Source organism: Perissodus microlepis, chromosome 23 (genome assembly GCF_051167445.1).
Source record: "Perissodus microlepis isolate ML-2025 ecotype Zambia chromosome 23, ASM5116744v1, whole genome shotgun sequence".
NCBI classification, from domain to species: Eukaryota; Metazoa; Chordata; class Actinopteri; order Cichliformes; family Cichlidae; genus Perissodus; species Perissodus microlepis.
The window spans coordinates 17,190,528-17,302,836 of NC_140482.1; the positions used below are offsets into that span (position 1 = coordinate 17,190,528).

Below are 112,309 nucleotides of genomic sequence, written 5' to 3' on the forward strand. Positions count from 1 at the left end.
TAACTGTCACATCTTGAGGAGTTTGCCCCCTCACATGAACTAATGTGCCACAAACAGGACTTTAATATCACCAACCATTCCCATTTTATTATGGTGTATATATGTTTACTATCCAGAATGCTATGTTAACGTCCTGTAAGCTGTACTGTGCATACCTTTGTTTTGAGTCTGCCCGGCTGCCCGAGGCTTCGCTTGTGCTGCTTTAAGTTTTAAGAATACACAATAACAGTAACACTGCCATACAAACAAATGTTCATGAATTGAATTAATTATTTTAATGTGCTGTTAAGCTACAAACCTGATTAAAAATAATAATAATAATAATAACATAAAATATTTGTGATGTAACCTACCACTTATAATTGTATTAATATATTTAAAATTAGTGACAACATCGTGAAACACTGAAAGGTTTGAAGCAACTTAACAAGTTTTCTAACAGTCTGACAGCCAACTCCACAGTGACCCCTAATGGACACTTTTGCTACCATCACATCTTGGTAACGTAATTCTGTGAAACAACGAGACAAACCAGTGCTGCACAACTGTAAATAAGGCTCCTTATTACCGTAAAGCAACCTATCAGTAATTAAGACTGACACATGTTTTGGAGAAATCCATGTGTACAAACAAGGAAAGAAAAAACTCTGAGACTGTTAAAGACAGAAACCTGTGACTGAGGTGAATGGTTCACTTCACTAAGGAAATCCTTGCTGTACTTCGATGGTAATCAGTGTTATGCTGTAAAAGAGGATCTTTCAGTGGTGCAAATTCTTAACAAACCTGTGATTACTCAAATAATGTTGACTTTAATCACATGGCATAACCTTTGCATACTAACCCAAAACATTTAAATACCAGTTTTCACAAGTATGTTCACTTAGATTTCAGTGCAAAGTATTGTACATTTCACTTCATTCACTAGTGATGTCATAAATAGATTCATCACATAAAAGTACAACGTTGTAAAAGGCTGATGTATCATTTTTTAGCATCAAGATGAATGTTTGTACATGGAATTTATGTCTATAAAGTCATAAATAGTTACAGTGGATCTGCTGCTTAAGCTATTTAGCGTGATCAATAAATACTGTAAGTAGTATAAATTTGCCTTTTCTTATACAGTAAATTAAATTTGCTGAAATTCCTCCCACAGCACAGTCAAGAACACGTAATAGAAATGCTAAAAAAAAAAAAAAAGGAAATTAAAATAGAGCAGTCAGAGTTTTCAAAGCGTTCTGGGGGAAGCTGGGGACACTGAGTCAGAATGGTTCATGCAGTGGTCGGTGTCTACCATGGCAGAAACCCCCAAACGAGAAGTAAAGAGTTCTGTCAAGCTGAACAAGGAGTCCTATCCAGCTTTTCTGGCCCATAAAACTCTGGAGGTGGGTAACAGACAGCCTCCTGGTAGGAGTCGAGTTTGGCCATGGAACCAGACTTAAGGGTGGTGTTGAAGCAAAGATTCAGGTAGGGGAAGCTGCTCAGTGCTGACTTCCAACATCAGGAGTATCGTGCTTCTTAACCTCTCCTTGGAAAGGTTTATGTCAGGGTGCTGGAGATGAGAATCTGACCATTAATCATATCAGATTGAAGAGGAATTGATCAACCTGTTGACATGTGTTTTGTGCACTTCAACATTCTACTACAATTGTCAGGGGATTGTGTGGGGGACGCTCCAGGAGTGGCTTTTTGTTACAGGCTTTTTGATCCCTGATCAACAGTTAGAGCTTGGCTCACAATGGTGGGTGTTGGACTCCACCCAGGCTACCCTTTGTCATTGATTCTGGAAGTAATTTCTAGGCACAGCCGAGGGATGGAGCAGATCATGTTTGGTGGTCTCAGGATCTTATCTCTGCTGTTTGCAGATGATGTGATTCTATTCTCTTCATTATCTCCTGCTTTCACTGGGGCGAAGGTTTGTTGCTGATGGCCGGTCGAGCCATGCATTCACCTATGACCATGAGCTGTTGGTAGTGACCAAAAGAATATAACCACAGATACAAACAGGAGAAGATCTCAGAGTAGACATCCTTCCAAGCCCTCTCAGTTTTCTTGGAAATGCCTCGGTGTATTTTCAAAAGACTTGGAGGAGGTGGATGAGAAGAGGGAGGTCTGAGCATCTACACTTATACTGCTGCCCCCACAGCCTGAATGTCTACATTGCATAAGACCAAACTGTAAATTAAAGCAATTGTGCATTTAAAGAATTGAATGTGAAACTCTTAATATGTTGATTTTGCAGAGAAAGAAGGCGTCTACAAGAAAGTGGGTGACAAAGTTGTCCTCACACCAGGCTCTGTGCCTGCTTCCATCACCAGGATCAAGTGGACACATGATCAGGATGTTGCTCTGGAGTGGACCAGACAACAACGTTTCACCTCCTGGCACTTCCGAGGTACATTCACTCAAGATTGAAATCCATATACATACACAGATTACATATTTTTAATGTTTGCATGCAGCGTATTTAGAAAAAAGTCTTGACTCTCATTGTAAAACTACAAAGCCTAAAAGTATCCTTAAATCTTTCCTTTAATTTAACCCCTGAACATACACCAAACATGAAGGTTTTCGTACTGACGACCTTTAAATAAACGTAAACCTTTGCTCAAATAATATTTTAAGGGACACATTTACGCAGACCAAGAGACTAGTTATTGACTGCCTGACAACCATTGGTTGCCAGAGAAAAATGTGTTTTCTCTGACTGATTGGGTGGCAAGTAGTTGTGGGAATTTGCTGACTGTAGAAAGGTGAAATTGGTCGCAAAAGAGGTGTTTGGTGCTCCACTGAAAACCTGCTTGCAACTGGTTTGGTCATTAGCAGCCCCAAGCGGATGTAAAACTCAAAAGTGTGACACAAACTGGAAACAGAGCTCGTTTGCCTTCAAAGTAAATGTTGCAGCTTTTGAAACATGTTGATTTTGCAGGTAAGGCAGAAAAGTATCTGCATTTTTTCAACTTTGACTTCCACTGTGTGGTTAGTTGGCAAGTTAGTTACATCTTAAGTCACACAGACAATTCACCGCCTTTATGCAAACTACTGGTTTCCACATCAATCTGATGTTGACTAAAGCAATCACAAGCAGTCTTGATGCCTGCTTAATCATCCAGGTAAGAAAATCCCAGCAAGTTGATTCTTTTCATGTGAACATAACATATTCAGTGAGTAGAAGTCTCTCGTCCAAGTGACTTCTTTGCTCTTTTTCAGTGACTTCACTGAAAAAGAAGTCATTTGGATGACTGAGTGAATGTTTCTGCCACTGTACTTGCTACACCCAGATGGAGAGAATCAATTTTCTGTCACCAGGAGGTTTGTGGTGAAGAACCCTCTTTGTGAGTATTCACCCAGGGAAATCCAGGGACCTTCAGCAAACACTCAACTGGCCAAAGACAAAATATCTTTCAATAGCAACCAGAGGTTGCAAGGAGTGTGTAACTTAAGCCTTCATTAACAAGCTAAGTAGATTCTTTGGGGTAGGTTTTTTGTTTAAACTGTTATGAGGTATAAATAACTCTCGGATTCCAGTGATGTAAATTTCTACTGGTTAGCACCTTAAACTATGAAGTTTAAGGTAATTTCTGTGCTAATATATTGAAATGATCCACGATGATACCTTCACTTCATACTTTTAGATGGCTGTGAGGTGGATACCTCCACTGGGGTCCTGACGATCTCAAACCTGGCTCTAAACGACAGCGGCAGCTACACGGCAGAGATTAATGATGAAGTCATGAGCACAACGGAAATCATTGTTATCAGTAAGTGGGAGGAGGAATTCATACTATAGCCAGCACGAACTAGTTCACCTGATTTTAAGTCAAATTCTTGTTGGTTTTCTCCCTTTTCTACCAGCCACTGTCCCTAATCCTACTGTGTCCACATGGTGCCACCCTGAGATGACCTACTGTACTCTCACTTGTGAACCCAACGTGACAGACGACGCCAAACTGATCACCTATTACTGGATGATAGGTGACATGGTGAAACAGTCTCCAACCAGTCAGTTCAACATCACACAGGTATAAACAGCATCTGATTATTGAATCACATGACAGCTCTGTTGGTTATTTTTTTATCATTTTATCCAAACCTAATGAATCCAAAACTTTTTTTAATCTAAATACTTTCAAGACATTTTATCGCAGCTTTACGTGCATTTGGCCTTTACACAATGTATAAAGAACCCGTTTGCTTTTCCTTCATTATTTAACTCCTCATGAATTTTGTATTTCCTGAAGAATAAACCACATTAAATGTGCGCTTTCAGGTAATATTTGCCTCTTTTTTTTGAGTCTGCATTTGGGTCTTACACCGATCTTGGCACGTCCAAATCCACAGACACCCACACCCACAACAAAAAACAAACAAAAAAAAACAATTAGGGTGCATGTTTCAAACAAAGGATCAGAAAACAAATACATTCAGACTATCAAATGATTATCTTTAGCTTCATGGAAATTAAGTCAGTAAGTTGGAGGGAAAGTTCTGACAGATTTGAGCGCCACAAACAAATTCAGTGACTGGCAAATGGTAAAATTCAATATGTGGTAAACAAAACAAGGACATTTGTTTTCTAATTAAAATGCAGTGTGTGTTTATGAGCTCCTTTTTTCTCTTCATTTGAAGGCAAACAGAGAACGTTTGATAAGCTGTCAGCTGGAAAACCCAGTCAGCTATGAATACAGTGAAAAAATCCTGAATCCACTCTTAATCAGTGAGTTATCAGCTCAACAAATTATATATGATTAAATATTACATTTTATATATGAAAAACAACAGCGACTGTGGCAGTGCATCTTTTTATTTTTTATTTTTTATTTGTTTTTTTTATTTTACACGTATTTAAAAACTGGAAAACATAATTCTTGTAAAATTAATTTATTCCTTTTCTAAAACTTTTCTTAGGGAATCGGGCTTTACTGAGCTTACCATTTGTATAGATTCTGGTGTTCCTGTTTGGCCTTATTTGTTGTAAATGCTGGTAAGAATCCACAAAAGATTACTCTGTACAAGTTTATCAGCATTATTTTATTGTACTGTATTGTTCTCACTTAATAATTTTATTTAGATATAATTTGATGGACTTTTTCCATTTTATTTTATTTTAGTTCTTCTTTGTGATTCAGTTTTGCGTTGTGAGGTACCCCTGCTCTAACTGGTTGTCTTTTTCTTCTTGTCCACCTAAAAAGTTGTTGTACCCGCAGGACCCGAAGACACCGCTCCTCCACTGCTACCAACACTGTGAGATAGAGCAGTGCTGGATCAAACTGTGATGATGAGGATGAAGAAGAGTTGGTGTTGCATAAACCACTGGAGAAAAGTCTGCTTTAACTAATCCTGGAAATACAGGAAGAGAATAATACTTACTAAAATCTTACTTGTAAAATCATGAAAAAAAAACTATAATAAAACTTTTCATTATAATTAACATGACTTTGTACATTCATTTAGCTTTGTTAACATAGTAACGTCTTGATTATTGTTTTTTAATGTTTTGTTGTTACTAATCAGTCTGGGTGCAGTCAGGACTCAGCAACTTACTGAATGCCAAACTTGAGAGGTTCATTCTTCATGTGTGAGGACAAACAGACAGGATTTAAATACTTTGTCAACTTTATAATCAGCTTAAATAGCCCTCTAAGTCTATGTGATATACTGTGTGGTATACCATTGATGTATTAAAGTAGAGTTGGTATAAACTGTGGCTATTTGCAAACATATTTCATGTTATCACATCACATTTTGCAAAGTATTTGCCCTCAAATATAGTTTGGTAGATATAGGCCTATAAACATTTGCATTATTGGAAAAGTGCTTCAGAAAATGACCTTGGTCAGTGGACCAGTTTGATTTCCTGTTGTGTGTTTTTTGTTTGTTTGTTTTTTTTTGGGGGGGGGGACACATCTGGACACACCCTTCAGGTTTTGTTTTACATTTTTTAAGTGTCACTTTCGGTTTGTCAGTGACGCAGTTTAGCTTTCCACTCTTCCGCTTCTCTGATATATTCGCAGTTTAAATATTCTCTAGTTGTCTCTGATATTATTAGCCGACTCTCTCTTGTTCTTCGTCTCGTTTATGCCGTGATTTAAGAGGATGTTACGATCCGTGGGGTTAAGAATTCTTCTCTTAAGCGTGGGGTTGGTCCTTTCAGGTAAGATGGACACTCTGAGCTTTCAGTGGGGTGAACAATGGCGCATAGCTTCATACTAACCGTGTATGTTTTATTCTTAGTGTTATTTACGTTTCGCCACCGTGTTAATGGTAATGTAAAGGAGTGGTGGGAGTGTTCATGGTGAAACGAATGTATCGCTATTCTGGAGCCAAACACAAACCCGGAAATAAACGAACTTTTTATCAGTAGTTTATTAATAGTGTAAGCTGAGGTATACTTTAACTGGTGGAAGAATAACATACGAGTTCGAGTCAAAATATGATATCATATGATTTATTATATAAATAAACATTAACTCCCAGGTGCTGCTAACACATAATAGGTGTGAAATGGAAGTTTTTAATGTTATGTCGCAACAACCCGCTTCAGGACGACGCCCGGTAAATAGTTGGTGAAACAAAAAAGCACAGAAATAGTTGAAATATTCTTCATATTTATTTCTGAGGTGTCTGTAAAGCAGACACATCTGTTTCACCAGCCAGTCCAGCACCGATTAATCTGCAGCACCGGATCAAATTAGAATAAAACCGGTCCTTTGGGTAGGATGGATTGTGAGGTAGGATGGAACACCCGGCAGCGGCCATTTTGAGGTCATTCATTCCAAAAGTCACGATCCCGTCATTTGTAGGTTTCATTCGCTCGCCCAGAAAGTCAAATAAAATATTTGAATGTGTTCATGAGAGTTTTAGGGAACAGTAACATTGATTTTATGATGTTATATATGTTTTATAATGTCTGACGAACCGATAATGGGATTGTTCCTTTGCGTGAACTTACCAGTACACCCCCGAAAAAGAATAAAAAAAAAAAGTAAACTACATTAAGGAGTATTTTACTCTAAGATCAACAAAACAGGAGCACAAGATGGAAGATATGTTGTCAATCTCCTTCAGAGGTGAACATTTTGTAACAAATCTGCAGTAATTCAATTCTGTATGCTGTACTCCAGTATTCCCTGTTATGCTCCAGTTATTGTTTTGATGTTATCAAAATGCTGTTTTTGTGTATATTTGGGGAAGTTTATCCTGTTTATTTGTAGATTTTACAGCCAATTAATTCCAATCCCCTGGATAGCACCAGAAAACCATCAATAATATTCAAAAGTACCTTATATTTGTTATATTGAAATCAGTTGAATTCATTTAAATGTTTTTAAATGTGATAAAATGTAAGTATGTTTTGCTGATGATGCTTAAAAGCAAGTAAAAAAGACAAAATCTGATAAATATAATTATTTACAGTGCTCTACCATATAAACTGGGATCATCATTAACATCTTTTACAGCATTTTGCAGATGCCACACATGCAGCTAAACTGTGTTTGTTTAGTTCTGCAAATTAGTTTTGTAAACAAAATGTTTGGTTACAGAACTAAATATGAAAAATCATGTTGATTTTGGTTTTATTTTGCCATAGACAAAGATAGTTTCAAGAAAGTGGGAGACAAAGTAGTCCTATCTTCAGGCTCCGTGTCTGATCCCATCACCAGCATCACGTGGAAACATGGCCCGGACATCGCTGTGGAGTGGTACGGAGGTGAAATAGTTCCGTACCGGGACTTCAGAGGTACGTATGCTCAGGATTTAACATCAAATGCATGCAAGATAGTGGCTGCAGATTTGAAAGATCCTGGATAAATGGGAGGGCTGTCCAGAAGGGCATCATGTGTGGAATCTGTGCGAAATCAAGAATATGGATCAATCAAGCTTGTGCATCCAAGGTTTCTTTTGAAGATATATTTCTTTCTTTTTTTTTAATTTATGTTTTATTAGTTTTCTTATTTATACAACATGTACAACAAATTCAACTTAATCACCGTGGGGGGAAAAGCAAGGCAAAACAAAACAACAACAAAAGAGACAAACGGACCAAAACAAAACCAAACAAAACACAAAAACAAACGAAACAAACCAAGAAATACAATGAAGGCTCTCCTATCAGTGCCCTGACAGAGAAATTGCCTCCCAAGGACAATTCCACTTCCTTCCATCTTGAACAGTATCCAGGTTTACACCAGCCCACCAGATTTCTTATTTGTGTTGCCCTGTAGTAGTCCTGTAGGCAAGGGAGGCCTAATCCTCCTTTATCCTTGGGAAGCTGAAGTGTTTTGAACTTAATTCTTGGGTTTTTACCCGCCCATATAAATCTTGAGAGGATCCTATCCCATTCTACAAAGTATCTATCAGGATTTTCTATAGAAACAGACTGGAATAAGTACAGTATCTTTGGGAGCATATTCATTTTTATGATATCCACTCTAGAAGAGATGCTTAGATAAGGGGTTAATGACCATCTGCTAATATCTAGCATGATATCTTTTTTTAAGTAGGGAGTAGTTGATTTCTTCCAAACTGGTTATATCCATTGATAAGTTTATGCCCAGATATTTGATAGTTCTTTTGTCCCAGCTTAGTTTGTATTTGCTGAGCAGAATTTTATTTATTTTTTTGGGGGGGCTATAAAAGCTACTAAGAACTTGGGTTTTTTGTATATTCAATTTATATCCCGAGTATAGCCCATACTCCTTTAACACTGACATGAGCTCCATATTTTTCCAATAAAAAAAAGATCTTGATCCCCAAAATGAAGTGGGATCAAAAATAGCTAAATGGACTTATCTCAAAGAATTGAAAATTCCTTTTAAAACATTTTTTCTGTCATTGTGCTGTAATGAATTAACCTCTTTCATGGATTTGATGCATTTTAAAATTATAAATTTATGCTGCACAGATAATTGAATTACCTTGGTTCATTACATATATTTACTAAAAGTCAGTTTAAATAATTATCTAATTGGTTAATTATGTAACTGTGACGTTTTTAGGTCGGTGTGAGGTGAGTACTTCCACTGGAGCGCTGACCATCTCAAACGTGACTGTAAAGGACAGCGGCATCTACACAGCAGAGATCAACAACAGAGTCATGAGTCCGACTAAAATCACTGTTCTCTGTAAGTGGACGAATTCAGACTGAAGTTTGCTTTGACTCATTTTTTCACCATATTTAAAATAAAAAGCTTGTTTGTTTGCTGTCTTTAATTATCAGCTGCTGTCCCCAAACCCACTGTCTCCAAATCATGCAACCCTGAGATGACCATCTGTACTCTCACCTGTGAAGCCAGCATCACAGATGACACCAAACCAGTCACCTATTCCTGGATGACAGGTGACAGGCAGACAGCTCAGCCTTCAAGCAATCAGCTCACAATAGCAAAGGTACAAACAGGATCTGATTGTTCACATAACAAGTCAGCTGCTTATTTTTTTTCCAGACAATTTCTCACATAAACCACAGTATTGAAGCAATGACTAACAAATTATAGAAAACTTAAGACATCAGAAAAAGAAATGAATCTAAATATTTTCAACAATTTTTAAAAAAATTTTTAGGTTTATGTACATTTGTCATTTTAGGCATTAAAAGGGAATTTATTTGTTTGTTTTTGTTTCACTCATTTTTGATAATTGAGATTTTTGATCATTATTTAAAGTTTTAGGAAAATGACAATAACAAAACATAACCAATGAAAGTAAATAAATGACCACAAAAAATAAACACAAAACACTAGAAAAGTAAATAAAACACATTTTTCTACTTTTCACACACTAGCTGAAACAGCCACTCTTAAAAACTAAAAGAAATCAAAAATTAAAACAAAGCCAATACAAACAACGATAATTACATTTACACATTTCTATGTACCAGCATATTTTAAAACACAGTGAACAACATAATCTCTGTTTTATACTACTCAAATAGTTTACCTAGATTATACATATACATGCAGTGTTGGGAAGGTTACTTTTAAAATGTATTCCACTACAGATTACAGAATACATGCCCCAAAATGTATTTTGTAACGTATTCCGTTACGTTACTCAATGAGAGTAACGTAATCTGAATACTTTGGATTACTTAATATATTATCATGCTTTTTACAACTACATGAATGTACTATTGCTGTGTGATTTATTACTATTACTGAAGGTCCGCGGCTCCGAACCGTAGTAAAGGTTCTCAGGGCGACCGTGGCTCAGGGGGTTGGGAAGCGCATCTGTAACCGGAAAGTCGCCGGTTTGTTCCCCGGGCTCTCTGTGTCCTGGTCACTACCGCCTACTGGTGTTGGGCAGAGGAGCCGATGGCACGCTTCTGTCAGTCTGCCCCAGGGCAGCTGTGGCTACAACTGTAGCTTGCCTCCACCAGTGTGTGAATGTGAGAGCGCTATATAAATGCAATCCATTATTATTATTATTATTAAAGGGACCTCTGGCTAATACGTCAGGTTCCTTGACGGGCTCTTAGCCGAAAAATAGCTTTACTTCGTTGTCTGGGTCAACTTTGCTAGCGAGAGACAGAGAGAGGCGTTGAAAGGCTGCTCCAACGGAACTTATTGTTTTCGGAGGAAAACACGAACACAGTGTACAGTAGGGCTGCCACGATTAGTCGACTAGTCACGATTACGTCGACTATCAAAATCGCCGACGACTGATTTAATAGTCGACGCGTCGTTTGAAGCTTTGTAAGATCACAAAAGACGCAGGAATAAGTAGTAGGATTTAAGAGTGTAATAACGGACTGAAACAGAAGATAGCAGCACTGCATGTACAAGGATGCCAGCTGCCGTTAAACCCCGAAGAAGAAGAAGCTGTGTCCCAGAATTCATAGCGCAGCCCAGCTCAGTTTCCAACAATGGCGGCAGCTAGTTAGTTTTAATATTGCTCTTATTATTCTTTCTGGGTCACAAAATAAACGTTTAACATATTTTCTGGCGAGAATGTAGCTGTGTAAACCTCAAATATCTGCTCAGTTTATCAAGACACCACATATTTTCAAAAGCGCTCCGACGTTTTCGGAGACGTCTGTTACCCACTAGCTCGATGGCGAGCCGGGGGCAAGGGTCAGTAGAGCTGCTGAGAACACCGGACTCCCGGCAAATCGTTTTCAAACCCACCGCCGTCTTTCGCTACTCAGGTTAAACATGATATATGAGTCACTTAGATAACTTACAAATGTTATTGTTTGGCTTTTTTTTTCAGTACTTTATTTGTTCCTGAGTAAATCGGTTTGGCTGAGATTAAAGTTATAGTTTTTACACAGCTGAATAAACGTCAAGCAGACAGCTGATTATCAGAAGTGTGAGATGCTCGAGAATATACTCCGGTGTCCTGTTATATTTTAGATAGCAAGGAGTTTATTAAACTTCACAGAAACAATCTGCAAATTTCATTAAAATTTAATAAACTATCATCTTGTCTTTATTTTTAGTTAGCACATACCTTAAACACTTAAAGCTGTAAGCTAATGATAGTTATATAAGAGCAGATGCTGCTGGTGCAATAAGCTGTACGTTTTACGTCCAATGGATGATGATCTGATTAGTCGACTAATCACAAAAATAATCGGTGACTAGTCGACTATCAGAATAATCGTTTGTGGCAGCCCTAGTGTACAGTCGAGTCTTAATAGCTTACTTACAACTGGGCTCGTCAGGCATTCTTCTTGGCTGCAGTGGTTATTATTATAGTTACATGCTTCCAGCTCCCGTTTTTGCTCGATGACTGCTCGTACTTTTCCACTCTCCTTTTTCTCCCTCCCTCGCGCTCACAGACACATAACGAGTATGGCAGTCCATTCTCCCTGCAGCACGGACTACACTGCCCATGAGGCTACATTCTTTAGGGCTATGCCTATAGCATTCTGCCTATTAGCTTAGCACAACAACAAAAAGGCACTCTCTCACCCAGGAAACACACAGTGAGAGAGAGCGTGCCACCCTGTTACCATGGCAACCGTAACGCTACAGAACGTAGCTGTCAAAAAACCCTAACAGTCCTGACCCGCCACAATATGAAACAGGAAAATACCGCTGTGTAATCCATTTATTTCAGCAAAGTAACTGTATTCTGAATACCACCTTTTTAAAAGGTAACTGTAACGGAATACAGTTACTCATATTTTGTATTTTAAATACGTAACGGCGGTACATGTATTTCGTTACTCCCCAACTCTGTAAACATGCTTTTTTAATATTTGTCCAGACCCTCAGGCGTTTTTGGTGCATGTAGTTTAATAAACAATCAGTTCATACCTAGGATATGAAGTCAGGGTCACTTTATTGGGTACACTTTGCCAGTATTGTTTTGGATCCCTTTTTGTCTTCAGAGCATTCCTGGCATAGCTTCCACAAGGTGCTGGAATCGATCTTCAGACATTTTAGTCCATATTGACATGATTTGTCCCCACAAAGGTGCTCTATTGGACTGAGTTTTGTTGACTATGGAGGCCATTTGAGTACAGTGAACTCATTGTTATGCTCAAGAAATGGCCTGCATTTGTATAGCGCTTTTTACTCAGTCCCTAAGGACCCCAAAGCGCTTTACACTACATTCAGTCATTCACCCATTCACACACACATTCACACACTGGTAATGGCAAGCTACATTGTAACCACAGCTGCCCTGGGGCGCACTGACAGAGGCGAGGCTGCCGGACACTGGCGCCACTGGGCCCTCTGACCACCACCAGTAGGCAAACATGGGGTTAATATCTTGCCCAAGGATATTTGGCATGCAGCCAGGAGGCAGCCTGGGATCGAACCACCAACCTTCTGGTTAGTGGCATACCAGTTTGAGATGATTTATGGGAACATACAGGAGTGGTGAATACCAGATATAGAAAAGCAGCAATCGAGACGAGGATATCTGATATCCTGAGGCAAAACTGGTATTATGAAATGCTTAATATTAATCTTTTTATAAAGTGCAGAATATTTAAGCGAGAGTTCCAACTGCAAAATTATGTGTGTAGTTTAAATCATTCCACTTTTTAAGGTTTAGATGCTGATTTTTTGATATCCTAGTAGCTACATGCAGATTTTATGACTATTTTAAAAGTTTATGTTAACTTCGGAGCTTGGGTAACATGGACATGAATGTAGTCATTTTAAGTTAAGACAAAAATATCTGTCTGTGTTTCGGGCTGAGACTAAATGTGAATAAAATATAGACAGTGTGTAACTCTAAGGATATCATTGACAATTGCAAATATTTCTAAAGAAATTGTGTCTTTATTTGGACATGGGTGATTTGTTGACAGATGTATTTAAGATACCTTTATTAGTCCCACGAATGGGAAATTTCATAAGGCTGCCAGCGCAATGGCGGCGCCATCTTACCCTTCCGACCATACATACATTACACAAAAACATCACATGGGGAAGACAGGTCAGAGGGGTATAACAATGGAAAACATGAGGAAATAACTCTCCCCAGACTGAGCTCCAACAGGGAGATCAGTTTGAGAACAGAAAAAAAAAACACCTCTGCACATAGCACATAAAAAAACTCTTAATATATCATAGAAACACATGACAAGCAACAGGGATGGGTAGAAGGTGTGAGACAGCCAGTGTAGACAGTGCATCCGGGCCTGCAGCATATGCGCTGGTCTCCTTGATCCACCGTCTGCATCGGAAAGGAATAAGCGTCGAAGGCGTTTGGAGTGGGATTAGTCCCATTCGTGGAACTAATAAAGGTATCTTATCTTATCTTATCTTATTTATTTATTTCTCCTTTTTTGATATTGGCGATAAACTAAAATAAAAGTGGATGGAAATGGTTAGTCTCGCACTTTTATTTTGTATTTTCTGGAAATATAGTTACATTTATCAGGGTGTATGCAGCCATCTTTGAGCCTGTCCCTGTGCTATTGATCTGTTGATTGTCCACACATAGACAAGTGTCCCATAATCTGTTTAAAATCTAATGAATGTGTTTGGTTTATGTGCTTCTCTCTTTTCTCTTTAATTCTAGAACGATACAGGATCTGTTGAAAAATCAATCAGCTGTCAGCTGGAAAACCCAGTTAGCAGTGAAAAGAGTGACAATGTAATCATTTCATTTGCAAGTGGTGAGTTATCACACCAATATGTATCTGTGGCAGAAAGTGTTTCTTTTGACTAATGATGGATTTTACAGACATTTAAAGATTGGGATAAATTGTTTTGGTAATCGTTTGCAGTTTTATTAATTTATTCTTTGTTCTTTTATTTTTGTAGGTAATTCACTGTATTGGATCATACCATTAGCGATTGTGTTGCTTGCGTTGATAGTGGCTGTAATTGTCTTTTTTCTTTGCAAAAAATACAGAAAGCGAGGTAAGAACCCACAAAACAATTATGAATCTTACTTTCTTTTTAACATCTTGATTTATTAATCATTATGCAAATGTGCATGATGAATGTTAGGTGAGGTTAAGACACTCCATTATAAAAGCACAGCGTACTTACAATAAGATAGGAAATATTGTTTTGCCACAAAATTACCAAAAAATTACACAGTACTTTAAATTACTTAGAGAACAATGTGTCTCCTTCCTGAAAACACATGAAGTCATGCACTTTGTAAAATGACTTGAAATTACTTGCACACTATGCTAACAGTATAATTTTTTTTCTAATTAGTTCTTTGTTTATTGTAAATGTTACTTATTCTAGTGTGCCTAGTTTTAAGTATGTTTAGGTAAAAATAATTACTTTGTAATTTAAAATAAGTCCACATAATTACAGAGGAATTATAGGGCCATATTAGAAAGTGTTAATAAAATATCTCGACATGTTAAAGAAACAACCCAGACAAGCCTGTACTACAGATAGTGTGATAAACCTAGGACTCGTGTATTTTACTTACAGATTTAGTCTCAGGATATAACAGAATTGGTGAAAATCGCCGTATTTGTGTGTTTTCTTCTGTATCAAAGTCATCCAGCCACACTTGTATGTAGGTTCATTATAAGCACAATTTCTAGGCTAATTTTAATAGTGCTGAATGCAAACACCTCTATCTACAACTTCCCAGGCTCAAAAATCCTCCAAATTATTAGACTTCGTCTTTATGTATTCAACAGAAACACATTTCAAAGCCAATTTCAAAGATGTGACTGATGGATGAAAACAAACCAGGGTAAATTTCCTCTTAACTTCATGTAGATGAAAAGCTGAACATTAAAACAGTAACAGCATCCTTTGCTCATAATATATGTTTGAGCTCAACAACCCCAAAGAAATAAGCTAAAATCGCAAAACAAGCAATGATTGATATTTCTGTCAATCAATAAATGTCTTTGTCTTCAATTCCCCAGAAATCAAAACACAAGACGAAGCAAATACACCAGAAGGTAAGATAATACAGTATAAAGCCTCTCTATAACTTATATTAGGTGGTGGTGTTAAAACTGGGATTTATTAAGACATATGGGACAGGGTCCACTGGTCTGGGAACAGTAAAAGCAGAAGTTTGGTAGGCCAGTTGATTGACTAACTGCTGACATGTTGGGCCCAGCAGCCTAAAACAGGCAAAGCATATTTGCTGAAACAGACCCTCAATAATGATTAGTTTGCTCTTACAGACAGCATGTCTTTCATATGAGTAAAGCATTGTTTTTGCTGCTTGCTTCCACCACTGGCCTGTTTTAGACTATGTCAGAAGAAACTAAACTCACTATAAATGATTCTATATTCTCATAGATTAAGCTGGCAGTATATTAGTTAACAGTAAAGCTGTAAAAGTGTTGCGGGCTGAACATTGTTTTAGGGTCATTTGTCTGTTGTGTTACGTCTGTGTCCTTACAGAACTACAGTGACACTGAAGTTAAAACAAAATACAACATCACCAGCAGCAGTATAGTAAACTTTACACCAGTTTATCAGTTAATGTGCTGTTCATGACATACATTTCATTTATTATCTGACAGAGATGGTACAATTGGTTGGGATACAGAGTAATGGAAGAGGTGAGTAAAATCTTATTTAATGGGGGTAAAAACAATAATAAAGTAAATGTGACAGCAGGTGATGGATGCTTAAGGTCCTGATATTTCTTCCAACACCAGATTTGTCAGTCCAAGGAACATCATCTTCCTCTGTGGTCCCAGCATTAAATTCACCCAACAATGGTGAGCAAAATGTTTTCATAATATATAACACATTTGCAACATGCAATCACTTCATCTTGTATAACTTGTTTGTTTTTTTAAAAGTAGCATCAAAGCTGTGACCGTAGCATCGACCTGTATGAGCCTTAGAATTTGCAGGTTTAGGTGGACGGATCTGTGACCTGCAGACCGAGCAAAAATGCCTCCTGTGTTCATTAGAAGTGAACAGAACGTTTGCTGTGTCGCATATGTACTGTGATTCTGTTTTCAGTAGTGACAGCTCCTCAGATACATAATGAAAACGAGTTGATGTCCGCAGATGATGAAAATGAAGCAGGTGGGTAAAATCAGGGGAAAAAACTAACTAATTATGTGATCAAACACACATAATTGTTTGATCACATTATTACAACATTATTACAATACACATAATTATCGCGTTCGTACAATATAATATTTATATTGTACGAACGTGAAAGTTTTTTGTTACAACGTGATAATTATGCATATTGTAATAACATGATAGAATATTGTACAAACATGAAAAGTATATTGTTAGAACAATAAACTTTTCACGTTATAACCGTGATATAGCTCTATTTTTCTTTTGCCTGGGCAACAGCTCTACACTTCCGTATCGCCCTGTTAGGGTTGTGATATTTTATTTATCATTTTAATCACTTCACAGAGACGTCAAAAACTACGTCAGAGGTCAAGAATGAACTTAGTCAGGACCAAACACCTGCAGCATCCACAGATTCCAGCAGTAAACCTGGTGAGTAAACTGAAAGTGAGATGAGTACGAAATTAAAACACATGTGCACAATCAGACATACACACACTTTTAATCCTGAGGGATAAACCTACAGTATGAGATGCACTTTAATAGGCTGAAAATCTGTTTTGTGAAACTCAAACTGGAACTCTGTGACAGATCTGCTGTTGTTCTGATGCTTTTTTGTTTTTTAATCACTTCACAGAGACGTCAAAAACTACCTCAGAGGTCAAGGATGAACCTAGTCAGGACCAAACACCTGCAGCATCCACAGATTCCAGCAGTAAACCTGGTGAGTAAACTGAAAGTGAGATGAGTACGAGTTTAAAACACATATAATCAGACAAACACACACTTACTCAAAACTCTGCCTGGAATACTGACAGATCTGCTGACACTTTTCTGTCCAGTGTTTAAGTTGATCATTTCTAAATGACAAATCTAACTTAGATCCTGATGTTTGAGATCACATTAGTTTCTGAGACTCAGCAAGCTGCTCTGAAACAAGCCAGGAATGTAATATTGTCTAAGATGAAGATCTGCAGGCATTTTTTTTTTTTTTTTTGCCTGTCCCCTTTGGTTCTTTTGCCATCAGAATTATTGTCTAAAGGCGAAGAAAGATGCCCAACGGATTTACTTTACCAAATTGACCATCCCAGCCTTGCCATAATGGTCTATTTGATTCACCTTTTATTGTTTATTTTATTTATTTTTTTATTTTCACTTGCTAGATACGGGACAGACTTGAATGAGGAAAAGAAAAGGGAGAAAGAAAGAGGGGGAAAAAACAGCGGAGAAACAAAAACCAACTAAATAAGCAGACAAAAAAATACATATATCAATCACCTGGATCACCTGTTGAGAAAGAAAAAAGAAAACAAGCAGAAGAAAACGAGAGCAATACAATAAACAACATCACGATGATATATGGGAATATAACAGTAAATACTAAATATTAAACATTATTGTGCAGCATGTAAGATCGACAGCGCACAGTGTGCTTTGAGGTAGCAGCCAAAAAGGGTGTCGTTTGTGTGTGTGAGCACCCGTGTGTACACCTGTGAGCATGAACGCGCTTGTTTTTAAAAGGTTCCTTCATGTAATGATCTGCTAGAGGGTGTGGGGAGTCACAGCCCTGTCCTCCAGGGCATGAAGCAGGTATGGAGGAGATCAAAACTCCAGACATCCAGAGGCCCCCAGAACACAAGAGACCAAGGAAGACCAACAGAGGGGCAGCTGCACCACTATCCCAGAAAGAGCTGAGGAGAGTCCCAGATGAGGGGTCACTCAGCAGCCGCGGAGCAGAAGCCAGGGCGGGTTGTAGTGACGTGCCCGTGAGCTCCGCCGGCAGCCAACTGTGCCAGACTGACCGAGCCCCAGGCCGAGAGGCCGAGGGCACCCCACCCCCGAAGTGGCCCGAGCGAGCCCCAGGCTCCAGGCCCCGATAAGCGGCCACCAAGGAGTGAGCCGGTGTGTACCTGGACGCCCACCCCCGGACACAAAGAACCACCAACGCACCGATGTCTGAGGGCGTCTGACACTGGCAGGGGAAGTGGTGGGGGAGATAGGCCTCCATACCTTGGAGGGCCTGAGATGTCCCCAGAGAGGTGGCGTCTGATACCCAACCTGACATATAGACATAGAGATACAGGCACACACAGATACAAACACCCATTCCCACCCTCATGCTCTCATATGCACTTACTCCACACTCAACCAACGTGGAGACAGACATAAAGAGACACTGTACACACAATCACACTCCCCAAGCGTACTCTACGAACCGGGTCTAGATACCTTTGCCCCTGGAGGGGGAAACTGCACCCAAACCCAGGTGGTGTTACCCAGACCGCCCCGACTCCGCAGCAGCAGGGAGGCCCCACACTCCAGACCCCAGTCGGACGGCCAACTCCTCCTCCTGGCCCCCCACTCCAGCAGGCCGCAGAGAACGGGGGTGTGAGAAGACTCCAAACCTCCCTCCGCCCGCTCATATGTAGTGTTGATGCATGTGTGTTCTAAGGTGCATTTAAAACCCAGGAGGGCATGGAGCTACCTGCCAGAGAGCAGCAGGTAAGCGCATAGCCCCTCCTGATAGCCCTCAATGTCTACATGTATTTAAAATTGAGAGGTGGGCAACGACGCCAGGGGTGAGGTTGTACACCCTGATGGTCTTTTGGAGTCCGTGTAGCGTGCCCACCCCAAGATCCTATATGTATGTGTTATGAGAGTGTGAGTAATGTGAATGTCTAAGTTGTGAGATAAAATTGAGGCACAAGAAGCCAGAAGGGGACAGAGGGGGGGATGCCTCCCCTGCACCCTGGTGACACACCTTTACCCCAAGGGCCTGCATGTGTGGGTGATTGTGGTGGAGCGGGAAGAGGCAGGCATATTTTCTGAACTTAACATCTGGTTGTTTTTGTTTAGTTTGTTTTGTTTGTCGTTGATTCTTTAAATGTGCGATGGTTTGACAGACATGCCAGCGCTGGACTCAAAGAGCAACGAGACGTCAGATTCTGAGCCGAAACCTGAAACTGGTGAGAAAAAAAGTCGTCACAGCAGAGAAAAAAAAAGTATTCCTTAACCTTTCTGTTTTATTTTTAAAGCCTCAAATTTGTGCTCAATAACTCACCTGTAGATGACCTGTAATGTGTATGACAGACAAACAACAACTTATCTAAGCTAATTTCACTGCCCACCTTGCAAAAAAGGGTGAATGTGTCTGTCTGATGAACCATTGTGCTGAAAGATTTTTCCATATTAAACAGACAATCTACAGGAACCACAGCAGGGCCCACAGCCATTTATTTTCATGAGAATTTAAAATGCAATTTTAGAAGTCAAATTTTTTTAAATATGATTTCATCCTGAGGGATCGATCTGTTAGTGTTGTGATATTTTATTTATCATTTAATCACTTCACAGAGACGTCAAAAACTACCTCAGAGGTCAAGGATGAACCTAATCAGAACCAAACACCTGCAGCATCCACAGATTCCAGCAGTAAACCTGGTGAGTAAAGTGAAAGTGAGATGAATATGAGTTTAAAACACACGTGCACAATCAGGACAACTTCATGTTCTTTTTTGTGTGAGTTAAAAAAATGTGGCTAATGCTGTTTGATCTGTTTTAGCCCGTTTTATTTTCTGAGACTCTGCAAGCCACTTTGCAACCCACCTGCACCTGCATATTAGTGCTTATGACAGAAACAAGAATCAAATTAACAAGAAAGAGTTTGATCAATAAAATTTGACAGAGTGAATCCTTACATTAAAGTGGGATGGGTCTTTGTATCACCTAACCAGAGATAGAGTCCGTAATAATTCTTTGACACAGGGACCTGAAACATTTTATCCAGCTAAAGGCATTTTGTTAGCATTTAAGCTCTCAGCTGAATGTTTTGTCCTCCAGTGGTTTTTCAAATGGGGCACATTGCACTCTGTCTCCACTGGATATTATAACCAGGATTTTAAACAATCTTCTGACGTTTTACAGTCAAATAAAAAGGTCAAGAAACAGGTGAAACATCATACAGCAACTCATAAACTACACAATGGATTTGATGTGACGGTGCAAAATGTTCAAACTAATGAGATCAATGGAGGATTGGCTACTTGGTGCATTTCCTACTGACATGAGGGCTTTGTTTTTTGTCCTGGTGTGAATTTGATCAGAAATATTTTAAATCTGAAACGAGCAGAAGCACCTCTCAGACTCACCACAGCGTCTCCAAAGAGTGCTGTTTGTGGGAACTTGACTTTTTCAGTGAACGTGTGAATGTAAGAGGCTTTCATACTTACAGTCCCTCTGGCTAATTGTTATTTGCGTGTCTTCTCTGTATGCTAGCATGTGTTTTAGTGTACTGTGGGGTGTACACATTCACCTAATAAGTAAAAAATCTCTGGTTCAAGCCCAGGAGGAGACACATTGAGGGTCGTGTCAGGAAAGGTCACACGGCATCTCTTATGACTAAGGGACGCGACACTTTCAGTGTGTATATACGTTACACAAGAAGTTCGGGCCTGAAAAATTTGAATTTGGGCTCATTTTGTGGCAACGTACTCGGCGTGTAAAAGCCTTTAAAGTGAGGAGAGTGTTTCACAAAACAAATTTTCAGCCTATTAAAGTGCATCTTATACCGTAGGTTTATCCCACAGGATTAGGTCACATTTAAAAAGATTTGACTTTTACAATTATAATTACTGAGAGTTCTCAACATGTCACGTGAGTAACATGTTAAGACCAGTGAGATGAGTGGCACACTGTCCATGTGGGACATTTCCTGGGGGCCAAAGGATCATTTCTGCCAGATGTGAATTTAGCCAGTTGTGTTTTAGCTGAGGGTGAAAATATATTTAAAACCACAAAGTCAGCATTGAACAAATAATGTATGAAGTATATTCCAGGTTAATTAATCACTGGAAACAAATTAAGCTCAGTGGTTAATATGTATTTACATGTAAATGTGTTCATTACAAAAAACCTGTCGCACCAAAAAGACAAAAAAATCAAATAATATGAAAGTGTTCTTAAACCTTTTATTTCTGTTTTATTTAAAAAACGTTGAGTTAATACAACCTTTAAAGTGCTCTGGGTCAATCTGACTGTAAGTAAACTGAAGGGGTTTCAGTGACATGTTTATATTAATGCATAGGTTCCAAATGTACGCTCATTTCCAATAAATTTGTCAATGAATTTGAATTTGTATCATTTTAACGAGAATTAAAAATATCATTTTAAGAGTCAGCCGTGTGACAAACTGGCAGCCTGTTTATGTAAATGTGATTTAATCCTGAGGGATAAACCTACAGTATGAGATGCACTTTAATAGGCTGAAAATCTGTTTTGTGAAACTCAAACTGGAACTCTGTGACAGATCTGCTGTTGTTCTGATGCTTTTTTGTTTTTTAATCACTTCACAGAGACGTCAAAAACTACCTCAGAGGTCAAGGATGAACCTAGTCAGGACCAAACACCTGCAGCATCCACAGATTCCAGCAGTAAACCTGGTGAGTAAACTGAAAGTGAGATGAGTACGAGTTTAAAACACATATAATCAGACAAACACGCACTTACTCAAAACTCTGCCTGGAATACTGACAGATCTGCTGACACTTTTCTGTCCAGTGTTTAAGTTGATCATTTCTAAATGACAAATCTAACTTAGATCCTGATGTTTGAGATCACATTAGTTTCTGAGACTCAGCAAGCTGCTCTGAAACAAGCCAGGAATGTAATATTGTCTAAGATGAAAATCTGCAGGCATATTTTCTGAACTTAACATCTGGTTGTTTTTGTTTAGTTTGTTTTGTTTGTCGTTGATTCTTTAAATGTGCGATGGTTTGACAGACATGCCAGCGCTGGACTCAAAGAGCAACGAGACGTCAGATTCTGAGCCGAAACCTGAAACTGGTGAGAAAAAAAGTCGTCACAGCAGAGAAAAAAAAAGTATTCCTTAACCTTTCTGTTTTATTTTTAAAACCTCAAATTTGTGCTCAATAACTCACCTGTAGATGACCTGTAATGTGTATGACAGACAAACAACAACTTATCTAAGCTAATTTCACTGCCCACCTTGCAAAAAAGGGTGAATGTGTCTGTCTGATGAACCATTGTGCTGAAAGATTTTTCCATATTAAACAGACAATCTACAGGAACCACAGCAGGGCCCACAGCCATTTATTTTCATGAGAATTTAAAATGCAATTTTAGAAGTCAAATTTTTTTAAATATGATTTCATCCTGAGGGATCGATCTGTTAGTGTTGTGATATTTTATTTATCATTTAATCACTTCACAGAGACGTCAAAAACTACCTCAGAGGTCAAGGATGAACCTAATCAGAACCAAACACCTGCAGCATCCACAGATTCCAGCAGTAAACCTGGTGAGTAAAGTGAAAGTGAGATGAATATGAGTTTAAAACACACGTGCACAATCAGGACAACTTCATGTTCTTTTTTGTGTGAGTTAAAAAAATGTGGCTAATGCTGTTTGATCTGTTTTAGCCCGTTTTATTTTCTGAGACTCTGCAAGCCACTTTGCAACCCACCTGCACCTGCATATTAGTGCTTATGACAGAAACAAGAATCAAATTAACAAGAAAGAGTTTGATCAATAAAATTTGACAGAGTGAATCCTTACATTAAAGTGGGATGGGTCTTTGTATCACCTAACCAGAGATAGAGTCCGTAATAATTCTTTGACACAGGGACCTGAAACATTTTATCCAGCTAAAGGCATTTTGTTAGCATTTAAGCTCTCAGCTGAATGTTTTGTCCTCCAGTGGTTTTTCAAATGGGGCACATTGCACTCTGTCTCCACTGGATATTATAACCAGGATTTTAAACAATCTTCTGACGTTTTACAGTCAAATAAAAAGGTCAAGAAACAGGTGAAACATCATACAGCAACTCATAAACTACACAATGGATTTGATGTGACGGTGCAAAATGTTCAAACTAATGAGATCAATGGAGGATTGGCTACTTGGTGCATTTCCTACTGACATGAGGGCTTTGTTTTTTGTCCTGGTGTGAATTTGATCAGAAATATTTTAAATCTGAAACGAGCAGAAGCACCTCTCAGACTCACCACAGCGTCTCCAAAGAGTGCTGTTTGTGGGAACTTGACTTTTTCAGTGAACGTGTGAATGTAAGAGGCTTTCATACTTACAGTCCCTCTGGCTAATTGTTATTTGCGTGTCTTCTCTGTATGCTAGCATGTGTTTTAGTGTACTGTGGGGTGTACACATTCACCTAATAAGTAAAAAATCTCTGGTTCAAGCCCAGGAGGAGACACATTGAGGGTCGTGTCAGGAAAGGTCACACGGCATCTCTTATGACTAAGGGACGCGACACTTTCAGTGTGTATATACGTTACACAAGAAGTTCGGGCCTGAAAAATTTGAATTTGGGCTCATTTTGTGGCAACGTACTCGGCGTGTAAAAGCCTTTAAAGTGAGGAGAGTGTTTCACAAAACAAATTTTCAGCCTATTAAAGTGCATCTTATACCGTAGGTTTATCCCACAGGATTAGGTCACATTTAAAAAGATTTGACTTTTACAATTATAATTACTGAGAGTTCTCAACATGTCACGTGAGTAACATGTTAAGACCAGTGAGATGAGTGGCACACTGTCCATGTGGGACATTTCCTGGGGGCCAAAGGATCATTTCTGCCAGATGTGAATTTAGCCAGTTGTGTTTTAGCTGAGGGTGAAAATATATTTAAAACCACAAAGTCAGCATTGAGCAAATAATGTATGAAGTATATTCCAGGTTAATTAATCACTGGAAACAAATTAAGCTCAGTGGTTAATATGTATTTACATGTAAATGTGTTCATTACAAAAAACCTGTCGCACCAAAAAGACAAAAAAATCAAATAATATGAAAGTGTTCTTAAACCTTTTATTTCTGTTTTATTTAAAAAACGTTGAGTTAATACAACCTTTAAAGTGCTCTGGGTCAATCTGACTGTAAGTAAACTGAAGGGGTTTCAGTGACATGTTTATATTAATGCATAGGTTCCAAATGTACGCTCATTTCCAATAAATTTGTCAATGAATTTGAATTTGTATCATTTTAACGAGAATTAAAAATATCATTTTAAGAGTCAGCCGTGTGACAAACTGGCAGCCTGTTTATGTAAATGTGATTTAATCCTGAGGGATAAACCTACAGTATGAGATGCACTTTAATAGGCTGAAAATCTGTTTTGTGAAACTCAAACTGGAACTCTGTGACAGATCTGCTGTTGTTCTGATGCTTTTTTGTTTTTTAATCACTTCACAGAGACGTCAAAAACTACCTCAGAGGTCAAGGATGAACCTAGTCAGGACCAAACACCTGCAACATCCACAGATTCCAGCAGTAAACCTGGTGAGTAAACTGAAAGTGAGATGAGTACGAGTTTAAAACACATATAATCAGACAAACACGCACTTACTCAAAACTCTGCCTGGAATACTGACAGATCTGCTGACACTTTTCTGTCCAGTGTTTAAGTTGATCATTTCTAAATGACAAATCTAACTTAGATCCTGATGTTTGAGATCACATTAGTTTCTGAGACTCAGCAAGCTGCTCTGAAACAAGCCAGGAATGTAATATTGTCTAAGATGAAAATCTGCAGGCATATTTTCTGAACTTAACATCTGGTTGTTTTTGTTTAGTTTGTTTTGTTTGTCGTTGATTCTTTAAATGTGCGATGGTTTGACAGACATGCCAGCGCTGGACTCAAAGAGCAACGAGACGTCAGATTCTGAGCCGAAACCTGAAACTGGTGAGAAAAAAAGTCGTCACAGCAGAGAAAAAAAAAGTATTCCTTAACCTTTCTGTTTTATTTTTAAAACCTCAAATTTGTGCTCAATAACTCACCTGTAGATGACCTGTAATGTGTATGACAGACAAACAACAACTTATCTAAGCTAATTTCACTGCCCACCTTGCAAAAAAGGGTGAATGTGTCTGTCTGATGAACCATTGTGCTGAAAGATTTTTCCATATTAAACAGACAATCTACAGGAACCACAGCAGGGCCCACAGCCATTTATTTTCATGAGAATTTAAAATGCAATTTTAGAAGTCAAATTATTTTAAATGTGATTTCATCCTGAGGGATCGATCTGTTAGTGTTGTGATATTTTATTTATCATTTAATCACTTCACAGAGACGTCAAAAACTACCTCAGAGGTCAAGGATGAACCTAATCAGGACCAAACACCTGCAGCAACCACAGATTCCAGCAGTAAACCTGGTGAGTAAAGTGAAAGTGAGATGAATATGAGTTTAAAACACACATGCACAATCAGGACAACTTCATGTTCTTTTTTGTGTGAGTTAAAAAAATGTGGCTAATGCTGTTTGATCTGTTTTAGCCCGTTTTATTTTCTGAGACTCTGCAAGCCACTTTGCAACCCACCTGCACCTGCATATTAGTGCTTATGACAGAAACAAGCATCAAATTAACAAGAAAGAGTTTGATCAATAAAATTTGACAGAGTGAATCCTTACATTAAAGTGGGATGGGTCTTTGTATCACCTAACCAGAGATAGAGTCCGTAATAATCCTTTGACACAGGGACCTGAAACATTTTTAGCTAGCTAAAGGCATTTTGTTAGCATTTAAGCTCTCAGCTGAATGTTTTGTCCTCCAGTGGTTTTTCAAATGTGGCACAAGGCACTCTGTCTCCACTGGATACTGTAAATTTTCTGTTTTACTTTTAAAACCTCCGATTTTTGCTAAATATCTCACCTGTAGATGACCTTTAATGTCTATGACATACAAACAACTTATCTAAATTAATTTCACCGCCCACCTTGCAGAAAAGGGTGAATGTGTCTGTCAGATGAAACATTGTGCTGAAATATTTTTCCATTTTTAACAGACAATCTACAAGAACCACAGCAGGGGCCAGAGAGGACAACATAGGACCAGAGACTTCTTCACCGAGTGTAGAAAGAGCCAAATCTTTATCCTCAGTCACTTAAGGACTGTTTGTATTACATAAGCGCACAAGGTGGAGGAAGGGAGAGGGTACATGTTTGATATTTAATGCTGTATGTGTCAGAAAGGCTGTAGTATCATTATTGCTTTTTCTTCCTGCCCTTTCATCAGCATGATTTTTTGACACATTTAATTATACATTTAAGCGTTAGCAAACATCACTGATGTTCAGCTAACAAAACAAACTGGGCTAAAAGCATGTGTGCATTTCTGAACATGTTTTTCTGTCGTGTTCATTTGCTGTGAAAATCACTTCACTACCACCCAAGATGGCAGCTTGTAATAAGCTTAGTTAAGTCTCTAATTGGCTTCATTTATGGACCTTGAAAGGGAGATGTCCATATATGTGGGTAATGGAGATGTGAAACAATGATAGGAGAAAAAAAATATTAGCGATGCAGCTGGGTGAGGTGAGGTGACTTTCACAGTAGCAGCTGGGATGACTAGCAGTGTTACTGAGTGACAGATGAAGGGCTTTGAAATCAGAGCAGGGGTGTCAAAGTGGTGTTAGCTCACAGGCCAAATACAATTCTACCTGATCTCTGGTAGGCTGGACCAGTAAAAGCATTGCATAATAATGATTTTAGCTCTGAAAGTGCAAAGATTCACCAGGGACAGTGCCGAGATCATCAGATGAGAAGTTTTAAAAAATTCCTTTTAAATTATTATGGTCATTTAATGAGTGCTCTGTCAAAAAAAAAAAAAAAACAGACAATAAGCTGCCTGAGACATCTTAAGATAAAATAGGTGCAATTTCAACAACATATCATTTTTTTTTTCCACTTTGAATTGAGAGCACTGTCATTAAATGCACTGTATTTTATAGTCAAAAGACAGAGCACCTTCACATGTAAAGCTTTTGTAAGTAAACAACTACAATATTTTACCTTTTATGATTCAAAAAGCTCTCTTAGACTTAAAATACTTTACTTTTTTCAGACACGTCTTCTGTACATTAGATCAATACTGGCATGACCACACCAGGAATAACATTAATTTAGGGAAAAACAGGAGGAATTCATGACAATTTGCAAAGCCTTCCAGTGAACTGATTCCTTTTCGGGCCTGTTGTGGCATGTTTGAAATTCCCTGCGCTTTAAGTGTCCTTTCATTTCTATGATAAGCAGCATTTTTGCAGTTTGCAAAAATTGCATGATGATATTGAAACAGAAACAGAAGAAGGGAAACTAAGGGAGGATTTATATATATATATATATATATATATATATATATATATATATATATATATATATATATATATATATATATATATATAAGGCTCAGAGACTCAGTCTGACATTTATTTAAAAAAAAGATTTTCCTTTTATTCTGCTGCTCTGACTGACTTTATGTGTGTAAAAATCAGGTTTATAATTGAATACGTTATCCCACCTTGAACCTTTATAACACTCCTTAGTGTCACCTAAAAGCAGCACTGATTGAAGTAGTTTCTTTAAACTGGTGGAGTAAATTTTAACACCTGGTGTGACATTGAAGGTTACTGTTAGTGGTGCTTAGTGCTCCATCAAAAATGCACTCATGGAGACCTGGAATGCATTTGAGATCACTTTTATAGATTTTTCACTTCACCGGTCTCCATGCTCAGTCACATATTACATATTCCAGAGGTACAGAAGAAGGGAGGTGTTTGTACCATGTGTGTGACATCAGCTTGCTCTTGAACTTTGAGTTCTTCCAGCCTGAGTGAGGTATTTTGTAGCACTATCACAATTTACTTAAATTTCACTGGTCACAGGACACACGTGGTTACTGACTGTGGTGCACTGATGGTGAAGTGGAATGTGTTAAGAGTGTTTTTTATAGATATTTATTTACTTTACACTAACAACACAGCAACAGTGTCAATGTTTAGACTTTAACTGTAGAAGAAAATAATATAAAGACTTATAGATGAAAATGCCAAAGATGAGACACATGTGATGTATTCTACAGGTGCAAAAAAGTGATACTTTTACATCACTTTTTTGTATGACTTTTTTGCACTGTAGGTGAAAACTGTCATTTTGTACCCTGTGTTTAATGTATTTAAGGATGTGAATGTACATGAATCCATTATTTGTCAGAGGTCAATTGTTAGCATTTTTACTGATAGCGAGTATCATATTTGTAAAATCATGAAAACAAAGACAATAAAATTAATGAGATTTATTGGTGTAGTCATGTCATGCTTCTTCCTATGATAAATATTTTCATTCTATCAATTACAGAATGGCGGGTAAAGGCTGCACTAGATATTCCATGTGATAACTCTGATAGGGTTGTTATCAAAGATTGGTAGTCACACTTTTTACTCTTACATGAATTGCTGATCCATGAAGCATCTTTCAATAACCATCAACATCAAAGCTTAAGATTTGCTGTCTCCTTTTCCTGGTATACTTTTCATTTTTGAATGAATTGTAACAAAAAGTAATCAGCCAACAACAACACACTGACGAAAACGCTCATCTTGTATAAAAAGCCTCAGGGTTTTGCAAACCAGTAGATGACGTCTTTTAAAAGAAAAACAGGTAACCGGAGATTTTAAAGCTTGATGCATGCTTGATGATCCAGGTAAGAAAAGTTTCTGGTTTTTCAATTTCAAGTTTGCTTGATCTAGCAACCCTGTGAGGCCGGACTCAAGCTGTACTTGTGGCTCACCACAAACTATTTTGCCAACAGAGAAACTTTCCTGGATATGTGCGACAACCAACCGCAAATGATCTCTCGGTGAACATTTTAAGCTGGCTACGACATAGCTTTAGCTTGCCAGTAAGAACAACTGGTTGAAATCTAAGCAAAAGAATTTTAAATGTCTATTCTTTAAATGATTAGTGATGTATAATAAAAATACAAAAAAATTACTCTGACGCATGAACATTAAAAATATCTCCTGCCTTCAAAGACTTGTGCCTTTTCCATAAATTGACTACAGATTGCTAAGTCTAGCTCACTGTTGCATTAGATAACCAGTCTGAGGCCCAATCAGGACTCAGCAACTTAAAGGAGCAAATGGCACATTTGAAAGGGTTATTCTTCATGTTTGAGTTGTGTTTCGTTGTTCACTCAACTTGTATAGAAAACCTCAGTGTTTCACAAACTACTAGATGACGTCACTGTGGCTGCGGTCTGTGCTTATTAATCTGATGCAGAGTTCAGCTGCTAGGCAACTGGGCTATTTTTTATTTTCAGCTTCCTGTTTTATTTTTAAATTTAAATTTGTAACAGCTCAATGGCGTATGCATCAAATATATTTAGAATACCTAACGTAAAATGACACACTGTGCAAATCATATCAATACTATTGTTAATGATGAATGATTATTAATGTGTAAACTATCACTTTAATATTGCAGTGCAGATTATATTTGGTTACTTAACTTTAAACTTCTGGTTATTTTATAATATTACAGAATAATTCAGGTTCATATTTTAAATATATATAGATATATAAATATAATGCAAAGGAATTACACACAACATATAAACACTTGAATATGTAAAAGTAATATGTAAAAGTACAACCAAACTATATTTCAGTAGATAGCTCATCGAGCCGCCCTCTGCAGAGGAGCCACCTTTTAATTCCTCTTCTCGTTTTCAGTTTGTCAGTCTATGCTTGTTGCAGTTTTCTCTCTGTTTCCCCCTATATATATATATATATATATATATATATATATATATATATATATATATATATATATAATATATATATATATATATATATATATATATATATATATATATAATATATATATATATATTATATATATATATATATATATATATATATATATATATATATATATATAATATATATATATATATATGGAAAACAGCAAATAATCAGCTGATTATATATATATATATATATATATATATATATATATATATATATATATATATATATATATAATCAGCTGATTATTTGCTGTTTTCCATCTTATTTTTGACTCTTTTGACAGGATGTTTCTGTCTGTGGGACTCATGATTCTGACCATCGCAATAGGAGTCATCTCAGGTGAGTTTTGTATTTTTGTATGAACACGTAATCAATATAGCCTCAACCTAAAGATGTCTATTTTGCACACATATAACCTATAGTGTTATATGTGAAGGTTTACAGAACTTACTTCACATAATTAATAATGATGTTTAAACACACTATGTATCACGTATGACTGCAGCTATTTTAAATGTTCATAAAATTTGAATTCTTTGCATTTTAAAAGGTATCAGGTTGTCCCATAGATTACTGAAAACAAGAAGTGAGCCAAAAATAAAACCAACTAAAGGTATATTTTCACTCTAACAACTTGAAAGATAGAGCGGTGGAATTTTTCAGTCACCCTCCAATAATGTATGTTAGGTGTTAATAGTGAAGCGCATGCAAACTGCTTGCAAACACATTCAATCCTTTTCATTTTTACAAGCCACGGTTCAACAGAGTTCATATTTTAATGTTACCTTTGAAAGCAGCCCAGTTATTTAAATAGCAGTAGTAGTATTTAAGAATGATTCAGAGTGAGTAATAAAAGTAAATTTTCAGTATAATATACCAGTTTTAGGATGAACACTTTAGTTATCAAACCTGAGGCAAAGTCTCAAAAGTAACTAAGTAAGCTAAATAACTGTTTTTGGTAAAGCAGATAAGAGGGGAAGCATGCACAGCGTCGTTTCTTTTACCTTTTTTTCAGTCTCTTAACCACATGATGGTAGTCCATTTTACTTTCAGCAGTTGAAGTAACAGACATAAGAAACTGCACTGCCACACTTGGACAAGAGCTGCATTTACATTAAGATTTTCTAATTCATACAAATTCTCCCTTTAATGCGCAGAATCAGGTTCACAGGTTCTCTCTTCACAGAGGGGAGAAAAGACTGGTAGTCTGTCATCTCAGTGTAGTGTCAGTCATTCTGTTCAAGCCATGTTTAAAGTGAATTAATTAATTAATGTCAATTAAAAGTTCTATTTATAATGTGAAGTCATCATCGGTGAAGGTGGGCAAAACAGAAGATATCCTGGCTCTTGTGGACACTGACAGCTAATGTCCTTCTGAGTTCAGCTTGAGGAGCCCCCAAATGGGCCTGAACTGTTTTTATATATATTTGGAAAAGCTGGAATCATTAATTTGTACTTTCAAAGGCACATTTTTAACTATAGCTAGTTAACCAATGAACACTGCAAAGTATAAAGTCATATTTATAAGGTCATAAATTAATGAACCATCAGCAATAATCAAAATAGTATCTTTCACTGGTACTTGGTTACATATTGTAGCTTCATTGCTAGTTATGCTAACCTGTGATATTTCTGATATTGTACATTTTGCTGCAAATGCTTAAAAACAAGAGAAAGTCATGTTTTTATTTTGCAGTCAATGGGGCCACCTACAAGAAACTGGGAGACGAAGCTGTCCTATCACCAGCCTCCATGTCTAATCTCATCACCAGCATCACGTGGAAACACGGCCCGGACATCGCTGTGGAGTGGTACGGACAGGAAACATTTGCATACCGGGAGTTTAAAGGTACATTTAACAGGAAACAACTCTGTGTATACACAGACTATATGATGATGTTTTCATGCTGCCATCTTCAGACAAAAAACTTGTGAAACTACCTAATAATCTATTGAAACACGTCGTGCTACTATGGTCATGTTTTTAGGTCGGTGTAAGCTTGATTTCAACACTGGAGCTCTGACCATCTCAAACCTGACTGTAAAGGACAGCGGCATCTACACAGCAGAGATCAACAACAAAGTCATGAACCCGACTGAAATCACTGTTCTCTGTAAGCGGACGAATTCAGACTGAAGTTTTCTTTGAATCATTTTTTCACCATATTTAAAATAAAAAGCTTGTTTGTTTGCTGCCTTTAATTATCAGCTGCTGTCCCCAAACCCACTGTCTCCAAATCATGCAACCCTGAGATGACCATCTGTACTCTCACCTGTGAAGCCAGCATCACAGGCGTCAAACCAGTCATTTATTCCTGGGTGATAAGTGCCAAGCAAAGAGTTCAGTCTTCAAGCAATCAGCTCAGCATAGCAACGGTACAAACAGGATCTGATTGTTCACATAACAAGTCAGCTGCTCATTTTTTGTCTACTTAAATGTATCAATTTGCTGTCATTTACCTGATTAGCCATGTAAGCCATGTCAGATAAATGCATTAACAAGAAGTTGAACAGGTGAGGGGCAGCCAATCTAAAGCTAGTTTTAGCTTGGATAAACAGGGAATAAGACCTGCCCCAGTAGAGTGATGCTGTTTTAAACATACAGTACATTATTACACCTCACAACAAGCACGTAACAGTAATAGATGGAAATGGTCTCATGCACTTTTATTTTATATTTCCCGAAAATTCTGTTAAATTTCAGTTGATCTTTTGATTCTCTACATTTCTAGGATGATACAAAGTGGTTTGGAAAACCGATCAGCTGTCAGCTGGAAAACCCAGTCAGCAGTGAACGCAGTGATGACGTCATCATCCCATTCACAAGCAGTTAGTTATCACACCAACACATGTGCATCATTCTTGTAAACATTTACAGTGTTATTAATTTATTCTTTCTTTGTTGTAGGAAATTTTGCTGTTATGTTCACACGACTAGTATTTATTGTATTGCTGATTGTGGTGGCCCTGTCTGGCTTCTTTATTTGGCACAAGCACATAAAAGCTAATCTAGGTAAGAATCCAGAAAAAGATTACAGTTACTCTGCCTGCGTTTTTTAAAATGGCATTTTATTTATTTATTTATTTGTATACTTTTTCTTTTTATTATTAAGATTTCAACTTACAGAGATTATTTATATTATTCTTTATTTTACTGTATGTTTGAGCTGCGAGGCCCGACCACAGAGACACTGATTACATCAGAGACAGCAGGAAAGAGGACAAAGAGGAGATTGGGTGGAGGTTTTGTGCTGAAGTTGGTTTAAAACGGCTCAGATTTAAAGATCAAATCTATTAATAACACATATAATATCCTAAAAATGTACATCTTTTGTACAGTTATTATATTAAAAAAAATTCTATGGCAGATGTCAAATAATAACAATAAAGTAAATTTTTTTAATCACATAGAGGAAACATGCTCAGCCTGAGCGACCTGTGATGAAGTCAAATGAATTCTGAGTCAGTTTCAATCGATCTCTCAGTGAGATGGACACAGGTGGGACTCACAGGGTGTGACAGATGCAGAGTGATGGTTGATGGTCTTTTTTAAACATTTAACAGTGACTCTTGCAGAGGACCAGGGAATGCATCCAGGCTCCATCAATGATCCTAGTGAATACAACTTGATTATATTGAAAGGGAATGCTAAAACTACAAGAGCAAATACAAAGCTTAGCGCCCACATGGCTCCAAAATCAAACAGATTATTCTATTAAAACGTTTAACTGAACTCCTTAAAGACTTTCATCCTCAGGTTTTATAATGGATTTAAATTACCCTGCTTAGTAATGCTCAGTTATCCTGAGATCTGCAGTACATACCCATATGGAAAAGAAATAGTAAAAACTATTAAAAATAAAAGACTTGTGGCCTACTTCATATAGTGAATCATATAAGGCTTATATGATTTACTCATGAAAGTGGCCACTTTCTCATTACTTTCATATATTGTTTTAGGAAGTATCCAAAACATACAAGTTTCATTTATATAATTTTTCAAGGGATCTTATATCTGTTTTCACTCTTGTATGCTTTTCATACAAGTTTCACACAAGACATACAAACTTTATAAGATTTATATATATCTTTTCCATATGGGTATGTATGATGCAGACTTTAATTTTAGACGTGTCAGAGGAATCTTTACAGTGAAACACTTTTCGTCATTTAACAGAGAAGTCTGCACAGACTTCAAATGATGAAGAGGCACCCATACAGGAGTGAAAACAGGAGGACGAGACAACAGAAGCCAGAAACTGAAGACTAGAGGTTCCTCCTCAGTGACTGTGACCTTTGCAGCAAAATGGGGGTTAAGTGTACAGAAATGAGATATTTACAAAGTACACCGCCAAATAAAACTGTCCTCAGTCACTGAATGGGTGAAGGGAACTTTCCTATTGGTCAGTATGTTCTGTGTGTTCATGCAGAAGTGGTCAATGTGAGAGAAGAGAACAGAAAATTTTACTTTGTGTGTGTCTGTGTGTTCAGTGGTCATCAAGACACATACACGCACACACAGGCGGAGACTCGTGCGTATTTGGTAAATATGTTGTTTTTTTAATATACTACAGATACCATGTCAGTGTCGCCACATTCAGTATTCAACATTTACAGATAATTGATGGTAAAATTTCAAAGACCCGCAAAAATGTGATGAATTTTCAGTCCTTTATTGAATATATTTATGAATGTAATCCTTGTTTACATTGTTGTGCTGCTGCAGGCGAGTATCCTTATCTGTCCACCAGAGGTCGCCATACACTCAGATGGTTCAGCTTTTACTAGTGGACGGTCTGTAAAGCTAGACGACAATAACTGGATGTGGAGGTTTATTTCCTTATTAATGGATAGTTTGGTTTCAGAACTTAAACGTACAATAAAACAATACAAATCTCCAGCTGAAATTATTTAAAAACGAACTTGTATCATGCTTTATCAACACTGATGGAAATTGCTTTGTGTTTATAATAAGATCCAGATTATGTGAGCATGTTTAGTGGCAAATTGGTCTTGCACATAATTTTTTATTTTGGGTGCAGGAATGAGAAAGCATGGAACAGCTGGATCTTTTCTTACTGAGTCATTTAATTTGTCACTGTCCAAAATAATAAATCACTGAGTCACAGTAAGCGAGTGAACCTGCATTTGATTCTGTTTGGAGTGATTTACTCTGCATTCATGTGTTTCCAGGAATTTCCCACTGCCATTCAAACCCATTCGGAAAACTTAAGACTGTGGTGTTTTCCTGTGTTTTACAGGGACTTTTTGTATTTATACTCTTTTCTATACTATCTTTTCTATACTATCTTTTCTTTTTAGCCTAAAGATTGATTGAAAGATTGCACAGACCCACTGCATCGTCTAGTGGTACAAATTGGAATGGCATGAAAGTACAGCCCAAGCCTTGTTTTACTTTAATTAGGATCTTTACAGTATAATGCACACATGTGTTGGAGAAGTTTCACCAGAATTTAAGCTTTCAAAACTATGTTTAACCCATTAACTAGTAAAAATCCTTTATACAATCACTGATTTTACAATACAACAGCAGCAGCTGTCAGACGGTGTTGGTAGGCTTGTTCTTCATGTGTGAATGTCGAGAGTGAAAGAAGTTTTTAGGAGAAATATCTATTTTTAAATTTGCATTAATTCAATCTTTGCATATTGAGGTCTTGCATTCATGTGACTGCTAAACACGTGACAATAACCTATTTGCCATTTTGGATGTGTGACAGTCATAGTGACAATGTAAGGCCTAAGTCACATAGACCCAACGACCAGTCAGCACTATGCCCCGAGGGAAAAATCTCTATTCCCCGAACGGTTGGTAAAACTTGCCTTGCAGTTTGCTGCGATTCCTCGTTGTTTGAATGGAAGATGCTGACTTGTCTACAAACACTCTGTAGTGAAATTGTTCCTTTAAAACTGGAAACAGAGGACGTTTGCCTTCAGAGTAAAAGCTGCACCTTGTGAAACATATTGGGAGTAGCACATAGGTACAACTTTTACGTTGAAGGCGAGCATTCTCCATTTCCTGTTTGAATCACACTTTTCAGAGTTTCACTACCACTCCAGCAGTAGTTGATGAGTGCTTGCACACAAGTTGACGACCTCCATGCAAACTGCTGGAGACCGCTGTAACCTGCTAGTGACCAAAGTAATCAGGAGGTTTTCGGTTCATCACCCTCTTTGCAACTGAATTCACATAACAACACTGCCTGAGGAACATCTGCAGTTCATACACTGTAATGCAAATTCTGTGCAGACGAGTCTGCAGAATTACAAGAAAACAGCCATTTGCATAGACTCTTACACAAAATTTACATCACTCATACCCAGGAGAAATCCTAATAGAGTTACAGCTACAGAAAGTGTAATTCCTGCTTTACTAAGCTAGTCAGTGGATTGACAATTCCCTGGTGGTCACTAGCATCCCTTTGTTAGTCACTGGGATTCCAAGGATAATGACTAGCATTCACTCTGTTCCTTAACTAGTCATTTGCACTTAAATGCCAAAGAAATGCAGAATAATTATTATGCACATAGTTGTTTTAAAATGAAAACACAGTTACAAAAACATATAGTTAGAAAGATTGGGACTGAATAGCCGAGGGATGCTGGTGACTAACCTGTCCACTGGGTTGCAGAGGTAGAAGAATCAGGCCCCGGCTTTGACACAGACAGCATCTCCTCTGTCTTCAGATTTATGGCCTCTGATAGCGACTCCAAACTCGTGAGCTCAGTGGCTTACAGTATTTAAACTAATGTGTCTGAACACATAAGTGTGTCCTCCCAGCAGCTAGGGCAGCTAGAATCTGCAGGGATGAAAAGGTGCAATGATGATAACATGGCACAGAATATGCAAGGAAAGTTTCCAGATTTGAATCTGGCCGTCTCCTAGCAGTTTATCAGCCAGCAGAATATTTGTGTCACCTGGTGGCTGAAGGTCAACAAGCCTTCTTTAAAAAGGTGACACAGAGCTTATTTTTCTTCTTCTTTGGAGGTCGGTGGGAGGACACACTTATGTGTTCAAACACATTAGTTTACATACTGTAAGTGCTAACTTCAAGACAAGTCTTCCTGAGCTTGACAGCCCAGAGCTGGAAAGAAGATGGATGAAATTTAAATTTTGAAGCATGAAGGACAGGGAGGGTCTCACCAAACAACACCTTTCAAGGAGAGCGAGTGATGATTGAACGACAGTAGAAAGTGGACCTACTTTTACATGTGCAGACAGGACTCACAGGGAAATGAGGAGCATGGGAACCAAACACGGACAGATTTTTCTGTTCAGTCGTATAGTTCAGTTCTGAATACAACTTGCTATAAGTCTCACCTGCTTTCTAATCTAAATATGAGCTGCTCCAGTGACAAATTTGTAGGTTGATGGATCCTAGATTGTATATGTTTTTTAATGATTTGGTGTTGAGGAGTGAAAAATACAGACATTCAGAGAAAGTGCCCACCAAGGTGCATACATATCATCATGACTGACTTTTAGAGGAAGAAATGTGTCTCCACAAACAGGAAAATGCAAAGACTTCTTTGCAGATAGCAAAGTGGTTTGAGAGTTTGGACTTGTATAGAATAGAATAGTCCTTTATTGTCATTTTTCCTCATAATGGGATGTTTTCTTCTAAATTTATCTGGAGTTGCACTTAAGTAAAGGCTCCAAAGGTCCCCCTTCCCCCTTGCAGATAGGTTGTGGGTGTAGTTCAGGGGCATCTGTCATCATGTAAAGCTTTACTCTAATCATGGAATGCAGATTTTAGCACAAACAGGTGCCAAACTGCAGGCAAACATGTCTTAACAGAGACTGAAACACACGGAGAGCATAGTATTAATCTGGATTTGTCTTTTATTTCTCCATCATCCAAAATCTCTGCATAAAGTTTATATTAAGAAAAGTCTACTGTGTTAAATTTAGGGCCTCAATGTTTGGAGACGTTCTCTAAAATTTGCTGAAAAACTAGTTGTTTTAAGAGCTTTCTTGGACCCTGAGGGGATATTTGTGAGAGTTCAAACCTCAGAAACCTCAGAAACTTATTTGAAAACATGCTTCTCAGGCTTCAAGTCTCCAGATTGACTGAAGTCAGCAAGAACTCTTTGGCAAACTTGGTCAAATGTGGATTCAACTCTGTTTGCACCACTTTGTTATGAGCTGCTGCATCTGTGGATGCCAAAGACAAAACATTCATAATAATGACTGGATACTGACCTGACTCTACCTTTCTCCCACGTGTAGCGCAAGTGTTTACCAGTATAAAGCTATAGAATTTAAAGCCAATCACCAAAACTGTTAATAGTTCCATGAACCATTGAGCAAGGCATATTGCTTGATAGATGCTATTAGGAATGCTTTCAAAAGGCATCAACAGCACAGCTACAGTGGAAATCATTCACAGAACAAGTTTTCAGCCAGGCTGTACACATTTTAACACAAGATGTTATAATACCCTGGTTCACTCAGTGACTCACTCCGTCTCCTAAAAATCTTCTTTAATTCAGTTCAGTTCGATTCAACAGTATTTACATACAAAATGAATTTAAACATGAATTTAACTGAACTGAATTAAAGAAAAAACCCAACAATCCCATGTGAGCAAGAACTTGGCGACAGTGGAGAGGAAAAACTACCTTTAAAAAGGGAGAAACAACCGGTTGGAAGGGGGGGATGACAAATTTATATACAACTAAATGTTTAAAGAAATATGCCTTAAAATGGACGTTTAGGCACTGGAAGTAGCTCTTAACATTTAGTTGTATATTACTGTGATTTTATAGGAGACTGAGTTGAAGTCAGTCTAAGTGACTAGTCTAAAGAAACAGTTACGCTTCTTTTTCTTTTTGGGATTTCCTTCTGGCACATTTTCATCTTGGGCCTCTGGATTTTCTTGTTTGGAAGCGCTGACCTCTTTTTTGTGCTGATTCTCCTTGAGTCTCTCATTTTGGGCTGGAGAATTCTGTTGTTTGCCAACATTGTACTCATTTTCTTGTTTCTTTCTTGTCTCTTGCAGTGACTGCAAAGACTCCTGAAGTCATATCTTTTCTTCTTCTGTTTGCCTGAGTTGGTTTTTCATGGCTGTGTTCTCCTGGTTTTGCTTCTCTATGATTTCCAGGTAGGAAGCTTTGGTTTTTTTGCTCTTCTTCTAAGTTTTGTGCCTTTAAATTATTTTTCTCACAAAGAGCCTCACTGGTGCAGAGTTTGAGCTCACTGAACTCACAGCAGCTCTTTGTTCTTGTTCTTTGCACTTTGCAACTTTCTCTTCTAGATGTTTTTGAGTTTTAAGAAGCTGCTCGCAGAGTTGTTCAGTCTCTTCGTGCTGTTTTGTACATTGGACCTCCAACTCAGCTTCTCTAGTGGTTTTCTTGTCTGCAGAGTCTGTGTGTGGAGCTTCTGTAGTTTGTGTTGAAGCGTCCACACTCAGCTGTGACAGCTGTGTTGCTGTCTTCAACAGGAGCCTCATTTACCTCAGGGGTGAAGTTCTCCTCTGGACTCGGGTCTGTTTCTCTGAGCCTGTTTCCGCTGTTCTTGGAGCTCGAGAATGTTTATTTTTCAGCATTTTCTCTGCAGCACTTTAGCTGCAGGTGAAGCCAATCCTTCTGTGTTTTAGTCTTGGCAGCTTTGGGGTTTGCAGCTACCATTTTGTAAAGATTGGTTTTCTGCATGTGCTGAGACTCCTGCAGGTGGAATTTCAGCGCAGCCATTTCGTCAGTCATATTATATGGAGGTCTGCCACCATTTGGTATGAAGTGAGGGTTAGGCTCTGGTTGAGATGACCCATTATTGGGTCTAAAGTGGGCATTGGGCAGATGTGGCCAAGGCCCTTGTCCAGGGTGTCTTAGGGTTTGCATTTTTCTGCATATTCTTTTTATTTTTACCCTTTGGTTTGGCAGCCTCATCTGGTGCTCAGTTTTTCCCTCTTGGGTTTGGGTTTTGCTGCATTGCTTTTGTTTTAGCCTGGACAGCGGCTGATGAAGTCCCTTCCTCAGGATCAGGGTTTTGCTGCATACGTTGCATTTTTCTTGTTTTCAGTCTTACAATGTCCAGTGAAGTTTCTTCTGTTGGATCAGGCTTGCTGTTTGCGTTTTGTTGCATAAACTGAACGTTTCAAATCTTTCCCTAAAAGTTGGCTTGTGGTGTGTTCCTTAGCAGTTGCACAGTTCTGAGACATACTGAGAGCATGCTGGTTTTCTCATCCAGTCAAGGGCGTAGATTTGGGAGCTCTGTTTAGTTTTAGCAGCGGCAATCCTGCGCTGCGAGGAGGAGAGCAGGATGGCAGCAAAAAGAACCTGGATATAAGAAAGTATTTTTCAAAGAAACCTGTAAGTCACTTAAAGTCAAGTTCACTCATAAAATCTGTCCAGCATAATAACGTTACAGGCTATGCAAGGCAATACATGCCAACCCTTCCGTTTTTTCTCGGACAATCCCGAATTTCAGTACCCCTCTTATTACTAAACTTTTAAAAAAATTTCAGGCGAGAATGTAGCTGTGCAAACTTCAAATATCTGAACCGGGGAGAACAGCAAACTCCCGGCACATTGTTTTAGGCTTTGGCCCACATCAGTCTAAAATTGTATGTAACCATGAATAACGTGTTGCCATGTCCACCAGGAGAGACTGGACAGTATAGATGTAAAACAAATATGCCAGCAGTTTATCTCAGTTAATGAGAGGAGAAGGCATGTGTTTGGCTCCTTCACATAGTGGACATTGAGTTGTTGTGGGGGACACCAGTAGTCCATGTCTGTTGCTGTAACAGTAGTTCATGTTTAGAGTAAAACATCCCAGCTCACTGACTTGATAGGGGCAATAGTGTGGCTAAAATGTTGCATAATTTTGCTAACAGATCTGTTACTTTGTGGTAATCTTAGATGAGTAGTTTTATGGACAAAAACCACCAGGTCACTAAGTGTTCCCTTAGTGCTAATGTATAAGAGATGTTGGTGTAGTATAACTGAAGTAATGTTGTTAAGTCCTTAAAGTCATATTCTTTTATTGTCATGACTGTATTTTTATGGGGCGCCGTTTGTAAAGTGAAACATACTGAAATTAACGGCAACATTTTTCCACATTTAGCTCAAAACCTTACAAAAACATGTTTTTTCGAGTACGTTTTTACAACATTTAGTAAAATATTTGTAACTTTTCATCAAATGTTAAATATTAAATCTAAATGTTAAATCTAAATGTTAAATGTTAAATCTAAATGTTAAATATTAAATCTAAATGTTAAATGTTAAATCTAAATGTTAAATCTAAATGTTAAATATTAAATCTAAATATTATATTTAAATCTAAATGTTAAATGTTAAATCTAAATGTTAAAAGTTAAATCTAAATGTTAAATGTTAAATCTAAATATTATATTTAAATCTAAATGTTAAATGTTAAATCTAAATCTAAATGTTAAATCTAAATGCTAAATGTTAAATCTAAATGTTTAGGCTAATATGCAAATTTATTGTACGGATCAACGGAAATACCAAAATAAAAGCTTCCCGAAAACCTCCGGTGCAAAATTGTGTCTGCTCTCCCCCTCACTTCTCCCCGCCATGTGCTGCTTCACTTCTTGCCTACGAGCATGTCCAGCGATTTTGCTGGACATGTGCTGCAGCGATTGTGAAGTGGAGACTGCAGCTGCTAAGAGTGCACTACTGCTGAACCTTTGGATGGCCGACAAAACGGATCTTCCGATGTTTTCAGCTAAATCGCCGGACGTGCTTTCTCATGGTCTGTGCTGGGTTATGGCTGAATTCCAGTGGAATGACGGTCCCGCCATAATAGACGTTCCAGCCATGTTTTCCTGCCCTAAACCTAACCTTATCCCTAACTATAACCTTATTCCTAACCTTTACTAGCAGTTAAATGACATAAAATAGTGTTTTCCAAAGCGATTTTTAGAAAATGAACGAACATGTGTAGATTGAGTCCAAACGGTTCTCACGTGCTCTCCTTTTTCCGATGCAGTCATTTAGGAACGTGTTGGGTACCCGAAAGCATAAAATGTTGACAATTTGTCACCTAGCGAAAATTATTACGCTTAGGGAGTGAGAACGTGTCTGACCACTACCGGCACACTTTTGCACCGGAAGTTTTCGGAAAGCTTTTATTTTGGTATTTCCGCTGATCCGTGCAATAAATTTGCATGTTAGCCTAAACATTTAGATTTAACATTTAACATTTAGCATTTAGATTTAACATTTAGATTTAAATATAATATTTAGATTTAACATTTAACATTTAGATTTAACATTTAGATTTAGATTTAAATATAATATTTAGATTTAACATTTAGATTTAGATTTAAATACAATATTTAGATTTAACATTTAACATTTAGATTTAACATTTAAAATTCTGTTTTAAATATGAAAAGTTACAAATATTTTACTAAATGTTGTAAAAAATTACTTGTTTTGAGCTAAATGTGGAAAAATGTTGCCGTTAATTTTAGCATGTTTCACTTTACAAACGGCGCCCCATATATTTTAAGCTATTTTCATTTTTGTATGATACCTGATTTATATGGAATATGGTTGAAGTAAACTAAAGTATAAAATACTTAGTCATTTGTTTAATAGTAACTTAACATTATATAATTCACATATAAAACTATGACTTGTAATTTTAAATGGTTTAAAAGCACGTAGAATAGCATATGTAGACAAGTATATTTCTCCTTTTTTTTAATCAAGAAGCAAAGACAAAAAGGAAAGAAAAAAAAGAAACAGGGCAGGGTTTGGTGGTTGAATCATCCGTCCCCACCAATGCCAAAACCAAATCTACGCCCTTGCATCCAGTGGTTCTCATCCAGGCTTTTACTTTGAAAGGCCCACGGTGGAAGTTGTGCTGTGACTCTCCTCCCGGCTTGAAAGTTTTTTACATAGTGTTGTGCTGTAAAGGTGCGCTTGTCCTCCTCAGGTATACAGGCGGTGCGTGAAGCTTGTCTCGCGGTGGTGTTTATTTTCCTCCACTAGCTGCTGGAGATGACAGCAACCACACGACCTCCTCGAAGCGTCTGAAGGGATTTTATTTGCTTTCTGTGTCAGACTCACTAAGTGATAATCACCGCAGGGATGCGTGCACGCGACAGGTGCTGGACCTGCATCCTCGCGCTGCTGGTGGCCGCACAGGCGCAGTCTCAGCAAACTGGTAAATGGATGCATTTATTTTATTTTCTCATACGTGTGTTCAAATACTCCTTTGAGCTTTGCAGAATCAAAACGTGCTGCAAAAATACTGTAAAACGTAAAAACCTGAAAATGGTGCGAAATCGCGGAGTTTCTAATAATTGTTAATCCAAAAACGTCCAGTTTTGTAACTTCAACTGTTAATTCTGACTTCATGAACTATTTCTGAGCAGTGAATTCAGTCACGTGACCTGAAAGCTTGGAATTGTTTTTTTTTCCAGGCTGGAATGAGATCGTGGTCGGTGTGAATGTCTGGGCTTGTTTATTGGGAATAATGAATAGCTCATCATCTCCTCCGCTGTCAGAGACATGCACTGCTGTCCTGTCTGTAAGAGTGCACCTACTACAGAGGGATGCGATTTCTACAGATTGTGCACTGACCTGTTCTGAAATAAGAATTTCTGGTGCTTTCCTCCATTTGAGGACTTTGCATTTATTATATTGGCTTCCTTTGGCACCACATGGGCGTCTATGAGACGCTGGGCCCCGGGGCACAGACAAATAAAAAGGCCCCTCACAGCTCTGAGATAAGGGACGCTTTATTCTGCTGTGGTTGATAGTGTAGCTGTTGTGCATTCAGAAAGGTCGACCTGAAGCTAAAGCGGTCAGTTACGGACCTCTAGACTCTGTTTCCAGGCTTTAGAAAATATGTGACGTCGGCCAGCCATAACTTTTATACTGTCTGACGATAAATGTCAGCGCTGACTCATTTTTAGAATAGTCCCATGATTATTTTCTGTCACATACATGCCGCTCCAATGGTGATACTCTAAACGTGGACATAGCTTCAGATATTCTGGGCGGGGTATGTTTCTTCAAAAGCTTTTACCTCTTTTGGCTCTCACTGACATTGTTCAGCTCAACCATACAACGATGGCTGTGAGCACAGAAACCCCACCCACCTGTTGTTCAGACCTTCTGTTTGTACGGGACAGCCAATCAGAACAAAGATGGCTTAAAGGAAGTGGAGCTAAACACCTTGTTTTAGATTATAGACTCTATTAAAATAATGGATCTGAAAAGTGAAACCAGTACTGAACTACTTTAAACCGGCATTATCTCTAATGGCCAACAGTCTCGTTTCAAAAAGAGGTCTGATTGTTTAGAAGTCTGTGGGGAAAATTGCTTTACGGTTCACTTAATGAAGACCTCAACAGTCAATTTTCTGATGAGTTCATGGCCTCAGGCTCTAGTTTTGAGTCTTATTCAATACAAGCCTAATGTTTATGACATTATAAATTATTTAAAGTAAAAAATAGATAATAATGAGGGTTGTGCTTTAAGCTTGATTTAGACTTTGGCAGTAAATCGATGCCCTGGCTTTTCAACGCTTAAATCTAAACCCCACGCTGTGAGCTTCCATGCCAATTGTTGTGTTCTCCGTTGACCCGACGTGTACTTACATTTCTCAAGAGGTACACCTGAGGAAATGTGGAAGGTTACAGCATACGATTAAGAGACGCTTCCAGTTGCATCCTTAGTTGTGTTGTAGATTTAGAATGGGACAATGGCTGACAAGCCCTTGATTTTCTGATCCAGCCCTTCCTTCAAACCGTAAACCTGGTGATGTCCAATGTTCAGCTTGACTTCACAACAGGATCTCACACATTAGTGTGGACCTGTCACCCATCATCCGAGTTCAGGAGTTGCACCAACGCCCAATAAAAGATGAATAAAGATTAATAATCTAGTAGATTACTGTAATAGCTTTTCATCAGAAAAAGATAGCGTTTAGGTGTTTACTTTTTTTAAAGAAACGCAGCCAAGTAACAACCAGGTGCAGCAGATCAGTGTCTACCAACCATAATCATAACGTCTTCCTCTCGTAAGTTACCCAGGTCCACAGCTTCATGTTGAATCACTTAATCATTATCTTCATCTTCTCCTTGTGCTTGTTTTGCATCTCCAAGAACATGTTGGACCTTTGCCTTCTTATTTTGCACCTCCTTGTAGTCGTTTTAATCCTCGCTGTGGTTTTTTTTGACTTGTTTGAACGATGTGTGAAAACACACATTAACAGTGGCTTCAGTTTGAGGCTCTGACTCACTCATACCCATAGCCATGTCTGTGTGTGTGTGCTGGTGTTTTATACAAATATTACACTTTACAGCTAAGCTCCTCTTTAAGACAAATATTTAAGGAAAGATTACAAGTAGGTTCAAGGGCTAAGGCTATTGCAGGTGTGTGTGTGTGTGTGTGTGTGTGTGTGTGTTGAGGCTGGTGATATGCAGTTTGTTCAGATTTTCCCCTCTTCAGGGCTCATCGTTCCCTCCCAGACACACTTCAACTCGTCTAATTTTACCTGGCTGTGGTTTCCCTCCTCTGCAGGCTACACACACACACACACACACACACACACAACATTATGCTGACATTCAGGCATGCCCGCACAATCATGTAGAGACAAAGCACTATATATGCAGAAATGCTTCAGCTACCTTCATGGAAGAATCCAGGCCTTTGAACTGAGCGTGTAGTTCAGGGGTACAACTATAATTTCTTAGATTTATAATAAATAAAAAAGAAAATGATAAAAAAAAAATGTGTCCAAAATTCAAAATTCAATAAAATAAACCCACAATTTTTAATATCGATGAGGATTTTACTATGATAAGTTTTCCCTACTTTGGCAAAAAAAGACAGGGCTCTTCAAGTTTTAATATTTGAACATGCTTTTTTCTTCTTCTTCTGTTTGTTAGTGGCCGGTTAGCTCAGTTGGTTAGAGCGTGGTGCTAATAACACCAATGTCACGGGTTCGATCCCCGTACGGGCCATTTCAAGCTTTTGGGGCAGGGATAGCTCAGTAGGTAGAGTTGGCACCCCATGATCAGAAGGTTGGGGGTTCGAATCCACTGAACGGCTACCCTGAGATACTCCTGAGCAAGGTACTGTCCCTACACACTGCTCCCCGGTGCGCCTGCTTAGTGGCTGCCCACTGCTTCACTGAGTGAATGGGTCAAATGCAGAGAGAGTAATTTCTGCACGGGGATTAATAAATTATACATTTTTATTATTAGTGAGAAATGACTCAAAGGTGGGATGTGTTATAACAGGGTAACAAACCCAGAACAATGTTTTATAAGATACGTTGTTTTTAAAAATCAGAGAAATTTTTACCATCAACAGAACTAATACACAGTTGCATTTTTTGATCATACCAATGTAACTAATACTAAAATCCAGAAACTAGTTGGCATTTTTACAGCAACAGTTCAATAGGCTATGTTGATTTGATTTTTGGCAGTGTGCATGAGGTACGCTTTAGATATATTCACGTTACACTTTGGAATTTTTAATTCTTTTGCTTGTGCCCAAGACGGTGTTTGCCAACAAGTGGTTAAGCAGGACTGAGAGATTGTTGGGGACAATTGAACCAGCATTGCTGTCGTGCTGATCACAGAAACTTAATACAGCCTTACAGTTACACAACTCCAACTCCAACAAAGACTATATAAAATCCCACTGGCTCTTTGTCAAGGGTATGTCGGCAATACTAACTTTTAGGTTAGTGGCTGAAATGCAAAAGCAAAGGTAATGTGATAGAAATGCAGCAGGTTTCACAGGATTTCTGGGAAAGCAGGTTGCAGAAAAGCGAGTTTACCAAATAAGGGAACTCAAAGAATGAGGATCATAGAGTTATACTTTACTTTACTATCTGTATCAATATGAAGGTAAATTCTCCAGAATTTACACCCTCTCGGTTGTCTTTCTCTGAATTTAGCGCCTCCTAAATTTACTGTAGCTGTGTTTATGTAGTGTATATAAGCAGTCGGGTCCCCTGGGTGGCCAAATTGCGTCTTTTCCATTATATACGATCCTACATACAGGGAGTGCAGAATTATTAGGCAAATGAGTATTTTGTCCACATCATCCTCTTCATGCATGTTGTCTTACTCCAAGCTGTATAGGCTCGAAAGCCTACTACCAATTAAGCATATTAGGTGATGTGCATCTCTGTAATGAGAAGGGGTGTGGTCTAATGACATCAACACCCTATATCAGGTGTACATAATTATTAGGCAACGTCCTTTCCTTTGGCAAAATGGGTCAAAAGAAGCACTTGACAGGCTCAGAAAAGTCAAAAATAGTGAGATATCTTGCAGAGGGATGCAGCAGTCTCAAAATTGCAAAGCTTCTGAAGCGTGATCATCGAACAATCACGCGTTTCATTCAAAATAGTCAACAGGGTCGCAAGAAGCGTGTGGAAAAACCAAGGCGCAAAATAACTGCCCATGAACTGAGAAAAGTCAAGCGTGCAGCTGCCAAGATGCCACTTGCCACCAGTTTGGCCATATTTCAGAGCTGCAACATCACTGGAGTGCCCAAAAGCACAAGGTGTGCAATACTCAGAGACATGGCCAAGGTAAGAAAGGCTGAAAGACGACCACCACTGAGCAAGACACACAAGCTGAAACGTCAAGACTGGGCCAAGAAATATCTCAAGACTGATTTTTCTAAGGTTTTATGGACTGATGAAATGAGAGTGAGTCTTGATGGGCCAGATGGATGGGCCCGTGGCTGGATTGGTAAAGGGCAGAGAGCTCCAGTCCGACTCAGACGCCAGCAAGGTGGAGGTGGAGTACTGGTTTGGGCTGGTATCATCAAAGATGAGCTTGTGGGGCCTTTTCGGGTTGAGGATGGAGTCAAGCTCAACTCCCAGTCCTACTGCCAGTTTCTGGAAGACACCTTTCTTCAAGCAGTGGTACAGGAAGAAGTCTGCATCCTTCAAGAAAAACATGATTTTCATGCAGGACAATGCTCCATCACACGCGTCCAAGTACTCCACAGCGTGGCTGGCAAGAAAGGGTATAAAAGAAGAAAAACTAATGACATGGCCTCCTTGTTCACCTGATCTGAACCCCATTGAGAACCTGTGGTCCATCATCAAATGTGAGATTTACAAGGAGGGAAAACAGTACACCTCTCTGAACAGTGTCTGGGAGGCTGTGGTTGCTGCTGCACGCAATGTTGATGGTGAACAGATCAAAACACTGACAGAATCCATGGATGGCAGGCTTTTGAGTGTCCTTGCAAAGAAAGGTGGCTATATTGGTCGCTGATTTGTTTTTGTTTTGTTTTTGAATGTCAGAAATGTATATTTGTGAATGTGGAGATGTTATATTGGTTTCACTGGTAAAAATAAATAATTGAAATGGGTATATATTTGTTTTTTGTTAAGTTGCCTAATAATTATGCACAGTAATAGTCACCTGCACACACAGATATCCCCCTAAAATAGCTAAAACTAAAAACAAACTAAAAACTACTTCCAAAAACATTCAGCTTTGATATTAATGAGTTTTTTGGGTTCATTGAGAACATGGTTGTTGTTCAATAATGAAATTATTCCTCAAAAATACAACTTGCCTAATAATTCTGCACTCCCTGTACAAGAAAAGGGGATAATAAAACCCATGTACCGTGCTGCACTAAATGAATGGCTGTAAACATAACTGTCAGGTGCCTTAGGGTCTAAAGCAGGGGTAATACAGGGGAGCTTATGGGATAATTAGATGGGGGTTTTTTTTTTTCTCTATTTTCCAAATGTACCACTAGACCAGCCTGTCTGAACCCAAGGCCCATTTCTACCATCAAGACTGTCTGTGTTGCACTTCATGGAAAATTTCTTGTTGATGCCTCGAGCCCATGAAATACAAGCACAGGTTGAACATTATTGTCTGACTTTGGGAATTCCACACATCTAAATGTTATAGCTGCAGGCTAGGTTGAAGCTCGTGTAAGAGTTTACAAGCAAACACTCATTATAACAACGTTTTTCACAATTTTCTGGCACTGAATCTTGTTTACTGATATAGAAAATAATTAGCAATGAAGATTTTCTTCCTGTACAGCAGTAAAAACATAACATGAATCAAGATTAAATCATTGTTTGACTCTTATCAGTCAGATTTAAATGTGAATCAGACATTTGTTTATGTGAAAACAACAGTTGTGGTTACTGTAAGTCAGTGTGGTGTCTCTAAATGTGATTTATAAACACACATCTCACCACTAATGACTGAATGCTGCAGTCAAGTCCTGATAAAGACTCACTGTTTGACTCATCTGTTTCAGATATAATCTGTCATGACATTTTAATTATTCGTATCTAACGGACCTTCATCTGAGATGCTTTTGAAAAATTTGGGAATTTATTTTTTACACAATGATCATACCTTATGAGCTGCATGTTTCTGTCATGGGTGTCATTAAGATTTAATCTTATCTTTGATTCACATGTCGTGACTTATCTCATCCAAACCTACGTTGAATTATCTTGACTTGTCTTTATCTACAATATCTTGACCAGTTGCTTAGCTTGTCTTTTCTTAGTCATGTGGCAAATTTCAACACCAACCAAAAGTTGGATGTAGCTTGTTGAGAGCTACGCCCGTCTTTTTTATTCAGCCCATGATCTTGACTGATCTTGCCCAGTAGAAAATGATATTTCTGCACCAACAAGGTGATTAAGAGCTCTCAGCTAAAACCCTGGCATATCACAGTTGGTGTGTAGTGTGTCCTTAAACAAATTGAGGAAACAAGAGAAGTGTCAGTCATTTCCTTAAGAAACAGAGAAAAGTCCAAAAAAAGACCTGACACAGAACCTGAGAGATGCATCTGGACCTTCAGTTGATCCATCTACTGTTCACTGAAGCCTCATCAGAAATGAAAAAGAAACTGTCATCAAAAACCGTGGACCACCTGGAGAGCATGACAATGACCCCAAACATTTTGATTTGATGGATTGGCCTCAACAAGGCAGAAACATCCCAAGAAGGGCTTTGAATGTCCTTCAAGAAGGCCGGAGAACTAATTCTGAAGACTACTTAGTGAAATGACAAGAAAGCTTCGAAATATTGACCATCAAGCTTGTTTGAATTGTACAAACTCTATTTTTGTCTTATATGTTTTATATGTATTTCACGTTTTCCTAGCAAGATATAAAGAAGAGTTGTTGCACATTTGTTTCTTAGAAGCTGCTACAGCTTTGGGGTGATGGAAAGCTTAGGTCAGGGTTTGGTTTGTGTGCAAACTGTAGATGTTCACACAGCAGGTGGTGCAGCACAAAGAAGCAAATCTTGTGTCATGTTCAAGTCCCAAACACTGGGACACAATCCAAAGCCAGGACCTCCATACATTCACACACTATTTGTGGATGTCTGCTGATTAGATCTTAAAGAGCAGAGCAGGTGAGAGAACCGAGCCACGGCTGAGTGTGCCGGGACCATCATCACCACCTCAAAACACCAGCACTGCAGCTGGGAAAACAAAGCATTCCCCAGTAACACGGAGCGCTTCTGAAGAGCCGCTTCAGATGGCACAGCTGATAGGCTTCACAGAAAGATGGAGGACGGAAAGCAAAACATCCTCTCGTCCCTCAGCCTGAGCTCTCACCTCAGCTGTGTGACATTTACATAACTGACAGCAGGTAGAAAACACCTATTAGTGCCTTTTTTAAAAAGAGCTTTGAAGTTTCAGTGGTTACAGTGTGCAGGTCTAATCATCTCGATGATGTAGCAGAGCTGAAACTGAAACACACAAAAGGACAAAAGGTGTAATCACAGATAAACGTGGGTGGAAAAATTTCCTTGAGGCGATGTGGAGAACAAGGAGTGTCAGGAGTTTGTTTTATGAAGCTGATCTGCTGGAGTTTATTCAGCCTGCAGCTACAACACCTTATTCTCTGCTGGGTCTGACCAAATTCAGGCCAAGAAAACACCAGGATAAGACAAGTTGTTATAGTCTTTTTAAGCTTATTACCACCAGAAGAAACAATGGCTCCTTTACTGGGCTGTATTTATTATGTAGGCATAGTTACTGGTTATATTTCAGAATACAAAATCAGGTTATAGACTAATCCAACTTAGGGTCATGTGAGGGACAGAGTTTATCACAGCCTACATTGTATTATTTAATTCATTATCTGCTTCCCAGCCTTTCTGGGTCTTACTGATATTTGCTCAAGGAAAGCATAAACTAATAAAGTCTGTGTGCTGAACTGCATTTCCCCCTCTTTTCAGGTCCAGATTCCTGCATGAATGCTGCTATCGGCCTTCTATATCCTCTTGTTTACATGTTACTGCAGACTTATCAATAAGCCCAAGGTCTTTAGTTGCACAGCTGTGAACAGGAATTGTTCCCGTCAACCTTGAAGTTGGCTGATTATAAAACATTCATCTTTGAACTTTGGTGGAAAAAAGTGTGTAAGTTCCCTGTGTTTCCAGGTGCTTTCTGTTATAACATCACCGCTTTTGCAAGTTGAAGAACTCTGCCTGAAGCTAATGTCTCCAGTGCACAATCGCAGGTTACGCCACCTCTCACACAGAAGCTGCTTGTTTATGACTGAGAGGTCATTAATCATAGTTCTGTGCGCTGGCTCACTCATTGCTGTCAATTTGCTGTCTACAAAGGCATTTTACGGTGAAACATCACTGGGTTTTATGAGTGGTGACTCTCATCATTTTTCTTTTTGTGCATTATAATCTGTCCTGAAAGCGTCATGAGGAGGAACCACTGTTTCATTTCCAGTGCTTGAAACAATCAGAGGGGGCGGGCCAGCTGCTAACAAAGGCTGCAAGTCTTTTAATTCACAAGGGTTTTAGTGGAAACCACAGCATGACCAGTTGAGGAAAAGCACTTTAGAAACACAATATTGCTGATGCCAGAGTATTTGTCAATGTCTTAAAACTTTTGTGGAGGGGGTGTGTACAATATGAAATGTTAATCTAGACCTAAAAGCACATCCACACCTGACTCCATGCCATAGTCTGTGAGTTTTGTGGTTATTTGGTGGCATTTTAATCATTATTTGGTCTTTTATCTGGCTGTTGTTCTTGGATTTTAGTTGGGAAGAATGGTGCGTGGTGGTTAACACTATTGCCTCACAGCTAGAGGGTCCTGGGTTTGACTCCACGATCTGGCTCGGGTGTCTTAGCGTGGAGTTTGCATGTTCTCCCTGTGTCTCTGGTGCTCTGGCTTTCTCTCACAGTCTAAAGACATGCAGTTAGTGGAGTTTGGTTAATTGTTGATTCTAAATTACCCGTAGATGTGAACATGAGTATGAGTGGTTGTCTTGCCTCTCTGGGACCAACTGGCATCCTGTCCAGGGTGAACCTTGCCTTACAGCCGTTGGTAGCTGGCATGGATTCTGTTCCCAATGCGACCCTGATGAAGAAAATTGGAATAGAGTGGATGGATTGCTTGGGTAGTTTAGTTTAGTTTGATAGACTATTACAGATATGCGTTACATGTGCTCTTTAGTGTAATTGTGCATCTTGTCATTTCGGTCATGTGACTCCTCATTTTGTTACTTCCAGTTTTATTTTTATTAGCCCTCTGTTGCTGGTGCCTTGTTATTAGTTTTATTTCTTTTGTTGTTGTCTTGATTAGTTTCACTTGTACACTGTTACCCTGGTGTTTCCACTCGCCCCGATCACCTCCTGTGCCTAAACCTCAGCTTGGATCTGTTCTTTGTGGAGTCATACTGTGTCCATGTTGCACACCTTTTTGTGTGTTCTCTCAATTAAGGCTGGTCTTTGGATTACCTGCAACACCTGAATAAAAGTTTTTTTTTCTCAGAATTCTCACAAGTCTGCATATGTGAGAAACCTGCACCTAATGGCACTGGTTATGATCAGGAAATAAAATGCAGGGACTTTATATAGGAATTAGGATCCTTCCTTTCTTTACCTCCATTTTTGACAAAAGGAACCTTAGTTGCAAGAAAAAGTATAATATCCTGAATATTTTGTCTACTCTGTATACACTGATAGTAGGCAGTGTGGAGATCAGGGAAATTATTTTACTGCTATTGTTAATAATCATCATTACCATTGCATTAATAATATAATCTACAGTATTGATATTGCATTCAGATTTTTAAACAGTGTGTCTTTCAGAAAGACTAAGTGGCAGGCTGACAGGAAATTGCAGGTTTGCAGAGTGTGCCTTTTGCAGAAGTGAAACCGAAAGCAGAGTCTAAGTGCAGGTTATTCTGAGGATTACATGTAAGGATGAGCCTCTGTTCTGGTGAAAGGTCAGAAGTGCAACGGGTGAGATGAGAGAGCATTTAAGGACGACACATACACACACACATACACAGTAGATAGACGCATTTATAGGTGAGAGGTTAGTTATGTTTGCTCACAACTGTGAAAGAGGAACAGTTTCTTGTTGTCTCTGCAAAAAGAGGAACAGTTTCTTGCAGGATGAGTGTCTTGTCTTCCAGACGAGAAGTGAAAGTCAGAAGGGACAGGAAGTACCTGCCGTGAAGACGGAGACAATGTTCTTTTCAAACTGTGTTAAAAGTCATTGTGGTTTTGATCTGACCTATGTATGAAATGGATCTGACGTTGAGGGGGCGTCATTAAATTCAAACCCTGATGGTATAAAATATCTGTTTATGCTTTGATTAAGTCGAAGATCAGCCCTGTCTGCGAATGGAGCTGGTCTTCCCACGCGTGTATTTCATTAAAATCAATTGTTTGACCAAGTTCTGGACCAATGGTTGTTTGTACTCTCCTTCCTCAATATTTGAACCTTAACAGCAGACAATCTGCTTTCTTAACCTTCATGGTTTCCTTCTGCAAATATTTATCAGCTTCCTCTCCAGGAAGGCTCTCATCCTGTGGATGATCTGCAGCCATCCTCCACCTGCTTTAGGTTATGGTAAGAATAAAGTATAACAAATTGCACCATTCGATGAAGATGACTGAAGCAGCAGCTTTAAAAAATAGACTAGGAGGTCGTGAATCGATATTCTAAAATGTGTCACCAAATGCAGGGTTTCCACGGTGTTTGTGGTTTTAGGGCCGCCTGATTGTAGCAACATTAATAACTGTTATTTAACACGACTCAGCAGCTGAAGTCGTTTTCTGATTCTTGTTCATCACTTGTCTGTCCTTCTCTCATGTTGGCTTTGATTAACTTAACTTGCCGTGGCCTGTAAGAAGAATGAAAGTGGGGTTTTAGAGAAGGGTGGAAGTTCTCTTCTGGAAAGGAAAAACACTGTCACAAAACAGAGTAGAGAAAAATAACTGGTTTATCCTGATTACCTTGTAATTGTCTACCAGTAAATCGATCATGTTGGCATCTCAGATGGACAAAACAAGTGGTTTTTAAACTTATTCTTATTCAACTTATTCTTCAGGGACCACCAGTGTACCTGGTTGATGTCTACAAAACACTGTTGGGCATCTGAGCCGATTACTTTAGTTGATGTGAGTGAAACTGGCCTGACATCTTAAAGGCGACACAGAGGAATTATGAAGGATACAGAACGGATGGTTTTCTTGACTAGATTTCTTGAGTTTGTGATGTTTGGGTTTGATATCCCATGTTGTACTCATGTTGTGCTTTAGGAACACTAGTTCTTATTTCCTCAGCTTTGCTGCCTACACAGTACCAAAACTAGGCCTAAACGCAGTATTTTTGTTGGAGCGGGACGGTGTCTGATGTTCGTATCGTGTATTTGAGAAGCTCTCTTTTGTGCGCCTCAGTGCTTTTGTGCTCTTTGTCATTTTATGACTCAGTGAGAGCGCCACAACGCTTATGAGGACTGAATTCCAGTATCTGGGTTGCAGGAATTTGAACCTGCAGCACTTGAGGCCTTGAGTTCACGTCCCCTCGAGCTCCTGCTGCAGAGTGTCTGACAGGTGAGACCACAGCGAGGATTTTGGCATGAAGATAATATCACAGATGTGGGCTGCTAAATCATTTTCTTTTTCTTTTTTTTTTAACTTTTAATCATTTAGAACGCCAGGTTATTGCTTTTTAATTTTCTCCTGTCAGTCAGCTCATTAGAGGCGTCACTTCTCATTTATTCTTGCTGTCACATTCAGGAGGAGCCACCAAGCTTGACGCCACACTGCTTAATGTCTCTTTACCACCTGCTTTCTTTAACAGATCTCCTCAGTTGGGGATTGCCCAAAAAAGGAGTCGACTGTGTTGCCTTCAAGCTCCCGTGCCGCTTCGTGAATCCCAACCGTCTCACCCCCTCTTGTTTGTAAATGCCCTGCTCGTGTTCGTGCCAGAAACTCACTTTGACATACCGCAGGGGGGGAGGAGGAGAGAGGAAGAGGAGGGGGGGTTGGGGGGGTCATGGGTGTTGATTTCTGCTGAGCTTCTGCTAAAGATGCCCTGCAGGGAACTTTCTTTTATTCTGCTCGTTGACTTTGGAGAATTTGAGTTATTTGATAACTGGGAAAAAGCAGCCAGGAGCACAGTGAAATGTTGTTATCGAGATACACGTGTAAGTACAAGTTGATTTCTTAGTTTGTGCATTAGTTTTTCTTGGTACGACTCCAAAAAGCAGGTGGGAGCATTTCTTTTATTTTATTTGGCATCAAGAGCCTCTTTAAAATAATAGCTGCCCGCATTAACGGTGAGTGATGTGCGGGTAAACGCATTCAACTGTAAATTTAAGACAAAATAATAAATTCATTTAAAACTGTGGCACTCCCATCTGTTGCTAGAAATCGAGATATAAATCACATCAGGCTAACTGCAGGTTAAATGAATGACCTGTGTCCTGATGGTATTCAAACCTCATTCAGCCCTGGGCGTCCAGGCTGGTGGATTTAGGTCCATAAGTTTATGAACACTTTTTTAAGATTTTGACTCTGTGTACCACCACGGTGGGTTTTTAATCAAACAATCAGTGTGTGACTAAAGTGCAGAGTTGAATCTTCAGTTCAAGAGGTTTAACAGAAGTATTTAGGCATCACAGCTGTTTTTATATACACTCCTCATTTAAAAGTAATTGGACAATTGACTAACAAGCAGTTTCTTGTCTAGTTGAGGTCTGTTCCTTCATTATTTCACAAGATATGAGGCAGGTAAAATACCTGGAGTTGATTCCAGGTGTTGCATTTGGTAGGTGTTCAATGAAATTGTCAATATGGCATCCCAGAGAGATGTTGGTGCAAGTGAAGAAGGGCGTCATCAGACTGAAAATCCCCCCAAAAAATCTGATAAAGAGATGGCAGAAACCTTAGGAGAGGCCAAATCAATAATCTGGTACATTGTTAAAAAGACTGAATGCACAGACCAGCTCAGCAACACCAAAATATCTGAAAGAGAACAGAAGATAACCAAAGTAGATGATCACAGAATTATTTCCATGGTTCAGGAAATCAACTTCACAGCATCTAAACAAGTAGAAAAACTCTCCAGACTTCGACAGTTTGCAAAGTTCTAGAAAAAAGTCCTTGGACAGTCAAAACCAGAATTAACTACTTTAACTGCTACTACTAAGATGATGTCCTTCATAGTGCAGTGGAGGAACCTAACAGGCAAAAGATTCCCAGTTTGATCCTGGGAGGAAACACAAATCCCTTTGGGATTGCATCTGGGAGGGCATTTGGTGCCAAATCAAGGATGTGGAGCTACCCATTGTGGTGACCCCTTGTGAATAATTGAGCAGCTGAAAGTAGCCTCTCATTTCTACTACTAAGATAAAATAATTTTGAACGTCTGGAAAATACGGTCCGTGTCTTAAAATTGTTGCAATTTCTAAACAGCTAATGGAAAAGTGTAATATAGTGTTAGCCGAAAAGTACAGTTATAACCTTAAGTATATCGGCATCGTAAGAAAGTGAGGAAAAAAATATTTGCACTTTTTGACTCCATACGAGTCAAAAGTACAAATATTGGTTTTGTTTTATTTTTGTTTTTTTACTTTTCAATGTTTTTAAATAATTAAAGCTGGCGTTCTCAAAATGTGACCCGCAGTCCAATGGTAGCCCACCGAAACCATTTTTCTGGTGACGAGATCTTCAAGGAAAAATTAAGATTCAACACTTTTTGCCTGTTACTGTTTCTAAATCAGCAGAGAATGAGAGCGAGTAGGTCATTAACAAATACAGCCAGGGTCACGATACAAAACCTATTTTTAGTGACTTCTAAGTATTAAATTAAATGTTGGTCTTGTTTCTTTACAGTTTGATAATTTTTAATGGTTAGTTGACAGTTTGTAAATTAACTTCTCACTCTGGCATTACTTCTTGAGTTTATTTGACCAATTTAAAGCCCAGAATGATGGTGATTTGACTCTTTGTGCGATTGTTTTTGCATTTTTAGAAACTACACTGTGTGCGCTTTTTGCAGTCATGCTGAAGCTGCCTCTGGTAATGTATTGTAATATAAAGTATGCAGTTATTAGTACTTATCTGATCTTATTAAAGAAGAACAGAAAGCTTTTAAACTGCTGTAAATGTGACCCCTGCAGCCTCTGTGTTGCTGCCATCTGCTGGGCCAGTCAAGTACTGTCAATGAAAGGACATGACAGAAAGTATGTGGACGTGCTGCAGATGTTGACCTGAAATGAATAAGCAAGAAAAGTTGATTTTCAGAGTAAATCTGATTGTGTTTTACGTGTTTCTGGAGTTTAACAGAGAGGAAACAAGACAAAAGGACGAAAGTTAAAAAATAAAACAGAGTCAGCAAATTCAGTATTTATTAAATTAAGTGAAATTTAAAGATTTAGAATATTATAACATAGTTCTAATTATTTGCAGTAGACAATTACCTCTTAACGTCCAGAATCTGTTTAACATGAGATGCAACAAATACACATCACATTACACCTGATGGTAGAACTAACATAATGTAATTGTAGCATAGCAAAACTTTAAAAAATCATACAGAAATAACACAATTATCCAGTATTGTGGTAGATTTAGAGTGAAGATGCTTTGAATACAAAGATTTGACATGAATGGTTTGGGATGATTTTGTATTTCAGTCAGAGCTTTAGCTTTAGCTTCAGTCTACAGACTTTCAGTTTGTGACAGCAATTAAAAAAATAAAGATGAAGATGAAAATAAAATGACAGGCAGAGAAGGAACTTCAGAGATGAAATAGTTTTTCTAGCATCTTAAATCCATAATTAAACATTCCTTTGAGATAGAAGATAAGAAAAACTACATATGCTATCTTAGTGTACACATTTGGTCACATTAGTGCACTTTACCTCTGCATCAGGACTTACGATTTTGCTATGTTTGTCATAAATTTTGAAAGTGCTGCTTTCCCAATGCTAATATGAAGTTTGAATTAGATGTTAGAAGTTATATCTCACTGCTCTGATGTGAAATAGACACATTTATCTGTATCTCGGCCTCAGTTTTCTTTCATGGTGTTGCATTTTAATGGATTAAATCTCCATATTTGGAGGCTGACTCACCCTGCAAAGTTCACTCCTGTCACCAGCAGATTTATTCCAGCGTTTATATCTTTGCATCTGCTGCACAGACCACCAACATAAATGGCAACATCATTTGAGCCTCTTCCTCACACATCTCATCTTCCATCTTCGATATTTTGTGTAATAAATAAATGAAATGATCTTGTTGGACCGGGAACTTCGTGCTCTCTCTTTGTAATTGCTGTGTCGTATTTCTATCTGACTGAACTCGCTTCCCACAGTTAACACGGATGACTGTCTCGCTCTTCCCCATCTGCTCTGGTGTCGACCCGCAGTTGTTGACAAAGATGCACCGAAACACTTGATAATGAAGCCTCTGTAGATCTTTTTTTGTTTAAAGTTTGAGCCAAGGTGAGGCTGACATCTTTTCGGGACCTGCTGTTTGGCAAAGCCAGATATGTTTTCAGAAGCGTGAAATTTATTAGGAAGAGTCATGAAACAAAGCAGCGTCTAGTTGGGGCTTGTTGCAGAAGTTTCCTCTCCAAACCTCTCACGTGGTCATGTTTAACCCTCTCAGGCTCAAATTAAGTTTTAGTTGCTAATGCACAACCAAGTCCTTCAGTGGTACTTCTGAGTAAAAAAAAATCATAAAATATGTATGTGGGGTAATCAGGTTGTTAGTTTTTAACTGTTGCAACTGAGTTACCTGAAATAAAAAGAAGAAATGCAGTTTTAGGTATTAAGTTTTCTTCTTTCCTCCTCCAGTAATCACCATGGTTGTCATGTGAGCTTTAGGAGGAACATGCTGCTTGTATGATGTGGCAACAGCAGAACAAATGTCACTGGTGCTTCAACATTCAGCTGCAGCTCACCACATATGACTGCACCTCGCTGTAGCTGCATGCGAATGTATGTGTGGAAGTGTAAATGTAAGCAACAGCTGCCTTCATAATAAAACACAATGCACAAAGGAAGCATGCCCGAACGCAGCCGTGTGTTTACTTACCCTGCTTGTGGCCCTGTGCAGGTCAGACACAGCTGACAGCTGACGGTGATGAAAAGTGCTGGGAACGCACAGGGAGCGTTAGCACGTATGTTTGAGAGCCTGCAGGGGATTTATGGTGATGTATGATGGACACGGAGAAAGCGTTGGGGGTTGTGTTATTTGAAAGAAAAAAACTAACCTGATGTTTTTATATTTTTAATTAAAAGAAAAGTATTTTCTTGGTTTTTAGTCAGAACAATGCATCGATGCGTAAATGTGAAAACAATAAATAAAAACTTAATAAAACTCTAGTTTATGAAGTTTGTGTAGTTTTTGATTCAAGTGTCTGTTGTTAAGATGCAAGCTTTAATTCCCTGCTGATGAAAATCAACAGAAACCTCATCAAAGAAGGAGCTTTGTCACAAAAGAGAGACAAAAAAACGCAGACAGGAAGTCTGTAACTGCCTGTAATTACTGTAAAGCTGAAACATGAGTGTTCTTTGGTGCACTTGGTTTTTCATTTTTTTAATGTTTTAGTCATATTTGTTACTACTGTACTCCTCAGTATGTCTGGCTTCAACCACGATTTTACTAATTTCAGCTGGAAAGAAATTAGTAAACAATGCAAGCAGAACCTTTCTCATATATCCAAAGGGGACTGTGTTTGCAGTTAGAATGTTTTCTGTAGATAATAAATCTCTTTGGCATAAGATCTGCAACAAAAAGTGCTTCTGGTAATAGAAAATTGAGTTGTAAAAGGTTTTTATAAGCTAGTTTAAACCTGATTTTTTTGCTTTTGTTTATCTTATGCTCTTTTTATGAATTCCTCTCCCAAGGTGACACCTGTTGGCAACAACTTTTTATGAAACTCAGTGCTCAAACCGGTGCTTAAAGAATCAAGAACACAAAATTGGTCCAAAAACCTCTCATGTTCAGCTGTTTTTTGTAAAAAGATAACAATGTTAGCCTTTTCTGCAGCTATAGGGGATTTATGGCATCACTCTTGGCAGGAAGCAGTGCTTAATCAATGGAAAAAAACACAAACTTTGTCCAAAAACCTCTCATGTTTAGCTGTTTCCCACTTTTTCTTTGGTCATTTTAGCCTTTTTGGCCAGGGTGAAGGGAGTATCTGCCATCAAACAAGAAGACAGCCGCATGTAACTACGACGGTGTTTGCTAGTTTACCTTACATGCATTAATTTAATAACGTGGTTAGCCTAAATCGTGTGTAATTTACGCTGAGGTGTAAATTACACACGAACAACATTAAGCTACTCACGCAGAGAAGAACGGCTGCTGCTGCCATCATCATCCGTCATCATTTCTGCTACACTGGCAGGGCTAGGGGCCAGGACTTTCCTCTTTGGGTTTTTGGGGGATGTTGCTAACTCCGGTTTGGATAACAGGCAACCCACCCGCAGTAGATGTGCCCGGTGTGAGGTCTCGCAGCAAACTATCAAATACGGCGCATTTCTCGGCTTTTAACAAAATGCTATACGTCGCCAGGTGTATCATCAGATTCGAGGAGTTACCTCCTTTGCACAGTATCACCTTAAAGCACTTGTTGCAGGCTGCTGAGTTTGCATATTTTGCTGTGAAGTACAGCCAGACGTTTGACCGCTTCGCCTTGGGCATTTTTAATCTGTAGCTCTGGTCTAAAAGAACGTACGTACCTGGGCCCGCCTACTATCCTTGCAAAGGTAAAATGATTGGCTAGAATCCAAAGTGTATGACAGGAAAATAAGCACCGAAATGTGCGCTGCTTTTCGGTCTGGTTACTACCGTTTATGTCAGAACTGGTGCCGGTACCCATCCCTAGTAAGGATTTAAAATATATTTATGTATATAACCTGTAGATCTTTAATAAGGGGGATGTAAAGTAAGTTGGCTCAGCTGTTAATATTTTTAAATGGTTTATGTACAAGTAAGTAAAAAAACATCCACAATACGGAAACACATAACTGTAAAGACGCAAGTTCATAAATGAAGAAAAGCATGTTGAAGAATTAGTGTAGATATTTAAATATGAACCCTAAACTGTTCTAGAGAAACACGACAACGTACTGTGCAAAATTCTTGAACCACTCCCCGTTGCCTCCGTTTAGGAGGTTATGTATTTGGAAGCATTTGCATGTCATTCTGTCTGTAAACATAATAGCACAAAAAGTTTTAAATGAATTCTGATAAAACTTTCTAGAGGTGTAATTCATGATTTAACAAGTGGGGGCGCTGACTAGTGATGTGCGATACCACTGATTTCCTTTCCGATCCGATACCAAGTAAAATTCGAGGTGGTATCGATGATTCTGATCCGATACTGATACTTTGTACAAAAACTTATTTTATTTATTCTATTTTTCATTGTATCTCAAATTATAGCTTCATAATGATTACAGGACATCAGATTACTTGTTCTTATCGCTTAATAATGCAGAATTATCATATAGAAATAAAAAAAACTGAAGTTGTGCGCTATTTGAACACGTTGCCTGTCTGCAGCACTAAAGGACTCCGTGAGAGACGTCTGTCTCGCCCTAGCAGCACCTGTCCCTGTCCTCCTTTTCAGTTCGCCTCAACATACACTTGTCATATTCTGTGATATGATTTATTCTGAGGTGTTTGACGAGGTTATCGGTGTTGCCACAACACCTCACTGTCTTGCCACATTTATCGCAAACCACGTCTCGGCTGTTTGTGGAGGTAAAACACGTCCACACATGACTCCGTTTATGCTCAGCCGTTGTTGTGAGTGCGCATGTCAAGGGGCTGCAACACATTTATACAGCCGTATTTCGCACATGACTATGAAAGGCGGAAGAGGAAGTAGTTCTTCCACTGTAGACAATCCGAATGATATAGTGTCTTTCCACTGTGTTCCTGTTAATGATAAACTACAAATTTACCCTAAATTACTAAAATATTGATATTTGAATATGAGAATCGATTCTAGAACATAAATGATTGGTATCGGAGGAATCTATATTTCAGTATCGATCCGCACATCACTAGTGCTGACCTTTTTGCACAGGGCCAGGTAAGTTAGGAAAGCCTTTTGCCTTATTAATGAAATCAGTATTTAGAAACTGCATTTTGAGTTACTCTGGTTATCTTTGTTGAATATTTTGTATTGAAACAAGTGTGAAAGCAAAGAAATCCTACTTTTCACAGCACTGTAAACTGTATTTCACATTGTATATGTGTGTTTGTGAATGCTTCAATAAATTGCTGCAGCTAGTTACATTTATATTTTACTAGCAAAGATATAAAGACACAAGAGGTGGCTCTTATTTCATGCACAGCTTGTTAGTTGTGTTATTTCTAGGCAGCAGAGTATTTCAACTTAGCGTTTCCAGTTTCAGTGTGATTGGGCAGCACAGCCTATGTTAAGTATTGTATTTAAATTTAACAAATAAACAGGTAATAGCAGTTTTTCAAAGCTAGCCTTATAAACAAACATGCAGTTCTGCTTCTAAGAAAGTTTTTTCTTGATTGGAGAGCCCACTGTGACACCCACTGGTGCAAAACAGGAGGAGGAAGGTGCTGCAACTACTAGTGAGGAGTGACAAAAGAAGCAGAAGCGTGCAGTATCACCGTAATGAAGGTCAAATAAAAGCACAGATTCTAAAATGTTGTATGAGTAGCAGAAGAGAAACAATATTTCTGTACAAACTCCAGTGTTTTCCTTCAGTTTTCTTGATCTTTTTCTTGATCTTTCACAAATGTGTTAAAACATAGTCCAGTATCCAGCCTATTCAATTCAATTTTAGCTTATTTTATTTATATAGCTCCAAATCACAACAACAGTTGCCTCAAGGCACTTTATATTGTAAGATAAAGAGAAAACCCCAACAATCATATGGCCCCCTATGAAGAAGGGCTTTGGCGACAGTGTCAAGGAAAAAAAGTCCTTTAAACAGGAAGAAACCTCCAGCAAAGACACACTGTGGAAGAGAGCTAGAGATCTGATAGCAGTCTGATTGCAAAGTGCTCCAATCGGGTGATACGGTAGTATGAGGTCGTTAAGATAAATGGGGACTGATTATTCAAGACCTTGTATGTGATTTGAAGGATTCCAAATTTGACTCGAAATTTAACAGGGAGCCAATGAAGAGAAGCCAATATGGGAGAATTGAGATTTTGAGCAGAATGAGCGGCACATTAGCTGGTCATTTAACAGCATTTTACAAAGCAGCCTGGTCATGGCTCTTAAATGTCAGTTTTATGGCTTTCCCTGCTGTAAATTTGACATCTAGGATTTTTGGATGGTCAGACTGATAAAATCAGACACTTGGAGACACCAGGTTTTCTTAGATTTTGTTGGCCTAATGATCAATTAATAGCCTTAATTACAGCACCATTAGTTTGGCAGTACAAACAGGAGCCCCTTAATGAGGCGGATTAGCAGATTATAATCTCTTCTGTTGCTGGTCTGCTCAGGAAAATAGGAAGATAAAGAAATTAATGATGCATTAAAGAAAGCAAAGTTTCACCAGAGTAAACTCCAGTGACTCTAATGTTCTTCAGCAGTGTTCTTTAGCAGCAGTTATGTTGCATGAATGCACAAATGATGGGGATAAGGCAGCGTGTCGTGCAGCGTGGGTGTGGGAGGTCCACCAGCTGGAATGTGTAACAGCTGGTTGTCCGAGTTTGGCAGATGCTGGATGATGAGGGGACTCTGGGCCATGTGGAGGAGGAGGAGGAAGAAGAGGAGGAAAGGGAGGAGGAGGAGTGTTGGTGGAGAGGAATCCTTTTGCCCCAATCGCCCGTCTGTGAGAACCTGGAAGGAGTGCTTTTTCCGAGGATTTTCTCCGATGAGGCAATGGAGTCGGTCTCTCGGGAGGGCAGCTGCTGTCTCTCATTCATCCCTCACATTGCTGCTCAGCCTCTCTCCAGCTGCGTTCACGCTGTTTATCCGATTATGTTCCTCCCAAAGCTTCAGAAAGTAGACTTGGTGGTTTAATTTTTGGTTACTGTAGTTACCAAAAATTAAAACAGAGGCATAAATCAGACATCTAAACACACCGAAGCCATCGGCGCTGTGTGACTGAACCTCCCTTGTTTTCCCTTTTCTTCCTGAGAGATGAGATAATTTCTCTTGCTCTGTCACTCACCGTGCCCTTGCTATTCTCACCATTTTAGCCTGTCAGCTGCTGTGCTCAGTTATCCCACCTTTTTCCTCCTTTTGTCCCTTTTTCCCACTCTAACATGAAATCATGCAAAGTAGAAGTACAAAGATCTTTTACTTAAAAGTAGAAAAGTTTTTAAAATACTGCATGAACAGTATGAATCCTGGAGTGAAATGCTTCCATTGTTATAACTCTGCTGTTACAGTGTGCTGTCCTTGCTTGTACTGTTGCATAGTTTAGTGTACTGATCTGAACCTGGGGACCACGAGCCCTGAGTACCGAGTACTTCTTAACTTTCTCTAGTAGTTGGTTTGGAAATGTAGCTAAATTTTTGTTTGAATAAAAACATGAGAGAAGGAAAAAGTAACACATTCAGAAGTGTATTTTGTATTTTTATGTTGTTTAAAAATCAAAAATATGAGCTAAGCAAAGTAATGAATTACAGAAAACAAAAAAAAAAAAATCCTGGGGCAAATTTTACTTTTTTTTTTTGTTGCCTTTGTGTGTTTGTTTACATTAGTAAATCTTACATTTAAATTTAAAGTAGGAAATAGTGGACATTTGGAAGCTAGAGGGCACCATTCACACCATATTAAAAAAATATATAACTTTTACTCTTAAGCTGAGTTTTTATTGACTGTTTACTTCCCTTTGCACTCACTTCCTTTGACAAAATCTGTTTGGTAGGATCAACAAGGGTTTAAGGGTTTTGAAGATTTCATTTTCATGGGTGACTCAGAGACTCGGAGAAGACTTGAAGATAAACTGTGTTGCAGACATAAAATATACTTCAACTGAAAGGGGTCATTTCTCAGAGCTGTGCTGACTGTAACAATAAAATGAAATGATTTGTGTCCACAAACTTGACCAGATTACTTTTGCTTTGCCATGAGAGGGACTGAAATGTGCAGAAGCTGAAAAAAAAGTGTATTTTTGCGTGATTGTGAAGTTTAATGCTCAAACTTATGAGCTAACGCTGCCATTTCGTCTTCAATTATTGATTCATTTGTTTATTTTAAAAATTTCAAAACCCAAGGAAACAAAACACTGTCAACTGTCATTATCACTTTAACATGAGGATATCTGCACATCTGTAGTGTCACCAGATATGCTGTCATAAACAATTAAAAAAGGACAAATATGAACAGATTAAAGATATTCACAAAACATAATTTTGGCCTGTTATTTTTATATCTTAACTTAAGCTTCTCTGTAACAAAAACATATTTTTTAAGATTGAAGCAAAAGTTTCTGTAATGATAACTGTCGAGTTATGTACAAGTGCAGTTCCAAAAAAGTTGGGACTCAAAAAGCGAAAATGTAAATAAAATCAGAATACAGTGACTTGCAAATCTCATAAATCGAAATTTTATTAACATTAGAGTATAGAAAACATATTAAGACATTTTACTATTTAACCCTTTCATGTATGAATTATGACATCTTTAGGCATGAAAAGATGAATAAAAATACTTAAGAAAGAAATCCTGATTGAGGTTGTCATAATTCATGCATGACAGGGTTAAATAACAATAATTACAATAAAACACATCATACATCTATAGTAGCATTAAACAACCAGTGGGTGGCAGGGTATGGAGTGACACATCACTGTCCAATGTAGTGGTTTATGTGCAAGTATACCATCAGCACTGACACAAATACAAGAAAACAGACTTTGAATAGCTGTCCACTGTAGTGACCACTATGCGTGAAAGGGTTAAATGAAAATATTCGTTCATATTGTATTTGATGAAAACAACACATCTGAAAAAGGTTGGGCCTTGTTTACCCCTCAGTAGCATACTGCCATCTTTTAACAACAGTCTGTAAACGTCAAGGAGCTGAAGGAGAAGAGCCGACGGACTTTTGGAAGAGGAATGGTGTCATATTTTTCCTCTCATGATGCTCCGAATGGGTACAGTTGCCTGACTGGTCTGCAACTGGACTCTTAATCTGTGCTGCTGTAACAGATGTAGTATGCAGTTTAGCACTGTATAGCTGGAATATGTGAGACTTTCCCTTAAAAAGACGTTGTCTGGATGGGACCATATGCTGCTCTAAAACCTGTATATATCTTTAAGCATTGATGGCGCCCAGGTGTTCAAACTGCCAATCCCACAGGCACTGATCCTCCTCCACACCTTCAGAGATTCAGGCTTTTGAACTGAGCGTTGATAACCGATTTTAAACACAGGTTTTGGAGAGTGGTGAAACTCTGCCTGTCTTAAGTTGCTCTTTTTGTACCCAATCATCTGAGCTGTTGCTAAGTAACCCAATTAGCTGCACAATGTTCCTGCAACGGTTTCTTTTTAGTACCACTCACTTTTTGTCCACTGTAAATATTTCATGTTTTCTGTGTACTATTGTGAATGAAATATTGCTTAAAGAGATTTGGAAATAATTGCACAGTGACCCAGCTTTTTTTCAAGAGTCGTACATATTTTGAAAGGATTTTTGGCATCTCGGCTGCTGGAAATGGCTTTAGGAGTCATTTGTTTGCTCTGAAGACACAGTTTAGTTTTCTGCAGCTGCTTAGAGTTACCATTCTTGTGCCTATGTGGTAAAAAACCAATATAAAGCCTGCAACCAGTTAGTGTAGTTTTGCGTAAAGACTCGAAGCAGCAGGAAACAGCGAGCCTCGTCCTTTTAAAAATTTAAAAATAGAATTAGTAGGATCTCTGCTTAAGTTTATTAACGTAACCTGTCATTATGCTTTATTAAATTGTGGTTAAATAATTGTTGCCTATAAAGTAATATTTAATATTTTCTTTGGTTAATTTACTTATTTACTTTTATTTAATTGCAGTTATTCAGTCCTGCTCACCAATAAAATGAGCTTTTCCTTTAGAGTGTGAACTAAACCTTTTTTTTATGATCTGCAGTGCATTTATGAAAACTCCATATTTCTGCAGAGGACTCATCTGTCTAGGCCGGGTGTGCCTATGTGGTAAAAAGCATGCCTGTATGCTTTCTAAGGAGACCCACAGGAGTCACGCAGGGGAGGAGTTTTAGTGTATTTGAGCCCTTTTTTTTTTTTTTTTTGGAGGGAGTTTGCACTGGGAGCTCAGTGGGGAGGGTCCCAGAGTAGTTTTTATGCCTCTGCTTTCATTCACTGGTTGCTCAGTGGCCCTTGATCAGCCTCGATTTAACTGCTGCCCGGCTGGCTAACAGGTGGTGCTTTGAGGAATCTGCGCTGTTGCAACAGCCAGCACCATGTGGAGGAGGCTCCAGACTGCAACGCTGCTCCTCATCCTCTGCTCCGGGAGCTTGGAGGCCTGGTTCTGGAGAACCACGGATGAAGAAACAAAGACAGAAGCGGTTACGTTTGATGCTACCACTTTAACCACTCACACTGTAGCAATGATCACCAGTACAAAGCAGGTGGTGGAAGGTGCTGCTACTACTACTACTACCAGCAGTGTAATGATGGAGGAGGAAGGTTCTACTAAGACTGCCGCTGGTGCAAAGGTGGAGGAAGAAGAGGAGGATGACAACTTGTCCGGGGTCGGGGAAGAAATCATCAACGTGGCCACAGGCATCCGTAAGTTTGTCGAGGCGTGGGATGCGACCACGGCCACCTGGACTGTTAGTGCCGGCCTGACGGAGAAGACGGAGAAGTCTGACGTGACGATGAAGCCAGGCAGGTTCTCGGGGGAGAGGGTGGAGGAAGGGTCTGGGGGTGGGGAAGGGGAAGGGGGTGGATTTGAGTCAGACGTGACGATTAGAGGTGGCGTTTCTAAATTGAATGGCCCACCCTGTCTCCCCGCGCCCTCTGATTGGCCCGTTTGCAGACAGCCACGCCTTTTCTCGTTGCCCAACTTTTTCAACCACACTTCAGTGGAGGAGGCGGGGGCGGTCCTACAGGAGTGGGCTTGGCTCACAAAAGCAGAATGTCACCACAGCGCAGAGCTATTCCTCTGCCTCCTCCTGACTCCCAGGTGTCCATCCCCCGTCTGTCACCTGCCCTGCCGCAGCTTCTGCCACACACTGCAAGACAGCTGCTGGGCGTTCCTGGAAAACGGGCGTCTCCCAGTGGAGTGTGACCTCCTGCCTGAAAGAGCTCATGAGCCCGGGCGTCCGGTGTGCATGTCAGTTAGTAACTGGAAAGGTAACCGCGGCGGGTTAGAATGTATCCTGTGTGACGATACATTTTGAATCCGGAGCGTCTATGTGTGTTTGTTTTGGTGTCCAGCTGCATCATTGTCTTTGCCCATCACATGATTCACTTTAAACGTGATGCATGTTTTTACCATTTTAATGTGATCATATAGAGCCCATAAAGTACTCTGGCTCATGTGACTACAGGTGCTATACATTACAGTTTCACATATATTTGACCCCCTACCATGAAACCACTGGTGGGTTTGTTTTATTAGAGGAAGATAATGACCCTCACATTTACTGGGGCTCCGGCTAATGATAATTTTTTTATTATTTTGTTGCTTGTAAGAAATTTCAATTTTCCAAATCACAGGATAAAATTATTAAATGTCTTTTTTTTTAATCCAGAACCCCAAATATATGAATTATTATAATGTAAGGCTGTAAATTCACAAGTTTTAGAAACAATCATCATCACTTTTGAAAAAATCTGGGATCAAATTATTGAAGTATAGTTAATAAAGTATTCTGTTTTGGATATTGTCACAATTAATGCACAAGAGCATTCATCATCTTTTAAAAAAAATAAAAATCTGTTATATTCTTGTGCCTACATTACCCATAATGCAACATCAGTTTGTTTTAGAAGATCAGGTGTAGTAAGTAGCAACTATGTAGCTCACAGGCTCAAGCAGGGTTCAGTTCAGGCTTCACAGTCTTCACACGCCTCTTTCTGAGGTCACAAAGGGCTTTAGTCAACTTTCTTACATCCAGATTCTTATCAAAGTAAACTTTAAGTGCAGTTCCATTTGATCAGCAGTATATCAAAAATTAATGAAGGCATCATATTCACTGTAATAAATATCGAAATTCTGTCATACAGAGGACCCAGAGTACCAAAAAAAAGGTTTATCATATGATCAACTATTTGGCGGTTAGGTAATCAAGTTTGGTATGTGAGATGCTAATGTTTTTGGTATATTTTATATTTATCCAAAAACACCCCAAAACATATCTAAAAGTAAATTGTAATAATTAATTATTAACCCTTTAAGACCTACCATAGAACCAAGTCCACCAGAGTTATCTTTACATTTTTACATTTCAAGTTGCTATTCCATCAATACAACCATTGTAGCCCAAACTTTAATAATATGTATGCATTAAGTGCATAATAACTACACAAATTGCAAAAAAGTGCAGTAAACTACAAAAAAATTGAAAATCTTTTTTTTTTTTTTTTTTTTTTTTTACATATATTTCTAGTTAGCGAAATTTAAGATGGCTTGTCTCTCAAAACTGTAAATACAAAAAAGTTGCACAAAATAGTTTCCAACAACAGGAAATTTATTTTGAGTGTCTTCATAGCTTTATTTTTGAGATACACCAATTTTTATATACTGCAAGAAAAACGAAGAAAAAATATTATAATGCAAATTTGCCAAAAAACAGCATGTGCATCAAAATAAACTGTTTCCAGCAGTGCAATTTGAGTCCTAAGCATCCCAGAAACTATAAATAAAAGCATAAACTCAAACATGACTTTTAAAAACACCAGTGTAGGCTTATAAGGCCCCGAAAGTAAAAAACTAAATTTCTGCGAAAAAGACGTCACTTCCGGTTTCAGGCAGGTAATGGCGGACATGCAATAGTTCACGCTGACGTCTGTTCCAACGTAGGAAGTGTTATGAACAGCTGATCAGATCAGCAAAGCGTGTTTCTGGAATATTATGTTTTTGTTGCTGCAAGTGCTTTTTATGCAATTTTTGCAAAGCTATATGTGGAAGGAAACCGTGACCTAGGACAAGCTGATGGCATAAGATGTAAGTACAACTCCTCCAGTTTCAAAGTTTTTTTTGCAGTTTGCAAAGAAAATTATTGCGCTAGCTTACGTGGTTCCAGTTCTACAGGGATTTAAAAATAGTTACGCAAAACGGAGCGTGCCCGCTCCGACCAGTTTTAAAGGGTTAATATACTGGTAAAAATCAACTGAGAAACTACCAACACATAAGTGTGATGCGTTATGTATACACTGTCATATAGCTGACACATGTTGCCTACATAATTTAAAAATATAGATGATTATCTTTATTTTTCATTTTCTAATTTTTAATGTATTATTTTATTTAGGCGGTTTTGGTCCTCCGTATGTTAAAGTCAGAAAAAAGCTTGCAATTTGGAAGATGGGTTTGATTAATGTTAAATACACACTTTTTGTAAATCAATGGTCAAAACATGCAAAAACATTGATGTTGGAACTGCTGAAGTTGCTGTGGTGTCACTTTCTACCCTGACGCATGATAAAACACCTGAGTTCACGCCGTTGTCGCCAGGCTGCATGCAGCAGTTCATGTTGTTGTCTTGTCTCCTGCAAACGAGGCATTTTTAATGTGTAGAGTCAGTAGCAGTCAGCAGCAGCATGCCTGCTAGTTGTTTGATGGTAGTTGTATCTTTTTTATGACACTTAAATCTATTCTGGTCATGTTAGATGTTTATACTGTAAACTAGAAATCATATATACATTAGGTTAGAAACTTTTGCAGTGAGTATAAACCCTGACAAATATATCAGAGGCTCTTGTTCAGCCTTTTAATGCCTTAATAAATTTAGCAGCACATGTCATTGGCTGGACATTCCGGGCGTTTTTTAAGTTAAAACTTTGACCTCTGCCACATGAAAACCTTCTTCATCGTGTGTTTCCCACGAGAATGCTTACTGCAAATGTTTGAATGACCTTTACAACAACTTGTGGCTTTAAAACACCAACACAGCTATGTTTCACCCCACAGCAGACTCCTGAATCTGCACTGCAGTACGTTTTGGAGACTTTGGTGTATGCATGCAGCCGAGCTTTTGCACTGTTTTTGCTCGGGGTGTACGGGTTATAACACGTCCCTGTGGTTGTCAGTCAAACTGTTTATTGCCTGTGATTTTCCATACACCTGCACAAGGGATGACAAAAGGGTTAAGGGAGCCTACATTTGATCAAAAACACTCAGTATAAGCTCTCAGTCGTGATGTTGTCTTTACATTTAGATGTAGGTTGGTTTCTCACAGCAGGCAGTAATCATTCTATTCCTCCCATCACATCCTACTCCTGCATGCCAGCCACGCTTTTCTGTCTCGAGTTATCGTGTCATCATTTCTAATCAGCTGGTGTGTTATGTAGATTTACAGATGGATGGCGTTTTATAGTTTCCCAGATGGAGAGGAAACAATCAGGCTGTCTGTGGTGGCAGTGGCGGTGGAAGTGGGGAGAAGCTTGTGGAAGGTATTTTTGATAACCGCTGTGGGTGGGGAAATGGTCTGCTCCGAGAGATTGAGTGTGACGATTGTGCGGTCGGTTTGGGAGAAAGGGCGGCGGTCTTGCGGTCGGTAACAAGAGAGCGTTGTGATGGGATGAGACGGGGAGGCTTGCAGTCTCTGCCAGGAGGGCAGAGGGCACGACAGTCACCCACCCTTTCACCCAGTCACACTTGATGGAATGCAGTCGAGTGTTTGGGACACCATTAGAAGATGAGCAGAGATTCAAAACGAGGCACAAGTATGAGAAAGACTTTTATGTGAGTGGGGAAATACTGGGTCTTCAACTTGGAAGCAATTTAAATGCATTTTGGACCATTTATGTGTCATTTATAGTGTCTCAGACAGACACTGAGTCACTTCCATTTGTTTAAAGTTCATCTTTTTCCAGCTGATGCTGAGGTTCAAGAGGCCACGCCCACCCTGGAGGGCCTCTGGGTTCCCCTGCTGCATGGTTAGTGCTCAGTTAGTACTCAGGTATAAAAAAAAAAAAGAGACGGCAGTTTAATGAGCTGGTTGTGAGCTGCTTGTTTATCATTATTTCTCATTTGCTGCTGATTGGTTCCCTTATTAGTTCCTAAAAAAACACAAACTGTGAAAGCAAGGTTTTCAGCCTGTCTTCAGCCCATAAAAATAAAAAGTAGTGCCACCAGCAGCCCAAGCTTTAAGCTTTCAACATCACTGAAAAGCAAAGCAAAAAACTTTTAAGTGGCCTGAAAGATCAGTCTTTGCTATTTTCTTTCACGCTGTTGGTGACCAGCTGAAGAATACGACAAATTGACAGATGACTTGGCAGTAAATACATTAGAGAAAGGGTGTCAAACATAAGGCCCGGGGGTCAAAATCGTCCCGGCAAAGACTCCCCTCATGTAATTAACCATTAAATGACAGATAATGCATAAAAATGTTTTGAACGTTTTTTTTTTTTTATATTAACAAAAAAAAACCTTGGAGTGTTGGAGCCTGTTAGAGAAGGAAACTGGAAACAGTCTGCAGGTAACTGTTAGAAGCAACAAGCTGTCAAAAATGTATTAGAGCAGTTTGCTTTATCAAATTATATTTTCTCAGTTTTCAGATCTGTTTTGTAATAATTCCCTAGCTTTGCCTTCCAGCACATTGTTTTTCTGCACTTTTTCCTCTTTTTAAAAGTCAGATTTGGTGCTTTTACTGAATCCAGTTTTCAGTACATTCATTCTGTGAGTAATTAATTTTTGCCCTACTTCATGCATGTAACACATGTATCACGACAGCAACGGTTAACGTTTGACCCTGTAGCAGATTGGAGAATAAGAGAGCTAGCACAGACTTAAAATATAAAAACTGGGCTTTAGACACATTGAAATATGGTCCTGTTAGCAAAACGGATGATGAAATAAATCATGCATTTCGACATGTGCTGCAGGCTAAATTTATGAACCAGTGGTACCTGTCACCGTTCATACTTCTCAAATTCTTCACATAGACAAATTTGTTTTGGAGGGCAGCCAAAAACCCGAGCTTTTCAGCTCTTCTGCCTCTTCGAGGAGCAAGATGTGAACAAAAAGAAGAATCCAGCTGATGTCATCTGAGCTGCACCGATCCCCCCTCAATCAACTTTAATTGGCGCTGGGCTCTGGGCTCATTCAGACGTGGATTAGAGTCTGAGCGGGGATCAGAGGCTGGGTGAAGGTGACACAGGCTCCATTTGAAGTGTTAACTGATGCCACAGCCGAGACTCAGTGCAATTAACAGCCCGAGTCTCAGGCCAGCTGTGTGAATGAAGTGTTTGTTGTGTTTTACGATAAAGAGTCCTGGATTTTATTCTTACCCACGTCCTCAATTCTCCAAATCAAGACCTGCAGATTTCTGCTGCAGATATATTAAGATCTGCTTTGGGAATACCAGGACAATGGCATAATATTCCTCATGCAAAACACTGAAATTACTGAAATTGTTCAGACACAGTAGATGCTTTGGTGTAGTTATTGAAGGCAGATTGAGTTGCTTTTGCAAGTAAAGGACATTTCAGGTCAAGCAGAAGAATGAGGGTGTAGTTTCCTACATTTTTCTCTATTTTAGGCCACTTTAACCATCACATGCTTGCATTACTTTGCCCGTTGTACTTTGTAATTTAAGCACACAGTGTGGTTACATTGACTGCAGTGACACTCAGGCTTAGGCGCAGATTTTACAGGATAGTATAAACTCTTCTTATGCTCCCCCTCCAGGATGAGGGAAGGTCTCTGCACTGCTAACCCTCTGGAGGAGTTCATTAGTTACACTGTGACATTTCTGCATGTTTTAACTGGCGCGTTGAGTCAGTTCGGGCTGCTGGCCCGTCCACTTTGTCCCATTAACAGTCCCTCATGGTCCACTTTCCCATGGACAGTTGCCGTGCATTTCCTCCCTCCCGCCCTCTGTCTGTCCATCTGTCAGTCCATGCCTCTTCTCATTGCCTGTGTCTTTTTCTTCACACGCTAAAACAGGCAGGCGTCGGATTTCTCTGGAGTTACATGTTGGAAAATACAGACATGGCACCCCAGTAATCCCCTGTAACCGAGAACATGAGGTCATTAAGGCCGCAAAACACTGATGTGGGCTGTTCTTGCATACAATGGGGACTGTTAGCGTGGAGAAAGGAAGTCAGAAATGAGCTTTCTGTTTCAACAAAAAAAATCAGTATTTCATTATTCGACGGTGTCCCATGCAGAGATCTGAGCTGATGTCTTAAGAGCATAAAAAAAACAATTTGAACAGCTTAACGTGAGGAGTTCCTTCATGAACATAATTTACTGTCCAATTTGCAACAGTTCTGCTCATTGCACACGCCAAATTTCTGTGGTTTTAGCTTTGTTTGTTTGTCATTATGACTTATATAAAATAGGCGGGGCTTCACTTCCTTAAATACACAAATCAAAATGTAGCAACATTTGAATCAAACTTTGTTTTTTTCTTTGCCAAGCCAATGAAACTGCATTTTTTTCATGTTTTTGATAAACTCAAAGTTACGTTTTATATATATTATGACAAACACCATCCACTTAGCACACCTTAAACACACTAAGGTGTGCTAAGTGGCATAGATTCAAGAAGGTTCTGGAAACATTCCTCACAGATTTTGGTCCATATGGACATGTGCTGCATGTCAAAGAGCCACAGACACACGATCACATCCACAATGAAAATCTTCTGTTCCACCACATCCCAAAAGTTGCTCTATTGGACTGAAATCTGGTGACTGTGGAGGCCGTTTGAGTACAGTGAACTTATTGCCATGTTCAAGAAACCAGTTTGAGATGATCTGAGCTTTGTGACATGGCGTGCTATCCTCAGAAGATGGTACACTGTGGTCGTAAAGTGATGGACATGGTCAGTAACAACACTCCGGTAGGCTGTGGTGTTTAAACAATGCTCAGCTGGTACTGAGGAGCCCACAGTGTGCCAAGACAATATCCCTCATATTATCACACCAACAGCAGCCTGAACTGTTGATATAAGGCAGTATGGATCCATGCTTTCATATCGTTTGAGCCAACTTCTCACCCTCCTATTAGACGTTGCTGCAAAACTCAGACAGGCTATGACTTTCCAATCTTCTGTTGTCTGGTTTTGGTGAGTCAGTGTGAATTGTAGCCTGAGTTTCCTGCTCTTAGTGGTCAAGAGTGGTCTTCTGCTGCTGTAGTCCATCTGCTTCAAGACTGGACATGTTGTGCATTCAGAGATGCTCTTCTGCATTGCTTGGTTGTAACGGTTAATGTTGCCTTCACATTTTTTACCCAGACAACTGCCACTCAGTGTGGATCAGCAGTTTCTGAAATAGTCTCAAATGAATAACCGTGCCACATACAGAGTCACTTAAAATCACCTTGCATCATCATTCTGATGCTCAGTTTCAACTTCAGCAGGTAGTCTTGACCATGTCTACATGCCTAAATGCATCGAGATGTTGTCGTGTGAGCAGTTGATCAGGTGTACCTAATAAAGTGTATAATAAAGATAATTCTGGGCATTTATGATAACTATTCCATTATTAAATGGAAAAACAAATACTAAATTTGGGGAAGATAGACACTGGAGATAAATTATGAATTAAATACTCCATAAATACAGCAAAGATTGATTCTAAAAGAAAGGAGGAACATTTTCATTATTTTTCCTCTTCCTGCTTCATTTGACACAATGCTGTGCAGGTTATTTTATCCTCTTGATGCTATGACATATAAAACAAAGTTTAACATTCTTCCAGTGCAAATTTATTCCTGTAGAATTTAATGAACATGTCTTACACATGGAGACTCCTTTCCCTCAGCTCAGCTCTTAGTATTGAAACTATGTCAAACTGCACTGTCCCTTTTTAATAAGTAATTAAATATATCTATTGCTTTATACATAATATTTTGTGCTTTATGAAATCAAAACATGTTTAAAAGTTTTTTACAATGTCTGAAGAGGTAAAATGATATAAAATCCTGCCAGGAAAAACTCTAAAAATAAGCATGTTTCTTATTCCCTGTTGCTTCCTCTGCATTCTCACAGGAAAGAAACAGAAATAAATTAAAAGCCTGAGACTAGATTGCAGCCCAGATAAAGAAATTAGAAAACTTTGCGTAATTGTTATGTAATGGTCTTGTAACCACAGTGCTAATGGCTTGCTGGCAGACATTAGCCTCCCTCATGGGAGACTTCGCTGTTACTGGGCTGTAGAGTTGGGTTAGTGGGAGAGCTGTGGTAAAACCAAACAGCTTCCAGATGTGAACATGTATGGAATTAGAGTAGGGGCCTCCCTTGAGAAATTCATTTTCAGTCTACCATTTTTGATTAACTGTAAGTTCACATTTATGCTGTCGTTTGTCATTTTCTGAAACTGCATAAATATATACCACTATATGGTTTAGCTCACACAACAGCTGCAGCAGCTGTGCTGCCTTGAGAAGAACCAATAGCAGGTGCCTTCACTGAGAAGCCCTCCACCCTGCCGATCTCAAGCTCCAGTTGGATCAAATCCTATAATCCCACAGGAGCCAGGCTTCTTGTAGCTGCTGCGCAGGTCGAGAGAGTTTACAGGCTGACAGCAGTTAGTTATGATCTGGTTGTCCTGTTACTATCCATGACAGCAGCATAAGCAGGTGGAAGGCAAACAAACCCCCCAAAGGGAAAAATAAGGTGGCTTAAATGGCATTAAATATTGACCACACGTGAACATATAAAATTCCCATCACTAAGAAATGTGGGAGACCCCCACTACTGATGACCTCTGTACGCCTTTAATGCACAGATTGCACTTGTGCAATGGCAAGCCTCAAACCCTATCCTGGTCAAAAAAAATGCTGCTTCTCCCCTGTGAGGCTGATTTATGAGAATGTAAATCTGCTGCTTCTCATTTCCCTTGTGGGCTATTTTAGTCTGTGGGAATTGAAACTCAAGCAGTTTTTCCACTAATGTGCCCCACTATCGAAGTCTCAGAGTGTGTCCTATAAATGCCTTGTAGCCATGTTTTTTTTGGGAAAGTTTTGTTCTTAAATCACCCTCATTGCTGAATTTGGGATCTGTGGTTTTAGCATGTGACCTGCAGTGTCAGTGCACTTTTCGGTTTGTTGTTCCAGACATGGGATCTTCAAGGGTCACTTCAGTTAGCAGCTACGTTTGCAGCAGACTCGTAACTCTATGAACCTTGCAGTGAAAAGCACTTGTGAAATTTATGCCTCCTCACCCAGTAAAATCCAGTGTTAGAAAACATTCAAACGCCTTTAATGTGCCACAAGTATTTGAATTTGCCCACTTTTAGCATTTAAAAATGGGCAACTGTGTAAAAAATGACTAGAATAACTTTACAATAACTTTTTTTAAGTCCTTGAATTTAATCTGAATCACATCTTGATTATTTGATTTACTTTACTGTGGTGGTGTACAGAAGCAAAATTGCAAAACAAGTTGCCATTGTCCAAAAACCTGATTGTATACATTGGTTTAAGACCAGAAAGCTGACACACTCAGGAAATAACCAACAAGAACTAGTGAAAAACGGTGTCAAGTAAGTGTAAGGAAAAGCTTTCATTTTGAAAGTAAAGGGTTTCCTTTTCTGTCTTCACAGTTTAACTACTGCTTAGTAGTAGTAGTAGTAGCTGAGTGTTTGCAAACAAGCTGGTCTTATCTATGCAAGCTAGCAAACTGTGGCTGTTTGCTAGCAACCAAAGCAATCACAAAGACTTTTTCAGTGCAGCACCATGTACCTCTGTGCAACCAGTTTCACCTAGCACCTGCTATCAGCCTGTCAGGGAATACACATTTTCTCTAGTTCCATCAGATTCAGCAGATGTTTACATGTTTATGTAATAGCCTTTTATAATGGACACAGTAAACATGCTATGCTAGTGGCAGCTTTGAGGAGCACAGCTCGTTGGGTTGAGGTTTTTTTGCCCTCGCCATCTTGCTGTCTTGAAACACGACGCTGCTTGGGATGACTATAGGTCATTTTATTGGCCTTTACAAAGGATGCAGGTTAAAATGACTTTCCAGTGGCTTCACTTTGTAGACCAAGAGGCTACATCTATCTGTGACATGCAGTATACTCACAACATCCCAACAAAAAGACCAGGGTCTTATAAACCCTTCAACGTTTAATTCTACTGCACAAAGATAATACTGCATCAGTACTATCGGTTCAGTCCCACATATGATTGTGTAATACTAATTACACTGGCTGGTTTGTGAGTTTTTATGTACATTTTTCCTCTTATGAAGGATATTTACTTGATACTCAACAACATAAATGTCACCCAACTGATATAAATCATTGAAAACATTTTTTTTCAATGGTTGGCAACTGAAAGTCAATTTTCTCTTTCCTATGTGTGCACTAAGTTTTAACTTCCTGTCTCCTCCCTCTCACAGAAGTGAGCGGCATCTCTTTACTCCAGCTGATTGGAGAACCTCCACTAGAAGAGTTCACCACCACCTATGGGCCAAATGGGGAGCCTGCCTACCGGTTCACTCCTTCAGTGGTCCCGGGCCAGCGAGCTCTGGTCCATGTCCCCAACCCTTTCTACCGCCACTTCTCCCTCCTCTTCCATGTCAAGCCCTCCACTCCTGCCGCCTCCATCCTTTTCTCCATCACAGATGCCACCCAGAAGCTCATGTATGTTGCTGTCAAGCTCAGCGCGGTGAAGGCTGGCCGTCAGAAGGTTCAGTTTTTCTACACCGAGCCCGACTCTGAGGCTTCGTACGAGGCTGCCAGCTTTGAGGTGCCGAGCATGGTGGACACCTGGAGTCGCTTCTCGCTGTCAGTCATGGAGGAGCAGGTGGCCTTCTACCATGGCTGCGACTCTGAGCCACAGGTGGTGAAGTTTGAGCGCTCGCCGGATCCCATGGATCTCGACCCTGCATCAGTACTCTTTGTGGGTCACGCGGGAAGAGCTGACAATGGCAAGTTCCTGGTAAGTGGATCCACAGATTTGATGTTCCTTGGTGATTGCCAGATGATAACCAACCTGTAGGCCTTTGTGACTGGGACTTCAGCAATCATTTACTTTGGGACTGCCAGCAACCAGTCCAGAAATATTCATCTTTCCGTCTTGGCTTTTGGTTGTTAGATGGTCACTGACCGGTCCCTGGGCCTGTGTGACTGGGCCTTATTCCCCTGATCCCACACCGTCACCATGATTCTGTCATGTCAAAAATGGCAACCAAGTTAACATCACATGGTTAATGGTCACATGTCTCAAAAATCTTAGTGGGTTGAGGAGTAATAATGACAACATCATATTTTTTAAAGGTTACATGAAGTCCAAAAATGCATGAAGAAGATTTCAAGTATTTGAAAGTTTTAACTGATGCTGCTCTTACTCAGGTCTGCTTTGAAACACAGCTGATAGATTCTTAACATGGTTTTTACTGAACGCTGCTTAGTGATTAAAAGAAATAAGTAATAACAATAAAACAGTCTCTGTATGTGTTACTTTGTAGCTCATGCAGTTTTAGCATGATTATTAATTTTGTTCATTGGGTATAAATGACTAGAGGGTGACTCATCCAAGCCGTGGCTTAGCCTGCCTACAGCGGCTCATCTTGTTTGTAGATTGGACTGGATCACTCTACCTGATCCTGTGAGTGGAAGTATTGACCTACAGTCATCCATTTACCCTGCAAAATCCACTCCTGGAAAATGACTTTTGCATTTCCTCAAAGCGTTTGAGAAGAGCAAGTTGTAAATTAAAAAGTGAGCCAGGTCAAAGGTCACCAGTAACCATTATTCTTTTGGAAGGATCCTTTCAGCAGAACTTGGTTGACAAAAATCGCATTTTTAAGATTTCTTGAGTATCAAAATAATTCATATACAGTTACACGTACATTTACATATATGCTGCAGACAGGAAATGCTCATGGCTAATTCAGCATATTTTCAGTTGCTCCAACACACAAATAAATGTGCTAAAATAAAGATGCCAGAAAAGATTTCTTCTTTATGTGTTGAGGATTTGATCACTATCAATATTTAGGAAATATGAAAGTTTAACGCATTAAGAATTGGACAAACCAACATGATGGCACTCATCTCAGAAATAAGCATAAAGCTACAGCAATGCTATAAAACGGGAAAGACAAATTATCACTTTTAAACACTATAGTTTTTGTTTTATACAACAGTGTAGTGCAAAAGAATGAGACGCCTGTTTTGTACGCATAATCTCCAGGGTACCAGCAGAGGAAATGCTAAAGAGATCTTTCACAGTTCTGACAGGAAAAAATGAAAAACAGCAACAAATCCTCCTCCAGAGGTATCTGGGAGTCTGTTCTTTCTTGTCTGTGACGTCTCCCTGCGGCACTCCGTCCAGGGTTTGTGTCATTAACAATAAGGAGGTAGTGCCACCTTTAACCTCTGAGACAGGGACTCTGGTGATCATATGACTCTCTTTGAAGTGGAGAACTGTGGAAGAAATTAAGATGGCTGCAGTTAAAGCTCATAAAATCTGCATGCTTCTGATAATACCTATGGTGGGATTCACTGTCTGTGTGTTTTAGGGTGACATGGCAGACCTGAGACTGGTGGGAAACCCTCGGTCAGCTGAGCGTTTATGCGACTATGAGGACGACTCTGACACTGTGAGTTCTTGTGTTTCCAATATTCCAGTCAAACCACCAGAAGGCTTTTGTGAAACACAGTTTTTTCTCTGTATCGCAGGGCTCTGGTGACTATGGCAGCGGCGACGGCGAGAGGAGGCAGATGGGAGGCAGCGTGAAGGTCTGTATGAGCTTTGTGGATGTCTTATATGAACATACAAGAGTGATTTACAGTCTCTGAAATCATCTCAGCTCGAGATGTATTTCAAGAGGAACAACAGGGCCTAATTGCATTATGGGAATTGTAGGCATTGAATTGCTTATTAATGGCTTTCTGGAGGTCTCTCAAAGTTTTCTTTAGACATTAGCTACTTTTTAACAGACCATTATCAGAGGAAACTTTTTTGTTTGTTAAGCCATGTAACACTATGAATCATTCAAGCTTATAAAAAGGCACCTAACTGAAGGGATGAACCAGTGTTTTGTCTATACATAACAGACAACAACAACAAAAAATTTAATTTGTATCTTTAGTCGTTGCTACCAGCCTGTCGCAAAAACATATCATTTGTTCCCATTTCTTTAGTTGAATCTATAAAAAACTCCAAAGATAACATTTTCACAGACATAAACTAGTATTTATTTTTCTTGTAACAACTAAATGATTCCCAAAGAGCTATTAGCTCAGCACATCCTTAAAAAATCTGAGGAAAATGGACAATTGGAGGACAAAAAGAGAAGTGGCAGCCCTAAAAAGATACCTGCAGCAGATGAACAGTATCTGAAAGTCAAGTCCTTAAGAAACTGTTCACTGAAGCATCATCAGAGATGGTCTCAGTGAAAAGGTGGCTGTCAAGACGCTTTTCTTGATAAGGAGAAAAGGCTGAGGTATGAAAATTACACTGGACTGGACTGAAAATCAGTGGAGACAGGTTTGATGGAGTGATGAACCCAAATTTCAGTTTTTGATTTTGATTCGTCAGTATGTACGGGGCAGGTTGGAGGGAGGTGCAACACTGAGTGTCTACAGTCATCATCGAGCTGCATCTCAGCCAGTGGTGTTGGAGATCTTTGTCAGAACTGATGAATTACAAACACAGAAAAGTGCCATCAGAGTTTGAGCCACCATGCAATACCATCTGGAAAGAGTCTGATTGACAAAAGCTTAATTTTTCAGCATGACAGTGATCCCAAACACACTGCCAATGCAGTAAAAGCACACTCACTGCCCCCAAGAGTTTCCAAATGTGGAGCGATCATTTGGCTTAACATTATTTAGTAGTAGTTTTTGTTTTTAATTTATGGATCTCTTTCAGTTAAATCTCTTTTGCAGTGAAATATTTTTACACTAGGATCCTTTATATATATGGGAGACCATAGAGAATATGAAAAACAGTTGGGTGAACTTAAAAAACACACATATCCCAAAACATCATTAACACATCAGCTGGTAACACACTGCTCCCTAGTGGTGAACATTTAATTTAAACTTTCAATTTCAACTGAATGCAAATTATCTGCTTTCCACCACCTGGTGGAAGTATTTGTCTGCTGTTGTGCACAAATATTGTCTGAAAATTACATATAAATGTAGATGTACATGTGATGTGGTTGCATTCCATTATGTGAATTTCCAGATGTTTTAAACTGTTGTATTTGTGTCCCGTTCCCCCCACAGACCACCCCTCCACCTTTCCGTCCACTGCCTGAACCTCCGCTGATTTCCTCACACATAAACACACTCGCACAAACAGGTAAAGAGAAAGTGTGTTAATTTAGAACTAAAGAGCTTAAGCGTGCTCTTCCAGGACTCTCAGCATGTCACTGCGCTGTATAAATGTGTAATGGAAGTTTTTAAATCATGCAGCAGGCGCTGCCAAAGAAACATCATGTAGACATTTTTAAGCCAGAAAAGTTTACGTCAGGTTGCCTGTCTGGACCCGTGTGAGGAGATTGCTGCAAGGAGTGTGTATGACTAGAAGTTCTTTCGCTCCCTCTAGTGGATGATAAAAGAAGTAATTTCTCTTTGAGTGAGTTGCTCGTGAAATAGGAACGTTCCTTTCTCCATCACGCCACAAACATGTTTCATGAGTTCTCCGAGCAGCAGGTAAAGGTATGTTTGTGTTCAGATGTCTGGTATCAGCCCTCCGTGGAGTACAGCAGGCAGGACTTCAGCAAGCCTGGATTATTAGGCTCAAGAGGTGGGTCGCAGGGGGCAAAAGGGTCCTGATAATGGCTGGCAGCACATCAGATTAGGCTCATGTCCTAATCAATCTGTGGCCTTCCTATCACAGTAAAGAAGGAGCGCTCTGGCTGTTGCTGCTTTCTCATTCTGCTCAGTGTATGGGTGGAGGTTGATTGAACGTCAGCATCCGCTCAGCAGGCTTCAATGCGATGGTGTCTTAGTTTTGTCCCCAAGAGAGCAAATCTTGATTATTACTGAAGTAGCAGACTACTTACTACTGAAGTTTGTAGCACAACATCCAACATTGTTTCTACTTGTAGTGCCACTCTGAATAGTCCTCAGGAACTCTGTTTAATCAGATTGGCTTAAATTAAAATCACAGGATGGTAGAAATGACATTTTAAAGGTATAATCTTTATTAAAATCTCTGTTCCAGTCAACTTTGGTGCAAAACATAATATAATAACTTACGTTTAATGCTCTATCGGACATTTCTTGAGTAAAACGTTCTGTTGTATAAGTGACGATGGGCAACGCTCATGGAGGTCCAACACTGACAAAATAATGAATGAATGAATAAATGGCTCAAAAAGTGCCATATACCTTAAATATAAAAATACATAAAATAAGATGAAAATTGGTGTTTCAGATTTTATGTTTTCCATTAATTGTGTTATTTCCTCCTTTTTTTTTGCTCAGTTTTTATTTATTTATTTATTTTTATTTATTCATTCCATTCTCCTATTTGAACTTTTTTTTTACTTTCTATTTCCTGTTTTTTCTTCTTATTTATTCTTGTGTGTTTTTTATTTGACTGTTGACTTATTTATTTATGTTCCTGTTTTTACTTCATTTTCACTCATTTTATTTAATATTTACTAATTTTGTTAGTCCACAAACAAAACTACTGTAACTTTTTATTGTGAAGCAGAAGCAACTAAACCTACTAGTTTAAATACAAAAAACAGTAAAACATGCATGTTCTGCCTCTCGTGACCTGTTTGGGCTCATAAAGACATTTTGACTCCAGCCGTCACCAACAATAGAAAACCAGCATTAATTGTAAGCGGCGCTAATGTGTCTGCTTTAATATTTGTCTCTTTTGTTTCTTTACCAAAAGCAAACTTACAGATCAACATGGTTTTATTTTATTTATTTATCTATTTATTTATGGTGGACCTGTTAAGTTAAATATAAAACCCTGAAGAAACGATACAGCTAACCTTGAAATGAGAAGCAAGAATTCCTGCTTCCCTCTATAGGACTGATTTCTAAAATAAAATTGGCCTTTTTTGCAGAGAAAAATAAATAGAAGGCAATTTCATTAAAGACATTTTTTGGCTTTTGCTTTGGCATCTTCTGTGCTTTCATTTTGTGATTATTGCAGTTCCAATTTCACATTTTGCTTCGGGTGATGGTGAAGGACTGTTTGCTGGATCAGCGTGCTTGACATCCATGTGCTATATAAGAGCAGATGATGCATTGATAGTTGCTGGTCTTACATTTACACATATCACATTTGTATTTAAGCATTCTTGTCCTGCGGCACAGTCTAGATGTTCCTAACTTGCTAAATTACTTCAGGTACAATCGGTGCTAAAGGTGAAAAAGGAGACAGAGGAGAGAAAGGCTCAAAGGGGGACCAGGGCCCTGTAGGAGCGAAGGGAGATTCGGGTGTCAGCTCTGGCTCTGGTTTCTCTGCACAGGGTGGAGTCCAAGGACAGAAGGTAAGACACCACTTTGTGTCTGTGAGTGTGTTTTTAGTGACCGTATGGCTGATGCACTCAACTGTTTCTTCCTGCTTTTCAGGGTGAAAAAGGTGAAAAGGTATGTAAAGTGTCTGTCCATGTACTCATACACATGCAGTTTGGCTTTTATACATAATGAGCTAAACAAAAATAAGGAGGTCAGCATGTGTACAAATAATCCCTGCAATGCAGAAGCTCAGGATTCAGAAAACTCTAAAATCTCAGTCTCAGAGCCAAGAGTTTTGTTTTTCACACTCGGCTCTGTCCGGTGTCACATATAGTTGAAAAGATGGCCTTATAGGGGGAGGAGCTAAAACTATTTTGAGTTCTGAATCATTGAAAGCTACTCTGGTCGAATCGAGGAATAAAAACATGTTGGAGATGAGCAGAAAGGCTCATGTCAGAATGAATGAATTGAAGCACAAGAGCAGAAATGTCTAAATGCCGATCAGCCAGGAGCAAAACTTATGATACAGATTGAATTTGAAATTTTATTCTTGCCATTAGAAATGATAGAAATTATTTCAGGTTCATCCATAACAACATGTTTTGTTTCTGCTGTCAACAGATCTACTGTGTCTCTGCTAGAGAAACTATTCTGATGCCTTTATTATACACATAAAGCTTAAAACTATAATTCACATTTAAATTATTTAAACCTGTAACCTAAGTATTAACTAAGTATTACATTCCTTCCAAATCCAACATTCTCACTCACAGGGTGATCTTGGCAAAGGCTACACTGGTAAAAAAGGAGATCGTGGGGCTCAGGGGCCTCCCGGACCACCTGGTCCTACAGGACCTGCAGCTGAGGTGGTCCGACTTGGGGATGGCTCTATTGTGCAGCAGCTGGCCGGACCCCCTGGACCACCAGGACCACCAGGGTTGGATGGGCCTGCAGGACCTCCAGGAGCTGATGGGGAGCCTGTGAGTACAACGAGGTTTAGAGCTGTTCAGTGTTTGGAGGTTCATGTTGCTCAGAGGTTGTTCATTAATCTTTCAGGGTGATCCAGGAGAGGATGGAAGAGCTGTGAGTTTCTCTGTTTTCACATTGAAATATTGCTACAAAAGAAGAATTATTTATAGGCTTTTCCAGATAAATCGATTGAAATATTATCAGTGTAATTTGGGGTTTTTTGCTTCTGTTTCCAGGGTCCTCCTGGGCTGCAGGGTGTTCCAGGAATTCCAGGAGGTCCTGGTGCCAAAGGCGAAAAGGTGCCCTATTTAAGTCATCTGTTTAAAGAAGACACATGGCATTATGTAACGTGATAATCCGTGGTCTTAAAATCCTCCAGGGTGAACGTGGAGAGGGTCAGCCTGGACCCAGAGGCCCCCCAGGTCCACCTGGACCTCCTGGACCTGGTACTGGTGATCGTCCAGTAAGTCCAGGCTCCACACACTCTTTTCATTCATTTCATAACTTTCAAAACTTTTCACTAAATTTATGCTTCTTACAGACATTTGTTGACATGGAGGGCTCGGGATTCCCAGACTTGGATAAAATCCGGGTATGTTTTGTTTTGGGGTTCTTATGTTGTTGTTTTTTAACATAAGTAAAAAGTAGTCACTTGAGGTGGTAATATGATTGTTTTGGGATTTGTTATCTAGGGTCCACATGGTCCACCGGGTCTCCCAGGTCCTCCTGGCCCTCCTGGGATCCCTGGTACTTCAGTGGCAGTGGGCCTTGATGGTCCAATAGCTGTTGGACCTCCTGGACCACCTGGGCAAGATGGTGCTCCGGGATTGCCAGTGAGTATTTTACTTTGATTACTTACCATTTTACTTCCTTACCACCCAATGCCTTCATTGTTCTGCTTTTAAATGTTGTTGATGTTTATTTGAGGTATAGTAAATACTGACTCTGTTTTGTGTTTGCTGCTGTAGGGACCCCCTGGTCCTCCTGGGCTACCCGGTCCACCTGGACCTGCAGGAGGAAAGGTAAAGATAGACTCAGTCTGTGGGGCTGTACTATGGTACATGCTAGCAAGAGACAATGTACTCACTAAAAGACTTAATCATTTATTAATAAAATCTGAATGAGAAATTCATTAGTTTTATTTAGTGATTAACCAAAATATTTTAAAGATTTTTATTTTGACCACAAAACAGCTAAAAAAATTCAAGAAGGATTTAAATGAATACAGCCTACAAACCTGGACTAAATGTAATGATTCAATAGACATTTCTTTTAAATGTATTGACTATCATATATTTTGTTTTAAATCTTCTTTCCCCAGGGTGACAATGGTGACCTCGGTCTTCCAGGACCAGCTGGAGAAAAGGTGAGCTTCATTTTTAATTTCAGCCCTTAAAACTCTCATCATTGAAAGCAGAAAGATGTTCCCCACTGAACTGATATGAAAATGTTGTACTTGGTGGCCCATCCATGTACTCTTCACATTCTTTGTTGCTTTCCTTTAGCAAGACGCACAAGGCTCCAGCTTTTTCACCGGCTTGTTCTCTTACTTTACTCCATCCTCTACGGTGTGTAATGGGTTGGTGGTCCTGGGGCATGTCTCTGCTGTGATGATTTATTTTATTTTCTCGAGTTTTCTGCATTATTTACTCTTTATTATTATTATTATTATTATTATTATTATTATTATTATTATATTACTATTATTTTCTGTTTTCACAGAATCTTTCAAGACATTGCAGCTGTGAAAGATTCTGTTTCCATAAAAGACTTTCTTCACTCATTTAAGGACCTACTCTGCGTTTCCTTAGTTTCTGTCATGCATATACAAAGCAAGGTGTTCATATTAAAAATGACCAAAGTTTTAATAAATCAGGCTTCACACTGTGCAGAATTTTAGATACTTTCACCAAAAATGGTTTCTTTAAATAGTAACTTGGTACAGGGACCTATGAAGAACAGGCCGTACAGCTCACAAGCACTGGGCCCTGCCCCTCAGCAAGCTTCCAGAAGCTGGCTAATCATATGACAGTGTCCTGTTAGAAAGAGACATGCACTAACACGACTTGCTTCAGACATACATTAGGGCGATGATAAAGAGGCATGTTTGTCCATTGTTGAATTATACAATCAGCTCTAGTACAATCCAAAAATAAATACAGGCACATTAATGAGCATAGTAGGTCCCCAAACCTTAACTGTAACCTTCATCCGCATCTCCACTTAACCTCCAGCTCTGCACGTGCCTGTGTCATGCCACCGTTTGCTCTTCCTGTCCTACTTTTCTTCTCCTCTTTATACAGTGTTGAACATAATCTGACATTACAACTAACCTCTGCCACCTAAGGGCTCTCAGGGTGAACCAGGACAGGTGGGGACATCAGGACAGACTGGCCTGGCAGGGCTTCCAGGTCCAATGGGACCAGTGGGACCACCAGGGCCCCCCGGACCACCTGGGCCACCATATCGCATTGGCTATGTGAGTAGATTTCTTTTCTCCTTTTTTTTTGTTTTCTTTTGTTTTTTTTTTGTGGACAGATGAGAGCAAGTACCAAGCTAAAAAAAAGTTGTTAGTTTGAGGATGGCGGTAGCAACCATTGATATCTACTCTGAAATGTCAACCAGTCCAAACAGTCTGAGTGGATGAGAAGCTAGCAGTGATCAGTTGTTTTGACTTCAAATTATCTCCATACAGGGTGATCAAGATGGATATGAGGTACTCAGTGGTTTGCCTGGACTCAGAGGCGAACCTGGACCCCAGGTAACGAGTTACAAATATGGGAGATTGTTGTTCCTTTGCTCACAGTGCTGTAAATATTTGTATATCTCATGCTGTCCTGTGCCATATTTTTCCAGGGCCCACCTGGTATTGCAGGTCATCCTGTAAGTATGCCAGAGAAACTGTATGGCTTGAATAAGTTATTTCTTTATGTCCATGATACCGTAAATTAAAACGTCACCCATTTTAAGATTTCAAGAAGTACATACAGTGGCTTGCTAAAGTATTCGGCCCCCTTGAACTTTCCCACATTTTGTCACATTACAGCCACAAACATGAATCAATTTTATTGGAATTCCACATGAAAGACCAATACAAAGTGGTGTACACGTGAGAAGTGGAACGAAAATCATACATGATTCCAAACATTTTTACAAATAAATAACTGCAAAGTGGGGTGTGCGTAAGTATTCAGCCCCCTGAGTCAATACTTTGTAGAACCACCTTTTGCTGCAATTACAGCTGCCAGTCTTTTAGGGTATGTCTCTACCAGCTTTGCACATCTAGAGACTGAAATCCTTGCCCATTCTTCTTTGAAAAACAGCTCGAGCTCAGTCAGATTAGATGGACAGTGTTTGTGAACAGCAGTTTTCAGATCCTGCCACAGATTCTCGATTGGGTTTAGATACCAGACAGGTCAGGGATAAAGTTATTGAGAAATTTATAGCAGGCTTTCCCAAAGATTTCCCAAGCCTTGAACATCCCACGGAGCACTGTTCAACAGCAGTGCAAGCCACTGTAGTATATTTTTTCTTCTTAAACTTTATTGATCCCCATGGGAAAAATTCCTCTTTGCATTTAACCCATTCACCCAGTGAAGCAGTGGGCAGCCATTGGGCGCCCGGGGAGCAGTTTGTAGGAACGGTATCTTGCTCAGGGGTACCTCAGGGTAGCCGTTCAGTGGATTCAAACCCCTGACCTGGAGCCATACCTGCCCCTATTAACATCAATTCGAATCAGGATTAAATCCAACTTTCTCCACAGTAATTTTGCTTTTGTTTAGCATCCAAGCTATCCTCTTTTTTTGGCATGAGTGTGGCTACTTAAGTCACATAAAGTATAAATCTCACATCAAAGTATAAGGGTGTGAATCAAATATAAAAAGGTGTGCCTCATGGTTTGACTTTAGGGCCACTTTGGTTGTCTGTTTATTACTGATATCAGTTACATGTGTGTTTTCAAATGATTTGTTCAATTATTTGCTCTGTTGTGTATCTGTTAATCACATATTCAGTTTCAGTCTAATAAGCTCTGGGTAAGTTAAAAAAATCTAAGACTTGTCTTATTAGACCTGACAATAAAGATTACATTAGTATTTAGCCTAGTTTTAATATCAATAAATTACACATAGAAAAATAAAGATCTTCTAAAAAAAATGCTTACAATATTTTTATAGAATCTTACTATAGAGTAGCATAAATGTCTGTATTTGTCTGTATATGCAGTATTTCCTCCTTAATGTGTGGATCAGTCTCAGTGCAACATCGTCACACACAAAGTGATTATTAAAACGTGTATGTTTTAAAAATATTTATTATAATCCTTTATATCCTTTTTTTTTTTAAATTTTCATATTTGTAATCCATCATTCACGCAGTTTCATCAAAGCACTTTTTTTTAGCCCACATTCACACTCTGATGAACACATCACAGAACAACTTAGGGTTCAGTATCTTGCCCAAGGATACTTAGTCATTACATCTACATGAGTCCCATATTGTTTCACAATTCACAAGCACAGTTTTTTTTAACCCCCCAAAATCCTGGATATTAAGTGAGAAACCATACCTATGTTTTATACGTACATTAACATAAATGAAAAAAGTCTTCCAAAGTTTGTCTTATTAACAATATTAGTAGCAGCATTCCATTTTAATTCAGTGAATTTATGTCATACTTTTATGAATTCACCACTCCTGTAAAGAATATGTTTTAATGTTTTTTTAGGGAAATCCAGGTTTACCAGGAACACCTGGTAGCAAAGGAGCAGAAGGACCACGAGGACCTCCTGGGATCCCTGGCTTGGATGGTTCAACTGGAGAAAAAGTATGGCTAACATTAGTGTTACTGTACACTTACTAGTATTAATGATATGGTCTTCTAATACAGTATCCTGATTATTTTTTAGGGTCCAAAGGGAGACAGCGGCGAGAAAGGAGAGAGGGTGAGTTGAATGCAGAGTTAAAGTTGTTGTTAGGAAGCTCTTCATTTCATATCAGCTTCATCAGCATATGCAGTTCCCAAATAACCTTTTAGTTATTATAATTTATCTAGAGTTTACTGTCTATCTAAATCGATGAAAGGAATGTATATATAGGATAATTTGTCATAGATCATGCGATCTCTTTGAACATTTCTTTAGAACAGAAGCAACACGTCAGTCGCAAGTCAGTCAGAAAGTTGTGCCTCAAAGTTCTGTTTGGGCCTACCTATGTTTTCATTAGTTTTATTGAATTCATGCAAACTTTCCTTTTGTGGAGTTTAGTTATATGCCGATGACAGCAATTATAGTTACCAACAAAACTTTGTCTGAAGGTTTCTACATTAGGTCCTTTTATTTCTGTATGTCTCAATGTTATGATCGCTGACCATCGGATTGACTTATATGCAGATGATGCCTTTATTCAGTACCAGTCAAAAGTTTCATATGCATGTTCAATATTCAATAATGCAATATTCATTCAGACAGGGACTCGATTAAACTATGCTCTGAACATATTGCATACTCACCCATTTCTGCCTGATAATGCACCAATTTGTAACAGGGTTTGCCAGGAAGAGATGGTGGACCACCTGGACCTCCAGGCCCTCCTGGACCTCCAGGACAGATCATCTACCAGCCAGGAGGAGATGTGAGTCTTCATTCAACTTGTAAATGTACAGAGGTTGAACGATTCTGGATTAATATGTGAAATAACACTAACCCACACAGCACAGCCTGTCTAAATCGATTTTCCTCCTGATGTTACTCATCTACACTAATAGCCACGGCATGCTTGTTTGCTCATTCACATTCATACTAACTGACCTAACTTTGTCTTGCTAGTATAACGACCTTTATTGGAACGAAGCAGGGCAGGTAGGTGGATGCGCCCCTCAGTCCCCTAACAATCTTATCAAAAGCGTCGCCACAAAACATAAAGTTGAGAGAATATTTTAGCATTTTCAAACTGCGTTTCTTTTTCAGGTTGGACCAGGTATTCCAGGCAGGGCAGGATTCCCAGTACGTATCACCATGATCATCAAACAGTTGAGCCTGTAGGAAACCAACTGATTCAAAATAATGCAAGTAAGTGATTATATTGTGTGTATGGATTTAGGGCCCAATGGGACCAAAAGGGGAAAAAGGGAACCCAGGGCCACCAGGATATGCACCTAAGGTAGGTGCATATCTTTGTTTGTTCATTTCACATTTTAAGACATGTATATTCATTATATTTTGTGCACCATTGTTTTTTAATTTAATACATTTTCATATTAACATGATTTAACATGATTTTTATTTACATTCCTCTCAATAAGTGACATACTTTTTACTTTCCAAATTATTTAACACAATTTGTGTTAAAGTAACAGGAAACGAATGGAGTTCAATATTTTAATATCAACAATATTTTTTAAAAGCCTTGTGACTTAAATACTGTTTCCAGTAGTATTTTTGTAAGTTCTTGCTTTTTGTTCAGGGAGAAAAAGGAGAGCCTGGTGTCATCACGGGGCCTGATGGGAGACCTCTATTCCTGGGAGGCTTGACAGGACAGCCGGTAAATAAATCAAGTTAAAAAAAAATCTGTCATTATGGACTTTGATGATAGAAACAAAGTATTTATCCAGCTGCCTTAGTGTCGATCCGATACCGATATCAGTGTTGGCATGGATAGTTCTAGTTCAGGTGATCATTCCTAATATGTTTAAATCAAAATATCACTGTGTGTGATGTTTACAGTGTGCTTGTGTCTTAATTTGCAGGGTGAGAGAGGAAGTCCTGGCCCAATGGGATTTCCAGTATGTTGTCTAAATTTTAAAAGCTCACAACTTTAGACTTGTTTAACAAGTTAGCAAAATCAGATTAGTATAACTAGCTTCAATGTACATTTTTCTCCAGGGTCCACAAGGTCCTCAAGGCCAGAAGGGGGAGATTGGTTTTCCTGGCCGATCGGTAAGTTTGGCATCTTTACAAAGATTTCATGATAAGCCTTCCCATAGTTAGGAAGGTATTTGACTGGAGTAATGACACAAACAACTGCCCAGTAGGGAAATATCACCCTTGATGCTGATCTCATGGCTACAAATATAAAGTGTAAAAGTATGAAGTCAGAAATGTAGTGGTTTGTGCAAATACTATGGCAATCAGTTGATTCTTCATATTAGATTTATGTGACAGCAACTGTGAAAAGAGAACAACAGTGGAGTCCAATCTTAGGAAGCTTTGATTTGCAGGGTTGAGAGGGAAGACAGTATTAATAATTAATTATTTTTTTTAGAAGTTCATTATGTCAGAATGTAACTGTGACATTCTGCATCCTGTGTCTTATTTTAGGGTCGACCAGGACTAAACGGTGCCAAAGGAGAGAAGGGAGATGCGGGCAGTGGATCTGGATACGGATACCCTGTGAGTGCTGAAGATTTGACCTTTTTATCAGATCCTGATTTCAATCCATTTGTCATCTTTTACAGAAACAGTAATCAATATTATTTTTTGTGTCTCAGGGACCACCAGGCCCACCAGGGTCCCCTGGGCCTCCCGGACCTCCTGTTCCTATTGACAGACTCGGAGTGAGTCCAGACATGATATTTTCCTGTTGTGGTGCATATATCGGTCAAAATGGGTTAAAGTTCCCTAATTCTTTCCTTTTAATTTCAGGGATATGATTACTCCAGGTATTACGCTGGTGAGTTCACTTCAAATTCAATGTTAGATGCCAACGTTATGAGAAACATTTTAAGAAGTACAATATATTACCTTAATATCTGTATGGTGAATGTGAAGCGTCATGGTTAGCTTGGCTTAGCAGAAAGGCTGGAAGATATGCAACAGCTGTCTGATCTCGGTCCAGCGGTTAAAAAACCTCCAAAAATCTCAAAAAGATTTCTCCCCACAGTGATTTTAGACTTAAAAAGGGTTTAGGTGGAGAGCTGTGTTTGAATTACACCATCCCACTGGTGGAGTTTAGCAGTAACTAAAAGGTTCAGAAGCAGCAGTTGTTTGGCCTCTATGTTTGGCCTGACTCTAATAATGGGTCGTTATCCTTTGCAGTTACAGTAAATAAAGTCAGGATTTGAGGAAATGCTGTGTTCTTGCGCATGTTTAACTTGTTGTTTTTTAACAGTTAAAGGAGAGAAAGGAGATCGGGGACCACCAGGTAACGTCCCTGACAGACATGTAAATGTTTAAAGTTTTCAGTGTGTGGACAAATTTAAGGCAAGACATTTTGGTTTGTTCCAGGTTTTGGATCAAACATTGACATTTACAGTTTAAAGGTAATCCCTCACCTTTGCACACTTTAGATTTTATGTCTTTATATTTTAAGATTAAGTTGTTCAAATCGGTTTGAGTTTTGATTGTACTGCTGGCTTTCTCTCTGATTTTTAATGTGTCTACCCAGAATGAGCTGAAAGGTGAAAGTGGCGTGAAAGGAGAGAAAGGAGAGCCAGGCGGAGGATATTATGACCCCCGGTATGGAGGAAGCGGAGTCGGAGCCCCGGGAGTGCCTGGACCTCCAGTACGATCACACTCTGGAAAACATACTGCCACTTCGTGTTTTTAAAGATGCTGTAAATCAGACTCTGTGTCCTCCTGTCTTATTAGGGCCCTAAAGGAGACTCCATTATTGGCCCACCAGGCCCCCAGGGGCCACCTGGACCACCTGGAAGAGGGTATGATGGACCACCTGGACCACCAGGGCCACCTGGACCTCCAGGAGCATCACTGGATGGATCTTACAGAGGCACACAGAGTGAGTTAAACTGGAAAACATCCCTTAAATATGAAAGACTTCTTAAAAGAAGGTGATTTATATATTAAAATTTGAATGACTTGCTGCTCGTTTAATTTAAACCCCACCTGGATTAACAGTCTTGCATTTTAAAGTGTCCTCTGAGTTTTTGTGCATGAAGAGCTGCTTATCATTTCTAAAAATTTCCCCACATATACAAGAAAACTTTATGTGATAGATGGAATTCTGGCAGGTTTGTCATCAACAAAAGCCTCTGATACAAAAGTGCCTGTAAAAGCTAAACCTCCTGCTTATATTCACTTTTAAACTAGTTTTTTGGTTTTTGCTTTTAAGAATTTGGGCAATGATGTAGCATTTAAAGTGTGCTGAATTATCTGTTCATCGTCTACCTATAGATAACTATCATTTTATTACTTTATACTGAAGAAAACTTCACTGCATCATTGTGTTTCATCTCTGTGTGCTCAGATTAACGTCTTTTGAGAAGGCGTTCTCTTTTCCATGTCTGGCGCCTGCAACGATAACGATAATGCTTATCCAAGCATTTAGCCTATGTTTAACAAATCTGTGCTTGAACCACAGCTATCAGTATTCCTGGACCACCAGGACCTCCTGGACCTCCTGGAGTGCCTGGTGTCACCTCTGGGGTGAGTAAAACTTTTAGGCAGTTGTTTATTTTCTGGTTATCTGTCATGAACTTTAAAAAAATGTTGGGCGTTCAAATTTTAAAGAGCTGGAAATTATCGTTGATTACCTCAATGGATTAGCATAAAACTTGAAAGTCCATCCAGTTTTTTTTTTTTGAATAATTTTCTAAAACCACAACAAAAACACACATGTCGGCTGCACAGTAATCCACATTGTGGTCTGTGTTTGCAGGTGACAGTGTTGAGGTCTTACGAAACGATGACAGCTACAGCTAGAAGACAACCTGAGGGCTCTCTGGTGTACATACTAGACCAAACAGATCTCTACCTACGAGTCCGAGATGGAGTTCGTCAAGTCCAGGTGAAACATTCATCTTCATAAATCAGCCGGAAAGATGCAAAAATACTTTAAATGTGGAGTTTTTATCTATATTCATTCTGTTTTTTCTTATTTTTCAGCTTGGGGAGTACATCGCTTTCCCCAGGGAGGATGTGAGCATAATTTTATTTGTCTTTTATCTGGTAATTCAGGTATATAGCATGCCCAGTTTTAACAAGCCACATGCTGCATATTTAGGGTAATGAGGTTGCTGCTGTGGAGCCTCCGCCAGTTGTCCCTTACTTCCAAGACCACCACTCCCACGCGGGCACCTCCACCAACCACTTCAACCAGCCGCATGAGAGTCCGGCCCAACCACATGCTGAGCCTGACTATAAACCTACTTACGTCGATCCCAGATACCAGCCTGATTCGCGGTATCAGTCAGAACCACGGTATCCGGAACTAACAGATCCCAGGTTTCCAAGTTATACAGACCGGTTAAACTCACCTGATAACAGGTATTATGTTGTGGACACTCGTTACCCGATCACCACTCCACGAAGACCACCCCCACGTCAACCCCAGAGTCCGGTCCACCATCACACTTCTGGGCCAGTGGTAAGACAAACCACTTGGTACATCTCAAAGTCTAGCTACTCACATTGTAAGAATACATTTTTACTTCTTGGCATGTTTCCCCACAGCTCCACCTGATTGCTCTGAACAGCCCTCAGACCGGCTCCATGCGGGGCATCCGCGGTGCAGACTTCCTGTGCTTCACCCAGGCTCAGTCCATCGGGATGAAGGGAACTTTCCGGGCCTTCCTGTCTTCCAGACTCCAGGATCTCCACAGCATCGTCCGCAAAACTGACAGACAGAATTTATCAGTAGTCAACTTGAAGGTAGTTAAACAGTGTTTTCACCCAACCTGACGTGGCCTGTGTCTTGTGCAAGTTTATGCATTGCTCTCACAGACTGTATAAAATAGATGGACATAATCTCAGTGACATCACCTGTTCTCTTCCTGCTGTGACTTTATCCTTACAGTTGTAGCCATGTTGGCCTTTAGAGCCATGAGGGACTATATTTAGATGGAAGGGTACGGATTAGTGCTAAATAATAGACGAATAAAATATAGAAATTCATTCAGTAAAACTGGAGCACAAGAAGCCAAGATATTCATCGATTAAAAATGCTCTAGAAGACACCACTGACTCAGGAGCAAGCTAGCAACTACAGCTGCCCATCAGTCAGTCAAAGATACCGCTATGCTAACTTTCAGATCAAAGCTCGCTTCAGCTGTAATCACTCTGTTAGGCTATGATTATAAGAGGGCAAAATTGAGGCAAAAACCTGCAGTTCCTCTAATGGCCACTTGAGACTGGTCAAAGAAGTAAGTCAGTCGCCCTAAAGTTCCACGTTTAAAAGGACAAAAACCTACAGCAGAAGTAAACATATTTACAGCCCAGTATAAACACATAAAGTTTATGAATCACTAATTTGACCCTCACATCAACTGTACAGCGGGCTAATTATTTGCATTACTGTGCTGTTTGGATTTTGTAAAGACTTAAATTGAGGGAGGACGTGTCTGTTTTTAAAATGTGTGCCATCACAGGACATTCTAATTTGCAAAGCATTCTTCAGCAATAGTTCTCCCGGATTTCTTTTTTCACTCATTTGTCAGTCTAGTCTTTGTACCTGAACATTTTTAAAGGAATATAAACCATTTAACACTGACCTGTGCATCATTCAGTGATAAAAGAGGTAGCTAACACAACGAATGAGTTATACATTGTATTGTTAGACTCTTTGTTACTAGCAGCCTGTCACAAACCACATCATTTGTTCCCATTTCTTTGGTTGAATCAATGAAAAATGCCAAAGATAACACAGTTTGACAGACATAAAATATTATTTTTGCGACAAGGTGATTTACAAAGAGCTATTAGCTGAAAACTTGGCATATTTTAGGATATTGTGTAGTGTGTCCTTAAAACAACTGAGAATGAATCAAGGGAAACAGACAGAAAAGGCTGAGGTATGAATATCAAACAAAAACTGGTCTGAGCAGGTGCCAGTTTAGCTAAGTTGGATGAGCAGGTGACCATATGCCACATGGGTAAGAGTGGCCGGCCTGGGTTCAAGTCCAACCTGCAGCCCTTTGCCCCATGTCTCTCTTTACCTTCGCTTTCCTGTTAGTCTTCACTGAGTCTGTCTAATAAAGCCAGAAAAAGTCCAAAAACAATATTCTGAAGAAAAAAAAACTTGAGTCAATGGCAAAGGTTCTGATGGAGTGATGAATGCAAATCCTTGGTTCAGCTTCTCGGTGCGCGCAGAGATGTGTGGCACTATGACTCTTTTCATACAGTCTGTGGAACTGAGTCACTATTAAAGCCAGCCTCAAATACTCGCTTAAGTGTTGACTCATTTTAAAGCTTTGACATTCCCAACAAAGTGTAATTTGACTCATTCATGTGCCTCGCGTTCACCAGGACGAGGTTCTGTTTGACAGCTGGGACGACATCTTCAGCGGCGGCAGAATGAAGGAAAACGTGTCAATATACTCGTTTGATGGCAAGGACGTTCTTCACGACAACACATGGTGAGGCTCAAATCAGCATGAATCGTAACATTACATTAACATTACGTCTTTAAGGCTTGCTACGGAATGACGCTTTTCTGTTTCTTCACAGGCCAGAGAAGATGGTCTGGCACGGGTCGACTAGCAGAGGCGAGCGGCACGTCGACAGCTTCTGCGAGACGTGGCGCGTGGGCGAACAGGCGCTGACCGGCATGGCGTCGCTGCTGCAGAGTGGCAGTTTGCTGCAGCAGAGCTCCAGCAGCTGCTCCAGCTCCAACGTCGTGCTGTGCATCGAGAACAGCGCCGGCCACTCCAGGAGATAGACACGGACACTGTTTTTGTCCACACACAAACACACACACACTATGATGTGCCTTTGTAAATATGAATTTTCTAAAGAATAATTAGTTTATGTATGTTAACTCCTACTCTATGGTGCTACACAGGATTACCCACGCAAGTTAAGCTCAGGTGACCTACTGTAACTGTCTCTGGCAGCCATGTTGGTGCAGCTTCTCTGTCATTTCTTTTGCTGTTTGAAAGTTGCCAGCTAGCAGTGTCTCTAATAATCATAACCACCGCTAGCTTAAGGTTGTGCACCACAGAAGAAGTAGACTGATAAATATATCAGTGATAAGTGAAACAGAAAAATCAGTTTATAGAAAGAATTCTGCTCTGTGACTAAAGTCCATATCTGGTCTTATTCTGAAAGGACAGGCTGCTGTTAAACTGTCATTTTTCAATTTCTGTGACCCCCTTGGCAACTTACAACACCCTGCAGCAGAGAACACATCGTGACTAGTGTGATTAGATTTATCTCAGAGAGGTTATACTGTACCACGAGAAACTATGTCTGAACCACTGCAATGTTTATGTTTGTGTTTCTGGGCTGAGAAAAAGTGTTAAAATGGTTTAAATAAGGTTTTCTGTGCCTTTAACTACACAGCTAGTTTTTATATAGAGTGAAAATGGATATCAGACAAACAAATTATGATAATGTAATGTTCAGTGTCCAAGAGCAAAGTAAACATTGATTATTTTGTATGTGAAATGTGTGTTTTAAGCTTCTTTACACTGATTTTATCTGTAACCCACAGACTTTTACTCTGCTTCAAGGGAAGATATTTTCAAATTATATTTTTAGCCATAACAGAGGGATATTTATTTTTTTTCTAAACTATGCTTTGCCTATAATTTGCGATATGAGTCCAGTACATGCGCAAAGTTAGAATGAGTTTGTTTGCAGTCACAGGAAGCAAACAAATCACATACATCATGCCGAGGATTCAGCCATAAATCTGTCATGTCGTGTGTTTTTGCTGGCTTTTTGCCCACTGCCATTCTAGTGGAGAGGTTTCATCCTCTTCGTGTGCTAACAGCTGTAACCAATGCAGTGAAATGTGCATTAACTGTTGTGCCTTCTGTCATGTGAGCAACACGCTGAAATGCTTTGTTTCTCTTAATAAATTTGTGTGGAAAAAAGTGCAAGTTTAATCGTAAGTCGTGGATCTCATCATCTGCTGGTTTACCAGCGGCCTTTAAGAAGTTTGTACATGTGCTGAATACTTCTGAGACCTAATGGGACAAAACATTAATCACAGTTTGTTTACAAACACTCTGTATACACTTCATTTCTCATTTAACTGTAGCCTTAAAAACTATATTTGTATTAATGATAAAGTAGTATTATGCTTATTTCCAACTCCATGAGTCAAAATTACCCTTGTTTATCTTATACAGGGGATTGATGGTTGTTTGCTGATATTGGCGGTGATACTGAATCGTTATAATTAATGTTGGTCCAGATTCAACATTGCAAGTGACTAATCACATTGTTATGATGTAATAGTTTTGTGATGCGGAAAAAAAATGCTGATGTCCACTCGGGAAAAAATCCAAAATAGGGTCAGGATTAGAGTTGGGGGTTGGGATGTGATCGTGGTTAGGGTTAGGGTTACAAGACTGTGGTTAGGGTTTGGTGTGATGGTGTTTTAACATCACATCGCAAAACTATGACATCACAGCAATGTGACTGGTTACCTGCAATGTTGAACCTGGACCAACATTAGTGCTGATGAACCAGAACAACATAAAGACGACGACATCAGTTCATGTATCTTTTCCCAGCTCCTCCGTTCAGCCTTTCTGTTTTAGCCCCTCCCCCTTTTAAGGCCACACTTAAACAACACTGGTAACAAAGGAACCATGCTGATACATCATTTTTGTTCCTTTAAATTAAGTTTCTTCTGATTGGCTGCCCCTCACGAACAGAAAGTTTGAACAACAAATGGTTGGGGTTTCTGCATCCTTGAGAGGACCATATTTGAGATTGCTGTTCTGTATGATGTGATGCAGAGCCAACAGTAGAATAAACTGCAGAAACTGCGCATATAGACTAATTTGAAATCCACTTTTTCAATGATTGACACTTTTATTTTATTTTGACAAAAGACAGAAGATGACCACAGAAAACACCACTTGTCAGCATAACTTTGTTTATCCTTCAAACACCTCTACAAGTCATCACCACCCAACAGTTATCCTGGGCTACAATTAAACCACCACTTTAACTGATCCACCACTCATATTAATAAACCAAACAGAATAAATAAAAAAACATACATACATATAAACCGACATGTAGAGATACTCATCATTGGGGCAAAAAAGTATTTAGTCAGCCACCAGTTGTGCAAGTTCTCCCACTTAAAACGATGAGAGACGCCTGTAATTTTCATCATAGGTGTACTTCAACTATGAGAGACAAAATGAGGGGGGAAAAAACCTAGAAAATCACACTGCAAATAAATTCTTTAAAAATCAGACAAATTATGGTGTATTATGTATTATGGTCTTGAGGCAAGTTCATAGATTTTGGACTTTTAACTGTTTTTACAGGTTTCACGAAGCTTCCTACTGATCGCCTTTAAAGTGACAGAAAGGGGAGTTTCACTAGTTCTGGGACACTTTGATCTAGTTTAAGATCAAAGTGTCCCACAATGTGAAATGAGTTAGACATTCCTGCTGTAGAAGACTGCATTTCCTTATACCACTCTTTCTGATTTGTCACCATCTTCTCCACCATGTGACCCCTTTTTCATTTCTTCTGATGTGTCTCTGTCTTCATGAGCATATCCCTCTGTGCTGCCATCATCACTAACATCGGCAGCAGTATTGTCCTTGCTGCAGCAGCACAAGCATGGCAGCAACGTGTCAACAGGCCAAGGAGGGCTTTTAGGGTCTTTGCTATAGAAAAGATGAATACAGGGGCAGGGAGAAGAGCATAAATGAAAATGAACACAGACTGCTGGATGGCTATGGTAAGAGGAATGGTAAAAATAAAAAGGACCCTAATCAGAAGATAGAGTAGGAAACAAGTGTTTTTTCTTATGCAGCCCAACTGTGGGAACATAATGAAGACACAATGGAGTACATAACGGTATACTTCCGACCATAAGGATCCTTCACTGTACTCGATAATGCTCAGAAATATCCAAGCACACACAAACTTAAAGACAAATGGGTACCTTTCCAGAGCAATACACATCCTGAAGTTAAGACCGGCAATCCCACCATAGAGGTAGTGAGTGATGTGTCGGTCGCGAACAAAACGGCTCTTAGAGCCGACTCTTTGACGTGAACGATGCGAGCCGGCTGCTTATTTGGAGCCGTGTTTTTTTTCTTCTTCTTCTTTCTCTCTCGCACTTTTTTCCACTTCACTCCACACGCCAGCCTTGTGATTTGCGCTGGGCAGAGGGGGGAGGGGCGGTAGTTACACTCAGTAGCACAGGAACAGAGCGGGAGGGAGAGAGAGAGAAAGAGAGCCAGGGACAACAACGTCACATTAGAAAGGTATAGTTATCATCCACAACTATTTTTAGTGGCAGATGATAAAGGATTCAGAAAGTTTATTCATGCAGGCCCATATGACAGAGAATATGCATGTTCTTTTTGTTTTCATATTATAATTTATATTTATTTATGTTTTGTGTTGTTTCACTTTAAATTTGTTTAAAAGGAAAAAGCTGAAAATTTAAATAGTTAAAAGTTTTAATGTGAATAGTTGGTTTTTGTATTATATGATTTATTTATTACATTTTATGTGGAGTGAATAAATAAAAGTATATTTATGGTGGCCCCTACAGACAAAGCACATACAAACTTCAAAACACATGCAAATTCCAAAACACGTACAACTTCTGAAGCATGTACAAATTCCAAAGCGCGTGAAACCTCCAAAACACATACAAACTCCAAAACACAACAGAAGTGCTCCAGGATGCTATGGGCAGTGTTGAACTTTGTTACCTAGTGGCTACACAAGCCAGGAAGTACCAACGACGGGATTTGGTGTGTGGTAGTAACAAGTATGAACATTTTTTTTAATTCTTTGAATATATATGAGTGTTTGTGTATAAATACACAAACAATACACATATGCTTTCAATTGTGTAATTTAAGTGATCTAGGTAGCTCTGTTTTGGACGTTCAGTTAAAGCTAGAAATGTGTTTTGGAGTTTGTACGTGTTTTGTCTCTAGGGGCCACCGCATATATATATAAACGTATATAAATAACATTTATTATTTATTTTACATTAGTAATTCCTTTTGTGAATAATTTTATATTGTTGTTGATAATAAATTAATTAAAGCAACAAAACAACCCGAAGAGCCGGTTAGGAGCCGAAAGAGCCGGCTCTTTTTAGTGAGCCGAGCCAAAAAAGCATCTAGGTGTTTTCTAATGACTTTCTCTTGTGCAGAGTCAGGTGCAATGCTATTCTGCAACTCGAGGCCTTGATGGTTTAATGAACTGAAATAGAAACAGGTACTGTTTTGTGTTCTTGTGCACTGAAATTGAGTTAATTTAATAGTGAAGTGGCTAAATTTGTTACTGTTGTGATAGTAGTGCAACTGTTAGCTTGTGTAGATCCTGACAATGCTCGCCTTTTTGCTTTGTGTTTTTTGTCAAAGTGTAAACATATTTTAAAAAATATAGATATCTTTTGGCCAGGCTAACTTCAAGTTATCTAGCCATCCTGACACACTTACTATATTTTCTGGAAGAAAATATTAATCATGACAATAATAACCTTACTTGTTCAGCAGTTTGTAAACCAGATGGTTACAAAGTGCCTCACAATTTAGATAAAACATTTTCAAAATAAGTGACTAAAATAAAGAAAGGAGAATTTCTGTTCTACTGAAACTTACAACTATCACCTTACATTGTGACAGTTGAAGACAAATTAATATTTGAATACTTCTTTTAACTTTAGGACCAGCTGTTTTTGCTCTTGTTTAACTGACTAGTAATATAACATGCTCTTATGTAACAGTAGATTAAACTATTCACTCAGCGATTAGACTATAACAGACATACTATTGCCATAACATTTCCTACCTCGATTTAACAAATGATGTGTTTGATTTGGATAAGGATTGGGTGGCAAAATAATGGGGGTAATTATCATGAAATAACTTTCTGAACATTTTTTTGTCATGAAAGCCAGTGAGAAGGTATTATAAATACCTGTGTTGTTTATTTAAAATATAGTTGTATAAAGTTCCACGGTATATTAATCATGTTCAAATAAACAATATTTAAATCAAAATTAACCTTACATCTTAATTTTGGAGTAAAAAAAACCCTTTAAACTTGACAGCTTTTCCATATCACCTAGCCCAACATGAGTTTTTGCAGCCCATGGTTGTTTTTGCAGTAAGAGGAATTTACAGTTTGTAACTGGATTGCCTGTTTATGTCATTCAGTTTTGATAATTATTTCAAGTTACTGTAACACTTACATTTTTTCCCATTTTGCCAAATCCTCAAATCATTCCCACACTTACAAACTCAAAAAAAAAGATATAAATTTAAGTTATTATTTACTTACTGCACAACAAACACAATACATAATCAGAATGGTCATAGGAAGGAAGACGCTTATGTCAATCCGCATCATCACTTCAAGGCCATATCGTACATCGTCGTAATTTTCTGTGATAGGGTTCCTGTATGTTATGTGTCCAAAAGGTCATCCTCTGAAAAACACTTTGCATGGCATAGCAGGTGGTGGAGAAGGCAGTAAGTTAACATGTGGACATGAAATTGGGGATATCATTGGCTTAGAAGATCCAAAACCAGCTAAGGTGAAAATAAAAACATGAAAGAGCTTAAATTGTGTTGGATAGCTTGTACCAACAGGGATATACAATGCTTAACAAGTCTATCCACTTCACTTCAGAACTTCACTTCAGATTGAAACAGTAAAAATATTTGTAATTACCAAAATAATTTTTTTATGTTTCTGTTAATCCACCAGTATGTCCAAACCCATAAATCAAATGGTATTTTTTTTTAACTATAATATATAATTATTGTGGTTATCCATGAATTTTCAAATGTACTGTTTTCAAAAACAAGAAAAAACAGATAATAAAGCACATTTTATAACTACGATGTTAAGGTGCCAAAATAAAGTCATTTGTTTGTGTTTCTGAACAGAAAGTAATTTAGTTTTAGTGGTTGAATGTTTTGCTTGACTAACTTCTTAGTTCTCAGAGAAGTCCAGTCGGCTGGCTCAAATTCAGGTAGAAAATCATAAATTTAGTTTGCTCTTTTTTACTCAGATAACAAAGTTAGTTTTAGTTTAAAACAAAACAGATTTCTAAAATATTTCTTGTTTGTTTTTATTTTATGGCAGGTGGTAAAAAATTTGTTAAGCATTGTATTTCTCTAAAATAGTTGAATAGAAAAAAATGTTTGTTTAACCAAAAGTTGGGTGGAGGCTCTGCATATACTGTATTTACATGCTTGTGAATGAAAGTGATCCAGAAGTTCTTTTTTTGCCTGTCCCATTCAGCACTGCAGCAATCTGAAGGCCAAGAAAAATGCAAATGTTTTCCCAAGTGGATCAATATGACTTTGCCATACTGGTCCACTTGATTGAACTTTATTTATTTATTTGTTTATTTATGTATTTATTTATTTATTTTTAAGTAATTACAATCAAAACAGACAGGACCGGGGGATAGGAAAGGGAAAAATGTAGACAAGAGAAGTTGGGAAAATGCTCAAGAAAAGGAGAGGGAAAGAAAAACAGAGGGGAAGAGGGATAGAGACAAAAGACACTAAAAATCCACTAGATCACCTGCTGGGGAAAAAAAGAATAAAACAAGTAAAAAGACAACAACACAGTAGGGAAATCACAGCAACAACCTAGATAAGCATAAGTAACAGTAAATAATAAATACTGAATTTTACTGAGCTGCATACAAGACCGACAGTGCATGATATGATAAAAGGCTGCAACCAAGGAAGATAATGTGTTTCTGTGCACACCTGTGTGCACACCTGTATGCATATGTGTGCTTGTACTCCAAAGCTTTCTCCCTGTAGTAGGTTTGGGTTTCTCCCTGTAGTAGGTGTGGGGAGCCATAGCCCATAGCCCTGCCCCCCAGGGCATGAAGCAGGCATGGAGGAGATCCAGGCCCCAGACATCTAGAGGACCCCCAGAGCACAAAAGCCCAAGGAAGACCACTGGAGGGGCGGCCGCGCCACCCTCCTAGAAAAGAACTAAGGAGAGCCCGATACGATGTCCGCATGGCACGGACAGAGCCCCCAGGTGCCAGGCCCCGCTAAACAGCTGCCGGGAATGAGCCAGTACACACCCAAGCACCCAGCCCCGGACACAGAGAACCACCAACACACCGATGGGTGAGGGCATCAGCCACTGGCAGGGAGTGTGGTGGGGGGAGACAGGCATTTGAGGGGCTCTGAGATGTTCCCAGAGAGGTGGAGTGTAAGACCTGACCTGACACATAAACAAAGACAAACAGGCTTACACAGACACAAATCCCAGAAATGAAAAGAAAGTGTTCCTGTGCACCACCAACAGGCAACAATGCCTTGTGCTATGTGTACCTAATAAGCAAATAATGGATAGTACAGGCAAATAGTTTCTTATAATGCATTCATCATTATAAGATATAGTGACACACAACAATGAACAATGAAGTCAGATTTTTGCAAGAAACAATGAAACAAGTACACTGCAAGTACTTTCTGGGATGCAAGCCAAATTATGGAAACACTTGCAAGACCTGTGACCAAGGCACAAGTAGCCTGTAATTAAGTAACATGTAACAAATTTTGCTCAAAAATTAATTACAATAAGACTTTACATAAAATATTTTGTTCTGGCATTTTTTTAATGTGTTGTTAAGTGAGAAAATAGATACCTTGAGATGTACCCTATGAACTTCATGCTTGGAAGTCTTTCATAAATGTTCTAAATTGCAACAATTTCTCCTAAAATTTGGAATATTTTCATTTATCTAGGGACAAAAATTTAATGAATGGCACTTCACATTTTTTTTTTCATTTCACTTACAGCCTGCTTAAACACACTCCAAACCTGAGTATGAACATGTCAGTGAAGTCATTGAATCATGCGCATAATCCATCCAGGTAAGTAAATCCCAAAAAGTTGATTCTGTTCATCTGGAGGTAGCGTTTCCAGTGGGAGAAACATTTTGTCACCCATCCGAGTGACTTCTGAAGAAGTTGTACAGAGGTGAGAGTCAAATGCAACTTGGCAGGACCCAACAGGCTGCTGAGAAATCATTTTTCTTAGTATTTTTGTTAATAAACAGCACATCCTGAAGGCCTCAAACAGAACCGGTTTGGTATGATCCCAGATTTGGTCAGACAAACAATAACAGCTTTAAGAGTCAAAGGAGCTTGCAAAGAAAAGCGTCTGGACTTCTTTAAGTTACTTGAAGACGTTTCACCTCTCATCCGAGAAGCTTCTTCAGTTCTAAGGTCAAATGGTGGAGAGTCCCAGATATAAACCTAGTGGGAGTATCCCCCCACAGAGGGACAAAAGGACCCCCTGATGATCCTCTAATCGCCTGAGCCAAGGTGTGAAAGCGGGTGTGGGTCCCAATCAGCCAGAGTTTCGGGTGTGTTCATTGTGAAACCTGGCCCCACCTTATCATGCGAATTCCTGAGGTCAGATGGCCCAGGATGTGAGTGGGCGTTAAGGCGTCTGGGAAGGGATCTCAAAACTGGATTATAGATGGCAGAGAGTTGGTGTCGTAAACCCCCGCCTCTGTTCAAAGATGGTCGCTCACAGTGGACATAGATGGCTTCTTTCACTCCTCTTTCAAACCATCTGTCCTCTCTGTCCAAAATGTGAACATTGGCATCCTCGAAAGAGTGTCCTTTATCCTTAAGATGCAGATGGACTGCTGACCTCAGCAGTCCATCTGCATCTTAAGGATGACCTGGATGACTGAGAACCTTCACGGACAAACAGCTTTAAGAGAAAACCATTATTTGAAAATTTTTCTGTAGAACAACAAAGGTTTGAAATAGCAAAACTATTGTTTTTTCCCCTTTGATTTCAGTTGCTGTGACCACTTTGGATGATGTTGCTTTCTCAGAAGAAATGAGTGGATGGAGATGACCTTGCTCCTATTTATATGTCATGGTTGTTGGGCTGCAGCCAAGGTTCAAAGTTCTGCTGTTTCTGTACAGCTGCTTGACAAACATCTGTAGTTCAAACTCTTGCTCCTCTGTGGCATCTAACCTCTTATATTTATAATTGAATAAATATTATAAGTAATTATATAAAGACTATATGTATATGAGTATTATATTGATATATGAATTTTATATGAATACAATAAGATAAAGAAATTTATCTTATATTATATTCTTAATATAATTTATTTTTGGTTCTCACACAGTTTATAATGAATTCCAATTGTGTTAATATTCCGTTAATAAACTTTTATATATTCTCTGTGTAGCTATTATTTCTTCTGTTGTATTTCAAATTCAAATTCAAATTCAAATTTTATTTGTCACGTACACAGTCATACACAGTACGATATGCAGTGAAATGCTTAGACAACTGCTCGTGACCTAAAGAAAAAGGCTATGAATAAGATAGGAAATAAATATGAAAGATTAAAAAGGGTAAATTTAACTAGGAAGGAATAAAATATAAAAAAAAAAAAAAAAAAAAAAAAAAAATTAAGGTTAAAAATGAAATAACTGTACAACACAAATTAGAATGAAGGGTAAATTTAACTGGGAAAGAATAAGATAAAATATATAAATTAAAGTTGAAAATAAAATAACTGTACAACAAAATACACAATACACAGTATAGAACTATATAAGAATGTATGAAGAAATATAAATAAATAAATATATATATATACACACAATAACAGCAGCTGTACAAGTATTAACTGGAAATGAAGAATATAGTGACCAGTGTTGTGCAAGCCACATTGTCTTGTGCAGTGCAAATATGCTTAAAGTGATTTAAGTGATGAAGTGAAAACAATGTCCAGAATGTCCAGTGTGTGTGTAAGAACTATATGTGTGGGTCAGTACTGTGTGGTGGTGTGATTGAGAGACCGTATCGCCTGCGGGAAGAAGCTCCTCCTCAGTCTCTCTGTGTTGGTCTTCAGGGAGCAGAATCGCTTTCCTGACCTCAACAGAGAGAACAGTCTGTTGTTGGGATTGCTGAGGTCCTTCACGATCTTCCTGGCCTTGGTCCAGCACCGCCTGCTGTAGATTGAGTGCAGGTCAGGGAGCTCGGAGCGGATGGTGCGCTCAGCTGACCGCACAACCCTCTGTAGAGCTCGCCTGTCCTGCATGGTGCTGTTCCCGAACCAGGTTAAGATGTTTCCCGTCAGGATGCTCTCTATGGTGCACGAGTAAAAGTTCCTGAGCACCTTGGAGGGCAGTTGGAAGTCTCTCAAGTGTCTGAGGTGGTAGAGACGCTGACGGGCCTTTTTCACCACGGTGTTGATGTGACAGGACCATGACAGGTCCTGCGTGATGTGAACTCCGAGGTATTTGAAGCTGTCCACTCTCTCCACTGGGCACTCGTTGATGACAGGGGTCTGGTAGTTCCTCTCCTGCTTAGTGCTGAAGTCCACTATCAGCTCCTTTGTCTTACTGACGTTTAGAAGGAGGTTGTTCCTCTGGCACCAGTTCTCCAGATTCCTAATCTCCTTCAGGTAGGCCGTCTCGTTGTTATCAGAGATCAGGCCCACCACGACGGTGTCGTCAGCAAACTTGATGATGGTGGTGGAGCTGGTAGTGGCCACACAGTCATATGTGTACAGAGAGTACAGCAGGGGGCTCAGAACACACCCCTGGGGGGCTCCAGTGCTGAGAGTGGTGGAGGCTGAGACATGTCCGCCCATCCTTACTGCCTGTGGTCTGCCAGTTAGGAAGTTGGAGATCCACTGACACATAGATGAGCTGAGTCCCAGATGCTCCAGCTTGGTGGTGAGTGTGGAGGGAATTATGGTATTAAATGCAGAGCTGTAGTCTATGAAGAGCATTTTAACATAATTCCCCCTTCTAGTGTCCAAGTGAGTAAGTGATGTGTGGAGGAGATGAGAGATGGCATCGTCTGTGGAACGATTTGGACGGTAAGCGAACTGTAGTGGGTCCAGTGTGTCTGGTAGTGAAGAAATGATGAAGTCTCTGACCAGGCGTTCAAAACACTTCATCACTACTGAGGTGAGGGCTACAGGGCGATAGTCATTGAGAGAAGCAGGGTGGGGTTTCTTCGGGACAGGAACAATGATGGACTCTTTGAAGCATGTGGGGATCACCGACTGAGATAAAGAGATGTTGAATATCTCAGTGAACACAGGAGCTAGCTGGTATGCGCAGTCTCTGAGGATACGACCTGGGATGCCGTCTGGTCCTGCTGCTTTCCTGGTGTTCACTCTCTTGAAGGCTCTCCTTACTTCATGCTCGGAGATGACGAGCACGTTTCCGGTGCTGGCAGTATCTTCCTGTCTGCAGCCGTTAGCGCCGCTAGCACTAGCATCGTTGGAGTCCTTAGCTGCAGCCTCGAAGCGAGCATAGAAAGTGTTCAGCTCATCTGCCAGAGTCACGGCCGCGTTCGTCATACCGGTTGTTGGCGCTTTATAGTCCGTTATTGTCCTTATTCCCCGCCATAGGCTCCTAGAGTCACTCTGTTGGAGTTGTGACTCTAGTTTCCTCCCGTAGCGCTGCTTCGCTTCTTTCACCGCCCTCCGCACGTTATATGACGCGGCTTTGTACGGGTCCATGTCCCCCGTCGTGAGTCCCGTGTTGTAGGCAGCGGTGCGGGATCTCAGAGCGTCGCGGATGGTTTTATCCACCCACGGCTTCTGGTTGGGAAACGTTGTGATAGTCTTTGTCTCCACGGTATCATCCGCTAGTTTCCCGATGAATCCCACAACCGCTTCCGTAAACACGTTGACATCATCATCGGAGCTGTTTCTGAACATGCCCCAGTCTGTGTCATCGAGTGCGTCCTGTAACGCGGCCACCGATTGATCCGTCCAGCGCGCGACCTTCCTCTGAACCGGAACTTCCTGTTTCAGCCTTTGTTTGTATTTTGGCATGAGGAAGATGGCGGCGTGATCAGATTTGCCAAACGGAGGGCGAGATTGTGCCTTGTAGCCGTCCTTGACCGTAGTGTAGCAGTGGTCCAGTGTCCTTTCACCTCTGGTGGGGCAGGTGATGTGTTGATAAAAGTTCGGCGCTGCGCGTTTGAGGTTGGCACTATTAAAGTCCCCCGTCACAATAAGCGCAGCGTCCCGGTGTTGTGTCTGGTGCTGTGTGAGTGCCTCATGCAGCTCGCATAAGGCGGTGACCGTATCCGCTTGTGGTGGAATATAAACGGCACTTATAATGACCGATGTAAATTCCCGAGGTAGATAAAAAGGACGACACATGATGGACAGTAGTTCCAGATTTGGTGTGCAGGAGCGTGTGAGAGGAACAACGTTCGCACTGTTGCACCAATTGTTGTTCACCATTAAACACACGCCACCTCCCCTTGACTTCCCTGAGTCCCGTGTCCTGTCCATGCGGTGAACCGAGAAGAACTCGGCCGGCTGGATGGCGTGGTCCGGCACCGCTGGGTTCAGCCATGTCTCGGTGAAGCAGAGGAGATTGCAGTCCCGAATGTCTCTCTGGAACTTTATCCTGGCCCTGAGGTCATCAAGCTTGTTCTCCAGTGACTGGACGTTGGCAAGCAGGATGCTAGGCAGAGGTGTGCGGTGTGCACGAGCTCTCAGCCTGTTCCTGACGCCGGCTCGCTTACCTCTAGGCCGCCGCCGCTTCCCTTTGTTCTCCCTCAAGATCTCACTCGGCCAGCTCGGATCCGGAGTTAAAAACTTCGAATTTTGAGTACATTGTATACCAATAGAAACAAGAGTGTCACTGTCATACCTAATGTACCCAATGGTGATGATTTTGCCGATTTAGAAACGCTGAAAACTAACTTAAAAAACAAAGACAAAGAAAAAGTGGTCGGAGCAGTCGTGACGGCAGCCGACCTCACCGGCGCCATTCTTTTCCATCTTTTTCAGTCTTAAATGTCTGTTGCCTTTAAAGGGTTAAAGCTAAATCTCCTTCTTCCCACTTTTTTTCCACATTTCCTGATTTTAGTGTTTCTGCTTTGCTCTAGCTTGACTTGTTCGTCGAACCGCACCTCAGATCTTTTCTGCTTTAAACTGGTAAGTAGCAGTTTTTATGGTGGACTAACTCTCAGCTACTTTTTGCTCTCAGTGCTGCCCTGGAAAAAAATCTGGCCCATTAAAAAAAACTGGAAGATTTTCATCTGTTTGTGTGAGAAGTTGTATTAAACAGTTAAGGGTTTCCTGTCTGTACATAGATTACCAGTGTAACTCATCAAATACGTGAGGATTTGGCAGGATGCTGGATCTTACTTTTAAGCAGTTGTTTATTTTGATGTCACACCAAAATCCATAGTTAAGTTAAATTCAAGTTAAATCTATTTGAGCAGATTTATTTAGAAAAAGAATAAGTGACAGTAACTTAAACAGTAACAAAGACATGGCTGCTGCATTTTCATGGGAGCAGATGTCTGATCTTTTTTTTGGCCACCCCTTCTGTCTTGTTTTTGCTGTTTTTGCAACGTCGCCTTTTCTGTAAGTTATCTCACCAAATTCCTCACAGCCTTCTGTCAGAACATTTAGAAAAATACACTTTTCCCCTACCACTCAATTGTTGTTAAAGGGTGAAAACTGCACCTCCCCACACGCACATATTTTCAGTTCCTCTTATATTGGCTCTTAGCCAGTGGTTTCACTACCGCTTTCTTCTTCATTTACATCATATTTGAGACAGATTAACTGTTGGGGGAATAT

At 39.4% G+C, this 112,309-nt stretch overlaps 3 protein-coding genes, 1 long non-coding RNA gene and 1 other non-coding gene across 12 annotated transcripts; all 5 read left to right on the top strand.

Moving 5' to 3' along the window:
• The first annotated feature begins 4,627 nt into the window (after positions 1-4,627).
• Positions 4,628-5,356, top strand: LOC146361177 (uncharacterized). The gene is made up of 3 exons (XR_014799456.1): positions 4,628-4,717; positions 4,909-4,984; positions 5,193-5,356. It is a non-coding gene; the product is annotated as an uncharacterized LOC146361177 (long non-coding RNA).
• A 609-nt stretch (positions 5,357-5,965) lies between these two features.
• Positions 5,966-27,580, top strand: LOC146361178 (uncharacterized). Of its 3 annotated transcripts, XM_084921869.1 has the most exons (21): positions 5,966-6,154; positions 7,592-7,741; positions 9,000-9,125; positions 9,221-9,390; positions 13,987-14,083; positions 14,232-14,330; positions 15,314-15,349; positions 15,926-15,964; positions 16,064-16,126; positions 16,377-16,442; positions 16,794-16,880; positions 17,086-17,172; positions 19,352-19,414; positions 19,803-19,889; positions 21,800-21,886; positions 22,227-22,289; positions 22,678-22,764; positions 24,675-24,761; positions 25,102-25,164; positions 25,553-25,639; positions 26,271-27,580. In XM_084921869.1, exons 1-21 carry the CDS (start codon positions 6,097-6,099, stop codon positions 26,312-26,314), a joined length of 1,746 nt encoding a protein of 581 aa, XP_084777995.1. In that variant the 5' UTR covers positions 5,966-6,096; the 3' UTR covers positions 26,315-27,580. The 3 variants fall into 3 exon arrangements, with proteins under 3 accessions (XP_084777995.1, XP_084777996.1, XP_084777998.1); XM_084921870.1 differs by lacking the exon at positions 25,102-25,164; XM_084921872.1 differs by lacking the exon at positions 22,227-22,289.
• Positions 27,581-30,355: 2,775 nt separating this feature from the next.
• On the top strand, positions 30,356-32,905 carry LOC146361179 (CD48 antigen-like). Its single transcript, XM_084921873.1, has 5 exons — positions 30,356-30,410; positions 31,768-31,920; positions 32,060-32,185; positions 32,281-32,447; positions 32,804-32,905. The coding sequence occupies exons 1-5, from the start codon at positions 30,356-30,358 to the stop codon at positions 32,903-32,905; spliced, it is 603 nt and encodes a 200-aa protein (XP_084777999.1).
• A 10,057-nt stretch (positions 32,906-42,962) lies between these two features.
• LOC146361180 (uncharacterized) lies at positions 42,963-99,585 on the top strand. Of its 6 annotated transcripts, none has more exons than XM_084921638.1 (43): positions 42,963-43,233; positions 78,805-79,346; positions 80,932-81,012; positions 81,092-81,151; positions 82,649-82,724; positions 83,100-83,171; positions 84,740-84,882; positions 84,965-84,982; positions 85,624-85,830; positions 85,907-85,933; positions 86,056-86,118; positions 86,199-86,282; positions 86,361-86,411; positions 86,512-86,652; positions 86,788-86,841; positions 87,141-87,185; positions 87,325-87,387; positions 88,167-88,298; positions 88,515-88,580; positions 88,676-88,702; positions 90,546-90,644; positions 90,727-90,762; positions 91,364-91,450; positions 91,645-91,677; positions 91,786-91,821; positions 91,919-91,978; positions 92,282-92,359; positions 92,565-92,600; positions 92,701-92,754; positions 93,136-93,207; positions 93,306-93,371; positions 93,460-93,487; positions 93,926-93,958; positions 94,042-94,076; positions 94,202-94,318; positions 94,405-94,552; positions 95,135-95,199; positions 95,432-95,560; positions 95,659-95,691; positions 95,777-96,139; positions 96,226-96,423; positions 98,017-98,126; positions 98,218-99,585. In XM_084921638.1, exons 1-43 carry the CDS (start codon positions 43,158-43,160, stop codon positions 98,426-98,428), a joined length of 4,155 nt encoding a protein of 1,384 aa, XP_084777764.1. In that variant the 5' UTR covers positions 42,963-43,157; the 3' UTR covers positions 98,429-99,585. The 6 variants fall into 6 exon arrangements, with proteins under 6 accessions (XP_084777764.1, XP_084777760.1, XP_084777761.1 ...); XM_084921634.1 differs by lacking the exon at positions 42,963-43,233 and adding an exon at positions 67,636-68,170; XM_084921635.1 differs by lacking the exons at positions 42,963-43,233; positions 91,645-91,677 and adding an exon at positions 67,637-68,170.
• Positions 45,972-46,045, top strand: trnai-aau (transfer RNA isoleucine (anticodon AAU)). Its single transcript has one exon. It is a non-coding gene; the product is annotated as a tRNA-Ile (tRNA).
• Positions 99,586-112,309: the final 12,724 nt, after the last annotated feature.

Coding starts and splice junctions, on each gene's coding strand:
- LOC146361178 (XM_084921869.1), top strand. CDS start 6,097: ATGTTACGATCCGTGGGGTTAAGAATTCTTCTCTTAAGCGTGGGGTTG. Junction 14,084..14,231: donor AATCATTTCATTTGCAAGTG/GTGAGTTATCAC, acceptor TTATTTTTGTAG/GTAATTCACTGTATTGGATC. Junction 17,173..19,351: donor AGATTCCAGCAGTAAACCTG/GTGAGTAAACTG, acceptor ATGGTTTGACAG/ACATGCCAGCGCTGGACTCA.
- LOC146361179 (XM_084921873.1), top strand. CDS start 30,356: ATGTTTCTGTCTGTGGGACTCATGATTCTGACCATCGCAATAGGAGTC. Junction 30,411..31,767: donor CGCAATAGGAGTCATCTCAG/GTGAGTTTTGTA, acceptor TTTATTTTGCAG/TCAATGGGGCCACCTACAAG. Junction 31,921..32,059: donor TGCATACCGGGAGTTTAAAG/GTACATTTAACA, acceptor TCATGTTTTTAG/GTCGGTGTAAGCTTGATTTC.
- LOC146361180 (XM_084921634.1), top strand. CDS start 67,744: ATGTGGAGGAGGCTCCAGACTGCAACGCTGCTCCTCATCCTCTGCTCC. Junction 79,347..80,931: donor CTGACAATGGCAAGTTCCTG/GTAAGTGGATCC, acceptor TGTGTGTTTTAG/GGTGACATGGCAGACCTGAG. Junction 91,451..91,644: donor TCTACCAGCCAGGAGGAGAT/GTGAGTCTTCAT, acceptor TTGTCTTGCTAG/TATAACGACCTTTATTGGAA.